At 37.5% G+C, this 131,739-nt stretch overlaps 4 protein-coding genes and 1 pseudogene across 10 annotated transcripts; 4 read left to right on the top strand and 1 right to left on the bottom strand.

Annotated features, from left to right (window-relative positions):
- The first annotated feature begins 7,167 nt into the window (after positions 1-7,167).
- On the top strand, positions 7,168-13,451 carry LOC121267680 (BTB/POZ domain-containing protein At1g30440-like). 4 transcript variants are annotated; one of them, XM_041171668.1, is made up of 5 exons: positions 7,168-7,496; positions 7,765-7,998; positions 9,976-10,045; positions 10,855-12,054; positions 12,705-13,451. In XM_041171668.1, the coding sequence occupies exons 2-5, from the start codon at positions 7,940-7,942 to the stop codon at positions 13,251-13,253; spliced, it is 1,878 nt and encodes a 625-aa protein (XP_041027602.1). In that variant the 5' UTR covers positions 7,168-7,496; positions 7,765-7,939; the 3' UTR covers positions 13,254-13,451. The 4 variants fall into 4 exon arrangements, with proteins under 4 accessions (XP_041027602.1, XP_041027603.1, XP_041027604.1 ...); XM_041171669.1 differs by having other exon boundaries at positions 7,168-7,650; XM_041171670.1 differs by having other exon boundaries at positions 7,168-7,998.
- A 1,976-nt stretch (positions 13,452-15,427) lies between these two features.
- LOC121268093 (cation-chloride cotransporter 1-like) lies at positions 15,428-28,211 on the top strand. Its single transcript, XM_041172221.1, has 13 exons — positions 15,428-15,921; positions 16,918-17,067; positions 17,154-17,232; positions 17,721-17,812; positions 19,053-19,167; positions 20,034-20,134; positions 20,314-20,375; positions 21,180-21,404; positions 22,867-22,981; positions 23,526-23,720; positions 25,574-25,974; positions 26,517-26,678; positions 26,920-28,211. Exons 1-13 carry the CDS (start codon positions 15,749-15,751, stop codon positions 28,008-28,010), a joined length of 2,961 nt encoding a protein of 986 aa, XP_041028155.1. The 5' UTR covers positions 15,428-15,748; the 3' UTR covers positions 28,011-28,211.
- Positions 28,212-32,696: 4,485 nt separating this feature from the next.
- Positions 32,697-34,607, top strand: LOC121267065 (cationic amino acid transporter 1-like). The gene is made up of 2 exons (XM_041170943.1): positions 32,697-33,116; positions 33,202-34,607. The coding sequence occupies exons 1-2, from the start codon at positions 32,732-32,734 to the stop codon at positions 34,605-34,607; spliced, it is 1,791 nt and encodes a 596-aa protein (XP_041026877.1). The 5' UTR covers positions 32,697-32,731.
- Positions 34,608-46,939: 12,332 nt separating this feature from the next.
- On the top strand, positions 46,940-50,008 carry LOC121268094 (annotated as a pseudogene).
- Positions 50,009-50,206: 198 nt separating this feature from the next.
- On the bottom strand, positions 50,207-109,132 carry LOC121268091 (187-kDa microtubule-associated protein AIR9-like). Of its 4 annotated transcripts, none has more exons than XM_041172218.1 (39): positions 108,946-109,122; positions 108,705-108,835; positions 107,567-108,429; positions 107,192-107,263; positions 93,737-93,802; positions 93,495-93,566; positions 93,324-93,389; positions 93,102-93,164; positions 92,958-93,023; positions 92,123-92,222; positions 91,822-91,923; positions 88,186-88,418; positions 87,944-88,058; positions 87,278-87,398; positions 86,960-87,135; positions 85,456-85,591; positions 84,989-85,089; positions 84,839-84,886; positions 74,246-74,430; positions 74,039-74,156; positions 73,781-73,908; positions 71,155-71,323; positions 70,239-70,357; positions 69,825-69,993; positions 69,621-69,705; positions 69,145-69,218; positions 68,937-69,056; positions 68,559-68,754; positions 68,341-68,462; positions 67,797-68,004; positions 66,879-66,952; positions 66,015-66,153; positions 65,509-65,690; positions 63,648-63,803; positions 62,644-62,775; positions 60,785-60,843; positions 51,227-51,259; positions 51,003-51,134; positions 50,207-50,621 (listed from the first exon to the last, which is right to left on the bottom strand). In XM_041172218.1, the coding sequence occupies exons 3-39, from the start codon at positions 108,392-108,394 to the stop codon at positions 50,445-50,447; spliced, it is 5,142 nt and encodes a 1,713-aa protein (XP_041028152.1). In that variant the 5' UTR covers positions 108,395-108,429; positions 108,705-108,835; positions 108,946-109,122; the 3' UTR covers positions 50,207-50,444. The 4 variants fall into 4 exon arrangements, with proteins under 4 accessions (XP_041028152.1, XP_041028153.1, XP_041028154.1 ...); XM_041172219.1 differs by having other exon boundaries at positions 108,778-108,835; XM_041172220.1 differs by lacking the exon at positions 108,705-108,835 and having other exon boundaries at positions 109,076-109,132.
- Between the last annotated feature and the right edge of the window lie 22,607 nt (positions 109,133-131,739).

Here is a 131,739-nt window from a genome sequence, read left to right as displayed (position 1 = left end):
GAATCAATTTTGGAATAGAGTCCATCTAGAAAAGAAAGAAATGGAATTAAATGAAAAGTTCAACCGAGACTTAGGTGGGGTTAAATAGCAAAGAAAGAAATGGAATTAAATGAGAAGTCAATTCTATTTCGCTTCCAGCCTAAATAAAACAGAATCAAATGAATGAAAGACACTCTCATCTTCTATTACCTTTGACAGAAAATACTAAAAATGTAAATTTAGAGCTTGACAATGGCATTTGAGATGATGTAGCCAAGCAAGTTGTTATGCAAATGTGTTAAATTGGCCAGCATGTGCAACAATCAAAATTTTTATCACCATGATGACAACATTTATTACATTTGCAGAACAACTTGCTTTCTTTTATCACACTATTAAAATTAGCAAAGATACTTATTTAAAAAAAATAGCAAAGATAAAATATTTCTTGCTTGGATAAAACTTCAAAACGACAACCTCCAAACCTAACTCCCACCCACAACCCCAGGCTTTCCAACTTCTAACAACAATATTATTTCAGGTTCAAGGAAACCTAAACCATAGACGTGAAGACTTCTAGAATTAATTTATAAATTAGTACTGCCACTTCTAACAACCACCATTGATGTAGAAATGGAGAGATGCAAAATCAATTCTAAAGACAAACTCTATCAATGCACAAATTTGATTGTGAAGCACTGGAGAACCTAAAGATCCAAAATGCCCAACAAATTCTAAAGACAAAGTCTATCAATGCACATATCTTAATTTTTTTCAGGGGTCAAGTTAATGTTGAGAGAGAGAGAGAGAGAGAGAGTACCATGCGCGTCGCGATGAAAGGGCTGCAGGCTTCAAATTTCAGGGGATGCAATGGGGGCACCGCTGCTGGAGAGGGGGGGGGGGCGACGACTGCTAGGGTTTTGAAAGGAAGAAGAAACGAAAATGTGGACCTGGGGGGGGGGGATCTGAAGGGAGTGTGTGCGATCCAAACGGCGCCATTTTATAGAGGTTAAGTGAAAACAAACTGGGTTGCATGAAACGACGCCGTTTCACGCAACTCAATTTTAGTATTCAACTAAGGGACTTAAACGGCGCTGTTTAGGTCCAATTTAGTACTAAACGGCGTTGTTTCCTCTTATTGGCATATATGTATTTTTTAAGTTGTGATTTTTTTAGACATAAATTTATTACAAAAATCATTAAAATTTGTAAAATTAAAATAAAGTAAACTATTTAATGTGGACTATTTAATTAATTCATTACATAATAATTAACGATAACTCTTATAATATATACTATACTATTATAGTGTTACTAACTTACTACTACATATAGTGTGTGTGTATATATATATTATAATGATATAGTGATACTAATACTAAATTATCACTATACTATACTAATATTGATATTACTTATTAATACTATATAATAATATATGGTCATAAACTCATAGTGATATAATCATTAGTCATAGTGATATTAATAATTTAATACTATATATAGTTATAGTCTTATAGACATATAGTGATTTCTTTATAATTATAGACTATAGTTATAGTGATTTAGTTTAGTTATCAATTTATAATTATATAATTATATTGATGATATTAATTGTTACTTTGTTACTAACTTAGAGTATGAATGTATTATAATTTATGATAGTTCTAAGTTAATGCTTAATGAGCTGTTTACAATTTTTTACATTTTGTATATGAAGCAATAAACATAAATAATTTAATTATCCATGATTCCATACATCCATGCATGTATTTACTTGCAAGTTGCAACTTAGGTCATAGTCTCATAGATGTCACACATTAGTTCATTATGAATCGATAGGTTAATTGATAATATACGATTAATATAGTATTAATTTGTAATTACATATTTAAAATTTTATATTGTAAATGAGGATAGGTTAGATGAAAATTACATAATTTATTATACAATTATTATATAAAATAATATATTTATAAAAAAAATTGAATTCAAGCAACCCTCACCCCAGGACCGAATCGAAGATCGAAATTTCCCTACATTCTGGACCAAAATTTGTATTTTTTTTTATCCGATCCAGACCGACCATTTTACACCCCTAAGCGTGTGCATGCTTGCCAGTAGCAAATGGCGTGTAAGGGTGTGTGTGTTTGTTGCCCTTTGTAGTCCCTCTTTGGCTCTTCCCTCACAAAGATTCTTCTAAAACCTTGATGGGTGTGTGCATGTGTTCCCCATGCGTCTTTTCCTTTTCTCCACACATTTCTTCCTCTTCCCCATGCGTCTCTTTCTCTTCCCCATCATGACATCCTTCTGGAAAAGCTTCAATCCTAGTGTATGCATGACACTTAGCTAAGTGTTGATTGGTCTCCCCTAGGTCGGCGTGAAGCCCCTTGGCCGAAACCCTAAAACCTCTTGGGAACTTGTGCATATGTCTTTTGATATCTCCCATGTGCCTCTCCCCTTCTCTCAGTTTTGAGTCTATATTCAATGCATCTAAGAGATGAGTTTGCATGTGTGCCAAGTGGCATGTAAGTGGGTGGTTGAGTGGGGCGTGTGCCCTAGGTGTGCTGACCCTTCCATGCTCCTCTCTTCCTTTGACTTCTTCTAGAAGCCCTTATGCATAGTTGCCACTTGGCAACTAGGTGCTTACCAAGTGGCAACTAGGTGCTTACCAGAAAGCCTCTTCCCTAGGTTTCAAATGATGGGGTTCCTAGTAAAAGAGCAAAACATCCCATTCCTCTTCCAAGTTGGCGCCACCATGCCCTAACCCTAATTAGGGTTTTGCCTATTCTCCAAATTGCCCTTCCCTGGGCCAATTAGCACCTAACCCTTATGGGTCTCTACTGGGCTTGGACGCCTAAGCTACTTGGCCTAAGTGATTTCTTCAAGATTCTAACTAGTCAAATATTAGGTAAAAAATTCTAACAAAATAAATTAAAAAATAAATTAATAAGTGAAGATTTTGGTGAAAAAATTCGGGTCATCACATCTAGCATTACTCATTTATTATTGAATTATGAAGTCAATTTGTCATAATTATTACAAGTTCTTTTTTATAATTATACTATTATTTTTAGGGTTGCCTAAAGAACTTATTTCAGTACCTCATTCACAAGTATACTATGGGTTTGAAGCATTTAAGTGAAATAATGGGTTGTTGGGGAATTAAGCCCCAGGCCCATGCTCATTAGGGATTAGGGGTCGTTGCGGCTTTCCCTTCGGTCGAAGCGACATGAGCATTTGAAAAAGGTGAAATTTATAAAAAGAGTTAATTATATGCTATGACTCCACACACATATCGTTTACGTGACATAATTAAGTCGTAAATTTTATTTTATTTTTTAATTTGAAAAATGCCGGAACTATTTGAAAAAGCAATTCCTATCCCATAAATGAGCCCTAAATCCCGACACCTGCCAAATTCTTTTAACCCAATCTCTCCCAAATTCCAAAAATAAATCCCAACATCCCTAAATTTCCAAACCCCAAACTCAACTCCATCTCAAAGTCCAACGTGCATCCTTTTGTCAAACTTGCTAAATCAACTTTGCTACTCAATTTGTATTGGCTATTCCAACTCATGGGTTGCTCCAACTAAATGGAAAAGTACCAATTTAGGTTAGAGAAATGAAATTCATAATTGTGGAGTGCGCAAGCGCAATACAATTTCTTTAAAAAAATTAAGTAAATATATAATTCACATGAAAAAAGATTGATTCATTTCTTTTTCAAAACAACTGCGCGGCGCTTACGTACTTTATAAATTTATGCAGCATTACGTTTTAAGTTATGACATTTTACAATGACAAGCCCAAAAGAGATTCAATGGGAGTATTTGGTTCAAACGCTCAAAATATTAAGGACCTAAAGTTCCTTCTTTCATTTGCCTAGTTGAACATGAGATTTGAATCCCAAAGCTTCAAATGAGAGAGTTTGAGTTGTCCGTGCATTTGGCTAATGAGATTACTTTAAGTACTTTTAAATACTCACACTACTATTCTTTAATTTACTATTATTTTTTACTTATTTTTACTACTATTTGTTATTTTTTACTACTATTTAACATTATCAAACACTTTTACTATCCAAAAAGAGAGAGGAAGCGTGTAGATTTTTTTTGTGGTACTACGTATTATGAATGTGTGGTGTATGTGATTACAAGAAGTCTTTTTCTCATAAAAATACAAATATTTCACAAATTTGATATATTAATTTAAAAAAATTATTTGTATAAATTCTAAGCATGCAAGTCCGAGACAAATTCTTTAAAGAAAATGACGCATTAGAAAAGTTCCACTTTTTTTTTTAAAAGGTAATAGACTCCAAAATTACAATTTTCTTTATTTTTGTTTACAATGTTTAGATATTGAGATTTGATGTGAAACTCTTGTTATCCAAACCAGGCCTATACGTTTGAAAATATCTTTACTTGAAGAAATCGGCATACTTTTCACGTCAAAAATATAAATATTTTAGCTATAAAGAGGTATTATAAAATTAAATCTACAATCTAACGTGATTTGATGTGGTAGATTAAATTATAAAATTAATTTTATTATAAAATATATCTAACGTGTCATATGAAATTACGTTAATTTATAAATTTATTTTTGTGAATTCTATTTGTGACTATAGCATTTCCTGACAAGAAAAAGAAAGAGTAATGATAGACTTACAACTCATTCACAATTTATATACAATTTTAAATATAATAATATTTTTTATTAAATTTAAACCCATCAAATCAAAATTATAAATAAAAATAAATATAAAGTATTATAATTTTATTACATAATTGTAAACAAGTTGTTATAGATTATTAATTCTATTATTTCTCGAAAAGAAAAGGAGAATAAACATTTTTTTTTTGAATTTTCTTATTACTTTTATTCAACTTAACACGTGTAAATATTATAATTGTAAAAGCAAATATTAATATTGTAAATATTACACGCGTAAAAGAAAATGATGGTGATCAATGCGAGTTTAACGCGAAATAAGATTTTAAAAACGAATTATCTTAAAAGAGATAAATTGCAATTTATATTGATACGCATTGCACAATCTTTTTAGAAGAGAATATAATTCACAATTAAAATTAAATTTTTTTTATTTGCCTTGTATTTATCAAATTTTTAAATAAATAAGTTAAATTTGCACATCTTATCGTTATATATATATATATATATATATATATATATATATATAATATTACTCTATATTTTAAACCGGGAGATTAAATAATAACTTTAGTAACGTAGAATTTACTTAAAAAGAAGATGATGCGAACGATAAAAAAGGTAACAAATCTTAGATTTGATTTACATTTAGCGAAAAAAATCCTAAACATTTCGTCTCATGAAAAAAGGAATAAAGAAATTTTGAAATGACAATACCCTTCAATTTAAATACCGAAAGGACGATGTGCGGTTTGGATAGTAAGTTGAGATGAGTTGAAAAGTTGAACAAAATATTATTTTTAAATATTTTATTGTTTTGAAATTTAAAAAAATTAAATTATTTATTATATTTTATGTGAAAATTTTAAAAAAATTGTAATAATAATATGAGATGAAATGAAATGAAACGAAAGAGCGCTTGAGCGCTAAGTCTCAAAAAGCTAGTAAACAAATCTTGATATTTGGATTTAGGTCCCGTTTAGATACATAAATACTTTCATTCCATCTCATCTTATAATTATAACTTTTCTAAATATTCATACAAAATATAATAAATAATTCAATATTTTCAAATCTCAAAACAATAATAATATTAAAAAATAATATTCTAACAATATTTTATTCAATTCATATAAAATTATCTCATATCATCTTATCTCACTATCTAAACGAGCCCTTAGACCTTTTACATCTTAGAACGAGCAAGATAAATATTTGTAATTGTTAAAATAAAATTAGATGCTCAATAAATATTGGAGAGTTCACCTGCACCATAATATATCTCTCTAATTTGATTTTAAATTGAGCAATGCAACTCTGTATCTCATCTTTAGCTACACATGATGATATGTTAGACATATTTCAAATGGTTTTTTCGATAAATTATTTAAACGACATTGACTTAAAATAGTCATATAATCAGATATTAATATATTATGAAAGATGACAAGTATTAGGATGAAGAAAACTATTATTCTATTAAAAGTAATATTAGGTACAGTCGTAAAATATGTAAACATCTTATAATTATTTAAAAAAAAATAGAATTTATTATTAAAAAATTAATTTTTTTCATATAAATTAATTTTTAAAATAATTATACGATACTTAAATACTCATATCTATAACTATCATTTCCCTTCTATTAAAGTTTTTAAGTAAAAACCTCAAGAAATCTAATCCAATATCCCTTTGTAATATGTATCTCCGTCCTGCCAAGAAGAAAACAAGAACGAGCGGTCCCCACTTTTGCATGGGACAATAAATTAATATGGTACACGCTTAAAATAAAAATCTCAAATTTTTAAGAAAAATTATAGTTATTATCTTTACAGATCACATATTATATTTTTTTAAATATATAATATATAAATATGAGTAGAAGAATTTAATTAATTTTAAAAAAATAAAATTAAATAAATTAAATAAATTAAAATAAATATAGTATATAATATGTGAAAATGATGAGTAACAAAGTTAAGGTCTCGTTTATTTTCACAACTCATCACATATTATATCTCATATTATATAATCATTATAATTTTTTTAAATTTTCATAGAAAATAAAATAAATAATTTAATTTTTTTTTAATTTTAAAATAAAAATAGTATTAAAAAAATATATTTTAATAATATTTTATTTAATTTTTAATTTTAATATAAACCAATCTCATTTTATTTAAAAAGAAAAAAATAGAGGCAAACTTTTAATAGCAGTAATGATTCTATAACTCTTTTATTATTATGCGCCTGCTGAGAATTTGTCCTGTACTTGAGTTTTTAATTGATCAATTATTTTCTAAGCAACCGAAGCAACGGACACTCAACGTTATCACATGGCCTGGCTGGACAGAGATCATTGATGTTTTTTCAACGCTTGTCATTAATCCTGATATTCTCCTTAATTAATACAAATCAAGTTTTTATTTTTTCGATGCTGGTCAAGTTTTGCAGGTTACTGTTCATGTTTTGTCTGTTTAAAGATGCTCTGAAGCTAACAGGCAATGAATGTGTTCCAAGGGCAAAGGACCCCCCACATGCGTGCGTGGGGGATTGGTTTCGGAGCGATTTGTAATAAAGACGCTTCTAGGGGTCTTGCATGAATGGTTGTTTTTGCGGAGTGGCTTGCTTCTACTTTTTGTTTAATGGGAAATGTGTGGTTTGGGTCCCCTGTATTCCGTGCGGGCTTGAACTTTGGAATCTTCTTGGTATTCTGTTTCTGAAGAGCTGGGTGTCTTAGGGAGGGAGAATATGGGAGGGGTTGGCCTAATTTGATGCTGGTTGAGTGACTTCCTTTGAAGGGCATGGGATTAGATTAAGGCCATTTTCAGGAAGTGGGTACGTACTAATAATGGAGTGAATTTATATTTTTTTATTTGTTTTGGACTGGATTTCTGAAAGGACTAGCTTCGTTCTATTAAATCTAGTGATTTGAGGCAATTTTGCTGGTAAATTTAGGGTGATTCTGCAATTTTTGTGCTGTTTTTGGCAGGTAAATCAGAGAAGAAACCACATTGTGGTTCTATTTTAAGGTTCTGATAGATTTGGCTTGAGAATTTTGAGTTTTGATGCTCATGTTTTTTTCTGGTTTGTTTTGGTTTCTTAGTGTTTCTCAAGGGAAGAGATCGGCCGGGTTTCAATTCTGCTCGTATGATTGCTCTGTTTGAAGCTAAGCGTTTATTGGGTCTGGTTTTCTGTGTGCTATAGTGGCCGAGGAGGGTTTGGTTTCACATTAGCTTGGCCCTTTTCTTGAAGTTTTGAAGTACTTTTCTTTTGTGAAAATGGCTTCCGTGAAACTTGGTACCAAAACTGATGCATTCCAACGGCATGGGCAGGCCTGGTATGTAATTTTGTCTCCCTGAAGACTGATATTATCCTATGCATGAATTCTGTTGACTGTTGGACAAGACTTATTTATGTTAAAACCTCTTACTTTTTCATTTCCTTTTCGGCGGAGTTTTGAGACAAAAACTCTATGCACAAGACTGTTTTTCTTGGTTGTTAGAGATGTTTCATGCTTTAAAAAATCTTCATGTGTTTGGTAGCAGAGATACAACTTTCCGATCTGAACCGACAATATTTTTTTTTTTTTCTTGACAAAGGATACTTACTCGTTGTTTTCAGCATACGACTCGAAATCTTTGTCCATTACTTTATTTCTAGCTCTCACTTCGTGGGGATCAAGTTTCTCTCAAGATCTAGTCCGAACTTGAGGTCCTCAAATGCAAAAGATAGACGCGTTAAATGGGCCTACACCATTAGTTGTGAATGGTTTTGATTTTGCCTCGGTCATTTGGGAATAGCATGAATCGAGGAATGGCTCAACTACTTGAGGTTGATGGTCCTTCTAACCGAGTAACAAACGATTTTTACTGCTTCCTAATGCTGATGGGCACTTCAAACTACTTCATCACAGTTTGTTTATCACAGAAATTATGGGATTTTTTATTTGACTCTTCAAACTAACCTTTTTTCATAAGATGGGTTGTTGCATTTTATTTTTACATCCGCTTCAGCCATGGAATCTCAGTCTGCACGATTTAGCCTGGGATTTGGCAGTTTTTGAATTTTAAATAAACTTAAGAGTACAGGTTGTACCCTACTTCTTATTTTTATTTTTATTTTTCAAAAGCACCATAAGGAGTGAAGTATGGCTATTTTAGATTCTTCAGTTTATGAACTGACAGAAGCAAACTTCTTGGTTGTTTTGAAAAGTTTATGTAACTCGACCATGGTCAATATCGTTATGGGAAGTGGGGAGTTCTTAAAGCATGGTAAGAATTGTTTGGCTTTGACCTTTTGACCTCAAAATGAAATGATTGAGCACATCTTCTAAACCTATTGCCCCTTCACTGACCAAATAATGTAATAAAAAAAGCAATAAAAAACTCCCATTAAGTATATGACATAGGAAATCTCATATGTAAGATCAACTGCTAGCAAGCATGAAGACATGTATGAGATATGTGTGACGATTGGACAAGAGGGATATTGATAACAAAAGGTTTGTAGACATGATTGCAGATGTACAAATTTATCTTCCGACTTTTGGTACATATTTCAGAGAAGTCTTAGAGAGGATGCAAGAAGGACTGGTATCTGATAAGTATATCATGTGGATATGGATTAGTTATAACAAAAAATAATGTGGATATGGATCTATTGCAGAAGTATCTATGGGCTTGCATCTGGTGTATTACATGGGTTCACTTATACGGCTTCTTGTAGTCTTGTGGTTAGAATAATCTGGGATAATTGCGTGAATGATTATAAACTAGTGTTTGCATGCACACAATGACACACTCACATTCCTCTTATATTTTGTCTTGTAGTTACGATAAGGACACAAGTTTAACATCTTTAGACACTCATGCATAGGTGTTGTTCTTGTGTACGTCCCGTGTACTTGCCTTTGCCTATTTTATGTAAAACTCTTATTTACTGATCCAAAAAAAAAAAAAAAAAGTTTAACATGTGTTCTTGGAAATAGAAAAGATGGCTTTCTATCCGTTTTGGTGGGTATTTTCTATTGATGTTGGAAATAATGAGAACATAAAAGCAAATGGTATTTCCTGCAAATGTTAACCTTATATGATACTTGAACTTGTGATTTTGTACTAAACAATGAATCTTTGCTTTATGAACATGGTTATTTTTTTTTATTTGCTAGTTTTGAATTGATGATATCACCCAAAGCTCACTATTTGACCACAAAAGTGCGGCTTCACTTACATGGTGTGTGCATGAGTGTGTATATAAATTCTTATTTTCCCGGAATTTTTTAGAGATGACCATTAACATAACTATAATATTATAGGTTCTGCACGACTGGGCTCCCAAGTGATATTGTTGTTGAAGTTGGGGAGATGTCGTTTCATCTTCACAAGGTACTCTGATTTGACTTATATTTTCTTTTGAGATGTAAGTTCTCACTGAAGTTTACTTGAATATATGCCTTTTTTTACTAATTTGCTTCCCCATTTTTGCGAAATGATTGTTTAGATTGCTTGTATATCCATATTCCACCATTAACCTTGAACAATTTTCAAGTACCGTTCCAATAGTCTCTTAGAGTGAAGCTAGTTTGTTTTTTAATGATTGGCACCAGGTGTCCAAGAACAAAATCCCGATTAATCCTAGGGTTCAGCAAGGAGTTTCCTGCAAGTGCACCTCGGATAATTCAAGGAAAAATTTCTCATCTGATGGCCCCTAGAAATTGTTTGCACCCAAGGATCCAAACCTTAGACCTGGAGATAGCACCAAGACCAAGGCCCTTACAACTTGAGCCAATCCATAGAGGTTGATGCTAGGTTTAATTGTTAGTAATTCCTCCTCCTCCATCTCCATCAGTTTGAAACCTCAAATCTTGGTTTCTCTGAGTCAGTTGCATGCTTTGCTACATAGTCATAAATTTTCTTCTCTTGATTTCAATCTCAAGCTGGCAAACAAACTTGAGATCAGCATATGAGCATAATACAAAGATTCTGTTGAGCTGCACTTCTTTTAAATTTTCCTTTATGTAAAGTTCAATGTCATTTTACTTTGTCCAGCAAATAATGTGTTATTTGATTGCTGAAAATTTTGTATTGCTTTCATATCAGCTGTAAGGTATATCCTTTCAAGTTTAGGTGGTGGAACAGAGTCACAGACAATGACATTTATAGATACTTACACTTGTTAATAATTAATAATGCAGTTCCCTTTGCTCTCTAGAAGCGGGTTTATGGAAAGATTAATTGCAGAAGCATCCGAAGAAGGAGAAGAAGGATGTGTCGTAAACCTTCCTGACATTCCTGGTGGGGCCAAAACGTTTGAACTTGTGGCCAAGTTCTGCTATGGGGTGAAACTTGAACTTACTTCCTCAAATGTTGTGTACCTCCGCTGTTCTGCGGAGCATCTTGAAATGAAAGAGGACTATGGTGAAGGAAATTTGATTGTTCAGACTGAGGCCTTCCTGAATCAAGTAGTTCTACAAAGTTGGAAAGACTCACTAAAGGCACTGCAAACCTGCAATGATGTTCTACGCCATGCTGAAGAACTTAACATTACAGAAAGGTGCTTTGAGTCACTGGCCACTAAGGCATGTACTGACCCAGCTCTATCTGGGTGGCTTGCCACTGGAGGGAGTGTGTTGTGGAATGGGATAAGTACAGGGGCTAGACCAAATAATTCAAGTTCAGATTGGTGGTATGATGATGTATGTACTTTAAGTTTGCCGCTCTTTAAGAGGTTGATTTCAGTCATGGAAACTCGTGGAATCAAACAGGAGATTATTGCTGGGTCCCTCACTTGCTATGCAAAAAAGTACCTGCCAGGACTGAATCGGCGTCAGGGAGCCATTGAGTCCAGTAATCGACTGGCACCTGTGGCTTTGGGGGCTCCACCATCAGAAGAAGACCAGAAGCTTTTCCTGGAAGAGATTGATAGGCTACTTCCAATGCAGAAGGGCCTAGTGCCAACTAAATTCCTATTTGGTCTACTTCGAACAGCCATGATTCTTCGAGTGAATCCCGCTTGCATATCAAGTTTGGAGAAAAGAATTGGGATGCAGCTTGATCAAGCTACACTGGAAGATCTGTTGATGCCCAATTTCTCTTATTCCATGGAGACATTATACAATGTTGACTGTGTGCAACGGATTCTTGACCACTTTCTTGCAATGGATCAGATTTCTGGCGGGACTTCCCCTGGTGCAATTGATGATAGTCAATTTATCGGGTCACCTTCGTTGACACCAGTCACGATGGTAGCCAAGCTAATTGATGGGTATCTTGCAGAGGTTGCCCCTGATGTTAATTTGAAGTTCCCCAAATTTCAGGCTCTTGCTGCCGCAGTTCCTGACTATGCTAGGCCCTTGGATGATGGACTTTATCGTGCAATAGACATTTATCTGAAGGTAGTAATTATTTAATAGTTGCATTGAAGCCTGAGACTGAATAGTTAATAATGCATTCTGGAGTCTAACATATTTGAACTTTCATGCATCTTGGCCCAACCTTGCCACTCTAATGCCCAGCCAATTTCAGTTGTTGCATCCAACCTGAATCGCCTGTCTTAATTCAAATTCGGTTGTGTCAGGTTACAATTTTGACAGGATTTGGCTTATTTGAAAATTTTCTGGAGATCATATTTTCTTTTCTTTTCGTCTATTAGAATGTTCCCTGCGTTCTATATAGTTGGTTTTTGATTCGTGGAAGTTTAGCTGATCCTCAGGACTTTACTTCTCTCTGTGAAACTGAAACAAACTAATGGGACCAAACCAGGGTCAGTTTCATTAGGACTTGGTTTCATCTGGAAATTTTAGTCAGATGGGGCTACATTCTGCCTAGTCCCCAGTTTTTCATCCATGTATTCTTTTTATCTATGGACAATATGAGCTTCAAGATTGTTGCTATTGCGCACTGGATTTACCAAAAGTTGAGAACATATTAATATATTACAGGCCCTTTGCAAAAAGAAAAAAGAAAAAGAAGACATAACAAACTAGGTTGGGAACATCATTAAGTTTGGGCTTATCTGGTTTCCCCGTGGTTGTCAAACATGCAGTCACACCCATGGTTGGTAGAGTCCGAAAGAGAACAACTCTGCAGGCTGATAGACTGCCAGAAGTTCTCCTTAGAAGCTTGCACCCATGCTGCACAGAATGAGAGGCTTCCTCTTAGAATAGTAGTTCAAGTTCTCTTCTTTGAGCAGCTTCAGCTTAGGACCTCCATTGCGGGCTGCTTTCTGGTTTCAGATCATCTTGATGGATCAAGACAGTTAAGAAGTGGACTCGCTGGATCTAATGAGGGAGGCTTGGCCACAACTGTGAGGGAGAATCAGGTTTTGAAGGTGGGGATGGATAATATGAGAATGAGAGTATTTGAGCTTGAGAAGGAATGCTCAAACATGAAGCAGGAGATTGAGAAGTTGGGTCGCACAGAGGGTTCTAGCACGTGGGGAAGTGTTTCAAAGAAATTTGGGTTTAAGTTGAAGTCTCAGATGTGCAGTGCTCAAGCTGAATCTGTTAGCAACCAGAGTAATGGTAATGGGAAGGTTGCGAAGTTGAAGGACAGGCATGGAAAGCACAAGAACAATTCATCTCATAATGATTAAACCTTTTCTAAATTGTTATTATTTTGTAGTATTTCCTCCATAAGTTCTTATCATTTGTAGTTTCACTTTTTTGTTTTTAAGTTAGAAACTGAGATTCAACCAAGTATGAGGGAAAAGGATGGAAAGAAAGTGTAATTTGTAACTCCTCTCTCTATTTTTTTGGCTAAATATTTGAATTAGTTCATTGTTTGCAGAGTATTGCAGTTTTCCCTTTCTGGAAGGGCTTCTGCATAAAATTGCTGGCCTGTTGCGAAGCTACTGACATATATCTTTTGTGTCTTGAGTAAACAACCATGGGAAATAATTCCTTCCATGCAGTCAGTTATTTCAAGCAATATGTTTATGACTTCTGATTTTCTTCATTTTATAGCTACGCTGGTCTGTGTGGAAGAGAGTTCTGGCTGAGTATTACTGTTTTGTCAAGGGCTTATTTTAGCCAATCGAGTCAAGCATACAAGTTTGTTTCATTTAGTTGCGTTTGAGTAGTGAGCTGATCTCAGATATTTTGTGAAAAGTAATGATAGAATATTGAATAGTAGTGAATAGTAGTAAAAAATAAGTGAAAAGTAATAATAAAATAATGAATAATAGTTGAATATTCTTAGAATATTCTATTACCCAAATTGTCATTTTCATTTTCTATATGGCATTGAATGATTGGTAGATAACGGTACATCATCGTCAAGTTTTGTGACGACATTCTCCTCTTTATTTCTTGGTGGTGCATAATCAATAATCATGCATGAAGATTTAGTGCTTTCTTGTTTTTAAAGGCTTGAATTTGTTAAAATGAGTCATTTATGCAATTTTTAGGCTCTCATTTATAGTGAAAAGTGAATATGAAAAAAGAAAAAACCATCTCCATTCTCAACTCATTATTTTGAAGAGATGCAAGTAGGATAGCTTTATTAGCCTATCTGGGCTTGTGGATGCCATTTGCACATGCTCTGAGTCTGCTTCATTGACAGATAAGGACTGCATATCATGCCAAGGACTTGAAACCTTATTTTTATATTTTGAAAATTATAATATAGTTTAGCAGATTTTATCTAGTTGGCATAGAACAGAATAATTACCAAGCCCTATTGAATACAGAAAGGAAATAGGATATATTATTTTAGAGATTTATATAATTTTTTGGATGAATTTAGGTAATATTTTACCTAAAATAATAACATAAATAACAAAACATGCAAGGCTCACTTGACTTGATGCATCCAACAAATTATAATTAATGCTAAAGAAAAATATGTTAATTATTTTTTAGCACTATATTACTTATTCATTTGACTGAAACATAGAAACATAAACACGAAATACATATCCATTGTAGGAAAAAACAACAAATGTTAAATTGCATGACAAATTTTCCTAGACTCTATGCCTCGTTCGTTCTCACATATCAGATGAGATGAGTTGAGTTAAATTTAGATTAAAGTTAAGAGTTGAATAAAATATTGTTAGTATATATTTTTTTAATATTATTTTTGTTTTGAGATTTGAAAAAATTATTATTTTTTATTTTATATAAGAATTTTATAAAGTTATAATGATTAAATGAGATGGATTCTGAAAACAAAACATTAATATGTGTTCATGATGATTTCCTTTTTATTTTCCCTTTAGTTCATTTTGTTAGTAACCAAAACCTAGACAAACTTTTACAAACTTTAGTAGTCAATGATTCTAAAAATGGCGGTTGATAAAAATTAATAAGATGAAAAATAATAGAGAAATATTTTAGTCACAAAAAAATTTTATAAAATTAAATTTTTAACTAACGTGATTTGACATAGTACATCATATTATAAATTTTTTTATATTATAAAGTAGATATAATATTTCACATAAAGCCACTTCAATTTATGAATTTTTTTTTTTTTTTTGTGATCGTATACTGCTTAAAGTTAAAGTAATATTATTTTTATGAAAAAATCTATTCATCATTCTAACTTCTATCATCTATTCATCATCTTATGATGTGACATTAGGTGATTGTAAATTATTTATTACATTTTATTTGTAAACTTTACTCTTATTTTATTAAATAATATTAGATAAAGCTCCTTTTAAAAAAAAAATAGATTCACAGCTAAAAAAATAATTTTTTATATAAATTTTGATGATTTTCCTTTTTTTATTAAAAAATATCAAACTTGGACGCTTTTGAAAGTTGAATAGGCCGAACGTAGGAAAGAGCCCATCTTCTTCCTCCTCTCCCTCTCCTTCGTCATCGTACTTTCTCTTCAGTTAAAAAGCGGTACAAACTCGTATATGGGTTTTCCTTTTCAATTCCAATTAATCCAATACTTCTATCTCTATGTTGAATTCAACGAGATACTAATTAAATCAACTATAAATTTGATAATGGATTCCTGCTCATAGATCTCTGTCTGATTCATTTTTGGATCTGTTCGTGTTCGTATCCTATCGAATTGGGACTTAACTAGATCCGAAGAAGAAGTAGGTAGAAGTAGAAGCAGAAGCGGGGGGAAATGGACAATGGGGATATCGAGAGCGTGGATGAAGAATTCCCGGGTCGGATAGGCGGACGCAAGTACCGGCCCGTTGTGGCCAACGATCGCGTCGTGCTCGAGATGTCCTCCATGGATCCTGGATCTTCCTCCCCCGCCTCTGACACCTTCTCTGATCGCCAAGCTTCCCTCAAGTACCACCCCTCTCTCTCTCCCTCTCTCTCCATATGAGTATATTTGTTAGATATGTTTTTGAATTCTGAGTGAAAAGAATTACAATGCAAGTTGTCTCCATAATGTGTAATGAAGCTTATGCAACTGTCACTGACCGTTTGTGATGGGACTGGTGATTCTAATTTTATTTCTTCATGTGTAGAATCTGTTTTATTGCTTAAACTTGGTTCTTTATACAAGTTTTCCTTTAACTGCACACCTGAAGTGAGTTTCGGTTCCGCTTGGTATAAACATATTATTTCGCAGGGCCATATTCGGTATATATGAAGTTTATGAAATAAACCACTTGTATGAGTTCTACCTTTGGACCTGAACTCACTATTTAACAGTAATGTTCTGATTAGTTTTTGGCTTTTCATAGAATCTATCAAATTTTGTTTACTGCATGCATCGGAGCAACCATTTCAGATTCACCTATCCATTATTTGGTTTTGGAAGATCTTCTTAATCCCTCCTACATATTCCCCCCAGAAGTGACCTGAAATGCTTCATTCCCTTTTATTATAGGATGTGAAACTCCATTTTTATTCCTCTTTATTAAAACACGGAAACAAATTATTATTTTCAAGTCACAAGTTTCTTTTCTTTCCATTCATCCATCTGTAATTTTTAACTCCCAAACATACAAGGAGAATACCCATTACATATTTAGAAAAATTATATTTGGTAAGCCAGTGTGTAAAGCACACTTTCCATGCTGTTGACATGGCAAAACTCTATTTGGAAGAGAAATTTAAAATTCAAATCTCTTAGAAATTAAATCCTGCCATGTCAATAAAAATTGTATTCTCCACACCTGCTTATAAAGTAGAAGTCCTCTTTATTATATGACCTAGATCTATTAAGTAATAAAGTCTGATTTTTTATCTACATTTTGACAAAAGAGAACTCAAAGAACTTAAGAGTGCCAAATTTTACCTAAGAATTGCCCAATCTCTTTTATCTGTTTGTGGCAGAAAAATCAAAGCAGGGACTGAGGCAACCATGAATACAGATTTGAAAGAAGGGTCTTTGCCGACACATGGGCAAGCCAATGGACCCCAGGGAGAGTCAAAACTAGAATTGTTTGGTTTTGATTCTCTTGTCAATATCCTCGGTCTTCGGAGGTCTATCACTGTGCTTTTCCCTATTGTTTCTGAATTTACTCGATCACTTTGTTCAATAATGTTAAGATTAAGTTTATATATTCCAGTATGACAGGGGAGCCAATTCCAGCACCCTCAAGTCCTAGAGATGGTGAGGATGTCGCTATTACCAATGGGCAGCCAAAGGTATATGTTGTTTTGTTGAGCAGTTTACTGTTTGCTTGCACAAGTTATTCTTCTGTTTGTTGGGGTGTGCTTTGTTTTGACAGAAATGGTTTGTTCATTTGATGGTTTCAAATAGCAGCTTAATAATTTACAAATTAAAAAAAACACGTTTTATTCTTCTAACCAATAGAAGTTGAGAACATCCTTGAGGTTCTTCTTGTGGTGTTAAACTAAGAAAGTATGATATAGGTAAATGATTGGTCTTTCTTGATTTAATTTAGTAGAGCCTTGTTTGGTGAGTGAAACTCAATGCAAATTGTTTCTAAAGATTGAATTTATGTGTGAACTGAATGGATATTTGTTTTGCCATATGTTGCAATTGTTTTGCTTGAAAATTGAATTTAGTTGTGAATATTGTATCACATTGATCTTGGGTTCCTTGACTTTTGGTACTGCACTGTACTATTGTTCTGATGCTTTTTTGTCTTTTGATTTGCATCTGTATGCAGCGTGCTGATCTCAAACTGGGTACCCTGATGGGTGTATTTGTCCCCTGCTTGCAGAACATACTGGGAATTATCTACTACATCCGATTTTCATGGTGACTCTCGTATTACCTGATGTTTCTTATGCCCTAATTGCATTGTAATTTAGGTTGTGTAAAGGGAATTATAAGTTGAGAGTATAATCATTCTCAATTGCCAATGCTATTTCTAATTTAAGATAAGCAATGTTGCCGGAATTTCTGTAAGAACAGTTTCTTCACAAATTATATGTACGTATATATTGAGCTAAACCTAATTTAGTGCATTTTCATTTCTATTTCCCAGCAAGTGTGGGTGAAACTAATTGAAAATGCAACTCCTTGGAAAGGAAATGATGGGTCACTTTTTTTTTTTAATGCACAACTTATGACTGTTCACAATATCAATGTACTGAATATGAAAATTCATTAGAACATTACTTAACAAAAAAAATCGTAAGAACATAGAAGGGGATAGGGGGCATTTTCTCGACACGTTAGATGTTTGAGGGGATGACTTCTGAATTAGATGCTGGCATGGTATTTGGTGTGGAGATAGGACCCTTCAAGTGCATTTCCTGCTATATATAGGATTGCGTGTGACTAGGAGGCCTCGGTGGCTGAGTTATTGGATATTTTGGGTGGTTTTCTTCAGTGGAGCATTAATTTCAGGGCTGACTGCGATTGGGAAGTTGGCATCTTTTTAGAATTCTTCAGCTTATTTTACTCCATGGGATTAAGAAATCAAGAGGTAGATAAGATGTGGTGGATTCCCTATGAAGTTCCTGTTCTTTGTTTAGAAAGTATAGATACCCTTTTTGTTCAAGTTAAGAGTTATTCTATTCTCAAGCTGGTGTGTAAAGCATACCATCCACATCACTTAAATGGTAAGATTTGATTTGTAAGATTCAATTTTTAAATCTATCTTCTAAATCAAATTATGCCATGTAAGGACTTTACTAGGTGTGCTCTACATACTGGCTTGAGAACAGAGTTTTTTGGTTCGTAAATAGGTAGAGGGCAACCTACCTGATTGTTTTCAGCCTTTTGTTTGACAAGAAAGGAAAAAAGAAGAGAAAAAGATGTTAGAGATGATATATTACGATGTCCTTACATCTCTCTCTCTCTCTCTCTCTCTCTCTCTCCCCCTCTCCTTAGATACATAATATGTAACTTGGAATGCTCTATATGACTTATCTTTTCCTGGATATGGATTCAGCTGTATATCTTTACTGTATCGTTTGTAAACATCTGAATTTAATTTGTTGCCTTTTCTCGTTAGGCCAACTACACGTAGTGATTTCTTTTATAATTGCAGGATCGTTGGTATGGCTGGCATAGGCGAGTCACTGTTGCTGGTATCTTTCTGTGGTTTGTGCACTTTTCTGACTGGAATATCACTGAGTGCTATTGCCACTAATGGGGCAATGAAGGTAGAAATTGTTTGCAAGCAACCTATTAGCTTTGCTTGTGTCTTATTGCAGTTGGATTGATGACTATAAATCATGAAAGAAGAAAAAATGGCTAGCTCTTCCAATTATATTTATTAATCATGCTATAGAAAGCTCTTTATTATCTTTTGGATGCCAGTGTTGGAGAATAATTGTCCACAAGGGCTTCTCCATGACTAACTTATTGGCTGTTAACATGTTATTATGTGTGAGTGAGGAATAAATTGGGATAGTTCGTTATTTCTTAAGTTATGAGGGAATTTGGAATTTTTTCTATTTACTACCATTAGATACAACTCATGCTCATGTGGGAGTAAACTCGTAACTTGACCTTCCAACTCTCATATATGGGAGAGGAGATGTCATTTTGTTCAAAGATCATTACGACGTTTGTGAGAAAGGAAAAATCGCATTTATTGAATAGTTTATAGTGGGATTCTTCAATTCATATTGGTACTGCGTATTGCAGATAAAACCTGGCTTAGATAAGCTAAGCGCAGACTAATACAATGGATGTGCTAAAGCGCAACGGCTTTCTAAAGCTCAGTTCCTTGCTTGTTGGGATGAGTATCCTATTTTGAGGAAGCCGGCTGAGCTCGATTAACATTTTCTAGATGTGTTTCCGGGTATATTGCACAGGCTTTTGGCTTATAATTCCTAGCTTATAGTTCAGGTGTATTACTTATTATATTGTTTATTGCATGGTTCATAAGATAATATATCTCGGGAATGAGAACTCACTTGCTTCACATTTTTAACTGTGTTTTATAGGTTATTTTTCACTTTCACCAGATAGGTCACGTTCAAATTAATGCCAAGTGATCTTAGTTTTTTTACTTTGCTTTTAGGGTGGGGGACCTTACTATCTCATTGGTCGTGCCCTTGGTCCAGAAGTTGGAGTTAGCATTGGACTATGTTTTTTCCTTGGCAATGCAGTTGCTGGAGCTCTGTGAGTGTATTCTATGAACTTAGATCTGATAACACCATGATATATATGGTTGACAGTTGATATCCTTGAGAAGAATGGAGTTTGGGCATGCAATAATTGTTCTACTTTTGATCGCTGTGCCTATTTTATTAATACAGTTTAGTCGTTGACTTTGTGCTTTCATTTGCTTGTGGTTCTAGGTATGTGTTGGGAGCTGTTGAAACCTTTCTGAAAGCTGTGCCTGCTGCTGGGATTTTTAGAGGTTACCACTGAGATTTTGCTGCAAATTTTCAGTATCTTTTTGTAGATAATATTCGTGAGCTTCCTAGTATCCATCTCTAGCTCCTAACTGTAACTAGGTGTTCTGAGTTGTATACTTCCTGTGTACTTGGGCTATGACTAGTTCTTGATTAAATAAAACTCTATTTTTAATTGAAAAAAAAGATAGTATTCTTGAGCCTTTGACTTCAAACCAATTGTTGATCAATGATACTTTTGAGTGCTTTGGTCTATATACATTTTTAGCAACTACAGCTGTGTGGTAATAGTACTGTCATTGCAAACTCTGACGTTGTGGCATGATGCCAACGTTGCTGTATATCGGCATGCATAGGTCCAGCTTGGTATGGGATAATTATGAGTCCACTGTTTGTTCTCCTTGACAGATGGAAAGATTGTTTACCATGTAAACGGTTGTGCCTTTCAGGTCGTTCCAGAACTTTGACCTTGTTGAATTATGATACCAAAGATCTTTCACTTTTAATACTTCCTTCCATTCTCCGCATGTTTAATAATAATAATAATAATAAATAAACAAAGGGGGGGGGGGGCAAGAACACATCCACCACATTTTTTAGCCCCTTATGCACAAATACCTTTGTGGAGCTTATTCTATATATGCATTTGTTTGCTTTTTATGACATTAACACTCGTTATAGTGGAATTGTTAACAGTTGTTTTTGGTAGTTGATACTTGATACTGATAAGCCAAGCATGCCATGCAGTGATATTAAAAAGTGCATCTTGTATTAATTTGTTTATATATTTTTTCATGTTGTCCATGCAGAAACCATCACAAACGTTAATGTCACAGCAATTGAGCGAGTAGAAAGTCCAAGTTCACACGATCTGCAAATTTATGGGATTGTTGTGACTATCATCCTATGCTTTATTGTATTTGGTGGTGTGAAAATCATCAATCGGGTTGCACCTGCTTTCCTTATACCTGTTCTGTTCTCGCTGTTCTGCATATTCATTGGGATCTTTTTGGCAAGGAAGGATAAACCTGCGAGTAAGTGTATTTTTAAATTTTCATGATTTGCGGATGACCTCTCTCTCTCTCTCTCTCCCTTCCTATGTGAACTTATTTAGCATTACACTATGCGGCTTATTGCAAAATAAGACTTGCAAACATGATGGTAATGCTATCAGTTCTTACGTTGAAATCATCAATAGGCATGCCAAAGAACCTTTTGGTCGAATTTTATCAAGTGTCTTGATCTTGTTGGTCCTTTTTGGACCCGCAGTAGATACAAATTTGGGGGAGAATCCTTTGTCATGCCTCCTCCTTGGTGTGTCAGTTTGAAGACATCACCTATTCAAATCTGAGAGATTAGATGTCATTGTGGAAAAAAAAAAAAGATATCATTGTGGAGTTCTTACACTGATACTCTTCTCTATTTTGGAGACTTGAGACACCTGATATCTCAGAGTTATTAGCATTAACATTGTCCCCACTCTTGCTTTTGAGGTGCCTTCTGGCTTAGTTGCCTTTTGGGTCAAGATTGTCTGACTACTTTTCCTGATTTCTCTTTTCAGCAGTCTCTTTCTATTGAAAAAGAAACCATGGGCTATTTCTTTGTACCCTAATGATCATATCATAAGTTGCATGTTTATTCTTGGTTATTTTTCACAATATTAACTATGCTGTGGAAGTTTTTATCGGATTTGATTGTCCACTTGGCGCACTTTGGACCCTTGGGGAGGTATGGTGTAGGTAGGGGTGTTCACTGACCCTATTGGCTCAGAAAACATCACCTATTTCTGCCTTCTGGCTGACAGGGTTTGGAAGTGAGTGCCCTTCTGAGCTGAACCGAATCTTCTGGTGGTCATCGAGCTGAGCTGGAGTTTGAAGCCAACTTGCAGATTGGTTTGGGCTGTCTAATTTCTTTTCCTTTCCTCATTTATTGGCTTTGGATCCCACACACATCTGAAATGAAAAGAGTTCTGACTATCAAGCCCGAGGTGTACTTGCCGGAAACTCCTTGCCAAGGGCCTGTGCACCCCCGAGATTAGTTGTGACTTTGTTCTCGGACACCCGGTGACAATAAAAAAAAAGGTCTTCTAACTATCAAGCCATTGTGTATTGGAAGCTGACATGTTGAGTCAGATTGGGTTGAGTTGGGTGGAGCAGATTTGCAAGCACTAACTCACCCAACCAGCCAGTGATATATTATTTGTTCTATCTCTTCACATTGGTGGTTATCCATTGCATCTCGATGATGCAAAAACCAGTTACTTTATAGGCAGATGTTCTTGCTGATCAGATTAGGTGAACTTGGTTGTGGGTTGTATAAGTTACAAGTATGTGTCTATGTTTTAAGTATTATGATACCTTTTGACATTTGTAGCCTTCACTTTTGCTGTTTATTATATATTTGCCTGCTTGTGCTTGTATCATCCTTTTACCTTTTCTTGAATTTATTCAGTAGCGGGATCAGATAAATGATATTCTCTGGCAATATTTGGTACAGTTGGAGTCACGGGCTTGAGTTTGGAAACTTTCAAAGAAAATTGGAGTCCAGGTTATCAGAATACTAATGATGCTGGTGTTCCTGATCCTGAAGGAAGTGTATACTGGAATTTCCAGTAAGCCATAAAACTACTTTTTTGTGGTTTTATAATTGAATCTTGAGTCAATGTTATGAGACATATGTCTGGTGTGTGGATTATATTGTTTAGGAATCTGATGCTATTTCAACAAGATCAATTTAGTATTTTCTTAGCTCTAGGGTTTGGTTGATTGTGGGGCCTCCCGATTATGTATCTCTAATCATGACTGAATGATTCAATGGCTCATCTCTGTTTGCAATTACCTACATGTCACTTAATATGCCTGGGCAAGGTCGCACGTCATCATTTGAATTTATTCTCTCAAAATTATTACTTTGTTGAGGTATTTATCAAAAATAAAAATAATGGCTGTGTTGAGGTGGGATATTTTCATAGATCTTAAGAACTGTAGTAGTAATGCAAATAATCTGATGTATTTGACTCCTTTCCACCAAAAGCTGCCCTTAATGCTAAGTGACCAAATATGTTGTGCAGCCCCATTTTTATCTTTCATTGTTAATTGAATAGCTCCAATAGTTGTTGGTTTTTCTAACAATATTTATTTTCTTACTTTTTTCAGTGGATTGGTCGGTCTTTTCTTCCCTGCTGTAACGGGAATTATGGCAGGTTCAAATCGATCAGCTTCACTGAAAGATACGCAGCGTTCAATTCCCATTGGGACATTGGCTGCAACTTTAACAACTACTGCAATGTATCTAGTTTCTGTGTTGTTATTTGGAGCCCTTGCAACCAGAAAGAAGCTATTGGCGGACAGGTATTATGTTCCTTTTAAGTTGTTTTCATTACTTACACGTTTCTTTTGTACCCTCTGATTCTAGATTTTCACTCATCTCATACCAATAGTTACATATTTTGCATATTTTCTTCTTATTTTCAACGCTAGTGTTTGATTTGTAATAAAACTTCATTTAATTTCAGCACTAGTTTGTATTCAGTTATGGGCAATTTATAAGGCCCATACCATCCGAGGCCATCCGTCTTTATATTTCATGTATTAACTGGTTAAGAACTTAAAAGTGAACAGAAATGAAGCCAGTTGGCATCTTGTTCCAATATGCACCAAGTGAATAGGTCATGGGTACAATTCTGTAGGTGTTTCTAAGGGAAAGAAGAAACTGCAATGAAAGATGAGGAGTATTTTTAAGGATGAGCTAGAGAATTTTGAAGTTCTAAATTTCTGAATTAGTAGCTTTTTAAAATCTTGGCCAGCAGTATCATCCTTTTTACCCATAATTTGGCCTCAGCTTGAGACCCTTTTACTTCATAATTGGATGGGAAATATGTAAACAAACTGCTGCTGAGAACTTTTAATGAGAATTCTATAACCAAAGGGCAAATACTCGTCCATTACATCACCCAACCATACTGATTTTTACAGTGCTCTTGCATGTGTTGGTGGGCGGGGGGGTTTGTACGAAGAATTGAACATTCTTGAATGCACCTGAGTGCAGTGGACAACCATATTGGTTGTTGTGGAAAGAGATGGTCACTCTATTTTGTGCAAATTTTAATTGATGAAAAGCACATTAAAGGAACTAGGAAAATAAAAGGAGGGTAAAAAAAGAGCAGTTTCAAGGGGGTGACTTGCTTTAATGCCATGCCAGAGTTTGACATCCATGAGAAGAAGTGAAGTCTTGGGATCAAGTTGGATGAAAATGATAAGGTGGGAAGGCTTACTACTTGGAGCCCGTCGTTTTTTTTTTTTTTTTATTTTTTTGTAAAAGGAGAAAAGCTTATTAGCATGTCACTTCTTCTCTTTAGAACCCTTTTGTTTTTAATTCATTATTTATTATTTTCTATTGGTTTCTTTAAGGTTTTGACCCTTTCTTATCTTTGGAATTTTTGGCAAGGAGGTTTTGGAAAAGTTCTTCTACATATCTTCTGCGGTATGTTTTCTTTGAAAAAAACTTCAGGGATTCTAAGAAAAACTCTTCACTTCCAATCCAATTATCTTTTAAATGCCAAAACAATTTTTCATCTTTCAAAAAAAATATTTAATCTAATCATTCACAAAAATCCGAAAAAATGCATCTCGCAACATTTTTTTGAGCTTTTCAATTTTACCTTTCAACTTTTGCAAACCCAATATAAAATACAAAAAAAAAAAAAAAAAAAAAAAAAAAAAAACTCCATAAAAGTTTTGTGTATAAAACTTTTCATTCTACCTACTCACTTTCACAACTCCATTCAGTACACATCTCGAAGTTTTTCAAGAATCCTAAAAGGTTACAGAATTTTTTTGCTTACCAAGCATTTCAGCTTTTCTCCGTCATTGCTCTCAACATTTTTTGAGTTGATAGAAACTGTCAGGTTTAAAATTTTTAAATTGACATAGTTTATGAAGAATACAAGAACTAACTGGAAGATAGTTTGTCGAAGATTAGATAGTCATCTTTGAAGAATAATCTTTGCAACATTGTAGAATAATCTGTCTTCAGGAATGTGATGCCACAAAGAATGTCATTGAGTTTATACACTAGCAGTATTTATTCAGGTTATGGTACCAATTTGTCAATGTGTACGCTTAAAAGAAAATATTCTGATGAATATTAGTCAGGTAATAAACTACTTTGAGTGCCTGAAAGCTGAAATGGAATTATTCTGCAGGCTACTTACAGCAACAGTTGCTTGGCCTTTTCCGGCCATCATTTACATTGGAATCATTCTTTCAACATTAGGAGCTGCTCTTCAGAGCCTGACAGGTGCCCCGCGCCTTCTTGCAGCAATAGCCAATGATGAAATCCTTCCTATTCTTAATTACTTCAAGGTTGCAGATGGCAGTGAGCCTCACATTGCTACCCTCTTTACTGCGTTCATCTGTATTGGGTGTGTCGTAATTGGGAACCTGGATCTTATCACACCAACTGTCACTATGTTTTTTCTTCTGTGTTATGCGGGTGTGAACTTATCTTGCTTCCTTCTGGATCTTCTAGATGCTCCCAGCTGGCGTCCTCGGTGGAAATTTCACCACTGGAGCCTCTCTCTTCTTGGAGCATCACTTTGTATAGGTGTGTTTCCTTGTCACATATATTATTCTTATTTTTTTTTTTCCAATTATCACTGCATTGTTTATAAATGAGGTTTTGGCAAGCCAAAAAAGTCCAGTGAAAGCATTGGCAAGAGAGCTCCTTGGTGCTAGCTGTTGAGCCTTCGACATTCTCATTGTAAATTATGTTGTTGAGGTTGGGGTGGGATCTCCTTCACTTTAATATTCCTATTTGCCAAATATGTTCCGTTATTTGCAGCAGATGCTTTCAGAAACATTATCTCATGTCTATTTATTGAAGGGATCGGATGAAGTGTAGAATTTCTTGGGGAATTGTGGGCTTAAAAATGTTAGATAAATTTGCATGTTTGAGGAATACAATGCTTAAAAATGCCATAGGAAGTTCAAACCTATTTTGTCATATTTTTAACTTAGGTGCATTTAAGAGAATAGCTTCTCCAGGGAAAATTTTGCATTGCGTGTGTTTCTGTGCATGTGTGTAGCCAGTGCATGTATGATACCCACTGATCATATTTATGTGCTGTTTTTTTGTTTTTCATGCAGTGATAATGTTCTTAATCTCATGGTCATTTACCATAGTGGCTCTAGCCCTTGCAAGCCTAATATATTATTATGTGAGCATTAAAGGAAAGGCTGGGGACTGGGGTGATGGTTTCAAGAGTGCATATTTCCAGCTAGCTCTTCGCAGTCTTCGATCACTAGGAGGTGCGTATGCTTCTGAAAAGATTATACCAAGTCTTATTACTCTTGATTAATGTTCTCCATATCTGACTGCATGATGGAGATACTGTGTGCTGTTTGCTATAAAATTGGATGGGGCTTGCACTCCTTGGTCTGTATATGTATCATGCATTCACATATGTTTGTTCTGCATGAGTGTGCTTCTCGGTCCTTGTATGTATCATGCATTTTCATTTGTTGTTGAACTCTTACAATATATTTGCAGCGAGCCAAGTGCACCCAAAGAATTGGTATCCTATCCCCCTGGTGTTCTGCAGGCCTTGGGGGAAACTGCCAGAAAATGTACCTTGCCATCCAAAACTTGCTGACTTTGCAAACTGCATGAAGAAAAAGGGACGGGGAATGTCTATCTTTTTCTCCATTCTAGATGGAGACTATCATGAACTTGCCGAAGATGCCAAGGCTGCCTGCAAGCAGCTAGGTACCTACATCGACTACAAGCGTTGTGAAGGTGTAGCTGAGATAGTTGTAGCACCTAGTATGTCTGAGGGCTTCCGTGGTATTGTCCAAACCATGGGCCTCGGCAATCTCAAACCAAACATTGTGGTGATGCGGTACCCTGAAATATGGCGTCGTGAAAACTTAACTGAAATACCTGCTACCTTTGTTGGAATAATAAATGACTGCATTGTTGCAAACAAGGCAGTTGTTATTGTTAAAGGTCTTGATGAATGGCCCAATGAATATCAGAGACAATATGGTACAATAGATTTGTATTGGATTGTTAGAGACGGTGGTCTCATGCTTCTCCTCTCTCAGCTCCTTCTTACCAAGGAGAGCTTTGAGAGTTGTAAGATTCAAGTCTTTTGCATAGCAGAGGAGGATTCTGATGCAGAGGGGCTCAAGACTGATGTGAAGAAGTTTCTGTATGATCTTCGGATGCAAGCTGAAGTGATTGTTATAACAATGAAATCATGGGATCGACAAGTAGAGGGTGGCTCTCAGCAAGATGAATCATTGGAGGCATTTACAGGTGCACAGCACCGGATTGCTAGATACTTAACAGAGATGAAGGCAGCAGCTGAGAGAGAAAGAACGCCACTGATGGCTGATGGAAAGCCGGTTGTTGTGAATGAGCAGCAGGTGGAAAAGTTTCTTTACACGACTCTGAAGCTGAATTCAACAATACTGAGATACTCGAGAATGGCTGCAGTTGTGCTTGTGAGCTTACCACCACCTCCAGTGAACCACCCAGCATATTTCTACATGGAGTACATGGATTTGTTGGTGGAGAATGTCCCCAGGCTTTTGATGGTAAGAGGATACCGTAGAGATGTTGTAACTCTATTCACGTAAGTGGAATGCATTTCTATTTCTTTTGCCCGTCTTTCTTGCTAAAAGCGGCATTTGTTCTTTCATTGACTAATCTAGAAATTTTGGAATCAGTCCTTTTGGGGGGAGTTTATAAATACATAGTTTAGACTCCTAACATCAAATTTGTACTTTTTTGGGTTAATGAGGTGAGATTGAGACTTTCTTTCTTGAAACTTTAAGATATATCGATGATTTTATGCAAGATACATGGACACCATGCATTTTTGTTTTTTTTAATAAGTAATGGATACCATGCATTTTAATGGAGCATGGATGATTCTCTCTCTCTCACTCTCTCTCATATGCCAAGTTTGATATGGAGAAGAACTAGGCAATTAAGGAGTACCCGGCAGGGGGAAGGAGGGGCTTCTACCTGATCCTCCCCTCTCCAGATCAACAGCAATGAGAAGAGCTAGCAGGGTTAAGTTTGAAGAGAGGTTTCAAACGCGAGAGATGAAGACGGTGTATGAACAACGATTATTATTATTATGAAACGGGCCGTAACCAATAGTATATTATTATTATTATTAACTGGCACGCCTACATCTCGTATTTTTTGAATACCATATATATATATATATATATATATATATATATATATAATACACGTAAAACTTTGCTTTCAGCTGTCATTACTCATCGATCCCTGTCATCAAAGATTCAAATGTATGATTGTTTCGGGCTTTGAGCTTTCATTTGCTTGCAGGCGGCCGGCAGAAAATTAAAGATCATAATAAACCTCCATCTGATATCTTTCTCGCTGATCAATTGAATATTTAAGAGTAATTATAAATGTATTTACCTCGCTCATACGTGAAAAGTTGATCGCTCGACCGGGGGTAACTGATCTCTCACCTCAGTCAATGTCCTCTGATTGATTGTGCATGCAGTACTCTTGTGACTTTAGTTTCACAAGGGGTCATTATTCCAGCTCCTGATCAATTGGTTTTATGTATCGATCCCCGGGTTCACACTCTCCTTAATTTAATTCTAATTATTTCTCTTGAAAATTCTTGATTTCTTTTTCATTGCTTTTTTTCCTTTGCAAGTCATGTGTACATGACACTATTTTAGAATGATTAATTATAAATCTCTTAAGAATAGTAATCATGGAGGTTAAAATCACAGCTTCGCGCGATCATATTATATCCCTTCTATGGGATTGTTTATATTGATTGGACTTGTGTTTATTTCTCTCTCTCTCTCTCTCTCTCTCTCTGTGATAACCGGGCTTTAGGCCCAGCCCCTTTGCAGCCAAGATGAAGCCCGGCCCACGAGCAGCTTGAGAGGGACGGACGGCGTCGTTTTGGGGGAGGGATTAATTCCCTTTCTGCCGTGTACTGTTTTCTTCCTCATTCCGCAATCAGCATTTCGGTTAGCCAGTCCGTGAATCTCTCCCTTCCCGTGCAACTGATTCCGACGCCCACGATTTCTCTTGCCGTTTCCGCGCATGAAGAGCTTTCCTCACCACTTTTGCAAACCACTCAGACTCTCTCTCGCGTGGACTGGTGTTTCATCCTTGGCAGGCACATCTGGCTCCGTGGGTTTCGATTTTCTGGTTCTTCGAAGGTGAGCCATCGTCCTCTCTCTCGTCCTCTGTTTTCTTCTTCCTGTCTTCACAGCAATTTGTGAGTTAGTCTCTTCCCTTCCGTTACTTCTTTGTGCTTAGATGACTTTATAAATTTTCTTCTTTTGGGTTTCGGTTTGTGCAATTTTTTTTCGTGGGTCTTGATAACCTTGGAGCCTTGTTTGAATTCTTCCTCTGGGTCGTCACTTTCGTTCAGTAACTTCCGCCCCTTTCATTGATTTTTGTCTCTCTTAATTCTTACTTTCTGTTACGCAGACCATAAATTGTTTTATCTCCTTCCTCGGTTGGTCTATCGCGCACACACACACGTTGCTTTGTATGGCCGTGCATTACACTTAGTCAATTTTCCCCTTTGCACAGACCATTAGTTTCTTTCAGTAGAAGATTTTGCGACTTTTATTTTGGGTTGATGTATTTTAATTGTTGGAACAGTGGAGTGTGTTGGAATTATGGATGTTGAGGAGTATAATTTTGGGTGTTTTGTGAGTCGGTTTTTGAAGTATTATTTGAGACTTTTTGGTGTAAAATGATGGATGTTTTGGAACTAGTTGTATTGAACTTTTGTGCAAGTTTTGAATTGTTGAATGATTAGAATATTGATATTTACGCTGAAACTACTTTATTCGGAGGTTGGAAGTGGAGTTTGGTTTGGGTTATGTTTTAATTATTGGAGTTGCGGTTGTTGGTTTTTGGAAATAATTATGATTGGTTTGGTGTTATAGAAAGTGGTGGCTGTTTTGGGTTTAAATGCAAATGGTTTGAAGAGAGAGTTGTTCAGGTTTAAATTGTGGGATGGTTATGGAGCTGTGAAGAGACTGTTTTGATTTATTACCCAATATATAGCAGCCTACTAGATGGGTTATTAACTGATAGATATATGTTTCTTTTGTTTAGGTGGTGTTACTATTAGAGTTCCGGCTCAAGGTGTTGATATTACAAAGAAGTCAGGTAAGCGGGGTTCATATACTAGTTTTTGCATAAAATAAATAAAATGAGGTTGACTTTGAGAATAAATGTGGTTATTTTCTTTGAAAGAGATGATCTGAAAACAACCTCAGATGTTTATTCTGCATATGCATAAATTCTATATAAGAGAAAGTGTTTTTCTGTCATGACTAGTGTAGACATGAGCTAGTTTTGTGTACTGTACTTCTGAACTATGTAAAAGAGCGAATAAGGAATTTTAAAAGTTTTGTTATGAACAAATGAGAATACTTTGTTTATATTTATCTCGAACTTGTGAAATGATCTGAAGCTCTTAGTGATTTGTTTTGATGTGATGTGTCATCTGAAAACATTGGCATGAAGTTCTGTTTCTGTATATGATTGTAGTCGGATTTTCGATGAAATCCTTTCTGTTTCTGTTAAGGCCCAGCCACGGGTATAATGGTGGTTTATAACCCTACCACGGGGGTGAAACATGGTATACGGCTCAGCCACGGGTATAATGGTGGTTTATAACCCTACCACGGGGTGAAACATAGAAAATGGCCCAGCCACGGGTATAATGGTGGTTTATAACCCTACCACGGGGGTTAAACATGGTATTGTCCCGATGTGTTATTGATCGATGATAAGATTATAATATTTCAGTTTGGAAATGCCGACGGATGTTTTTTTTCTAGAATACGTATATATTTTTTTAAAAGTTCGCTCTAATGTTTTTGTACAAGTTTTGTTTCTACATTCTGAAAGTAAATGTTTTGTTCGGCTTATTAAATGTTATAAATGCTCATGTTTACATGCTAGTATATGCTCTCTGCTTGCTGAGTTGTTGATAACTCACCCCCCTTATCTCCATAATATTTCAGATGACATTGAAGGTTCAGCTGAAGATCAGTATTAGAGTCTATGGAGAAGATTAACATTGATTTGTTGTTGGGTATCTCATGATATTAGTGTTGGTGTCGGAGATTAATTATCTTTCTTAAGTTTACTTCAATGGAGTTAGACGATTTATGGAGACTATGTTAATGTTTTATTATTTCTAATTGTTATTTGAGACATGAAGAAGAGTTGATTTTATTAGGATTGTTGGACTGAATATTGGATAAATGAGTTTATTTGATTTATTTAATTGAAGTATTTACGTTCGACTTGAGGTTTGAAAGATGGATATATACTTGAATTTGGAAGTACCCTAGCCTTGTTAGAGTTGATTATCAGGTTTTATAAGTTAACTCTCCGGACCCTCTGGGTCGGGGTGTTACACTCTCTCTCTCCACATATTGATATATAACTATAGATAGTTCTTGTTATCAACGACAAATTAATCTTCCAGCCGTTCGGTATCCTAGCTGCCATAGCTGCACAAATACAATCGACCGAGGTTCTTGTCGTTTTTATATATTAAAAAAAGAAAAGAAAAAGAGTTTCATGGTGTGTGTTTTCAAGTGGGAATCAACGTCATATTTTATGCTTTAATTATCTCCACTCTCAAGTTCCAGAGGAAGCTGTTTGAAGCATCTAATCATAAACAGCCTGCTGCAAAAATCTTTGGGAATAGATCGTTGTAGAGGTTGTGATCATCAAGTGATTGATTCGTATGTGTGTCTGTTATGTAATTTGTTTGGCTCTTCGAGAAAATTTAGAAGATTAATTAAAAGAGAGTCCAAATACCATAGCTAGCCCTTTTTTCCTACTTATTCTTAGAAAGCAAAAGTACTGCATGCAATCATCAACGGAACCTTCGGCAGTACTCCCTTCATCAGTCACTTGAGGCTTATCTTTCGTATGTTTTCTGAAAACGGAAAACATCATCAAGAAAGTATCAGTTAATTATAAGCTAGCTTAATTCATTTCCTCACTTTTCTTAGCAACCAAACACATATAGAAAGTATTATCTAGATTTACATTCTCATTTACTTTATTAATTCAAAGAAACTATTGCACTGAGATAAGCGCACACAAATACAGGATCACTTTTTCTTCATTTCCTAGTTCCCATTCTGAAAAACAAGGAAATAAATTAAAATTAATGCATTATTGGGCCATCGATCGACGGTTTTGTACCTAAATTTATCCATAATATAGAAATTTATAGTCGTCGTTTCAGTTTCAGTTTGTGCATGTTAGAATGGAGGGGAGCAGCGAGACGGGCTCTCAGAGTCAAGTGATGGGAATAAGGTCCCTCATAAACTCGGAAAATGGTTCTCATATTCCCAAGAACTCATTCCAGAGTTGGGAAAACTATTCCCAAGCACTGTTGGAGATTCCATGGCGGTTGGCAGACAGGGTCACGAGCAAGTCCCATGACCAAACGGAGATGGTGGAGGTGAAGGCTCGGAGCGGGCATGAGATGAAGAAGACACTCAATTGGTGGGATCTTATTTGGTTCGGGATGGGTGCGGTTATCGGTTCGGGTATTTTCGTGCTAACGGGTCTTGAGACCAGGGAACATGCTGGACCTGCTGTGGTGTTGTCTTACGTTGTTTCTGGCGTCTCCGCCTTGCTTTCTGTTTTCTGTTACACCGAGTTTGCCGTGGAAATCCCTGTAGCAGGTAAGAGACTTTCAATCGATCTTACATCTCTCATCTTTTGTGTTTTTTGGACTAAGTGATCATGTGTAAAGTTGCAATGTTTCAGGGGGTTCGTTTGCCTACCTAAGGGTAGAGCTCGGCGATTTTGTGGCCTTCATTGCCGCCGGCAACATCCTCCTCGAGTATGTGATCGGTGGAGCTGCTGTAGCACGTTCTTGGACCTCATATTTTGCCACTCTTTGCAACTACAAAGCCAATGATTTTCGTATCCTAGTCCATTTTCTCCCAGAGGACTACAGAAAGCTCGACCCCGTTGCCGTTGTTGTCATTGTCGCCATCTGTGTCCTCGCGGTCCTCAGCACCAAGGGCTCTTCCCGTCTCAATTACATCGCTTCAATTGTGCATATCATCGTCATCATCTTCATCATCATTGCTGGCCTTACAAAAGCCGATGTCAAGAATTACACCCCATTTGTCCCTTTCGATGTTCGAGGCATCTTTCAGGCTTCGGCCGTGCTATTCTTCGCCTATGTTGGATTTGATGCCGTTTCAACCATGGCCGAGGAAACCAAGAACCCAGCTCGAGACATCCCCATAGGTCTTCTCGGCTCGATGGTGGTTACCACCTTGGTGTACTGTTTGCTAGCCGTGACACTCTGCCTCATGCAGCCGTACGCTGATGTTGATGCAGATGCTCCATATTCTGTTGCATTCCAAGCCGTGGGGCTGGGATGGGCCAAGTACATAGTTGCTGCCGGAGCACTGAAAGGCATGACAAGCGTTTTGCTAGTCGGAGCTGTCGGCCAGGCTCGGTATCTTACGCACATTGCGCGCAGCCACATGCTTCCCCAGTTTTTAGCCAAAGTCGATCCAAGGACAGGCACACCCATTAATGCCACGGCTGTCATGCTCGTCCCCACTGCTGTCATTGCCTTCTTCACAGATCTTCGCGTTCTCGCCAACCTCCTCTCAGTCTCCACGCTGTTCATCTTCATGCTCGTGGCTGTTGCACTTCTTGTCCGCCGCTATTATGTCAGTGGAGTGACAAAACAACTGAATTGTGTCGTGCTCGTTGTCTGTCTGGGGCTAATACTTGGGTCCTCGATCGGGACTGCTACTTATTGGGGCAAAAGTACTGATAATCGCTGGCATGGATACGCAATAACTGGGCCAGTTTGGCTTATCGGGACAGTGGGGCTTTGGCTTTTAGTTCCACAGGCAAGAAAACCAAAGCTTTGGGGTGTACCATTAGTTCCATGGCTGCCATCAGCATCGATTGCCATCAATGTTTTTCTTCTTGGATCGATAGATAAAGCATCGTTCATAAGGTTTGGCATTTGGACTGCAATTATCTTGGTTTACTATTTGTTTTTCGGATTACATTTTTCATACGACAAGGCGAAGGCATCTGGGGATCAGAAGATCAGGATGGAGGATGGTGCAGAGTTGAAGGTGGTAGAAGAGGGCGCTGACTCTTCTGCTACAGGTTCTGCATCAGTTGGTGGCAGTTAATAAATGACATATATGCAGTGTGTGTGTATGTATGTATGTATGTATATATGCATGCATGCATGTGTGAAATATGCGTTTAATTCTAAGGATAATGCATGGCTGTTCATATATATTACGAAGGGGAGCCAAGATCGTTCCGCTTCCTCCTCATATATAGCTAGCGAATTTGTTCATATGGCTGTACCTTCATATTAATCATGTACTAATTCTAAGTACGTGCGCAATATGATTCCCACAAGTTAGAGGCTTCTCTAACTTTAAATCATGTTCTCTTATGATGAGTGATGATCGAGTTTTACGTACGTACATGCATGCATGGATGCTGTAAAATTAAAGATAATTTCCTCTAGCTTAAAGAAGAAATGGTAGATTCCCTTTCATGGATTTGTCATTTGTGGAAAGCTAGCTTTGCTAATCCCATTCCTAGTTATCATTCAAGTAGTCCACGAATCGAAATTCCAAAATTCTACTACTGCATTATATATTTATATATGTATTATATCTCGGAACGAATCGTCATGTCCAACTTATACATAGAATGAAGAGGAAAACAAGAGTTTAACCTAAATCAACATTTGATGTAAAACAAGTCCGATCCTTTATATAAACCGCTCATCAATTAAAAAGTTCATTGATCAATATTATTAGATTCTTTACACGTGTATGATTATTTTATTCTTTAGTTAAAGTCGGTGACTATCAAATGTATAAATAAGACTTTTCAGTCTTGTACAGTGACAATATTTCAATATACAATGAATCTCTTACATTGTAAATCAGAAAGCTTGATATGGCATCAGAGACTTTATTCTTCCGCAATTACCCTTGCTTTCCAGAGTCTTCCATTTCGTGATCTCATCTCCTTTGCGATCTCATCATCCTCTGTTTCTCACATCTAATTTCGAGTTCGCAGATTTCATTTTTCGATTTCGTTGTTTTGCCTAAATCGCAAATCCTAGAATCATGTCTGAGAACGTTTCATCCTCTTCTTCCTCTTCCGTTGTTCATGTCGAAGCCGATCTTCGCAGTCCATATTATCTAACGACTGCAGATCATCCTAGTGTGCTCCTCGTCAGTGAGAAGCTCCACACAAGCAATTATCATTCTTGGAGCCGATCTACATTTCTTTCTTTGAAGGCGAGAAACAAGTTAGGTTTTATTGATGGATCTCTTGATCCTCCTGCTAAAATTGACTCTCAGTTTTCTCCGAGGAGCAAATGCGACACTATGTCCTCTCCTGGCTTCTCAATTCCTTGTCCCCTAAAATCGCTCAAAGTGTCATTTATGTTGACTTTTCTCGTGTGATGTGGCTTGAATTGAAGGAGAGATTTTCTCAAGGGAACGGACCTCGTGTTTTTGAGTTGCAGACTGCTATCTTTGCCCTACGATAGGATCAAAGCGATGTAAGTACTTACTTCACTGAATTGAAGGTACTTTGGGATGAATTGTTAAATTACCAACCATTACCAGTATGCATCTATCGAGGATGTACATGTAATTCATCCAAGACCCTTGCTGCATATCATTTCCAGAGTTATGTGATGACATTTCTCATGGGGCTTACTGATGCATTTGATGCCGTGAGAGGCCAGATCTTAATGATGGAACCTCTGCCATCTATTAACAAAGCTTTTAGTCTTGTTATACTAGAAGAACGCCAAAGGCTAGTTAGTTAGAGGCATACTCCTTCTGTATCTGTTGAGTCTGTTGCTTTAGCTGCCAAGCCAGACATTGTAGTTAGGAATTTCAAATCTTGTAGCCGTAGCAAGGTCATCTGTAGTCACTGTGGCATTTCTAGCCATACAGTTGATAAGTGCTACAAAATCCATGGACATCCTCCTAACTATAAATTTCGAGATAAACCTAAAGGTGTCAATACCACTGCCAATGCTGTTCAGAACACTGATTCATCTTTCTTGCCACTTACTGCGGATTAGTGTCAACAATTACTAGCCTTACTCAAACCAGCTGCTTCCTCTCTACCTCCTTCGGTGAACATGGCTTTAATTCCTAATTTTTCAGGTAAATCTAACTCTGTTTGTGCCTCTGTTAATTCATTTCACTCGGATTTTTGGATAATTGACAGTGGTGCATCATAACATATGGTTTATTCTACATGTTTCTATACCAGCAAGCCTGCTATTGTCTCTCATTCAGTCAAATTACCTAATGGTACATTTGCTCAGGTTACACATATTGGTGATGTTGTTTTAAGTTCCTCTCTTATTCTCACTAATGTTTTATGTGTACCTAGTTTTACTTTCAATCTCCTGTAAGTCAGCAAAATTACTCAAACATCACAATATTGTTTGATCCTTAAACCTCACCATTGTTTCTTGTAGGACCTAGTAACCTCGAAGATGATTGGGATGGGTGAAATGCAAGATGGCCTCTACAGGTTGACTTTTCCTCAGCCATCTACTATTTCCAGGAAATCTTCCACTCCTACATCCTGTTTTTCAATTCAATCTAATGTAGCCTTGTGGCACTTTAGATTAGGTCATCATCTTCTTCTAGACTGCATTCTTTACAACACTTTATTCCTGTTTTGCATTCCAAATTTGATAATTGTACCACTTGTCCAATTGCAAAACAGAAGCGATTATCTTTTCCTATTGGTAATCATAAATGTAATGTATCATTTGATTTGATACATTGTGATATTTGGGGACCAATGACAACTTCTACTTATGATGGTTTTAGATATTTTCTTACCATAATCGATGATTATTCTCGGGCTACATGGATATATCTAATGAAATCTAAGTCTGAAGTTGCATCTTTGCTACAAATTTCTTTCTTCATGTTGAAACACAATTCAATCTCAAAATCAAAGCACTTAGGTATGATAATGGTCCTGAATTTGCTTTAAAATCTTTTTTTGCTTCCAAGGGAGTCTTCCACCAACTGAGTTGTGTTGCAACTCCACAACAAAATTCTGTTGTGGAGCGTAAACACCAGCATATCCTTAATGTAGCAAGATCCATTCTTTTTCATGCTAAACTTCCTCTTTGTTATTGGGGAGATAGCATCCTTACTTCTGTTTATTTGATTAACAGAATTCCAAGTCCTATTCTTTTAAATAAGACTCCTTATGAGCTTTTCTATCACAAAATACCATCTTATACTCATCTTAGGGTGTTTGGATGTTTATGTTTTGGTTCAACACTCTCTCATGCTCGTTCTAAATTCTCTCCTAGAGCTGTAAAGTCTGTTTTTCTAGGTTATCCTTTTGGTGTTAAAGGTTACAAACTGTTAAACTTAGAAACTCAGACTTGCTATATCTCTAGAGATGTAGCATTCCATGAAGAAGTATTTCCTTTTGAATCTTCTTCTTCAACACCACCCTGTGCTACAGATTTGCCATTTTCACATAATACTCAAAATCCTTCTCTTGGTCCTCTACCCAATCCTGCTCCTAATTCTGATTTTAATATTACTACTCCTCAACAAATTGAGATCAGTAATATTAATTCCAATCCTATATTAGCTCCCTCAGCTCATTCTCTTAGAAGGTCATCTAGGACTCGAAATCCTCCTTCATACCTTCATTCCTATCACTGTCAACGGGTTGCTGCTTTGCATTCCCCTTCTCCCACTGATCAATAGGTTGCTGGTCTTACTTCCTCACATATTTCTCACCCAATCAGCAGGTATTTGACATATGATAAACTGTCTCCATCTCATAAATATTTTGTTCTCACTACCTCTACTGTTGTTGAGCCTAAATCATATTCTCAAGCTGTCAAGTATCCTGAATGGAGAGAAGCTATGCAAGCTGAAATCTCAGCTTTAGAACAGAATGGCACTTGGGATTTAGTCCCTTTACCTCTTGGTAAACGTCCAGTTGGATGTAAATGGGTGTACAAATTAAAGCTGAAATCTGATGGGAGTGTGGAAAGATGTAAGGCTAGGTTAGTAGCCAAGGGATACACCCAATTAGAAGGACATGACTACTATGAGACTTTAGTCCAGTAGCCAAACTCACTACTGTGAGAATTTTCCTATCAATCACTGCTGCCAAACAGTGGCCAATTTTTCAGCTAGATGTAAACAATGCCTTCTTGAATGGTGAGCTTTAAGAAGAGGTTTACATGTCATTGCCCTCTGGTTTTGGCAACAAGGGGGAGTTAAAACTTGTATGCAAACTTAAGAAATCCTTGTATGGCTTGAAACAAGCATCAAGGCAATGATTTACGAAATTCTCCTCGACTTTGTTGCTCAATGGGTTTACTCAATCAAGATCAGACTATTCATTTTTCAGCAAGCAAGAGGGTACTTCAGTTATCTTTCTTCTTGTGTATGTAGATGATATTTTAGTCTCGAGTAATGATTCTACTGCTGTAGAAGCCTTGAAGTCATATCTGAATAGCCATTTTAAGATGAAAGACCTAGGTCCTTTGAAGTACTTCTTAGGCCTTGAAGCAGCCAGGTCTGCTAAGGGAATTCACCTCTGTCAGAGAAAGTATTCTCTGGAAATTATTGAAGATTGTGGCTTGACTGGTTGTAAACCAGCACCTTCACCCATGGAACAAAATTTGATTTTGAATGCTGAAAGTGGGGATGAGTTAGAAGATCCTTCTCAATTTAGGAGATTAATTGGTAGACTGATTTACCTAACCATTACAAGGCCAGATATTGGCTTCTCAGTGCAAAGATTAAGCCAATTCATGCATAGGCCTCGGGTACCACACATGGCAGCTGCAAATAGGGTGGTTCAATATGTCAAAGCCACAATTGGCTTGGGATTATTTTTCTCATTTGCTTCCACTGATTTCCAGCTCAAAGTATACACAGATTCAGATTGGGCAGCATGCCCAGATACTAGGAAATCTGTCACTGGTTACACAGTGTTTTTGGGAGATAATTTGGTCAGTTGGAAGTCAAAGAAGCAACAAACAATTTCTAGGTCTTCGGCTGAGTCAGTATATAGGGCAATGGCAGCTGGGGTTTGTGAAATACTTTGGCTGAAAAACTTGTTAGCAGATTTTGGAATTTCACACTCACAGCCAGCTTTAATGTACTGTGATTCACAAGCTGCTATCCACATAGCTTCCAATCCGGTATACCATGAGAGAACAAAACATTTTGAGATAGATTGTCATTTTGTTAGGGAGAAGATGCAAGCTGGTGTTATCAAGCTATTTCATGTCAAGACAGGTTGTCAAATTGCTGATATCTTGACAAAGTCTCTCGGGTTGTACCAGTTTAACTATCTCATTGGCAAGATGGGACTATTAAATATATATAGTCCATCTTGAGGGGGAGTATTAGATTCTTTACAAGTGTATGATTATTTTATTCTTTAGTTAAAGTCGGTGACTATCATCAAATGTATAAATAAGACTTTTCAGTCTTGTACAGTGACATAATATTTCAATATACAATGAATCTCTTACATTGTAAATCAGAAAGCTTGATAAATATCATAGTACTATGTTATATTCATGAGAAATGCTAACTAATTAGCACAAAAAACTTACATATTCGATCTGATCATTCACATGACTTTTTACTGTTTCTTTCTTTTTTTTATATTTTATTTTTTTAAAATAAAACTAGTATACACCTCGATCGTGAATATGCAAATTTTTTTTGTACATACTTAGTATATATTGGCATTGTTCTATATATATTAATCGAGTCCAATTCAAACATTCTCACTATATATGTAGGCTCAACTCCTACATTTTTTTTTTTAGGAAAATTGTCATCGTTCATTTATCAAATAAACTTACATCCATGACCGGATACATTATGAGATATCTCCATATCAAACATGACACCATAAACTAAAATAATGCATTTTGAACTCCACTAGTACATTATTTTCTTTTGTGACTAGTATGGTCTTCACTATTATTGCTGATACTCTTTATAGACAAACGTCTAAGAGACAACACTCTGTGTCTAAACAGAGACTCAATCTCACCCTTCATAGAAAAAGAGGACTCAACCTTTACAGACAAATGTCCATTTTAATTAACAAAGAGGAAACAAAAAATGAAAACAGTAAGATAGATGTAAAAAATGACGAATTACAGTTTGGACTAACTCCGATAGAGTTCGGAATCTATGATAGCCCATGAAGGCAACACACTTGTTTCTTTTCAGCCACAAAGGTTAGATTTGAAATTTCTGGTGGTGGCAAGTTCAGTAATCTGGTGCGTGTGACGAGAAGAATTGCTGGAAGGGATGGTGTGTGAGGACTATGAGCAGATGTGGGCGGTGTGTGAGAACCATGTGCGGTGATTTTTGCAAAACTACCACTTTTCTCTGAACTATTTTCGACATGTGGATCTACTTGTGCTGCCCGTATCTCTCGGGAGATACAGAAAAGTTATAGATCTGTCTTTTTCAGTCTTAAAGAAAGTAAAATAAAACTAAGTAAAATAAATCTTGAAAGACAAGATGAGTGAATGGAAGAATAAGGGAAGGAAATGGAGGAGGAGGAAATGGAGGAGGAGGAAGCTGACCTCTCCAATGAAAATTAGATCTAGAACCCTTGATTCTTCACGAGAGAGAGGGAAGGAGACGCTAGGGTTTTTCGATTTGAGATTAACAACAGTTGGAACTTGATCAGCTTCACTTTTTGGACATGAGTTCGGCTCAACTCCTATCTAATGTCATTAGTTAGTATTTTGGACTTTTTCTGACAACGTATGTATGTATATGCATGTATTTTCCCATATTAAACCTTGATTGAATTGAACCTAAAATGGAGGAAAATCAGTTCCAGATTCATCAAGAGTTTAAGAATAGAGTCTCAGCTGTCAAACCGAAATTTTCGTATCAGAGAATTTGAAAGATTCTGTTGAAATATAAATATAGGAATCTAATTAATTAACTAACTAATTAATAATTATTTGTACGAAATTCCTAACTTAAATTGCTGCATGGGCTGTCACTCCAGCTCCTCTGACCCAATTGTACTCGACACGTGTCACTCTAACTTCTATAACCCACGGTATTTATTTCCGAATTCTTGCATTGTTTCCCCACTTCGACAATATTTCTGACCCCTCTCTCTCTAGTCTCTCTGCCTCCAACGCTCTCCTCCTGAGAACTCACCGATCGCCGGAGAAGCTCTCGTACCTACAAGCTCTTCTCTCTCTCTCTCTCTCTCTCTCTCTCTTATCCTTCAGACTTTCTCATAGTAAGTATCAACCAGAGATTTCGTATCAGGGAGTTCATCGAATTCTTCATACAACCAGTACTCGCTTTCCTCCATTACGATTACTTGGATTAATAATCGAATTTTGAAATGGTCTTTTGGCTTGATTTTTATTTTCTGTTTGAATCTCATGCATTTTTACAAAATTCTCTTGTTTTTCCAAAACGCTCTTGTTTTATGTTATCGATCTGTAATCGGAGATCAATTTGTGTAATTTAAAAGGTCATCTGATCAGCATGCAGCATGCATGGGAAAGCTTTGTTTCCTCTCATTTCTCTGACTGTTTCCCAGGAAACTGTACCATAGAGCGTATAGAGTTAAAAAATTATTTGCTTTGTTTTCTATTGTACATGTTGGGTCTCATGTTCTTTCTCTGTTTTTGGTGGGGAAAGACAGAATGGGAGTAGGGGACGGCGGCAATGAAGGAATTAGGAAGAGGGGGTGTTCCTGCTCAAAAGACGATTTTCTCCCCGAGGACTCATTTCGGATCTGGGGAAATTACGGGAGGGCGCTCATGGAGACTCCGCTGAGGCTAAAGGATGGAATCCTGTGAATGTTTGAGCAAAGTCACCACAATAATCGTGGTGAGTATTTCTTCTATATATATATATTATCAATTGGAGAAATTACAAATCAAGGTATAAAGACGTATTACAATAGAAATGGAAAGAATTGATCTGTACAATTAAATTTCCTATGATTAAGGACAATTGATCAAGTCGAGGATTACGTTGGTAACGTATCCTTGACACCCCACCGCAAGCTGAGCGTCGGATTTGAACTGACATGAATCTTGGTACGAAAGAATTCGAAGAGAGGGCAATAAACACTTTTGGTGAAGAGGTCGGCAACCTGTAGATGAGAGGGCACATATTGAGTGCGAAGTTTGCCAGCAACAACAAGTTCCCGAAGAAAATGATAATCTAATTCAACATGTTTGGCCCGTTTATGGGAAATGGGATTGGAGCTTAAGAAGATCGCACTTTTGTTGTCACATAAGAGAATAGGCATCGGTGAAATAGGAACCTTGAGATCATGAAGTAGATGGGTGAGCCAAAGAAGTTCAGCGACAGTGGTTGCAAGAGCGCGATACTCAGATTCACAGCTGGAACGGGAAACAGTGGGTTGCTTCTTAGCACTCCAAGAAACCAGATTATCACCAAGATAAATAGAGTAGCCAGAGGTGGAACGGCGAGTGTCGGGACAGCCAGCCCAGTCAGCATCAGAGTAAGCAACGAGGGCACCAGCTGCAGTAGAAGGGCGAAAAGTAAGACCAAAGTGAAGTGTGCCCTTGACATAACGTAAGATGCGCTTGACAGCAAGAAAGTGATCTGTAGTAGGGGCATGCAGAAACTGACTGACAGAGTTAACAACATGAGCAATGTTAGGGCGAGTGATGGTTAAGTACTGAAGGGCACAGACTAGAGACTTGTAGAGAGTAGGGTCCGAGAAAGCAGGACCATCGCCAGTTAGATGCTGAGAGACGACCATAGGAGTGGGAACAGGCTTGCTGTCAAGTAACTGTGCTCGAGTCAGAATATCCCGGGCATATTTCAGCTGACTGATGAAGAGACCATCAGTAGTGTAAGTAGCTTTCAGACCAAGAAAGTAGCTGAGAGACCCCAAATCCTTCGTGGCAAACTCAGAATTAAGCTTGCGAGCGAAACTGTCAAGAAGAGAAGAGTTGTTGCCAGTAATGATAATATCATCAACATACAGGAGCAGATAGATAGTGTCAGACCGCTGATGAAAAATAAAGAGAGAAGTATCTGCACGGCTGCAAGAAAACCCAAGAGTGAGAAGAAAGGAACTGAAACGCTGAAACCAGGCACGAGGTGCTTGTTTGAGGCCATATAGAGCTTTCTTCAACTGACAGACATGATTCGGGTATCGAGGATCAATGTACCCAGGGGCTGTTCCATATAGACATGTTCAGTGAGAGTGCCATTGAGAAATGTATTTTTCACATCAAGTTGGCGGAGGGGCCACCTGTTGGTGACAGCAAGAGAGAGCATAACACGAACAGTAGTAGCCTTAATAACAGGACTGAAAGTGTCAGTGTAATCAAGACCAGGTACCTGAGTATAGCCTTTGGCCACAAGACGAGCCTTGAGGCACTCAATGGATCCGTCAGGCAGGTATTTGGTCCGAAACACCCATTTGGAACCGACAATATTGGTGTTGGCAGGTCAAGGAACCAGGACCCAGGTGCGATTGTGTTGTAAAGCTTGAACTTCTTCATCCATGGCCGCAAGCCATGCAGGATTCTTAGCAGCAGACTTGAATCCTTTAGGCTCAGTAGAGGCAAGAAGAGCAGAGAGAAGTCCAGAGGATCCCAAAACACTGAGGTTCGCCGGATGATGAGTCTTGAAAATGCCAGCTTTAGCTCGTGTGAGCATAGGATGGGAACCCAACGGAGGAGCCGGAGTAGGAGTACCATCAGAATCAATATGAGATGGGCGAGGGTCTTGAGGCGGTGAAGAGGGGCCTGCAAGAGAGTCAGTAACCTGCAAGGACTCGTCCACTGGGTCAGCACAAATAACACACGGGTTAGATCTGGATGGAGTAATATGCGGAGAATGGTGCAAAGGAGATAGTGGAGGTGGGTCGGTATTTGGCATGCTTGGTTCAAGGAAATTCAAAAAATGAAGAGAGGAAGGGGGCTGAGCCTGAGAGCTATCTCTGGAGGGAAAGTGGTTTTCATCAAATTGGGCATGGCGGGTGATATAAAGCTTAGAGGTAGTGGGATCAAGGCAGCGAAATCCTTTATGGGAAGGGCTGTATCCTAGAAAAATGCAAGGGATGCTGTGAGGAGAAAATTTGTGAGACATATAATCATGCAAACAAGGATAAACACGACAACCAAAATGATGAAAATTCTCATAATTTGGTGAGGAACCATAGAGAAGAAGCTCAAAGGGAGACATACCTCCAAGAAGCGGTGTGGGCAAACGATTGATGATGTAAGCTGCAGTGCTAAAGGCGTCAACCCAAAAACGAGGAGAAAGATGGGAATGGAAAAGGAGTGCCAGTCCTGTTTCGGTCACATGTCGGTATTTTTGTTCAGCGCGGCCATTTTGGGCGGGTGTATATGGGCAAGAGAGTTGATGGTGAATACCCGAGGTGCTAAGGTGTGCTTTGAAGCGATTGCTTGTAAACTCAGCACCACCATCACTTTGAAAATTTTTGATGCGGGTGGAATATTGATTTTCCACAAATTGTTGAAAATGAATAAAAACGTCATAAAATTCAGATTTTAATTTCAAAGGATAAAACCAAGTGAAACGGGAATAATCATCAATGAATAATACATAATAAATAAATCCAAAATTTGACTTAACTAGGGAAGGACCTCAAATATCGCAATGAATAAGATCCAACACATGAGACGAACGACGTTCATTACGAGAGTAAGGCAAGCGATAATTTTTTGCAATTTGACATGTGTCACATAATGATGGAGAAGGCAATAATGAGGTAAGATAGAGATGACCATTTTTATTTAAAAAAGAAATAACTGAATGGCTCACATGTCCAAGACGAGCATGCCATAAGTCATATGAGGCATGAAGAGCCTTATTTTTAACAACAGAAATAAAAGCGGAATTTCCGCGCTCCAGCACATATAAACCACCATCTCTTTTACCTGTTGCCACCACCCTTCTCGTTTGAAGATTCTGGATAGAGAAAAGGTTATTAGTAAATGTAACAGAGAGAGGAAAATCATATGTTAATTTACTAATTGACATGAGATTTTTGGTTAGATGAGGAACAACTAGGACATCCAATAAATTAAGTGTTGGGGTAGGAGAGAGTGTACCAGTATGGATAATGGGTAGGGAAGCACCATTTCCAACAATTACATGATCCTTACCTGTATAATTACTTGTGTGATCCAAGTGGGAGAGGTCCGGTGTCATATGGGCCGAAGCCCCTGTGTCCAGGTACCAATCACTGGGCTCCTGCCCATGAAGAGAACAAGAGGCGTTAAAGGCCTCAGCGAGAAGGGCTGTGTTGCCAACAACATCTCCTCCCCGTCCATACCTCTGGTTGCACTTGTCGGCATAGTGCCCTTCCTGCGGACAAATTTGGCAGCGCGGTGGACAACGTCCCGGCCCATGGTGGGAAGTGCCATTGCCATAGTTTGAAGAGGATCCCGTCCCTGTTGATGGCGAGCAGGATGTCTAGAATTGGAGCGATGGTGACCGCGATTTGTGGCGGTGAAAGCAGCGGGTGAAGAACCAAAAGATTCAAGGGACTTCTGGAAAAGGTCGAAACTTTCAGCCTTGGAGACTAGATCAGTGAAGGAAGGTAGGGGAGTTTGAGCCATTTGGGGGGTGGAAAAGCTGGTGAACTCCGAATCCAGTCCTCGGAGGAACCAGTGAACTTTATCAGTGCCGTCGACAGGTCTTTCGATGGCATGGAGTTGATCACAAAGGGCCTTGAATGCCCGAGCGTATTCGGTTACCGAACGCATCCCTCGTTTCATCAACTGTAATCGTCCTTGAGACGAATTTCTCGAGCTTTCGATCTGTGACTGAAGGTATCTTCAAGGGCTAGCCAGACTTCCCGTGAGGTGGAGAGACCCACAACCTTGGCCATGGCTTCCTCCATGAGGGAGGAGAGCAAGAGGCTCAAAAGTCGTTGGTCAGTATTCTTCCACGCCAAGTGTTTGATATTTGGCGTTTGAGAGCCAACAGGGTCAAACCGTGGAGGAGGTGCAAGAGTTCCATCCACATGTCCAAGTAGTTCTTGGCTTTCAAGGAGAGGAAGGAGCTGACTTTTCCATAGGAGATAATTGGAAGAGGATAGTTTGATGGTTACCATGTGAATCATGGTGTTGAAAGGGAGAAGGGTGGGTGAGATGTTTTCGGCAGCCATGGAAGCAAGAGGGATCGATGGAAGTTAATCCGTGCGGGCTGCTGATACCATGTGAATGTTTGAGCAAAGTCACCACAATAATCGTGGTGAGTATTTCTTCTATATATATTATCAATTGGAGTAATTACAAATCAAGGTATAAAGACGTATTACAATAGAAATGGAAGAATTGATCTGTACAATTAAATCTCCTAAGATTAAGGATAATTGATCAAGCCGAGGATTACGTAGGTAACCCGGTCCATGGACCACAAGGAGCTGGTGGAGGTGAAGGCTCAGAGCCAGAACGAGATGTAGAAGACGCTCAATTGGTGGGATCTCATGTGGTTCGGCATAGGCGCCGTCATCGGTGCTGGCATCTTCGTCCTCACGAGCCTCGAGGCTAAGGAACACGCTGGCCCGACTGTCGTCTTGTCGTACGTCGTCTCCGGCATCTCGACCATGCTCTCCGTTTTTTACTACACCGAGTTCGCCGTGGAGATCCCCGTCGCTGGTACGTACCGTACGCTTAACACTATTTGTAGAAGAGAGCTTCTAAATGTAGGAGTCCATGCATGCACCCGTGTTTTTTTTTTTTTTTTTTTTTTTTTTTTTTTTTTTTTTAATTTATATTCGAAAATCATTACACCACGCACGTCTATATGAATTAATTTAATTTAAAAAAATAAATTTTAAAATTTATGGATGCAGCATCTTTATGGAATTAATGGATCACGTGAATAATCTTACCCTTTAAATAACGCTAGTCTAATGTATCCTTTTTTATATAGGAATTAAATAGGATGCATCTTTAGTACGTGATCTTCTAAATATTATTTGTTGGGGGTACCCCATGTGTCTGGGATCACGTACGTGCAGTCATGGGTTCCATTTCTCGTATTTTAGTGGGTATTTTACTCATTCATCTATAGATAGAGCCATAAATGAACCAGTCTATTCAATAGCTCGCTCGTTACTCGTTCGATTAAACTCGAATCGAACTTGATTTGTAAAAAAAAAAAAATTCATTCGTAAAAATAGATATCCGCTCAAATTAATCAACATTTAAAACAATTCTTACAAATGTGATTTAATATAGTAAGGCTATATTTACCATACAATAGAAGAAATTTTATAATATGAGACAGTTGCTTTTACAAAATAACCTCTTATGATTATTTTTGTGGACCAAATTATGTGCATTTCTCTATCTACTAGATCAATACCTAACCCAAGACCTACATGTTAAAGAGAAGTAGCACTACTCCATTTGTCCGCTAGGCCAAATTGGTCATCTTTGTTTTCATATTTTTTTCTTATTTTAAAACACTTTTAAAAAAATATAAAATAAAATCAATATACTAATAGTCATTTTTCTTAACTATTAAGTAAAAAAATTAAAAAAAACTTAAAATACATGAAGTATCAAAATGAGGGAGCAAATAGAGTGGACAAAATAACATTTTTTTAAAGAGAAATAATGTTTTGTATCGGTCTATCCTCAACTTGGTCATCATCGTTTACACTAGCTAGTTACTATATCATATTTTAAATAGTTTCTCATTTAAATATTAATAAATCTATGAAACTGTTTAAAATATATCATATTAATTAATTAATTAATAAAATATATCATATTGATTAATTAATTAATATATTAAAGAGGATAACATTAATATTAAAGATAAAAGAGTTGCATTCCCGCCTTTGGTACTCCTAATAATATTGATCTCAAACTGGAAATTAAAATGTGATTTTACATTTGTTCAGGTGGATCATTTGCGTACCTGAGGGTAGAGCTGGGCGACTTCATGGCCTTCATTGCCGCTGGCAATATCCTACTCGAGTACATGATCGGCGGAGCAGCCGTCGCCCTTTCCTGGACATCCTACTTCGCAACTCTCTGCAACCACCAGCCTAACGATTTCCGCATAGTCGCCCATGGTCTCTCTACTGACTACAGATATCTCGATCCCATAGCCGTTGTCATCATTGCCATCATCTGCATCCTTGCAGTCCTCAGCACCAAGGGCTCCTAGCGTTTCAATTACGTAGCCTCCATCTTCCACATTGCCGTCATTCTCTTCATCATCGTTGCGGGCCTAATGAAAGCTGATACCAAGAATTACTCCTCATTTTCTCCTTATGGTGCCTGCAACATCTTTCAGGCCTTGGTTGTGCTTTTCTTTGCTTATGTTGGGTTTGATGCGGTCTCAACCATGGCAGAGGAGACAAAGAACCCTGGTCGGGACATCCCTATTGGTCTGGTTGGCTCAATGGCGATTACTACATTGGCGTATTGCTTGCTAGCCGTGACGCTGTGCCTCATGCAGTCGTATAAAGATATTAACGAAGATGCTCCATTTTCGGTCGCATTCGAAGCTGTGGGGATGGGATGGGCTAAGTACATAGTTGCAGCAGGTGCACTCAAGGGCATGACAACCGTTCTGTTGGTGGGGCAGTGGGTCAGGCTCAATATCTCACGCATATTGCACGCACCCACATGTTGCCGCCATGGCTCGCCCATGTCAATGAAAAGACCAGGACTCCCGTCAATGCCACAGTGGTGATGCTTGCAGCCACTGCCATCATTGCCTTCTTCACAAAGCTTGAGATTCTCTCCAACCTGCTCTCCATCTCCACACTGTTCATTTTCATGCTAGTGGCCTTTGCCCTCATTGTTCGCCGTTATTATGCTAGTGGGGTGACAACACCAGCTAATCATATCAAACTCTCCGTGTTTCTCCTGCTTATACTTGTATCCTCGTTTGCAACTACTGCATATTGGGCAACTACTCCTGATGGTTGGATCGGATACGCAATAACTGGGCCAATTTGGTTGGTCGGAATCATGAGGCTTTGGCTTTTCGTCCCACAAGCAAGGGAACCAAAGATTTGGGGGTGCCATTGGTGCCATGGCTACCGTCATTGTCGATCGCCATTAATATCTTCCTTCTTGGGTCAATAGATAAAGCACCGTTCACAAGGTTCGGCATATGGACATTGATCATCTTGGTCTACTATTTCCTTCTTGGATTGCATGCTTCCTATGACACATCCAAGGAAGCTAGCAATAACGGCTCGCAGTGGAAGAATGTTGAAGATGGGGCGATGCCTTCCGGGACTGCTTCAGGGTTATCAAGATAGATCCAATGCGTTTTAGAGAAGTTCCTATTAAATAGGTGTCATGTTAGTGTGTAATTGTGTTCATATTATGGTCATTCTGGGTGTTTCATACATAGTTTTGGTTTAAGACCGTGTGTTTAATTTGTTGTTCATGAAGGAAATGTGGTCTCTTTCCACAGGTTTCTTTGTAAAGAAAATATTTTAAGAGTTAGATTCATACTCTACTTCACAATAGAGAAAAGATTGGTCTCCCAGTCCGTCCTCCATCAGTCACAATATTCCATGTTGCCTCTTAAGTCCTTGCTCCCTCGTTTGAGGGGCCCGTCTTATTTTAGCTGCAATGCCAACCTACTAAATGGTCTGAGACTACATTCACCATATATAAATGTGTACAAGTGTCGGAACCCAAAAAAAAAAAAAAAAAAAAAAAAAAAACATCTAGGGCAAGTAGCTTAACAATAATATAATTGATACAGTAATACACAATGATTGTGAGAACAACTATCCATTGACCACAGCACAACACTTCTTATACGAAAAAGTAACAATGTTGGAAGGAAAACAAGCATTGATGATGCTAAAATGGAAGAGAGAAAAAGGAGGACGATGACATGCACGTCTCAAAACCTATAGATTTATATATTTTCAATGATTCACTTTACACTTCTTAACCATAATTATGTTTCTATTTTGAGGAGAGAATTGAGAGATGTACTATTGAATCTCTGAGCAAAGCCTCGGATCACAAGCACTATAACATCGCGGAGGTGCCGGGACTGCACCATCAAATCTACTTCATTATTACCGTCCACTACAATTCTAAGCCGATGTTGGTCACTTCGGAAAAGCTCCACCTGATACATCACTAAACCTTAGATTGCCAGAGTATTTAGGTTAATTATCCAAAAAAAAAAAAAAATGCAGATGTAAACATGTCAGTTAAACATTAATTATCAAACCTATACAACAAAACTAAGTCTTGAAATTTGGGTCAACAATGGATCATCTTGGCAACTTGCCAATTAGCCCCACGTGCCATTTTCTGCCTCTCTACCTTATCTAAATTCCCAAGAAAGATAATCTTCTATATATATGAAATCTTGATTTAATGCTTAAAATTATTGTTAGTAAACAAGCAAGTAGAATAATAGAATTATAAAAAAAAAGGTCTATGCCAATTGACAAAATACACTGCATGAGAATTTGAAGTATCTAGAGATTAGATACAAACTTACATGGAAAGGAGGTGCATAACTTCCGCGAATTTCAGTTGTTGGAAAAGAAGTTTTAGACCCTGGCTTTACAACCTTGACTCTTTTTCTATTAACTTCTAGGACTCTCCTCTCGAGACTCCCCACTGAAGGTACCTGCAACATTACAACAGAAATAGTTTATGTTAATCTTCTCAGCATATCATATAAATAGAGAAGAAATGTACAAAGAGAACATCGAAAGAAACCTTTTTAGAAGATCGATCCTTGTCACACAATGCCTGTTTCCGAAGAGGCCAACAGTGAGATATGAAAAACAAAAAACTAATAAAGCCAGAGTTGGCAATAAAGGAAAAATGAAAATTGCAATCGATCCAACAAAATTTGATACTTGCGCTTTATTGTTCTCATCTGAGGACAGTGAAACCTTTTTTATTTATTTATTTATTTTTATTTTTTTTAAAAAAAGGTCGAAGGTCACCTGTCTATGAGTGACCCCCTCCTAAATATTATAAAAGAACCCTCACTTGTGGCGGAGGAATACCGTGGTAACAAAAAACCCATAAACAACCCAACCACTAGTATCTAACATAAGGTATACCCATCATGTCTGTACGTATAAGCCCCTTTAGTCTACCCAAAACAAAGTCCTCCCCAAAAAAATCCCAATTTCCGCCACTGGCCCCATATTTAGCTATGAAATCTGCTACCATGTTAGCTTCTCTAAACACGAGCTTACACTGGACATCCATAGAAGACAAAAGAGAAATCGCTTCATCCCAAAAATCCCACAAATACCAATATTTACAAGTCCCCGAGATAAACCATCCCATCACCATACTCGAGTCCGATTCCACTAAAACAGTTCGTAGACCCAGCTGTTGACACAAATAAAGTCTATCAAGCACTGCTCTACACTCAATAATATTATTTGTAGCGAGACTAGAGAAGCCCGACACCAACATTTGTTCATACTTGAGTCTGAGGTAATCAGATGCCAAAAACAGCAGCAAAAAAATCCCGAACCTTCCTCGGTCCCTTCCCATCACAAAGCACATGATCTAGATCTACTGTCTCAATCTTATTATCCGTACAACAATGGCATTTAGAAACAACCGGAATCCCAAGCTGTTGAATAATGGTATCAACGGGAATAGCATTTTGGCGTGCCCGCCAACATAAAAAAGACATTTTCTTTGGGACATAATCTTGCCAGAGCCACTTCTTCTAAGGACAAATACTATCGCGAGCACGAATAATTCGCCAAGCCGACTTCATGGTAAAGGCCCCCCCATCCACCGTGTGCTTCCAAACCAGCATATCCTTACCCTCCCGAACACGGACATCAGATAGAGTAATTTTCTGGAACATATACTCGTCAACCAATGGCCGCACTTCATCATATTTCTAGCCCACCCCATCCCATAGATCCTGGACCAACAATTTATGATTCCCCACAACCAGGAGAAAATCTACAATAGGTCCATCACCAAGCCAATTGTCATACCAAAAATTTAAGACACCCTCTCGAACCATCCATTGTGAATTTTGTAAGACCAAAGGTAGCACCTGTAAAATATCTTTCTAAAAACAAGATCCCCTTGGCCTTGCTCCTATTAAGGCAAGCGGCTCCTCGCCCACATATTTTAGCTGGAAGAAGTCGGATCAAAGAGAGCCACCCATAATTAGCTTCCAAGCAAACTTCATAAACAAAGATTTCCGAACTTCCAAGAGGTCACGAATTCCCAAACCACCTTCCTCAACTGGCAAACAAATACGTCGCCAAGACACCCACTTCCTTTTATTGACATCCCCGCTCGAGCCCCAAAGGAAGTTAGAAAAAAATTTCTTCAGCTTGGCCTCAATTCCTTTCGGCAAGGACAACACATAAAGCAAGTGGATGGGCATGCTATTAAGGACATGCTTAATAAGGATGAGTTTACCGCCAAAAGAGAGTAACTTGCACTTCCATCTTGCCAATTTTTTTTGCACTTTCTGTAATAAAGGCTCAAACATATGCAGCCTTTTTCTTCCTACATGAACCGGCATCCCCAAATACACACAAGGCCATGTGCCTTCAGTAAACCCCGAAATATGCTTTAGTTGTATTCTCCGGTCATATAGAATATTTGAGGAGAAAAAGATGGAGGACTTACTTGGGTTGACCAGCTGTCCCGATAAACTTCCATACTTGTAGATCACCCCCATCAAATTCCAAATAGAGTCATTTCCACCATTTGCAAAAATTAGCAAATCGTCCGCAGATAACAAATGCGACACCCTTGTACCACCATTTGAGTTAAGGAATTTAACTCGCCCCGACTGAAAAGCATGGTTAAGCAGGCCTGAAAGCAACTCTTCTGACAATATGAACAAATACGGAGAGAGTGGGTCACCTTGGCGAAATCCACGCGAAGGCTTAAAAATACCTTTGCAATGCCCATTTAGCATGACTGAAAAACTCAGAGAGGAAATAGAGTTAAAAATTAAGACCCTCCATTTTTCCGAGAAGCCCAACCGATGTAACCCTTCCAACAAAAAACTCCAGTTCATTCTGTCATATGCTTTAGCCATATCAATTTTCAGCGTGACATTTCCCCCTTCTAGTCTTCCGATTCATGCCATTCACAAGTTCTTGAGCAATAGACATATTGTCAAAGATACTTCGATCCCGAACAAACACAGATTGCTTTGCAGATACAATCTTCCCAATAATTGGTGCCAATCTAAACACCATAATTTTGGCTATAACTTTATAAGCCACCGAACACAAACTGATAAGACGAAAGTGGCCAAAATCCTCCGGTTCATCTACCTTTGGAATCAGCAAAATATTAGTATCCCCGAAAAAAGTAGTGAGAGGAAAACCTTCAAAAAATTCATTGGTCATATCAAGCAGATCTTGCTTCACAATTTCCCAAGCAAAGACAAAGAAACTTGCCGAGAACCCATCCGGCAGGACTGCTATCCTGGGGTATCGACCACAAGGCATCTTTAACTTCTTCTATGGATAGGACCGCGCACAGCAAATAATTTTCATTCTCAGTAACCATTGGAGACAACAATTGAAAACTTCTCTCATGAGTTTCAACTGGTGCCGCCGAGAGCAAGTCTTGAAAGAAAACCACTGCTGCATCATGAACTTCTTCCGCCGAACATAACAATGATCCATCCCGAAGCTTTATACAATCAATGACTTTACTCTTTTTTTAATACGTAGGGAAGCATGGAAGAAATGAATTCTAATCACCTTCAGTTAGCTATTTAATACGTGATTTTTGACATCCCAAAATCTCCTCCCGATGAAGCCATTGGAGGTGTCACTGCTTACACAGTAGAAGTTCATTCTCTCAATCCTGGGAAAATTCAACACTAAGAATTTCTTCAAGCTCCATGATACGAGATTCAAGGCCTTTAATTTCCAACTCCACTCTCCCGAACGTCTCTATATTCCACTTTCTCAGCATCTTCTTGAGACATTTTAATTTATAACTCACCCTCACCATAGCGCAATCTTCAACCTCTTGATTCCAACACTCCTGGATCAAAGGTAGGAACCCTTCATGAGTCCCCCACATATGTTAGAACCGAAAATACTGGATCTCACCCCTTCTTTCCCTATCCAAGAAAATCAACATAGGGCAATGGTCCGAAGAAGTTTTCGGAAGGTACTTCATACGTGCATCCTGAAAAACATTAAGAAACAGAGAATTGACCAAAATCCTATCCAGTCTAGCCCAAATCCTTCTCCCCCCCGAGCCTGCCATTGCACCAAGAAAGTTTTTGTCCCCTAGAAGGCAATTCTAAAAGCCCAAAATCATGAATACAAATGTTGAATTCCTCTTTTGCCCGAGCCGCACTCAACAGACTTCCCACTTTTTCTTCATCATAGCGGACAATATTAAAATCGCCCCCAACAAAACACGGCCAACCACCTGCATCGAGAGCACACAAGTGCTCCCACAACTCCCTGCTCTTCCTCTTAAAACAACTAGCATAAACTATAGACACCAAGACTTGCACACTACCTCTAGCGAACGAGCCAGACAAAACTTGGTCAAGCATGGAAATGAAATTGAAGTTCAGACTAGCATCCCAAAACAGCCACACTTTGCCCCCTACTACAACATTATCCATAAAATTTGGCATGTTTAACCACCTAGCCCATTGCCGACATTTATTGGAAGAAAGAAAAGGCTCTAATAAAGCCACCACCAGTGGCCTACTCTTACTCATGAGTCGCCGAAGTCTACTTTTCGACGGTCGAATACCTCGAATATTCCATATAAGTATCTGCATAGATAAACTAAAGAAATTTTTTGGATAGAGTCCTCCACTCCAAGACTTAACTTCCTCGTCTTATTCATGCCCCGTAATTTTTTCAAAGGAATATTCAATTCCGAATCCGAGTCAAAACACTTGCTTGCAAAATCCGTGTCTGCCCCTTCTTTGGGTTCGCCCTCATACAAGGAACACCACTTGTTAGTGCCCCCCTCAACTCCCATCATTGCCAACTCAAATTCCAACACCTCATCCACCAATTTCAGTGAACTACGGGGTGTATCTTTCACGACCTCCACTTCTAGTGATTTCTCAGTATCCGAGATCTCTGCAGTCAATTCGAACCAATTGTCCAAGACTTTCTGAGTTAAAAGCCCACTGCCCTCCGCCGTAACATGCCCCCCAGGCAAGGTGATATCAGCACCTACCAATCCACCACCATCAAGTTTCTCCTCAAATTGTCTGCTGGTAAGAGCCTCGCCCTTTAAGTCTAGATAAAAAGTCTCTAATGTTGCCATTTCCATTGAACGCCGACGACGATTAATTCCGTTCAAAATATCTGCTCGACGATTGACTGAAAAAAAACTCCTTTACATTCATCACCTCTGGTGCCGAGACTTCCGCATTTTTATTCCCAACCACCTTTCACTGGCCCATAGTCTTCTCACGTCCCCCCACCTTCAATCACGAAATCACGCCAACCCCTACTACATTTGTATCCAACTGATTACGCCTACTACACCCTCCTCATGCTCCTGCTTTCGACATAATCCACAAAATAGAGGAGGAGATTCAAAGATTACCTCCTGATGAAGGCTACTTGCATGTCCTGGAACCCCAGTCAGAAGGCCCGTTTCACAGGTTTGGAAATATCCACCTCAACGCAGATGTGTGCCGCCTCAGGCCGTGTTACACACGCCGTCCCGTTGTCCCATTTCAAGAAAAGACCAAATCCTCCACCAATCAATCTCAACATAGACTCGTGAAAGTAGTTCGGGGGCAACCCCGGAAGAGATAACCACTTCTACGAACTCTGGTGTCCAATGGAACACCCGATAGGATACCCTTGCAATCTCAGCATTTTCCCGAGCCATGGCTGCAATGAAATCATCTTCATTCAACAGTCAGACGAGCACATTTCGAGGGTTCCGCAGCTGCCCAACAACAGGCACAACACGTAGCCCCCAACTGGATTTGATGAAGCCCCGAACTATATCGAGCGAAGGTCTCCTTCGCAAGAACTTCAGCACGACGGAGAATCGAAATGGTTCTGCCGATTACTTTACTTCTGCCCTGGAGAAGGTGAAAAACATCTCCCCATCCGAAAATTTTGATTCTCTAAAGGGGTTCTCCACCTCGGGTGGAACCTGAGGCCGATCCATCACAACATCTGCAAAAATCCTACCAAAGCCATTTTGCGGTGCTCCTCCCACTCGATGTTCTGGATTCGCCGTAGTCTGCTGTCTCGTACCCTGCAAAGGGCCCCTCTTCCCACTCCCTGAAGCCCCGAGGGCGGAGGCAGAGTCCATCGCTGCTTGGAACTTATTTTCATGTGTTTGAGAGAATCCAACCAAATAAGAGCAAAAACAATCGGAACCAAATAAATACCAAGAATCTGGCCGCACGTCTCAAAAAATTGAATCCATGAAAAGAGATTAATGGGTCCTGAAAAGTACGCGTAGAACAATAGTCTGAAAGGGGTTTCGAAGGAATAACAACCTGGAAATAAGTAAACAACGAAAGGGAATCAATCGAATCGTAGCACAGGGACTGACTGAGAGCCACAAGAGAGAGAGAGAGAGAGAGAGAGGTTGGGTACGACAAAAAGGAGGCCACTTCTGGTCTCAAACCCGTGCGGGTGTCTCTATCTATGTGCGACCATCCAATGGGAAATGTACCTATTTTTAGTGTCCGTATGTTGTAGGGAAGAAGAGACGGTGTTTGCATGCGCGTGTCTGGGGTTGGTGAGATGAAGCGATTGTACACCCACTATCATCTGGATCTAGCCCCATGAAGTTTTGGGACAGTGAAACCTTTAGTATCAAATATGGGCAGATGGTTTTCATTATGAACTGATGTAGTTTCATTAGATATGCAAAAAACCCTATATTCTTTTTTTATCAGATTAACATTAAGAGTATTCAAATGATATAAGAGATGAACATTCTCCTATATAAAGGGGTTAAAAACTTGATTGATTAAGTGGTGCCATGTGCGTCAATATAAAGGGGTCTAACTGAGCCATGGGTATTTATGACTTTATCTCCCTATTAGAGACGGATGGTCTAAACCCCTATACATGTGGTTATCTACTCTCATAATTACATTTAGCTTCATCTCTTCTGGGCAAATGGTGCTAAGAGCACATAATGCTGGCACTCTTTCTCTATTGGAACTACTGCTTCCAAAACGTTGAGTTTCCCCAAGCAGTAGACATCAAAGCTTGGTAATGTTGATCTGAACTACATACAAATTAAAAAAAGCCCGAGAAACTGATTTGAGAGTTTCCATTATCTATTGTTAAATTCTTCACAGAAGTAGCTTTTTGCGAACATCAAAACCATGTTCTCTTTTCCATTATAAAGAAAAAAAATACTGGAAAAGACATACTAAGAAAGGGGAACAACAATTTAAATTAATATCCTTCTGTTTTCACTTCCAGAAAATCATCAATTACTTTGATCACTTTTATCAACCTCCATTGTTGGAAACGAGAAAAATAACGAAAACAGATCCATAAAAGCTAAAAGCTAAAAAAAAAAAAAAAAAAAAAAAAACCCTGCTGACCTTTAAACCTAGCCTTAAGTTCTTTAAAAAAAGGAAACAGATCGAAGAAAAGAATCCTTTCGAGGATGTGGGTTTAAGAAAAGAATCTTAATTCCACTTTCATTGCTCTCGTCCCCAAGAAACCTTGGGCTTCATAGTTAAAGGACTTTCGATCTATTAATCTTGTGAGCAGGGTTTACAAGATAATATCGAAGGTTCTTGCTAATTGTAAGAGCAAGGTGATTGAGCAAATCATCTCTAAGCCCCTAAATGCATTTGTTCGTGTTAGAAATACTAGATCAAAGTATACAGCGGAAGCGATATTACCTCGTTGGCAAATCATAAATCTAGTGCAGTTAATTTGAAATTCTCCATCGTAGTTGTTGTTAATCCGAAATTCTCTCGTATCAATAGTGGAGTGTGCTACATGGTAATACCAGAGCAACACTCACAAATTCCACAGCCTAGGTGTCGGGACTAGAGAGAATTCTTTTGAGAGAGAGATCATTTTCTATTTTCTTCCACACACAACCACTTCTCATCCAAAGTGGGGAGGGACTATGTAAATAACCCCTTTAAGTCTAACCCCCGGCTGGCCATTAAGCACCACCCATCAAGGCTCATGAAGTGGCTTATAACCCCAAAGAGAAGGGGAAGGGGTGCCCACTATGGGTGCCCCTTTCTTACATCTCTCACTCGCACATACTGGGCAAGACCCCAGGTCTCCATCTCTCAATATGTTCTCAATCTTGTTTATACTAGCAAATAGGTTATGTGACCATCAATCATAGCTGTAAAAGAAAAATGAGAACACTATCAAATCTCTCTAAGAGAAGACCAGCATAGCAACATCCCTAAAAGTATCTTGTTATGCCCCAACTCATTTGGTCGCATCAGACTGAGAATCCCTAATCCCTCTTGAGTCCAAATGACTCAAAACAATGTTCAATCTCCATAAACATAATGTACTCACAAATATGTCGCAATTTCCAAGAACATAACTTGCCGGTAGTGAATACACACCAATATCGATGTGTTACCAAATAGTCTTCCCTTCGCCTCATGTCATTTAGTTTCAGTCCAATCACTTTCCCAGCAATGCTTCTTAAGACCACATCACTCATGGTCATAGATAATATGCCAAAGTAGTAGACACTAAAACATCAACCTTGTAACATAGTCAAAAGTCTCCTAAGGGTATAAATAAATTAAGGTAATCAATTATGACCTATAGGACTCATACGTTGAGAAAGCAAGGATCCATTCACTCACCTCTATTGTTGGTAGCAAAAGCACATGTAGTATCAAAATACATGTTATGGTGAAGTTCTCTTTCCAAAAAGAAAGAGCATATATCTAATCTCATTAGATCATGTTCGTCATGCTGCTGGTGATGGATCTAGGATTCATTTCTGGTTTGACATTTGGTGTGGTGATCAGGCCCTCAATAGTGTGTTTTCGGCTTTCTTTTGATTGGCTTCAGATCGGTTTGCTACTGTTTCTGACTTGCTTTGTCGTTCTAATGGCTCGATTCAGTGGGATATTTGTTTAACTAGAGCTGTACATGATTGGGAGATTGATGAAGTTTCAGTTTTCTTTAGCTTTTTACTCTGAGGCTTGGTGGTAATGATAAGGATAGGATGTTGTGGACGTCTAAGGGGTGTAAAAATTTCACTGTTCATTCATACTATAAGCTGTTGGCTTTTCAAGATAGTACTCCATGGCCTTGGAAGTGTATTTGAAGGTCTCCTGTGCCTTTCAAAGTGGCTTTTTTCATTTGGACTGCCTCTCTTGGGAACATTTTGACGCTGGATAATTTAAGGAAGTAGGGTATTATGGTTATAGATTGGTGTTTCATATGTAAAAAGAATGGGGAAACTGTGGATCATCTACTCTTGCATTGTGAGGTGGCAAGGGCTTTGTGGGACGGCACCTTTTGTAGAATCGACTTGGCTTGGGTGATGCCTTTGAGAGTGGTTGACCTTCTTGCGTGTTGGAACGGGTTCATGGTTGTTCTTAAGTTGGTGCTGGTTGAAAGAAGGTTCCTTTGTGTCTTACGTGGTGCATTTGGATGGAAATGAATGAGTGGTGTTTTAATGACAATGAGCATTCTTTGGAGCAAATCTGTAATTCTTTTGTGCACTCTTTGTTGTTTTGGTTTTCTGCTTTATGTGCGGTTTGGATAATGAGATGGTTTTAGATGAAAGTTGAAAGTTGAATAAAATATTGTTAGAATATTATTTTCTAATCTTATTATTATTTTGGGATTTGAAAAAATTGAATTATTTATTATATTTTGTGAGAGAATTTGAGAAAGTTGTAATGATGAGATGAGATGAAACACTTTCACTATCCAAACGGGGCGTTAGTGTTTAACGGATCTTCCATTCATGACTTTCTGTTGTCGCTTTCTGTTTCCTAGAATGTATTTAGGTGTTTTTTTTTGTATACTTCCTGTGTGGGGGCTTTGCCTATACATTCGTTTCTAATAAAATTTCTTCTTACTTTTAAAAAGAAAATGTGCATCTGCATGATTACATATATAACAGAAAAAAATGAAAAAAACATCAGTTAATGCAATTATTCATACATCCGTAACTGCAACAAACACTTCAGTATATACAACAAACTTTACAGGAAATCCAAACAGCATAAGATTTGAAATTCCAGAGTTCTTTAACTGCAACAAGCAGTTCCGGTTCAGTATGTATGACTAAGCTGAATGGAAAAACCAACATAAGACTAAAAAAGAATCTTACCTCAAACTTCACAGACCCAACATCAATCTTCTGCTTCACTTCTTTAAGAACATCAGGCTCTACAAGCAAATCAAAGTAATACAAAATAAAAACATTGGCAGGAGGATAGGATCTGCTGAACCTAAAGAACTCTTTCAGGCAACATCCATAGATCAGACTCACTAGAGGTATCCACCTCCCCAAAAGGAAGACGGGAATAAAAAATAAAAATAAAAAGGAGAGAGAAATATCATTCAAGCAAAAGAGCAGACATTTTAGGCCTAACGGGAACCCAAAAGCAGAACCTAGCCATGATAGATGTTTGATTCATGAGAAAATGATTTCAAACTTTAGTGAATTACACTATTCCTTAACATTGGACAACTTTTTATTTTTTGATAAGTGACATTGGACACAACTATTGTGACAAATATGCATGTTGCCAATATGAACTTAAATTCTTAATGTTGGTGATTGTTGTTGCCACAAATTAATTGTTCATTGAGACATAGAGACAAAGAGCGAAATTCTCAACCTCTAAACACTTCATGTTGTACTAAAAAATTTAAAAGAACAATCCTGGTATTAAGGAAGTATGTGGGACAGAGCCCCAAATAGAAATGACCTTTTTATGTATATAACAACACGTCTTTCAGGTTCTCTGAACAGGACAAGAACATATCTATATTTCCAATCCCAGGGACTAGGGGTGTAACCGGTCCAGTTCGGTCCGGTTTTGTATATTTTTTAGAACCAAACCAGTATACACCAGTTTCGAAAATTTAAGAACCGATACCGGACTGATTCACTACCAAAACCAAAACTTCCTGGTTTCGGTCCGGTCTGGTCTGATTTTTCCAGTTTTACAGATCATTTATGTTAGTAATAATATGATGTTTACATATACAAAACTATTATTCTATTTATATTATAGTATAAATACATTATTTTATAATAATTAACATACTAGTATAGTATTGAATTTGACTATAGTATATATAAGTTCTAGAGTTTTTATATGGATATATATATAATCAAATGTGTAAAAATGTATTTACAAAAAGAAAATATATATTATAATTTATTACGCCAAAAATGTATTTATCTTTGATACATATATATATCAAAAGTTTATATTAATAACTTGATATTAATCTGTTTAAGATTAAAATGTTATGTTATATTAATTTTATGTTATAAGATTAATAGACTTGAATAATAAGATAAGAATTCCATGTTATATTAATTAATAATTTAGCATATAATATATAATATAATATAAAAAATTATAAATATATATACTGGTCCTGTTCAATTTAAACCGGTTTTCAAATTATGAAAACCAGAAATGTACCGGACTGCTTACAAACCAAACTCAACCCGATCCGGTCCGGTATGGTCCAACCGATTTTCCCTTGACAGCCATGTCATCACCAAAGTTAAAAATATTTTCCTTTCACCTGGTAAAGATAATAAGTGAGAGGACAAAATGGAACATTACAAGTCAAGACATGAAGACTTTTAACAAATAGTAAACATGTTACGCATCGAGCTTGTTAAGCAACCATTAGTAGAAAAATGCTCAGGTCCAGAAACGCTTCCTATTCCAAATAAAGTTCAACCTATTACCAGTAATCAACACTTGACAAGTTAGAATATCGATTTCATACTGCATTTACACAACTCATAGACTTGGTGAACATCAAACATCGAGAAAATAAATATAGAGCGAACATCATGCATGCACTACAAGAATTGATGCCAAACAAATAACAATAATAAATCATGAGTAGCATAGAACATAAAAAGCTAAAAGAAGAAAAAGTTATTTGCAAAGCAATTGAGCTTTTTAGAAAAAAAACATGAGGATTCCAAATTACCAACTGCAATTGGCTCTGTTGATGCAGAAACAGGTTCCCCCTCAATGCCATCCTCTCTTACAGGAGTATAAATGGCCACCAACCTGTATCCCACGTCATCAACATTAGCTTCATACATCCTTCCTATTTCTCCTGCAATGAATCTTTTACAATCAGAGATTGGACAATGGAAAATTAGGATTCTTTAATACTTATTTGGCAAATCAGAAACAAAGGAGGATCCAACACAAGAAACTATTTCGATCACAGCAGCAGAAGAAAAAGAAAAAACTATGGTGGTTGTAAAGATCAATTAAAATCTAGGAGAGATGTGCACAAGGATATAAGTCTTGATAGTTGATATCAAAATTCTATGAGAAAAAATTAATTTCCAAAATTTTTAAGAAGCCTCAAACTCTCACGTTAGGACAGATTACCTTTGCTCAGTCATTCTCGTCGGATAAAGTAATTTTATAGATGCCATCAAATAATAAACACAATTACAAAAAATAAAATAAAAATGAAGTTATTCCTCAAATTTGGAAGCCGTTTGGTATTTTATGAATTCATGTGAAATGATTAGTGATTACTGTCTAGCCAGTATAACACAAAAACCAAACCAAATATCTTACCAGCTGGGTGAAATTATATATGCTATATAATTTTCAAAGCATAAGCTATCAAAAAAAAAAAAAAAAAAAAATTGATAGGTAAAATAAAATTGATAGAAGTATATTGACATAGCCCATACACAGAAAGTACACGAAGAGAACACCTAGTTACAAGTTAGGAACTAGAAATGGACACTACATTATTATTAAATAATAATTAGTGCTATAAAGCAACATCATTACTTTTCATTTATGGTATTATTATATAACATATATCATTGAATTAAATTTACCATTATCAACTTTTCTTTTCATAAATTGACTGGGCAATTCATAAATGATAAATAAAAATGTTACTGCCTCCAAAGACGCACAATGTGAACTCCTAGGTGGTAACATAAAGATTTAGCCCACCTTGTATAGAGATCAGATCAGGACTTCCAACCATTGATCTAAGCCACTGAATTTTACTTTTGCCTTCTTTTCCTCCAGTATAAATTCCACGAACAGCATATAAGTTGGTGTGGAAGCCCCTCCCCTCAATCTCCAACTTATCTATTCTAGGAGTCCCTACAAATAATCAAATAATCTTAAACTGAAAGAAACAAGAAATAGAGATGACAAGAGGATTGATGCTTCTAAAACAAAAGGCAACAATATAACTATCATGATTAAAACAACATATCAGGAATCAGTTAAATTGAAGTTAACTATTAAAAAAAAATCAGTTAAATTGAACTTAACATAAAAAATAAAAAACTTCCACGCCATTAAATGATTTTAGTCCACCAAAACATCACTTCGTTTGCCTTCCAATATAATCTCCAATTTAAGTGTTTTATGTGTATCCAGACACCACGAAGACATCAATACTTTTGTGAAGAAACTAAAAACGGTTGATTTTTCCCAAGGAGAACAATATTCTTAAATCTTAAACATTCAGACATCTTTAAATAGAAACATAATGCAAGAGAAAATTATAACCATGACATTGACCATGTCAACATTTTAAATTACATCATTTCTAAATTAATTCTTGAAACCAATCGAAATAGGCTCCATATCAATACTATAACACTAATTATAATAATAAGAGAGAAAAAATGTAGTTAAAATAGTTTTTTATCAGTTAATAAGAATTTTATTGATGAGAATAGGCATAGCCCAAGTACATAGGACATATACAAAAGCAACACCTAGGCATGATTGACTAGAGATACAAGGAATTCATGAACTAGTTCAAATATTACTAATATGCAAGAAGAGATGTGCCAACGCAACAAAGAAGGTTTAAGATATAATATGTTCCAAAGTTGTCCCAAAATGAGAATATCAGAAGCAACTAGGCTGGTAACAAGTCTAATCTGCAAATGGTTTAAGTTTTTTAGAAAACAATGTACCCAATCTCAGTACTATTGGTTTAAATTATTTATTTTAATTAGTGCAATTTTATTAAAAGGTACAGGGGCACAACCCAAGTTCACAGAAAGTATACAAAAGGAAACACCCATCTAGATAGAAGAAAAAAGAGCAAAAGTCTATGAAATTTGAAAAACTAGAAGCTTGGGAGCTGTTATGACCAAACATCCAACAGAAGAGAATCTTTGTCCCCATCCTCTCTTGACCTTCAAAAATCCGGGCATTGCATTCTAAGTAAATAAACCACATTAAATATAGGGAAACCACCATCCGAACTTCTAAGTTTTTATGACTTCCAAAAGGATTCTGCCAACAACTCCACTCACTGAGGCATAACCCATCCAATTCCAAATGTGGAGAGTACATCCGGCCATAAGTCACTAAACTCAGAATGTAACAAAAAGGTGGTCAATGCTTTCCCCATTGGGCTTGCACATAGAATGCCAATCCACAAGTATTTCTCAAATTATCTGTTGGTAAGATCTTATCTAAACCGGCCTTCTAGACAAAAGAAAAGCTACTTTTGAAGGTCTCTTGTTTCTCCAAATGCACTTCCAAAGAGACCTAATGACTCCATATTTTGGGAATGATTAAGTTTGTGAACCAATGAGCTTGTATCTCCTTCACCAGAAAGATTGATCATGTATACTACAACATCTTTCTGCTGTATCAACACATAAATACTACTACACCTTTTCTGTAATTTTAATAAGTAATACTACAATACCTTTGTAACAGTAAAAATTTATCACCTTACAATATTTTGCTAAAACAGGTGAAAGAAAGTTTATGTGCCATTAATTATGCAAGAAAACAGTTCACGAGTCCATTCACAGCAATATGTTAAGAAAAATACCTGGCAATACAGGTGCAGTCTCAGCATATACTGGCTCAGTTGACCTTCCAAACACATCAGTCACGATGCATTCACATCTCAGGCTTCGGCCAATGTCCTCAAGTCTCACCTTGTAAGAGCAGGAACACTGTGTAGGTAATGGTTCATAGGATTTTCTATCTCCCACTTCTGATGAAATGAACCTGCAGTATCCCTCGTGTCATACATAGGCAATGCAGTGTTATTACAAGAGCTAAATAAACTAGTCACAAAGATTGATAAATTTATAAGAGACTGGATCAAAATCAGGATCTGATGCAAACAGCAAAATGACAGTCTGGGAATCTTACATGATAGACAGAAAATTATTTAGATAGCTTCATTTTGTTCAACAACTATTTTCCTTCAATACATTGTAATTTCTAAAATATTATTGTAACTGAATTGAGAGCAGTTAAGAGAATGCCATAAATTGAGTATGCAAAGACATTTCATATGTTGCTGGATACTCAAAAGTAGCACCATACCATTGGTATCTGACATCTTTCTTGTACTTGCCCCAAATGCATTTCTGAGTCTCACTCTTTGGAATTACTTCAACAGCAGTGAGTATATCACCTTCAACTGCCTTTCCAGTGAGAGCAAGCAACTCCACTTTCAGAAGCTCTGGAAGCCAATGCAATATACAAATTCAAATTAAAAGTCTTCTCCAAGTTCGCTGTGTATGACATGTCGGACTATATAGTCCCTGGAAATATTTTTTTCCTTTTTGTTTTATAAGTAATAGCTTTTCAATTGAAAAGCACAAAGGGGTGCAAATCCTGAAGAGAACCCTGATTCGGGAGATTGTGCCAGAATTTGATCCTGGATCCATATCCCACCACAAATCTGAGGTTGATAGAAAACTTCACCCAATCTTCTACTTATATTCTTCCCTAATCCCACCCCATGGGAATCCATGAACCTCATTTGAACACTACCCAACCCGCATGCTTCTGTACTTGGAATCTACTACTACTGCTCTCCACAATGGGTCTCTCATTCCGGAACACCAAAGCCACTTCCCCGATAACACAATTAAACCTAAGCATATTCCGAAATCTCAATCCACCCTTAGACATTGGAGAACATATCTTGTACAAACTCATGATACGTTGCCTCTTCCCTTAGACCCCACCAAAGGAAGTCCCATTGTATCTTCTCGATACAATTAGCCACACTAACAGGGAGTGGAAAGAGAGACATGAAATACAGCCAAATTTGACAGAGTGATTTTAGACAATGTAATATGCAAGCCCAACACCAAAAACAACAAATGCGCATGCTATTCCTGAAATAGTTGTGTTTCAAAGGGGTCGGGCTTTTGTATAGCCACACGGAAAAGTTTTTACCTGGGAGAACAATATCAGTTGGCTCAGATAATCTGAGTTCTCCAACAACTGAATCTGAACGGACAGGAGTGTATCTGCAAAATGAATATCAAAATTTTCAGAATGCCAAAATCTTTTATACGCTATAAGATACATACTAAATCCCCATTAGATCATCAAGACTCATACAGAATACAATTCGGATGAGAAAATCCAGGACGAGGTAAATAAATATAGCCACCATATCTAGGTAACAAGAATATGTAGCAGACAAACCCATCGCCTAGGTATATATGATAGGCCTTTCTTTGATCCTTAAAAACTCCAGATCCAAAGAGGCTGACAAGCTTTTGTGAACACTACATGCATTGGAATGCAGCAAATCATGCAAAAAAGGTTAATTTTGATATTAACAAGTATCAGCCAAGTGAGAATTTTATGTTGTCTTCATTAGAAAGTTATCTGCTCCCACTACTAATGATGAACAACATCAAGTTTTATTTTTTTAGGAATTGATATAAACGTGAGAAATAAGCTACTTCATTTATGATGTCCATTTGATTGGAAAAGATGATCCATCTAGGGGCATCATTGTTGCAGATAGAGTGAACAACACCTTAAAAGCAACAATATATCAACCTCACCACATTGTTGCAGATGTGCAAACTAATTGACTATTCTATAACAATCTGTCCGCCTTAATAAATAGAACGTTTTTCTAACATGTATAATATTTAATTTCAAAACATTTCCTCCTAGAAACAAGCAAAACCAAAATCACAGCTGCTTTGAACAAATAGAGAGAGGATATCGATTATGTTTCCTACTTTGAAAATCTTGGATGGAAAGTGAGCATGTTATAAATTATCTGTAGTTCTGAATAATCTTTCTTCCAGCCAACAGATGGCAGAAAAAAAAAAGTGAGGCAGAATATCTAACCCAAACAACAGCCGGCAATTGTAATCTGAATCAGTAACTTCATAGGTACTCAAGTTGGCTCCATTGATAAGAATAATAGTGCCCTCATTAGTTTCTCTATACCAGCTGAAGAGGCTTGATCCCTCATGCCCACCGAAATATTCACCATCTCCAGAATAAGTACCCGAAGACAACTCCTTGACATGAACATTAGAAACTACTGGAAGAGCTGCCACATTATTTATTAAATGTATCAAATAACAAGACAATATAAATGCCTCGGTTTGACTAGGGTCAAAAGCTAACTGTTTAATAGATCAAGAAAAGGAGGAATTGCTTGGGAAAAAAATCAGCAATAATGAATGAACCACTTGAGCTTATCACTTGCTTAGAGATAAACCAAAATCTCTGCACACTACTGACAAAATCTACCGAAGAGTCTTCCAATCACCCAATTAAAATTAAATCATATTACAACCAGTAAGACATATAAATGGTAGGTCCTCAAGTTAGCTAATAAAATAAGAAACAATTTCTGATCCCATGCAAAGAACTAGAGTTGTACCTGGGGCAACTGGAGAATTAGATATTGCAACCAATGGCTTCCCGCATTTGCCATCAGCACGAGTAGGCAGCCAATATAAGGCCAAGTAGGCCCCAACATCTTCAAGTGATGTTATATAAGTTCTGCCACCATTGTATATCATTCACCATAACATTCATTTTGAAGATGCAAATATGAATTTCTAAAATCTTAGAATAATAACTCTATTCAGAACTTACAATGTTTTACCACATATCACAGCATCTTCACGAGCACTAGATACATCTATTAGTGCAGATACATGCAGCTTATTCTTTGTTCTATACCAAATATATTGTCCAACACCTTCTTGTCCACCAAAATATGATTTTTGTGGGATAACCTCCTTGCCCTCAATGCAATCAGGAATTTCCAGGTCCACTCCGATAGGATCAGCTGTTGAAAGCAAAGAAATAAAAAACAAAACCTTAGATGGAATAGGCCACTCGCATGGGCAAAAACTTGTTTAATTTTGCCCCAACACCCTTAACTAAAAGATTATAAGTTGTCAAACTAAAACGACCACCTCAACCTCTTGGAAGATTATGTTGAATTTAAATAACAAATGTTCAACTAACCTGGAGCAATTATGTCAGATAATATGCTCCTAGGGCTCCCTTTCATTCCATCTTGGCGCACAGCAGTATAAACAAGCTCAATGGATCTTCCCACATCCTCAAGAGTCAAATCCACAAAATCTGCAAGAGGAAAGTTCTAAGCCAGTAATATTGTAATTCCAAATGGATATTTGAAAAGATCCCATCTCATAAATTCCATAAAACTAACCAAAAGTACTGATTTTCTCCCGTACGCCATAACTTTCCACTCTAAACCATTCATGGAAGCAATCTCCCCTCTCCCTGAATCACAAACAATGAATTCCACTTCAGGACTAACAGTTACAACAGTAAGGCTAGGAGTTGAAGCCTTAGGCCCTGTTTGGATTGCAAGATGCTCTTATCTCATCTCATCTCAACATCCAAACACCACAAATATAAACACTCTTCAATTTTTTCATCCAATCATTACCTAATCATTACAATTTCCCAAACTTCCAAACAAAAATTATATTAAAAAATTATATTTTAACAATATTTTAACTTTATAATATTTTTATTCAACTTTTTCTCTCTCTTTTCCCAAAACCCCATAAAACATCTTAACTCAAACCATTTCACTACTAGTTACAGATCATCTCATATCATCTGACTATCCAAACGAGGCCTTCTCAAATATATAAGGTGATGAATCAAATGTCTCACCCTCCACTATAAGAGGCAATAAAGCTCACACGTTGCCCTTCTATCATTGACCCGAGAAATTCTAGAGACTGACAAGTAGGGGGGCCTGCATCGCATAACAGAATTCAAATAATTCTTCTATAAGTTAAGTTTCATGCAGAATAACCATTAGGCAGACAACGTGACAATAAAAATAACTAAAACCAGAAGATATTAACATGGTACCTGGTATTATAGGTCCCATTTGTTCAGAAAGAACAATGGGACCACGAGCCCAGTCACTTCTTACAGGTTCACAAGAAACTGAAATAAAGAAGCCAATGTCATCAACTGAGAGCTTGTATGATGCAGTAGTTGCACCCTTAATTTCACTCTGTATGCCATCAGAACTAGTCTGCAAATATATAAAATTGTTAATTAAACATAGAAGCAGTTAAATAACAGCAAAAAGGGAGAGGAAAAATGAAATTCAATTGATAACGGTTTTTTAAGGAACTGTGACTTTCTGGTGCTTGAATGCCAATTATAAGTACAATTCCTGTATGAGACAATGTTGCATCCAGGTGTTCTATCCAGTAATGGATTTGCAAGGTAGGATATGGGAATATTAACTACTGCTAAAATGTTAACCGAAAATACCCGGAACCAGCGGAACACTGAATCTCCCTCTTCACCACCCCAATATTTCTTTTCAACGCTTAGTGGGGTTCCTTCAATAGCATTTCCAACTATTTGTAAAGAAAGCAACCTTGGGCTTCCTAATCATCAAGTAGCACTCAGAATAAGAAGCAAATTTTAAGCAACAAATATAAACAACCATCACAACTTTATACATGATGACTAGTTCATATATGTCCATCATGAATACACACGGAACTTGTACAAATATTCATTTTCAAACCACAACATGACAAATAAAATACATAATGGCGACTGGAGATCATGCAAAAACAATTTCCCAAGATCAAAATCACCACCGTGACAACGAATCACAAATGCTGGATGTATCTAGCACAGTTCACGGCCAACCTTCACATACAATCTATAGATGTTGACTCTAAAATGATAGTCCTGTGTAAGATACAATATTGCATGGGTATTAGATATGCAATTATGCATTGCTCTCGAGTGCATGTCACTCAGGAGAGTCCAGTTAGAGCAAGTGCAATACATTTTCAAAAAATACAAGTACAGAGAGTGATATAAAAAAAAATATTTCTGGTCAATTGAACAGTTAGTCCAAACTAACCTTGATATTTCTATATCGATAGCACACCAATGTTTTGGCAAGATGTACTTGACTGAAAGCCAAGAAATAAGTACTATTCTCACATTCTGCTTATTAAAAAAGCTTTCTCCACTCACAAATTTCTGAACACTGGAAACCACTTTTACCTCTACTTTTCCCCAGGCATTATGAAGTTTAAAACACTGACATTCTACATCTTTCAAAAATTTAAAACCTTTTCTAGCATCACTTTTTTGTAAGAACATAATTATAAAGGCTATATGATTTTACCAATATAATTTTCAGAACCAAAGATGATAATATTACCTGGGCGAACACGTTCCTGCCCCATGCAAGTTCTTGGCTCCCCAACAAACCCATCATCACGTATTGGAGTGCAATGGAAGGAAACATATTTATTAATCGCATCCTTGGTAATACGATACTGAAGCAGACCTGAAACCTCAGGTATAAGAGAACCTGAGTCAGTTTCAACCTGCAGACACCAAAAGAAAGTATACTTCATATTAGTATGATGATCTGAATGTAAGGACAATCTACTTGGAACCTGTAAAAATAAGGTCTGAACAGAAATGGGGAGGAAGAAGGTTATTCTTCCTTCCTGTCAACATTATAGCATATAGAAATCAAAGTTGACCTAATATTTATAACAAAATATCCCCCATACAATTTCTTTACTAGAAGTATATGCACTGTAACACCAATTTCCATAACACACCCCCTCAAGCTGGAGCATATATAACATTTTTTATAAGTTTTATTAATATGTTTTTTTATAAGTAAGAAAGATTTTTTAATATGAAAACAAGCATAGGCCAAGTACACAGGTAGTATACAAGAGAATGCACCTAATTAGGAACACAAGATAGGTACAAGAAATTCATGAGAACTAAGACCATTGAAATATATAACAATAGCCCACATAAATAAAGTCTTATAGAAAAAGTTTTTTTTAATCTTCCATAGAGCGCTTCCGATCCTTTAAGTTCTAGTCATTCCTCTCCCTCCAAATACACCATCCCAGTATGTCAAACATGGCTTGAGCCAATATGTCAAATCCAGCTTGGCCCAGCCCAAATCTAATGATGAGTATGGGCAGGGCTTATGAGTCCAACCCAAATCTGTGGGCTGAACTGAGTGAACCGAATCAAAATTAAAATGATCCTGAGCTTGGATCGACTAAACCCAGAGAAGAACTCTTGCATCCAAATAGCCCTTGTCTCCCTCAATTCTAAGACAAACACAGAAGTGAGAATCACAAACAGCCACTAAGAACCTTGCAACCACCACACGAATTGCACTTCGAGAAACACAAAGACAATCGGCACTAACAACGATATTGACACGGGCATTATCACAATACCTGAGTACTCCACACAGTAACACCAAGAGAGATGGTGTACAACATCGAAGCACAGTCACCACCACAAATGCACGAAGGCAAAAGATGACCACAAACTGCCCAAAAAACCACCACACACTCTACCGAACATTATAGGAACCATTAGAAATAACCTCTATATTCACTGGAGACCACGAGAACCACCATAAAGCAGCATACAGTCATCAAAGACAGCAGGAAACACCGATAATACCACAAAATGAATTGGAAAACTCGTAAAAAGGCCAATCTACAGCCACAGTGACCCCTGACAACCCAACCAAAAAACCACAAACAGCCAAAAGCCACCACCGAGATCATTGGGCCATTGAAAACGTTAAACCATCACCACATACACTACAATTTTTTTTTCTATACCATAATTTTTATAATTACCAAGAGAAGCTCGTTTAGAGCTTTATCATGGCACAGCCTCTGTGAGTTTTTACAATGCTTCCTATCAAAGTAGACCAACCAAAAACTATCAAATAAAAGCACAATAAAGGGGTATAAAAACAAAGACCTAAAAATATAAGCCAAGGAGGCTAAACAAGGATTTAAAACCCTAGAATCCTTCTCTGATACTTGTAAAAAGATAGGGTTTGAACAAAAAATGAGAGGAAAAATGTTATTATTCCTTCCTGTCAACATATATTACACAAAGATCAATGTTGACCTAATAATTATTACAAAATATCCCCCCATATACTTTGGTTACAAGAAATTTTATCCATAACAAAATTTTCCCTGATAGAACCAAACTATTGCATGAAACAAGCCTCAAAACATAATTGGTAGATCTTTTGAATTCTTTTTTTACCTTCAAGCAAAGAAAAGAACAAACAACTTGAATCATATTACATTCATAGAATAAGGGGAAGGTGAGATTTGCAATGGCATTTCATTATAGAACCAAACAATATGATGATAGTAGACAGAAGTATTCACAGAATATACTCAGAGAAAAAAGAACTTTTTTATAGGTAAAAAGAAATTTATTCAACCAAGTAAGTAGGTATAGCCCAAGTACACAAGGAGTATACAAGAGAGAACACCTAATTACAAGCTAGGAACTAAAAAAAGCAACAATGAAATCATGAAAACATGCCCCATCAAGTGAAATAGCAAATTCCCAAAGTAATAACGTATGGAAGAAAAAATCTCTAATCTCTCACAGAGAGCATTCTCCATCTTCAAAACTATGGCTGTTCCTCTCAAGCCAAATACACCACATAAGGCATAGGGGAAAAAGAACTTATAAAAAAGATAATAGCTATATCTGAAAATTATTTGGCCTTAGAACAGAATATTTTTGCAATTATAAACAAATCCTGCAAATGGAAGATTGATAAGATGGAATTCTTATGATTTGCAAAGAGAATGCAATAGCCATCAAAGTGTACCAAACGGTTTCTGAATACGTTTCTACCAAGAAGCTATTTCTCCTTTTATAGTACATAAAACAGCTTAGAACAATTGAAGTTTCCATATAATGGAAAAAAGGCACCTAAACTGTACATAAACCATTACTTATCAGAAAAATGTGTGTACCTCATGAAGATACCAATTGTATTTACTTTTCCCCTCATGACCCCCTATGTAACCATATGATGCAGTCAACATTCCATCTTCAGTGTAATCACCAGTAATAGATAAGAAATTCAAACTTGGGGGAAGAGCTGCAAGAATATAAAATATAAATATGAGCGAAATATTTTTAAAAGTGTGGTTTTGGGCATGATGATGCTACAGAGCAAGAGAATTTTCTATTCAACAAGTGTTAACTGAAAAAGAAAGAGGTTTACTCACTTTCAACTGCTCTATCTGATATCGCATATGCTGGTTCACCAGGTTCACCATCTGGAGTCATAGGAGTATATTTGGCAACAATGTGATAGCCAACAGCACCTAATGGTATGCGGAATGCCTAAACAAAGTGCAAAGCTCATCAACCCTATCAAATATTAAAGCAAAAAGAGCAGATGCACATGCTTACAGAAAATTATCATCACATACCTTGGCAATCTTGGATGCGCTCAACGCTTCAAGATCTCTCTCACCATCCAATATGGATGATCTTTTCTTAAACCACTGCACTCTGCTAGAACCCTCAATTCCTCCCGTAACAATACCAGTTACAGTTATCTTGTTGTTCTCCCTCAATTCACCAATTATCTTTACATTTGTTACCTTGGGTGGTGCTGGAATTTCGACAAAGATCGCAACACCACAAGAGGAAGTTAAGAATATGCACCATGATAAAAGCAATATGGCTGTGATTTTAAGTTAAAAAATGATGTCTATGCAAAAACATAAAACCAAAGAGAACTAAAAACATTGCCATTGATACTCAGAAACAAGAATACCGAAAGATATGGACAAAAATTGAAAATGTAGGTACTGATCAATACAGCAGCTTCAACAGCATCAAGCACCAACTCAAAAGAGTATCAAGTAAAACAACATCTAGACCTCCTAATGTAATTCTCGATAAATGAGACAAGTCTAAGATACTGTGTAAGAAAAATGTGCAACAATTAACAATTTCACCTCACAAAAAGTAGTTCAAACAAAAAGCAGGGAGATAGGATCACCACCCCCATTGAACCCCCACCCACCTTTTTCCCCTCCAGAAAGGAAAAAGCAGCCTCTATACAAACCCAACCATAAATTTTAATCCTTTTCCCATTCGATTGGGTTAACACATGACAAATTACCAATTTTTCTAATCTGAGAATCTTTAATAAGGCACTTCTTGGGAAGTGGTTATGGAGGTACCATCAAGAAGAGGAGTCTTTATGGAAGACTATTATTGATTGAAGTAAGGGAGTTTGCCAGGGGGTTGGTGTTCAAATCAAGTGAGAAGTGTGCATGGTGTTGGCTTGTGGAAGAAGATTAGAAATGGATAGGAGGATTTTACTCGGTTTATTAAATTCAAGGTTGGTGATGGTGCAAGGATCACCTTTTCATGACTTATGGTGTGTTGATTCAGCCCTTAAGACCACGTTTCCTTCTCTTTTTAGGTTGGCTCTAAATGAGGAGGCTTCGGTGTCTGAGTTGCTGGATCATTCTAGTGGGTTCCCTTTGTGGAATGTTTATTTCAGTAGAGCTGTTCATAATTGGGAAATTGGTACTATTTCTGATGTTTAAAGATTATTGTCTACCTTGCAATTTGGTAATTATGAGGTGGACAGGATGCTGTGTATGAAGACTGGGAATCAGAAAGTTTCTGTACAGTCATTGTATAAAGCGTAGTCAAACCAAAATCATATTTCGTTCCCTTGGAAGCCTGTTTGGAAAAGTAAGGTGCCACCTAAGATTGCCTTCTTTGGGTGGACAGCATCTCTTGGGAAAGTTTTGACGTTGGATTATTTGAGAAAGAGGGGTCGTGTCGTAATGGAATATTGTTATATGTGTAAGAAGAGTGGAGAATCGGTGGATCGTCTTTTACTTCACTGTGAGGTGGCAAGAATGTTGTGGGCAGAAATCTTTTATAGAACAGGCATTGCTTGGGTAAAGCCCAAGAGGGTGCTTGATTTAGTTGCATGTTGGCAAAGATGCAAGGCCAATCCACATATTGAGGATGTATGGAGGATGATTCCTCTATGTATCATGTGGTGCTTATGGATTGAAAGGAATGGTCGAAGTTGTGTAAACATGGAGCGTTCTCCAAATGAGCTAAGAAGTTTCTTCCTCCATACTTTATTTCTTTGGGCATTCTCGTGTACTTAATGGAGCTTGCTTCAATGACTTTCTTGTATCCCTTTCTAACTCCTTTTTATGTAACTAGGTGTATGTTGTTTGTATACCTCTTGTGTACTTGGGCTATGCCTATTTACTTCTATTAATAAATTGTTCTCTTACTTATAAAAAAAATTCTAAAAAATATTATGCTAGTAGCAAATAATTTTTTCAACTGATACTCCTGAAACCCTTTTTCTCCATAAAAAAGATGTGTTAAGTTATGCCCATGACAGCACTCACCAAGTATGAAACTAGTATAAATAAGATATTTCCAACAAAATTTATTTCATGCCCAAAAACAAAAAAAAAAAGTCCAATTAACCTTCAAATAGGGTAGTAAAGTAGAAACAAAATCTAATTTTAGAAGGAAAAAGCAGGTACCGACAAATTTTAGGCGGAAGCAATGACGCAAGAAATCAGCCCCTAAGGTGAAGAGCCGATGCATAATCATGGCTTAGAGTGAAGCTAGTGGTGAATTGGATTTCAATAGAATATTTACTCATCTTTTAATATGATTTTTCCCGTAAGGATCTCGTGTTCAATTGTCAATACGATCCATCCTAGGAAACAAGTCTTTTAAATACCAAAACCACCTAGTAGACAACCACCTATACGAGTCATTTAAAAAATACCAGAAGTAGATATCCAAAGTGCCAATGTAGTAGTGCGGTAGAGAATACAAAACCACCTAGTATTTTGATCATTGTGGTGCATGTAATGCATGCAAATTAATATGCAACTTACCTCAGAACATGGAACAATGAGAGCAGGGTCATAAATAACTTCAATATATAAAGCGTAGAAAATCACGCAAGATCTCCTCATGCTTGTATTCTGTAATGACATCCTTGACTTAAACCCCATAAAACTGAAGTTTCTACTCGATGTTGAAGTTATAGAATTGCAGAGCAATGTAAAAAGGCGTTGTTTTTATGCACCTGGCTCAATTAGATTAATTTCTATTCCAAAGAGGCTAATCTACCCCGTCCACAAACAAATTTGGTCACTGGACTGAGACTACTGTTAACTGACCACACCATGTAGTCAACAAATGCAAAAGAGCAAATAAGATTTGCAAACCAAAGGCGAAACTGGTTCTCATAAACTAGAAATTATATTCTAGTTTTATCACTTTTGAATGTGTATATCACATAGAAACGGAGGGAAACATAAAAGAGGAATGGTTGAATAGCTCCAGGGATGTACATCTACAAAATACATAGAAACGAAGGGAAGCATAAAAGAGGAATGGTTGAATGACTGCGGGGATGGACATCAACAAAATACTCCACCTTAATAACAATTCCGAGAGATACTTTTGGAAACAAGACTAAACTGTCTTTATCTTGTTTGAAATACCTAACCTCTATGGGAGTAATTTGTTCCAATCCTAGTCTAGACGGTTTCTCTATGGGATTCTTCCAATCCTGTTAGGAGGTGGTGAACGAAGACTCGATGAAGGTTTTCCAAGAATTTTTCTCATTTGGTAAGTTCAAGAAAAGTCTGAATATCACTTTTATTGCGCTTACTCCAAAGAAGGTTGGGGCTGTGAATGCTAAAGATTTTCAGCCTATTAGTCTTGTGAATGGAGTGTATAAGATTATCTCCAAGGTTTTAGCAAACCGCTTGGGGGAGGTCTTGGGGAGGATTATTTTTTTTTTATAAGTAAAAATGAATATATTACTCAAGACCAAAAAACGCCTTTCTAAAAGGAAGACAAATATTGGATCCAGTAGTAATTGCCAATGAATGTCTAAATAGCATATTAAAATCAGGAGAACTGGGCATTCTATGCAAGCTGGATATGGAGAATGTGTATGACCATGTTAACTAGAACTTCCTATTATACTTGCTTAGGAGGTGTGGATTTGGGGAGAGGTGGTGCTCATGTATTAGATACTGCATCTCGACTACGAGTTTCTTAGTTTTGGCGAATGGTAGTCCAGTTGGTTTCTTTAACAGTTCACACGGCCTAAGACAAGGTGATCCGTTGTCCCCGCTTCTTTTTGTCATTGTTATAGAGGCACTTAGTAGGATGAAATCGGCGATGGTGGACAATGGCTTTATGGCTGGATTTTCGATTGGTGACACCAATCAGGGCACCCATAACATTTCTCATTTCTTGTCTGCAGATGACACATTGGTATTTTGTAAGGCAGACCAAAATCAGATTTATTATCTAAGGGCTCTCCTAATTAGCTTCAAAGCAGTGTCAGGACTAAAGGTGAATCTATCTAAATCGGAGTTGGTCCCAATTGGAAACTTTCGTAACCACCGACAGTTGGCCAACATTCTTGGATGCAAGGTCTCCTTACTTCCAATGAAATACCTTGGCCTTCCTTTGGGAGCCTCTTTTAGGGCTAAATCTATATGGGATGAAGTAATAGAAAAGATTGAACAAAGATTGGCATGCTGGAAGCGACTGTATTTGTCAAGAGGTGGTAGGACCATCCTAATCAAGAGCACGCCGCCCAATTTACCATCCCGACTAGTGTGGCGATCCGAATAGAGAAACTCCAACGTGATTTCCTTTGGAGTGGGTTGGGTGATGAGTTTAAGTTCCACCTAGTCAAACAGGATCACGTTTGTTCTTCAATTTCTACTGGTGGGTTGGGGATTAGAAACTTGAGACTCTTCTTGGGAAATGGTTGTGGCAATATAACATGGAGAGGTAAGCTTTATGGAAGTTGGTGATTGATCTTAAGTATGGGTGCGTGTGTGTGTCTGTGTAAGCCCGTCGGGGAGGGGCGTTACAAGGGGTGTATGGAGTGGGAGTTTGGAAGCACATACGAAGAGGTTGGAGGGTATTTGCTCGACACACTAGAGTTGTGATGGGTGACAGATCTAGAATAAAATTTTGGGTTGATTTATGATGCGGAGATCGAGCTCTTAAGGACACATTTCCTTCAATATTCTGGATTGTGTGTGAACAGGAAGCATCAATTGCAGATCTCGTAGAGATGTCCGGTGACTCAATCTAGTGAAATGTGAACTTTATAAGGGCAGTTCATGATTGGGAAGTTGATAGTTTCATTGATTCTTTCAGAACCTTGTATGCCATGAGACTGAGCAATCAGGGCACAGATAAGCTGTGTTGGACACTTGCTAGAAAAGGTGCTTTTTCTTTCCGCTCATTTTATAAGACCCTCATCAATCCGCAGCAAAATAGCTTTCCATGGAGAAGTATTCGGAGAAACAAGGCGCTTCTTAAGGCTAACTTTTTTGCTTGGACAACTTCACTGGGCAAGATCTTGATAAAGAATAATCTACAAAAATGTTGGGTGATTGTTGTGTATTAGTGTTGTATGTGCAAAAAGAATGGTGAGACTGTAGATCATCTTCTACTACATTGTGAGGCAGCTAGATCACTATGGGATGATGTCTTTAGAAGATTGGAATTAGCATGGGTTCCTTCTACAGTGGTTGAGCTCCTAGCCAATTAGAAGAATTTGGACGGGATTCCATAAACCTTAGCCATGTGGAAGATTATTCCTATATGCATTCTTTGGTGCCTATGGAAGGAACAAAATGATTGAACTTTTGAAAATAAGGCACGAACATTGGAGGAGATTAGAGTGTTCTTTGTTAAAACTTTGTTCCTTTGGCGAGTGTTGTAAATTGTAATGGCCTAAATTTTCATGATTTTCTTGTTTGTATCTGTCCCTCTTAGATAGGTGTAGACTCTTGTATACCACCTGTGTACTTGGGCTATGTGTATTTGCGTATTAATACAAATATCTTTTACTTCTCAAAAAAATACCTAACTTCTTTTGGGGAACAAATTATCATGGAATTGTACGAAGGAACAAGAAAAGGCAGTGGTCTACCAAAGTGCAGTTGGCTCCTCCATATTCTATTACCAAATGATAAAAACACATTACCCTTATAGAAACATAAGTATCTCGACACTATAGCAAATATAAGACTCAAAATTAAGGCTGTGCAAAATTCTGAAATTTTCGACTCCGCTCGACATGCTCTCCGATTCCGACTCCGACGAAGTCGAAGTGGACGGAATTCGGAGTCGGAGTTCAGAGTAGCTCCAAATAGGGTGTCAGAGTCGGAGTTCAGAGCTTATTAGAGCTCCAAACTCTGACTCCAAATTTTTTTAAAAAAACCCAGATGTAAAACGACATCTAGGTTTTTTTTAAAAAAATTAAACGACACCGTTCCACAGTTTCATCACACGTGGGGTCCGAAACCCAAGACCCCGCTTCCCTTCTTCCTTCTTCCTTCTCTCTCACATCTCACGTCTGAAACAGTGAAGCGTCTCACGTCTCTCTCGCGTCTCTGTTGTTGCCGTTCCTCTTTGCTCCTCCGTAGTGCGCGACTTCAATCCGTGCTTCAGCCTCCATTCAGCTTCAACCTACGGTGAGAGTGAGGGGTTTCGAGCCCTAAAATTAAATCAAGCAATTTAATTTTATGTACACGTCTCTTCCATTACTCATAGCATGCACGTCTGAGTATTTTGTTGTATTTTTGTGAATTGGTTTTGTAAATTTGTAGTAAGGAAATGTGTTTGATGAAATGTATGATGTGCTTGTAAGTTGTGTTGGCATGCAATGTGTTTGATAAAATGTGTAAGAGATGTTACTCCTTCAAAAATCAATGTGTAAATTTGTAAATGGGCTTATTTGAATCAAGAAATGAGCTCTCTGCATTTAAGGATCACACAAGAGACTTCCTTGTACAATCAAAAGAATTTTGTTTTTTTTCTTTTCACTGTGTTATATATTTTTGCTTTTTTTTTGTGTTTTATATTGTTTCTTTTTTCTCTACATTTTTGCTTATTTCCTTCTTTTCAAAAGCAGAAGGAAATGAGACTTTGACACAACACAACCCATGTCAACACTAGTAAATAAGCTACAATCGCCATCTACATCAGTCCCTTATTTAACTATATGAGACTCAGTTTAACTTGGTCAGTTAACTACCTGAAGTTGACCCCTGAAACCAAACATTTTGGCAAAATAATTTACTTGATTTGTGTCCCTTTTACAGAACTAGCTTTGAAGTTTCTTTCTAGGCCTTCACAACTACTAGTTTTCTTTTTCCTCTTTCGTGTGTATTTCGTCGCTTAAGACAATATATAACACGAAGTAAATTCTGGAATTTGATTTTGTTATCCTTTTATTCATGAATTGGCTCGAGTTTTAAACCTTCCTGCATGAAGCCAGTCCCCCTCTTACTGCTCTAAAATAATGATGTCTTGATGATTTAAAACATTAGAATGTAAGTTCTGAGTGTCTGCAGATTCTAAAGAGAACCTCAATCAAACCAGTTACAAGGAATGGCCATGTTTCCATGTAAGGTGTGTTCTAGGGACTGCATTTCATTGCCTCTTACCTAAATATAGAAAAATAAAAAACTAAAAACTAAAACGGGTACTGTTGAATATAAAAATAAAAAGTTGTCCTTTAAAAAAAAAAAAAAAGGTTATGACTTTTGAGAGCATGCAACACATTCTTTTTATTGCACTAGGGCTATGCAGTACTCTTTTATAAATTTTCCAGTGGAGTCTATATTGGAAGACCACATATTTTTGCGTTAATTTAAATGTTTAATATAGCCTAGTTATTTTTTAAACTAATTTTTTGCTTCTAATTTATTTTTTCAGCTTCTTTGGTTGTGATATGGATCCTAGACCTAGTCGAGATGATCGTCCACAAGGGGATGTGGCGGATGCCAATGCAACAACTCCTACACCGGTGGGTACTTCCACCCCTAAAGCCACATCTAGGGCAGCTACATCTAAAACAGCTACATCTTGTGCGAGTAGTCGACTCCCACTCCCAGTAGATATAGAGGATGAGGATATGTTCAACGAAAAGGAGGAGATGCCCATTGAGCAAGATCAACCACCACAGCCTTCTATAAAGAGGTCGTGGACATGTGAGCATTTCACCAAAATTCCTGTTGATATTGCGAATCCGTTAGCAAGATGCCATTACTGTGGGCAACTTTGTGGATGCCATTCGAAAAAAACAAGGCACTAGTGTGTTAATAACACATCTAAATGGTTGCCAATGATATAAGATCGCGAAGGGATTGGCGGCCACTGATCAGACCAACCTCAGTTACCAAACTTCTACAGCCACTGATGGTACATAGACTAAGAAATTGGTCATCCCTCAATACAGTGAAAAGATGTTGACGAACATGTTTGCAGAGATGATAATTACTGATGAGATGCCCTTTACCACAGTCGAGAAAAAAGGCTTTCAAAAGTTTCTAAACTTTGTTGAGCCACAATTTCCCATTCCATCACGGTATACGGTGATGCGAGATTGTATGATGAGGAAGATGTTTATTACCACTGGCCAAAGAGTGTCGTTTACAACTGACACATGGACGTTCATACAGAACGTCTGCTACATGTGTATCACAGCACACTACATTGACAGTGAGTGGATTTTGAATAAAAAAATTATTGGCTTTAAAGAAATTGTGGATCATAAAGGTGCATCCATTGGGGCGAAGATGAATGATTGTTTAAAGGACTGAGGAATTTGAAAAGTACTGTGTATTACAGCTGACAATGCCAGTGCCAATGAAACAACAATTGATTGGTTTAAGCGGAACACAACGGTAAGAGATGATGACATTCAGGCCCACGAGTTTATTCACGTTCGATGTTATGCTCATATCATCAACCTCATAGTTGTTGAGGGGTTAAAAGAGGTTGATGATTCCATTACCCGAGTCCGTAGCATTGTACGATATGTGAGGGGTTCCTCTCAAAGGCTTGCCAATTTTAAGGCAATAGCAGAAGATCTTAAGATTGAATATTCTAATATATTGTGTTTGGACATTCCGACTCAATGGAATTCTACATACATGATGTTGAATGTGGCACAGAAGTACCAAAAAGCATTCGAGCAGATGGAGGTCAAGGATGGAGGCCTGAGATATGCTTTGTTGGAGCCAACAGGACAAGGGCTCAGTGCGCCAAACGCACATGATTGGACCAGTGTAAGGTACTTTGTTGAATTTCTAAGAATTTTTTATAACATAACCATACGGCTATCTAGATCCAAATATACAATTGCGAACTCATTCTTCAGTAAGCTCTCGGAGCTTCACTTTCACTTGAAAAATAGTTGTATTGATTCTGGTGGATTGTTATCTAATATGGCTACAAGGGTGAAGACCAAATATGATAAATATTGAGAGAATATTGAGAAGATAAATAGATTACTATTTGTGACTGTGATCTTTGACCCCCGATATAAGTTGGCCGTTCTAAAATTTTGGGTAAATTCTGTCCTCAGGCAGTGAAGGCTGCAAAGTTCATTAGAGTGCTAAAAAGTGATATTGATGACCTATATAATCACTACAACAATAGTTGCCAGCCTTGATCCGCAGCTGGTAGCTCCTCACATTCTAGGCCGACGGGGTCGACAGCTTCCTCAGGTGATACTGACCCATTTGTAGGGGTTAAAGGACATTGTATTATGCAACAGTATCATCAATTCATGTCAACAAAGAATATTATGCAGTGTACATCTGAGGTTGAACGATATTTTATGGAAACTGTCGAGGCACCTAGTGATGTATTTTAGTTATTAACTTGGTGGAAGGTTAATTCCACCAAGTATCCAGTCCTTTCCCGTGTAGCCCAAGATGTGCTAATCATTCATGTCACTACGGTTGCCTCAAAGCCAGTATTTAGCACTGTAGGTCACGTGTTGGATACTTATCGGAATTAATTGTCACCGTCAACCGTGGAGGCTCTCGTTTGCACACAGAATTGGATAAGTGAAACGCTCATTGGACTAGACACCGTTGGCGTTGATGCCGAGAGCTATAGGCTTAAATCGGGTAAGTTTATATGTTTTTAAATCATTATTTAATTATTTTTAATGTTTCTAACTTCCTACTTTTTATGATTTTATAGACCTAATTGTGAACCCTAACATAATTGCCAATGACTGAAAGTCTGAGACGGACGCCCCTTGAGAGTTGAGATGGAGTTGAGAGAAACCCCTTTCTTGGTAAGAATCAAATTCTACTTTTACCGTGTTCAATTTTTTATTATCAATTTTTTTCATTTATTAATTGCAACTTTCTATCTTCATTTCAGGCATGACCAATGGACCATTGAGATTTGAGTGAAATTCATGTTTAATATTTATGTAGTTATATTTCAAGACTAAGTCAATGTTGTTATTACATTATAAATGGGACTGTTATGACTTATGGCTATATCATACATGTTATTTAATTTTTAAACTATTATATTTAAGATTTTTTTTTTCTTTTCAGTATTTTTTTTTTTTTTGTATAGGTTTGGACTTAGGCTTTGGTGATCATATTTATGTAGTTATATTTATGTAGTTACATTACATGGTGCTCGATCCGAGCAAAGACTGAAACAAGGACCCACCTCATGATACTCTTATTTAGGCTGCATTGATTTTTGTCTTTTTCTTTTTCATATTCTCCAATATTAATTATCTTCTTTACAATTAGGATTTTGGCCAATCGAGTCATGTTGCTTAAAACTTTTATTAGTATCAAATTCTTCATTCTTTTGCCACATGTAAAGTTTTAAATCTTTTGATATATATGGTAGTACTGGTGTCCCAAATGCATTTTAATTTGTTTCCACAACGTCCTATATACACAAAACAAACATCCTAAGCCGATGTACAACTCGATCTGTAAGAAACGTAGAGAAACAAATGGTCAGACTCCGATTGGAGTTCGGAGTTTGGAGTTTCGACCTCCGATCGGAGTCGGGCTCTAACTCCGTTCGGAGTCGGAGGAAAAATTCCGCCCCGAATCCGTTCAAAAACAACAACTCCGACTTCATCGAAGTCAGAGCCCAACCCTACTCAAAATGTTGCTCGCACTGAGAGGTACCTTGCTTCACAACATGAGACACTACTGATACGCATTCTCCTTCCTGCCCTGAAAGATATACCAATTATGATGTTACATAATGATCTATGAGAAATCGATATTGTTAGCATACCTAGAACATTCTACAATATAGAAGGGCAATGGACAAACCTTCGAAATTGGTTGGTATATATACAAAAGCCAAGATTCGCCCAACATCTTCTTTTGTCAAGGTATAATCAGGTGTACCAGATGACACACGTACAAAGTCTCTGCAAGAGAAGCCAAAAAAATGGGGGTGGAGATCTGAATCGTAAAATGAAAAAACCTAATTGAACATCGGTAATTTTCATGGGATAAAAGGTCCATATCAGTGTTAAGATGAAGAAAATTTAAAAAAAATTAACTTTAAAACACAATTAGATAGGATAATATTTTAAATGCAACAAAAGACCAAACAAGAACATATCTGAAAGAGGAAAGTAAGAAACAAAAAACTTCAAATTATAAATGATCTAGGCCCATAATAAACATGATCTATCAAACAAAATCATGGGAAACTTAATTCCTTGAGCATGCAAGCAGCGAAACCTCAGGAGAAGGTGAGATTTTCCAAGAGAAAATACGTTTGTACTAACCCTGTATCCTTAGTCTCGCGTAACCATTCAAACTTGCTGGGACCCTCTCTTCCTCCCAGATAATCACCAACTCCTTTGACAGTATTTCCTTCAACAGCATCTCCAATGATTCGGACATTACTCACTGATGGAGGAGCTGCCATCATGACACAAGATCAATAACATCCAAAAGAATGCATTTTGGGTTTTAACACGAAAGGCAAAAATAAGAAATTCAATAAAAAAGAAACAGAATAAGGTTAAATAGCACACATTATGAAATCCAATTGAAATTGATGACTGCTATGCTACATTTGATGGCAAGCATTAACTAGATCAAAAATCACAGCCACATACAATGAGCTCTAGCTCACATGAAACCTCATCCCCTATAAGAACATATGGAGGGTGTTGCAGCAGGTTAAAAACACACCAGGTTCATGTCTCTTATCAAACAAAAAAAGAAAAACATGCAACCACAGAAAATCAACACCATCGCTATTTCCAAATAAAGCACAGATAAGATGACCCATAATTCAATTCCAGGGCAATTTGTATCAGTATTGGATGGGACCATTCACTTCTCCTTCCAGCCAAGCAGGACAAGGGGTAATTATGGTTACATAAGGAAAATTCGATAGCAAGCTCTCGAGTTCTCATAGTTACAGTGACCATCAAGTACAAGTTCAAGCCTAAGCACCTCTTCCATATATTTACAACAAGCTTTAAGAATCTTTCAAGGATGAGAATAGATAAGATAAAGAATGGGATGGTGTAGGGAGGTAGCAGTAAAATGGTTCCTCAGTCAGCTCCTCTTTTTCAGATCATAACACTCTATGTTAGGCCTCCAATTGATCAACACACCCTACATTCTGTAACTATTTCTAACCTAGCATCTCTTTTGCATGGACAGACCTCAAACTAAAATGTTAATAGATCATGTAATTTAGTTGGCAGATTTTGTTTCCTCCATAGTGCAGTATCAAAAGACCTACTACGAGGAATTATGTTCCCCTTTTAAAATCCTCCACAAAACAGAGTTTTTTATTGGACTTCAGATAAGAAAACCAGTAGCAAAAGTAAACATAAGATCATCACTTTCAGGGTCTCTGCCCCAGCTCATTGTGCTGTTTTATTCCTTTGTTTAGGTGCTGTAAACTGCCTTTCTTTGTGCCATCTTTTCTGGGCTTCTTACAAATTTACTGAAAAAACACAAACACGTCCCCAAGCAAATCCTGGAATTTGCATTGGTCCATGAAGAGGCAGCAATTGAGCAACTTTAGAACACCAATCCAAGAGTATATCTGGTTAGCAAGAGCACTCTGCAATCTCCAACCCCAACATGCATATAAACAATGTAAAACAAGCTAATCGGAAGACTAAGTTGCAGTTTCAAAGCCATTCAAATATATTCACAAAGGAAAGTCAAAAGATCTATTAAAAGGAAGACAAATTGATCAAGGTAAATTTTAAAAAGTAGATTATGAAAAAAAAAAATGAAAGAAGATTTACTCCCCCCACATACCTGCTTTTACAGAATCTGTGTATTTATATTGAGGTTCTCCTTTGGCACCTTCTTCTGTTACAGGTGTATACATAAAAACCAATCTTGAATCAATGTCATCTATAGACAAGCGATACTCATCATCCTCTGCTCCAGTAATTACCACGGGGCTGCTGTTCCATTTTTTCCTTAACCAACTGAAAAATGTGTATTATTTTGTCACAATAATTTATATATACATGCATCATGCAATCATGCAATCATACATGAAATCAGTAAATTTATATGAATAGTTGTGTGGAATTAAATGTGTGTAATGATTTTAATAATGCAACTCACCTAGCAACACCTTTCCCTGGAGTCCCACCACACCATGCAACCTCAGCATAACCCCTAATGGTATTTCCCTCCACCAATTCCCCAAGTACTTCAAGGTTCACAACCTTTGGAATTCCAGTTCCTTTGCAAGATAAGAAAAGTGAAAGGAAAAATTAAACAGGGAAAAAAAATGCACTAAAAGCATGATACAAGTTGCACATAGGGAAACTATAGCAATAACGGTAGGATGAATCTAGATAACATATTTGGACTGAGAGTTTAACCCATAAAAGAGATATATACAAAAAAGCAAATTAACATAACCATGAGGGAAAAAGGCAAAGCATTTACTTTTTACTTTTATCACACCACACTCTTCTACTTATTGAGACATAAAATTAGTCATGCAGATAGAAGCCCAAAGCAAGCTGGCACTGTTTGACTGAAATACTAAAATTTCAACAAATAAGAAAACCTTGAAGAGGAAGTCGGGGAAATATCAGAAAGAACAGATGAATAACTAGACCTTTTGTTTATAAGTGAGAATAAAATTTTATTAATAGAAACTATAGGCATATGCATAGCCCAACCACTAGGCACTAGAGATGGATACAAGCAAATTATGATTGACTAAAATGAACCTCTAAAATCAAATTAAATCTCAGAAAAGACAAAGAAAGAGTATACCTGGTGAAACTGGTGAGGATAGGGCAAAAATACAAGGATACTTTGTTTCTCCGAGTAGGGGTGTACATTCCACTTTCAACATTTTACCAATGTCTTCTTGCTTTGGCCAGTAAACCTGGCATCGCATCATGCAGCACGACATAAACAAAGAGACATTAACAGCAATTCGAAGTTAAAGTGTGTGGCCGCGTGTGTGTTATAAGTAAAAGTTCAAATACAATAATAGTACCAAAATTCATTACCTCTCCAGTAGCATCAGGAATTGCAGAAAAACCTGAAAGCATTCTCTCTCCCACAAACCATTGATAGCTTAAGACTAAGTGTGGGTCAGTGCTCAATGTGCTATCTTGGACAAAAGTAAAGTGACAGCGGCAAGCATCTTCTTCGAAAGGCTGATCAACAGAAGCTTCCTTGAGCACGTACCCTGAAGGCAAATGATCCTTCCATTGCTCAACAAGAAAGTGAAGAGTTGACTCTGCCCATGAATCACAAATGCAAAATTACAACTTCCATGTTCATTAATATTATTTATAAACAAATATACAACTCAATTATTTTGCACAGTTATCCTCACACACAGAATATCTAGTTACATCGAGCATTGCCAAACTCATACCACATGCTAGAACCTTTATGTAAAATTCATTTTAAATTTGAAAAAGTATTCCTGACTGAAAACACAATCACAGGTGTAGAATTACTGATACATCTTTTCATCAGTATCAAGTTATCAACTATTCTCACCAGATAGTTGTTGTTGGAACTCCCAGTAAATGTCACCAGAATATACGGGAAACTATGAAATGTTGCAAATGTCTATTTTCAAACATTATGAAGTTCATTGTAAAAAGTCCTGCGTACTTGGGCTATGCCTATTATTGTTCACCAACAAAATTCTTCATTACTTGTCAAAAAAATGAAGTTCACTGGAAAATAGCAAGATAAATTCTGTTTGGATTCTTACCACATTAAATATTCAATAAAGTATTGCAGCTAATATGAAGAAGCAAAGCTAAATTTTCCAACTTAAATCAATAAATTATGGTGTATACCAATGACAGAAAAATCACTTGGTTTACTGAATTTCAAAATATTTGTACATCAATTTTTAGCGGCATCAGTGGCAAAGATAATGCACTAGGAACCATGAATATTCCAAAACCCTAGAGTGAGAAGGCAGGGATGCTGTCACAATTGGGTCATCTTGAAGATGACTTCTATTTTCCCCTAGTTTTTGCATCACGATGTTGATTGTACTTTACTCGTGTTGCACCCCTCGTTTTAAGTATCTGGAAACGCCGCGTTTAGAGAAAACCTAGGAGAGAGAAAAACATAGAGCACCTAAATAACGCTGCCACCCTCACCCACCCTAGACCAGCGAGTGACACCTCACCGCCAGCACAAACAAGGTCAATGGGCCCCAACAACTTCATCGAGGGCCGTCTGGCGTAGGTCCTCTCTCTGGCAACCTGGTTTTTTTTGCAAAATTTGTTCCGTCATTTTTACAGAGGCAATATCGACTGTCTATTCTGTGCTCCCGCCATCTCCACCGCCACAGACAAGTCCGACGGGCTCCAGCGAACCCATTAATCTCCGACATCGGTCCCTCTCCAATGACCGTATTTTTTGGCTACTTCAGTTTCGCCGGTGCAAATCTAGTATCACCCACTCACCGTCGGCTCCTTTGGTCGTGCCGTTGACACAAAAAGAGTCATTGCTGGGAGTACTCCAACGCCAAGATCTGTTGTTCCCATATTTCTTCAGCTCTGTTCTTCGGTGCACCAAATTTGTCTTGCATTGTGCTTGTATCTCTACATGAACATTCGTCGGGAATGAAGCTAGGAAAGCCCCTGCATTTGATACCGAAGCTTTGAAATAATATGGGTCAGGTGGTGCATTTTTGGGTGGAATCAAAGGCTTTTGAGTTTTTACCAAAAGCATCGAGGTCCTCATTGAAAATTGAGAGAAGCAGAAGGGTTTGGAGGTCTCTAGCTATGTAGCGTAGTGGTATAGGATGGTTGGTGGCCACGGTGGAAGCAGTATTACAGGCGGGGAGAAATTTGGAATTCTCAAAACATTTGCACGAAGGGAACAGAGCGTTCGTGGTTCAACGATGCTCCAATGTTCATGATAGGTATCGAACTGTCATCAAATATGGGGGAGGCAAACGAAGTGTTGTAATCATTCCTGAAGGGTGTGAAGGTCAGGGCTGGGAGAAGTTTGCTGTTGAATTACGCAGAGTTGCAGATATGTTTTTTTTCCTTTTATGCTGATGGGTCAAGGAAGGAAAGCCAAAAGAGGACATCCGATCATGAGAACATCAACTTGGCGAGGCAATCATATGCGGCAGCTGTGAAGACGAGTCAAGCATCGGTGACTCCGAGTGAAGGGAATTGTTTAAGTGGTTTGCAGATCACGCAAGCCCAAAACTAGCTTGTTGAGATGCACAAAACCTTAAAGGAAATGGAAACCCAGCTTGTCGAGTTGAAGGCAGCAATCGCTTTCTTGTGTTCAAAAATAGACTTGCCTTCAGTTGGAGGCAACATGGTCGTAAGAAACAAGCCTAAGATAGGCCCGAATCCTTTAAGCTCAAATAAAGGAAAACGAAAAATTGGATTCGGCTCTGTCCCTATAACCAGATCCAAGAGAGTGTGGCAGGTCAAAAGGAAAGCTGGGTTATTTGAAGTGGGTTTTACGTCGGGTATCGGGGTTGAGACATCCTTAATGAAATGCCCTTCGCCACAGGTGATACAGGAAAGACCGATAGTCTGTGTTACACCCTTGCTCAGCCTCGAAGACACTCCCACATCGGAGTTGAAAGATAATGGTGTAACGCTGAGGTTTGAAGGAGATGTCCGTCAAAGTTGCACATATAGGGTCGCCAGAGGTGAAGGGACTTGCTGCCTACCCAGAATCTCCAATGGAGAGTACCAATGGAGTTATCGAGGAGGCACAGGATTTGTATACGGGTTTGTCGTTGGTGCTTTGGGAGGGTGAATGTTTAGGACCTGGTGTTCTGTTGGGAACCATGTCAGGGGAAGATGTTGTCCCATTGGTATCTCTTCCTCCATTAAACAATATAGTTGGATCATCATCGAATTGGATTTTGCATAAGGTTAATGAGATCTAGCATATCGTGGGACTCTCACACGAAAGATGTGAAGACCAATTTAAAACACTACTCACTGCAATTGAGGTGAGCCACTCGCGTGATACCAAATCAAGCTTTAAGAAAAGCAGGGAGTTGAAGCATCTTTCTTGGGGAATCAACTACGACGCCAAGGGCAATAGCTCAAGTCAAGGGAAGACTAAAGGGAGGGCATTATGAAGTCGTTCTCATAGAGGGTGTTTTGGGTGGAGTATTAGTCTACGAGAATCAATGGGTTGGGGTTGGGGTTGGGGAGGTGTGTTTTATTCCAACTCAGGCTTGATGTATTTTTGGTAATTTTTCACGAGCTTTTTGGGTCATTAGTAGCTTTCTATTATGGATTAGGTGTTTTCTTGTATACATCTAGTGTACTTGGCTACTCCTATTGATATATATAATATTTTTACGTATAAAAAAAAACAAATATCATCTGTGGACTATGAATGTGCTTCTTCGCTATCTAGTATTGCTTTTAAATTGCTTTTAGATAGGCTTTTAAATGCTTTGAGCCCTTTTATTTAGTTTTACTGTCGAGAGGAAGTTTCGAATGTTCATATCATCCATCATGCATTTCATTAAATTTCAAATACAAAACATTATAATCGAAAATGTGATGGAGCTATTTATATTCCCCAATGTACACATTGCTTTATATTCCCCAATGCTATAAATGATTGATAAAAGCTCACAAAGCAGCTATTGGAAAACATTGGATTTCCTGATTATGCACCTGCTGCATGCTCTGGACGGCAAAACTCCCAACCATCTCTAATGCACAAAGCTGTATGCGCAGGATAACGCTTTGCTAAAGCTAGCTCATCCCGGGATAGATCTGAGGTTTTATATCAACACAAAATGAAAATTGTATAGAAATTAAACTACAAGAGAAATATTAAATTGTAAAGATATTTCTAAAATAAGAAGCATACTAGAGTGAGTGACTGTGATTAGAAAAAAAAAATAGAATAAAATAAGAAAGGAGACAACACAGTTAACGAGTCAAAACCAAAACATAAATATATTACAAATACCTCTATCATTGAACTTTTTCAAGGTAGGACCAGCAAGCAAAATGGAAGCTGCTTCTAAGTGAGGCATTTTAAGAATAGGATTCTCCTCCACTCTTAAATGCTGCAGCATGACATGACACTCACAAGTATAAGCATAAATTATATGCTTGTATAGACAGTAATTAAGTAAGATATTGCCACATAATGAATCCCTCGCATTGTATCCTTGACTCTTGTACCACTTATGGTACATATAAATCAAATATTTTAAAATCTGAAAATAAATATATACATATCTATGAATTTAAATCGAAAAAACAGTAAACTGAGACTGATAGTCAATGGCTTTGCTTTAGTTGCAAGTCAAGACATTGAATGCATCAAATTTAGAAACAGCATATCCAGAACAAAGTTTCTACAGCTCCTCTTTGAACATGGTAATTGCCAAAACACCGGATCCAATTTCAAAATGATGGAAGCCAAGATTTCCCAAGGTGAAAAGTTGGACAATCGAGATACTTTAAATTGTCTTTCATCCACAAGCCCTACAAATCCTTATCTAAACTCTTGATTAGTCATTCAAATCCCTTTTCTCTATTTCTGTAAATTGCAATGTTATGCAACTAAAACTTCTTGAATCTACCATTCTCAATGTTTTGTAGATAAGTGAAAATAATGACGGTGATTTTAACCTATGCTCACTACAGTAAGTCCATATCGCATTGAATATCCTATGTGATAAACAAGAGTGCTAATGACCCCCATAAGGCTACTTGAGTTAAAACAAGAGCATGCAATACTACTTGAGAAACTAATTATGATGCAGCAGGTCTAACAAGCAAAATTCAATACTAACCTCAAGAACTGGTAAATGTGGGAAACCCTTGAGAGTTGAAATTTTGTTTTTGCTGGCAGCTAATACCTACATGACAATTGTAAAAGTATGAATCCATACATTGATACGGAGGAAGAAATAAGCTGCATAAAAACAAGAAAGAACCTGTAGTCGAGGTTGGCTTGCCATTGCAAGAGACTTCAACTTATTTTGAGCAACAGAAAGAAACTGCAAAAGAAGAGGAGGGGAGGAGGAAAAAATACACAGTTATTTTAAGCTTTCAACCACCTGAAACGTTAGCATTATTGACGAGTAATAAGGAATTTTATTGATGAGGATGATAGACAGAGCATACAGAAGAGAGACACCTACTTATGAAAGGCATACCTCTAAATTTGGAAGCTGTGGGAGGCTTGCGAGTGATGTGATTTGATTTCCAGCAAGATAGAGTTGCTGCACCAGTAATAACGTGATAAACATGCAGAACCTGTTGCATTGATAACTCCAACGAGTGCTGACTCATTGTAATTCAGAGATGAATACACATGAGACACATACCTGTAGAGATTTGCAATCCTCAAGAGGTTCAAATCCAGGCCCTTTAAAGTCATTGAAGCTCAAATCAAGAACCTGTGAAGAAACAGTACTACCAATAATCGCAAGCTATTTATTTGCAATTGTACATACAAAATTAGATAACTACTATTTTACCTTCTGGAAAAAAATGTTCACTGAATAGAATGAAGAATGAAATTGGCGTGTGTGGGTGCATGTGTCTATATGTATCTTGAATAACAAACCTTCACCCGCTTCAGTATCTCAACTCCTTCCAATGTAGACAAGAGATTGTCTCTGAGATACACAAACTGCAAAAGAGGATTATCACTACCCTTTTGTTCAATCATGCTACAAAACCGTGATCAGACACAACAGAAAAATAGTTTAGTTTGAGAAAGTTTTGAGTTTTGAAGTAGTTCTGGTTATTTTGTTTGAGACAGTTCTGAGTTTTGAAGTAGTTCTGGTTATTTAGTTTTGAGACAGTTCCAAGTTGGGTAGTAGTTCGGGTTTTACATATACAACACAGAAAAGAAAATAAGAAATCTCAAAGTAACTAAAGCAAGGGCTCCAGGAAACAACCACAGTATCCCTCTATTTCTTTTTTTTTTTTTTTTGTATAAGTAAGAAACTTTATCGATTGAATGAAACTAGGCACAACCCATGTTCACAAGAAGTATACAAAAAAGACACCTAATTACATTCTAGAAAGCTGAAAAGAAAGCAATAACTCATGAACATTCCCTCCCTTTAATACAATAGCAGCAAACCATTGAACTACAGAAAATACAAAAAAGTTTCATAATTCCCCCACAGTTCCCTCCTTGTTGTTGAAGCACCTCTCATTACGTTCCATCCATATACACCACAATAGGCACAAAGGAACTGGTAGGAACCCATGTCTTGTGACCCATGGTCAAGCCACTAGCCAAGTCAAGACAAGGTTGGACAGCCCCAAAACAGGCCCACAGGCATGCTATGGGGCCTGCCTTGACATGCCCAGGATGTCCAAGGAGGTTGGTGACCAAACCAGCCCATTCAGCATGGCCAGCACGCGCAGCCCAGCGCGCGCACGCCTCGCCCACGCCCAACGCGCGCTCAACGCGCACGCCCCGGGCCCTGTCAGCCAGCCTGGGCCATGCCAGCCATGCCAGCGCCCATACCAGCCCAGGGCCCTGTCAGCCAGCCTAGCCCACCCATGGGCTCATGCATGCCATGGGTCAACTTGGCCCATGCCAACTATGTTATTTTTTATTATTAATTTTTATTTAATTATTTATTTTCCAAGGGACCTATTGGGGGTTTTCAACTTGTAATCCTTATAAATAGGACCCTTAGTCTTTGCATTCACATCTTTTGGCAAATTCCCTAGTGGGTAGACTATTTTGTTCTTGAGATCATCTTTCGGTGCTAGAGCACTTGGGCTTTTTGGGTGCAATTCGTGAATCCCAAAGAGAGAATCACACCTTGCAATTCGTGAATAGGTGTGGTTCAATCCATCTATCTTGTTCTAGCAACTTGGTGCAATTCGTAAATCCAAGTTGTGTTTATCAATATATGAGGTTTATTCAATTCTTGTGCAATTCGTGAATCAAGTCTTGAATTATCTTGTTTGTTCTTTGGTTCATTCAAGTAATCAAGTATTATTGCTTTTGCTCTTGAGTGTTCTTCAAAGTGTTCTTCATTTTGTTCTTTGTGTTCTTCATAATTTTTGCTCTTCCAATCCATCCAAGCCACAATACTCGATCACCATAGTGTTTGTCACTTTCCATATTTGATTTGCCTCTTCAAACCCTAGCCTAGCCGAAACACACTTCCCCCCTTGGTGCAAAGTCCAATTCGGCTACTACTTGCCTTATTTGGACTTGACCTAGCCTCCACTCCCACTTACCATATTCGGCCATCTTAAGTCATTCACCATAAACCCTAGCCGACCACATCCTTACCCTAAGTCCAAAACCCTAAACACAAACCCTAGCCAACTCCATCATCTTAACCCTTGACCTAGCCATCCATCAAAAGTCCTCTTTCGCAACTTCCTTAATTTAAGAAAAGTTGACTCAATCCAATCCAATTCCATAATTCTAAGAACTCTCCTAGAATCACTCCATCCCTCCAATCACTCATCCAATTCTTAAAATCTCTCAAGGCTCCCTAAGGTGATTCTTTCCTTTTAGGAGTCTTGACTTCTTCCAATTCAATTTCAAATTCAAATCCCAAATCCAATCCCTTAATTTAAGGAATTGCAAATCCTCTTCAATTCCTTAAATCACTCTTCCTACAATCACTCCAAGTCAACTATTGACTTGTCATCTTAATTTAAATTTAAATTTCCCTCTTCACTCAAAGATTCCCTCCATCTTTCAAACTTACCATATCCATTCCTAAGCCAACCAAACCCTAGCCTCACTCTTCCAACTCATTCCCAAACCCTAGCATCATCCTAAGCTCAAACCCTAAGCCATCTCTTGCTAATCTCGAAATCCATCTTAGCCACCCCACAAAACTCTAGCTACACTACACCATACCTACCCAAATCACCATCCAAGTGGCCCAAACATCAAGGGTAACCCTTAGGCCATTTCCATTGCATCACACACCCATAATCTTAAGCCAATCTTCCAAGACCACGCCTACCCTACTTCCACCATAGTCCACGGCAACCCTAGTTGCTTCCAACCCGAACCATAACCTCGTTTCACCCATTCAACCCTAGCCTCCATCATCTTAGCACTTCACTCAAGAACAAGTCTAGCCACCCACTTTGATTTGTCTTAGCCTAAACACTTAGCCTACCCAAATACATCATCATTCCATCACTCAAACACCATCATTTTATGGAAGGCCAAGCAAGTTGGCAAGGTCACTCGGTCGTCACCTTCACTAAGGCAAGCTAGTAGACCTTAGTGTTAGGGACAAGACCGGGGTCCCTAACAGGAACCTCCTCCACGTCGCTGCCAATTGAGAGCAATGATGATGCCTATTTGAATATGCTAGAAGTTCCACCACACTCTTAGGCATGACCCAAGACAACCCAGCTCTACTGAAAATACCCGCCCATAACTCCCTTGCCACCTCACAATGCAAAAAAAAGGTGCTCTATCAATTCACCGTTGTTTTACACATGTAACACCACTCCATCACAATCATCCCACGTTTCCTTAGATTGTCAGCCATCAAAATCTTTCCTTCCTAAAGCTGCAGTCCAACTAAAAAATGCAACTTTAGGGGGTACGGGGACTCTCCAAATACCCTTCCAAGGAAACCAGATGGGCAGATGAGCTGCCAGCACTTCGTAGAAAGATTTAACAGAGAAATTTTTGCTCCCCAAATCTTTCCATAGCATTCCATCTCTCCCATTTCCTCATATCTTCTTGGAATAAAGAAAGCTGTAAAAACCTGCTATTTCATCAACTTCCTAGTCCTGCGCATTTCCGGATAAGATCATATTTCAATCTACATTACTGTAGAATTATAGAGAGATTTATGTTTAAGGATCTGTTAGCAATATTAGGGGCTAATATCTAGGAGATCTACAGCTAACAGATCAGTTTTTCTTATCCCATGATTTTAGGAGATTTGGTAGTCTGTTACCAAATCTGTAGATATAAGTTTCCTGTTTTATAGCTTTCAGTTTTAGGTAGTTCTGATTTCCTTTCTAGATTAGCTGTAAATATCCCTAAAATAGATGAGCATTATCATCTATATAAAGAGGAGCCTGTAACCTTATTTTCGATATAGTGGAATCTTACTCTTTCCTTCCACAAACAAGATGGTATCAGAGCAATCTCTGAACCCTAATTCCCTCATATGACCAAATACGGGAAACGTGATTCAAGAGCTACTGTTTCCCAAATCACCTCCAATCAGGAAGCCATGGCTTCCAACAATGATAGTAACCTCATGCCCATTACAGGACACAAACTGAATGGGAACAACTATCTCCAATGGTCCCATTCCGTAATGATGTTCATATGCGGAAACGGCAAAGATGATTATCTCACTGGAGATGCTGCCAAACCAAACAAGACGGATGAAAAGTTCAAAGTCTGGAATGCCGAGAATAATATGGTCATGTCATGGCTCATTAATTCCATGACAAATGACATTGGAGAAAACTTTCTTCTCTATGGAACAGCAAAGGAGATTTGGGATGCTGCCAAGGAAATATATTCTAACAATGAGAATACATCGGAATTATTTGAGGTGGAAAGTGTTCTTCATGACTTCCGCCAAGGAGAATTAACAGTGACTCAATACTTCAACACTCTCAATCGGTATTGGCAGCAGCTAGACTTATTCGAGGAGCATAATTGGAGTCCGAATGATGGAATCAGGTATAGACAAATAATTGAACGGAAAAGAATATACAAATTTTTGATTGGATTAAATAAGAACCTTGATGAAGTACGAGGAAGAATTTTAGGATCCAAACCACTACCAAATATCCGAGAAGCTTTTTCAGAAGTTCAGAGAGAGGAAAGTCAAAAGAAGATCATGATGGGATCTCAAGATTCTGTGACAAATCCTGAGAGTTCAGCACTTGTGGTGAGAGGGAATCCATCCAACAACAACAACGATCATAGACCAAAGAAAGGGCGACCATGGTGTGATCATTGTCGACGTCCTAGTCACACCAAGGACAACTGCTGGAAGATTCATGGCAAACCAGCAGATTGGAGGCCTTCCCGGTTTGCCAATGACAAAGAAGGACAAGGCAACCTTGCTTCCATGGATGAACAACCTCCACCCGAACCAACTCCCTTCAGCAAGGAACAGATAGAGATCTTGCAGAAAATGTTCAGCCAATCCTTGCCTGCACCAGCTCCCACTGTAGTTGGTACCGGATCCCTGGCACAAAAAGGTAATTTTTTAAGTGCTCTAAATGCTAACAAGGAGAGACTCAGTCCATGGATTATAGACTCAGGAGCTCCTGATCATATGACTGGAGATGAGAAGCTGTTTTCAACTTACACCCTATGCTATAAAAATTTAACTGTGCGAATAGCTGATGGTTCACTCTCAAAGGTGGCTGGTACAGGCTCGGTTCAAATTTCAGAGAACATCACTCTTGATTCCGTTCTACTTGTACCAAAATTAAATTGCAGTTCACTATCCGTTAGTAAACTCACTCGGGATCTCAACTGTGTTACTAAATTTGGCTCAAATCTGTGTGTATTTCAGGTCTTGGACTCGGGGAAGACGATTGGCAGTGCTAAGATGTGTTCGGGGCTCTATCTTCTAGAGGTTAATGATCCTCCTCAAGGAGCAATTCATCAATCAGATTGTTCAGTGTCCAGTAGTCCTGTTTCTTTGTCTGTGAGTCAGTCTAATAATGATAGTGCAATTATGTTATGGCACTATAGGTTAGGTCATCCAAATTTCTTGTATCTTAAGAAGTTGTTTCCTTCATTATTCCATGGTAAAAATCCAAATGAATTTCAATGTGAGATCTGTCAATTCTCTAAACATATTCGCAATTCTTATCCTAACAGATCCTACAAAGCATCTCAACCTTTATCCATGGTTCATAGTGATATATGGGGCCCTTCTAGGATAAAAAATGTTACTGGTTCTCACTGGTTCATTTCATTTATTGATGATCACACTAGACTCACATGGGTTTTCCTCATGAAAGAAAAATCTGAGGCAAACCAGATCTTCAAAACCTTCAATACCATGATCCAAACACAATTCCAAGCAAAAATTCAAATTCTGAAAACTGACAATGCCAAAGAGTATTTCAATTCCAGCCTTAATGATTATCTCATGAGTCATGGTATTGTTCACCAAAGTTCCTGTGTTAACACTCCTCAGCAAAATGGTATTGCCGAAAGAAAAAACCGGCATCTTCTTGATGTGGCTCGGTCTCTTATGTTCTCTACCCATGTACCAAAATATTTCTGGGGTGAAGCCATCCTTACTGCTGCATACCTCATAAATAGGATGCCATCTCGGATTCTTAACTTCCAGACTCCCTGTCAAATTCTCCTTCAATCCTTTCCCACTACTCGTCTCATCTCCACCATCCCATTCAAAGTTTTCGGGTGTTCAGCTTTTGTCCATGTCCATCAACAACACCGGGACAAACTTGATCCTAGAGATCATAAATGTATTTTCCTTGGGTACTCTCCAACTCAAAAAGGATATAAATGCTACTCACCGGTCACTAAACAATTCTATCACTCCATGGATGTCACCTTCTTTGAGCAACAACCTTATTTCCCCAAATCTGATATTCAGGGGGAGACTAATTTTATCCTAGAATATCAGCTTTGGGATATTGAAGAATCACCTCATGTCTCTCATAATTATGACCAAACTTGCCCATCACTAAATCATGAATCACTTTCTCCTCAAAATCTCTCCCTTGAGTCTTCTTACTTCCTAGAACCTCCTACTCAAGATCAAGCCAACAATCCACCTCAAAATCTGGACACTATTCAATCAACAAAGAGTGATGAATTGATTACCTACTCAAGGAGGAGAAAGAACCAAAATGAGATGGAACAACAAGCATCTCTTGAGCAAACCCAAGAGTCTGACTCAAGTCCTAGACCAAGTGAAGATCCACCAGGTAACACTAATCCTGAAACTAATGATGACAGTGGCCTTCCTATTGCTGTGAGAAAAGGGGTAAGATCATGCACAAAACATCCGATATACACATTTGTGTCATATGAAGGATTGTCACCGAAGTTCAAAGCTTTTGTTGCCAACCTCGACAACATCCAAGTTCCAAATAATATACAAGAAGCTCTCGGCTCACCAGAATGGAAATCAGCAGTGTATGAAGAAATTCATGCACTAGAGAAAAATGGAACTTTGGAAATCTCTGACTTACCAACCGGGAAACGCCCAGTAGGCTGCAAATGGATCTTCACAGTAAAATATAATGAAGATGGGAGTGTTAATCGGTTCAAGGCACGGCTGGTTGCAAAGGGATTCACCCAATCATATGGAATCGATTATGAGGAGACATTTGCTCCTGTAGCCAAGTTAAACACAGTTCGGGTTTTATTATCCTTGGCTACAAACCTTGACTGGCCTCTCCACCAACTAGATGTCAAGAATGCCTTTCTAAATGGAGACCTAATTGAAGAAGTGTACATGGAAATTCCCCCCGGATTTGAGACACAGACTACATGCAACAAGGTTTGTAAACTTAGGAGATCTCTATATGGGCTCAAGCAATCTCCAAGAGCTTGGTTTGAAAGATTCACAAAGGTAGTGAAGTAGCATGGCTACTCTCAATGTCAGACGGACCATACACTATTTGTTAAACACTCTTCTGCAGGAAAACTTGCTGTCCTCATAGTGTATGTGGATGACATAATCCTAACAGGAGACTATGAAGAGGAAATCTGCACCATCAAAAGTTTACTAGCTGCAGAATTTGAAATCAAGGACCTTGGGAATCTTAAATATTTCCTAGGTATGGAGATTGCAAGGTCAAGAAAGGGAATCTCTGTCTCACAGAGAAAATATGTCCTAGATCTCTTAAAAGAGACTGGAATGCTCGGGTGTAAGCCGGTAGATACTCCAATGGATCCAACTATCAAACTAGGAGCTAAGGAAAATTGTGCACCCGTGGACAAAGGAAGATACCAAAGATTAGTAGGTAAACTAATACACCTATCTCACACACGACCAGACATTGGATTTGCTGTTAGCATGGTAAGTCAGTTCATGAACAATCCAAATGAAGAACACATGGAAGCTGTGTATAGAATCCTGAGATACCTGAAACTAACACCAGATAGAGGATTATTTTTTGAGAAGAACCAAAGAAGAGATATTGAAGTGTTCAGCGATGCAGATTGGGCAGGATCAGTACAAGACCGAAGATCAACTTCAGGATATTGCACTTTTGTGTGGGGAAATTTGGTCACTTGGAGAAGTAAGAAGCAGTCAGTGGTGTCAAGAAGCAGTGCAGAAGCTGAATTCCGGGCAATGACACACGGTATTTGTGAGGGAATTTGGTTAAAAAGGGTGCTAAAGGAATTAAAAATTTCAGATAAAGAACCTATGAAAATGTTCTGTGATAATCAATCAACAATCAGCATTGCCAAAAATCCAGTTCATCATGATAGAACAAAACATGTGGAAATTGATCGATATTTTATAAAGGAGAAGATAGAGGAAGGAATAATCAAGATGTTGTACGTGCCTACATGTCTTCAGACAGCAGACATCCTTACCAAGGCTCTATCGAGAAAGGTGTTTGATGATCTGAGTTCCAAGCTGAGGTTAATTAATATTTACCGCCCAGCTTGAGGGGGAGTGTAGAATTATAGAGAGATTTATGTTTAAGGATCTGTTAGCAATATTAGGGGCTAAAATCTAGGAGATCTACAGCTAACAGATCAGTTTTTCTTATCCCATGATTTTAGGAGATTTGGTAGTCTGTTACCAAATCTGTAGATATAAGTTTCCTGTTTTATAGCTTTCAGTTTTAGGTAGTTCTGATTTCCTTTCTAGATTAGCTGTAAATATCCCTAAAATAGATGAGCATTATCATCTATATAAAGAGGGGCCTGTAACCTTATTTTCGATATAGTGGAATCTTACTCTTTCCTTCCACAAACAAGATGGTTACCATTGACTCAGCACATTACATCTGAAACAGCGGCCTGCTGATTTTCTGCCATTCTGAAAACAACTGGAAAAATAGAAAATAAAGTTCTCTCACCACACCATACATCAAACCAAAAGCTGATTCTTGAACCCTCTCCCACCTCAAAATTAGTGTGTTTTACAAACACCTTCCACCCCTTTCAAATACATTTCCAGAGGCTCATACCATAAGTACCCCTACCCTCCTTGGAACACCAACCCCCCCCCCCCAATTACAGCCATACTTCCGATCAATAACCAATCTCCACAGCGAGTCCCCTTCCAATTGGAATCTCCACAGCCACTTCCCTAAGAGAGCTTTATTAAAAAAGAACAAATTACGCACCCCCAAGCCTCCCAACTCCTTCGGACAGCACACTTTTTGCCAACTCACTAGGTGAAATTTATGTTCTTCACCTATGCCACCCCACAAGAAGGCCCTAAGCAGTTTTTCAATCCGATTGGCCACTCCCACCGATAAAGGGAATAAGGAGAGAAACTAAGTAGGAAGATTGGAAAGAGTACTTTTGATAAGAGTTCATCTCCCCCCTTTTGATATATAGAGCCGCTTCCAACCCGCCAATCTTTTTTCTACCTTCTCTACAACACCATCCCAAATATTGTTTACTTTGAAAGAAGCTCCCAAAGGAAGTCTGAGGTATTTCATAGGAAGAGAGGCCACTTTGCACCCCAACAACTCTGCTAGATGGTTGATATTTTCCACCTCTCCTACCGGAACCAATTCCAACTTTCCCAAGTTCACCTTGAGTCCAAAAACAGTTCTAAACCACAAAAGGACAGCCCTTAAAGCTTGAAGTTGTCCTCTGTCAGCATCACAAAAAATTAAAGTGTCATCCGCATACAATAAGTGGGAAATGGAAAACGCACCAGTGTTAGTGTTACCCACTGAAAAACCAGCAATAAAACCTCCCCTTACCGCTGCCTCCACCATGCGACTCAGAGCCTCCATTACTAAAACAAAGAGAAAAGGAGATAACGGATCCTCTTGTCTCAATCCCCTCGAACTCTGAAAAAATCCACAAGGTTGACCATTAACTAAAATAGAAAACCGAGCGGATGATACACAATGTTTCACCCAACCACACCACCTATCTCCGAAGCCACACCTCCTCAGCATATATATCAGAAAATCCCAGCACACATGATCATAAGCCTTTTTCATATCCAACTTGCAAAGAACTCCCGGAATACCATCCCTCAATCGGCTGTCCAAGCACTCATTCGCTACCAAAACTGAATTCAAAATTTGCCGGCCAAGTACGAAGGCATTTTGAGGCTTGGAAATGATTTTGTCCATCACCAAACTCATTCGATTAGCTAATACCTTCGATATGATTTTATAAATCCCACCTACCAAACTAATAGGATGGAAATTTTTCAACTCAATGGCACCCACTATCTTCGGAATGAGTGCAATAAAAGTAGCATTAAGGGACTTCTCAAACTTGTGACAAAAATGAAACTCATGGAAGACCTGTATCACATCATCCTTCACCATGTCCCAACACTCTTGAAAAAAAGCTATAGAATAACAATCCAGACTCGGGACTTTATCTTTACACATACCTCTCACCATCTGCTGCACTTCGAACTCCTCAAATGGTCTCTCCAACAAACTCGTTGCACTACCATCCAGCTGTTCAAAAAGTAACCCATCCAATTTAAGGCGTCACACCACAGTCTCTTTGAGAAGATCTAAATAATAATCCTTTATATGGTCTTGAATATCCGTTGGGGATTGATGCACCGTATTTCCAGATTGTATAACCTCAATCACATTATTACGTTTGTGGGAGTTTGCCATTTTGTGGAAGAACTTAGTACATTTGTCACCCTCCTTCAACCACATCAACCTAGATTTCTAACGCCAAAAGATTTCTTCCATCAACAAAACCCTTTCTATTTCAGACACCACCTCAATCTTTCTCAACAAAGACTCCTCATTGACCTCCCCTACTTCTAGAGAATTCAACTCATTCCACATAAGACTCTTTTGCTCATCGGTATGTCTAAAAGTCTCAATATTCCATTTCTTTAAATCCAACTTGAGGGCTTTAAGTTTACCTGCCACAATAAAACTAGAGGTGCCATAACAAGAGTGGGAGGCCCACCAATTCCTCATCTTCTCCTCAAGACCAACCGTTTGGAGCCACATATTTTCAAATTTGAAATATCGCCTTCCCCCATGAATGCCACCACAATCTAGCAAAATGGGAAACTGATCAGAGCATACCTGTGGCAAACGCTTCTGGCTTAGGTTCGGATAATGTGTCTCCCAAGAAGAAAAGACTAGAAATATGTCCAATCTTGACCCCCATTTACTGTTAGACCAAGTGTAAAACCCCCCAACCAGAGGAAGATCAATCAAATTGAGATAAAAAAATCAGCTCCGAGAAGTCTTCCATGGCCCGTGATAAAGTAGTCCCCGCCCTCTCACAAGGAAAGCGTACTACATTAAAGTCCCCACACAACCCAAGGTAATTTCCAAATATAATACACTCATGTCAGCTCCTCCCACAACAATCGTCTATCTCTATCCACATTAGACCCATACGCTCCCGCAAGAGCCCACCTCCACCCATCCATAATATTCTTGAAGGAGACAACCATTGAATAATTCTCAATGCAATCCTCTACTAATTCCACCACTCTCATATCTCACATCAACAATACCCCTCAGGAAGCACCCAATGAGGCTAAGAAACTCCATCCCACAAAAGAACAACCCCATAAACTCCGGATCTGTCAACGTGACTCAACTTAGTCTCATGGAGGCATACAATATCAACTTTCCAACTACGAAGAAGAGATCAAATCCGAAGTCGCTTATTAGCATCGTTAATCCCCCCAACATTCCACGATAAGATTTTAAGCTTCGTAAGAAAAAATGCTCCCCCGCCCCTTCAGTCTTTCCCTCCCCACACTACCCTCCTTATTATCATAATTAATAGAGCACAACAATCTTTTCAACTCTCTATCTTTTTTAGCTGCAGACTTTACTGCCGTTGATCGACTAGTTTTAATGGCAACTAAAAGAGCTTTGAATTGCTCTTCGAAGCCTACACAAGAAATCCCCACACACTACTGAAACTCCGCCGCCTTTTTCAACACCCAATCCGCAGAGTTAGGAGCTAAATAAGATGGAATAACACATAGCAGGGTAGGACTACCCAACTCATTTAGATCACAGCCTTCCTCACAAACCACCATCTGTAAGCCCCCTATATAGCCATCAGGCACCACTTTCCCTATAGCTCCACCGTCTTTTTCAGTACCCAGCAGTGAGCCCACTGACACCAGATGCCCAAAAGAGCAACCCAACTGCAACTCACCCAGCAGTTCCTCAAAACTGCTTCTCACCCCGCTACCACCATCCTTGGGTTGTTTCCCCGACAAGGACTATTCCCCCATCCTTGGGACAAGATCCCCCGACAAGGACTTTGCTAGAGGCCTACTAATCTCCCCATCATAAACATCCCCCCCATCGTAAACTGCTATAAACTCCCATTCCTCGAGTTTCTCGGCTTCCTCTAGACGATGTGGCATTACCGGCCCACCAAGATGGTCGACGGGGACCCCCGACACTTTCTGTCCTGGGACTAGGTCCGGAGGATCACATGTCGACGGTGTGGGGAAGGGACGAAACCCCTGAGCCGATATTTCGGGCAAGGCCCGATACTTCTCCCCCCAAACCGGTTTTTGGCCTAAACCTTGGCCCAACCCATCTATGCCAGATTGCCCAGCCTAAAGAGGCTCTAATAGACTGGCCCCAAGCCCAAGCCCGTACGCACAGCTTCCTTCCCCTTGACGCATCATTTCAACCTACGGATATTATTAGCCAACAGCCCCACTTGCTTTTCCATTTTAGCCAATGCATGACGAAGGCTTTCCTCATTCAGACCCACAGAAGCCTTGCCACACTCCTCGCAGCTCTGTGCAGTCACCGAAATGGAAGAGCCTCCTGTTCTTGGCAAGCCTGCCCTCTCTGCTTGTTTTGCTGCTCGAGGCATCTCAAGGACCTCTCTGTACGACCGTGAGAAAGGCTTAAGCACCGTCATCGAAGGTGGAGACAACCATGGAGCAACCATTCCACCTTTGCCTCTACTTTTCTCAACCGAAACAGAGGAGGGGGCTAAGAGCTCCTTCAAGGTCTCTCCGAAGTTCCTCCGTCCTTCCCCCTGCCACCCTGCCGGTACCACGATCAAACCACGCATCTTCTTGTGGCCAAACTCCGATAAGGAGAAGAACCTGCCGTGATAGTTGTCTGCACCACAAGCACCTGATTCCCCCTTCTGTGAGTTCTAAGAAACTCAAAGGATCCCTTAGAGGCTATACATTCCTTCACCTTTGCAGCCAACCACGCCAAAGCTTCTTGATCAATGGAAATGTACTTCACAACCCGACGGCTACTCTCCGTGATTCTCCATCACCTTTCATTTTCCCTCTTAAACTCGAACATCTTGTAATCAATAATAACGTTTCTACACGAGCCCATCACAACCAACCAACACGTCAAACAAAAGAGAACAAAGCACTAAACACCATGGTACTCAAACTCCATTAACGTGACTCTAGTAACGACGTAGCACCATCGTTGTAGTTTTTCGCATGTGTACAGAGAGAGTTTGGCATTGAAATAATATCCCTCTATTTCTGAAAGTAATAAAAGTTTCCATCATCAAATGCACTTTATTGAGTAGTCAAATAATCAAGAGAGAATTTCTCTTATCAAAAAAGATCTTAGAAGACTCTTATTTTTATGGTAGAAGCTCCAATTCTACAAGAAGAACACTGCTAAACTAGATTACAGTCGATTGAAAGCAAAACATACAACTCATATGGTAACCCTATAAAAGTAAACCTCCACATTACGCAGGAGATAAGTTTAGCACCAATTGCGAAGCTATTTCAAGGGTCAAGACTTTGAGGCATAGAAGTTAATCCACAAGTCATTAACACAGAATTCAAAAACAATATTAACAAGGCATTTAATTATCAAATGGAGGAATCTTCTTTCATTAAAGGATGTACGTAATAATACATCAGATAAAAGATCAATTTACCTCTAAATTTGCTGACAAGTTCAAGCCACTAGCATTGAGACTGCGAACTCTATGACCTCGAAGATCCAACCTCTGATATAAACAAATCACCAATAAACAATGAATGAAAAGCTTTTATCTCCGATATGTAATATTTGATGAACGTTCATTTCAAAAACCATGAGAATGAACCATATGAAGTGGGAGAAGCATTGTGTTAATAAAATACTGCAAACTAATGTTTTTTCTTTTTTTTTTTTTTTGGAAAGGACTGCAAACTAATGTTATGCAGCTTTACCCTTCAAAGTAAACCGAGTTTCTCTATTTAAATAGATCCCTATTTAAGCTACGGTTGTAGCACCGAGCACAAATTAAAGTTTTGCAGATGGTGCGTACCACATCATCACCAGCTTTAATCTCCACGTGTGGAAGGACAATGAACCTAGAATCTCGGCTTTGAGGAGTTGCCGCTTTCCTCCGTCCAGATAAACTCGAGCTCCTATCTAGAGATGACGACAAAGACCCAGCTCTCAATCCACTGGAAACTGAGGGTGACCGAGCTGATGGTGAAGAAATCATTGAAACCGTCTTCCTAATCCCACTGCTGCCACTACTGCCCAACGTAGTAGAAGTAACCCTTCTAGAAGAAGAAGAAGAAGAAGTGGCTGATGATGCTGGCTTAACTGAAGGCTTCCTCACAATTTCCCGCTTACCAACATCGGACCCAGTTGATGTGTTCAGACTGCGACCAACTGGTGACACAGGAACGGACTTTCTAGTCTCCGAAACACCTGCTCTCGTTGAAGTTTTGGTAACAGGCGAAGGCATTGAACTCCTTCTAGCTTCCGGGAGAGACCGCCTAACCGTTTCCGAACCAGAAGTAGTAGTGTTTTTCCCCGCAACCGAACCAGCATTGCTTTGCCGCCTCTCGGGCAAGCCTCCCGTACTGTTTCGCCTTGCCGCCGGAACCCCATTTGAACTTTTCAATGATGCACTTACAGTTGGTTTCATTACAGACGAGGTAGAGTCCAGACCCGCTTTGGACTCCATTCTCTTCCTAACAGGAACCGTTGCGGCCGAGACCTTTAAGGCAGATGCAACACTAGGTTTTACAGCTTTCGAAACCTTTTTTCCGCTTTCTGATGAACCAGCAGAGGCCTGATTCTCTGACATTTGGGGCTTTTCCACTGCATCCTCGCCCGAATGTACAAGGGGTTCCTCCATCTTAGCACCGGCTCAAGCAAATTGAAACTAACAACCTGATCCACCAACAGCCAAACAAAAGTGAAAATTTCACCAACGCGCTGTTTGGTTTGAATTTTAAGTCTTTTTCACATTGATTTCAAAATGCATAACAACTCGACTTCCTATGCAATTATTTAGTTAGCTGAGCGATCATTATCATTTTTTGGTACCAAACGTAAAATTCAAATTCATTTTCTCAAACTTTCTGAACTAGATGAAAGTTCAGTTCAAACTACATTTTCAGAAGAAGAAGAAGAAGAAAACTAAAGATATAGCTAGAGCCAATTACAAGTCAAAAACTTGTCCAGATATTGAAATTTTTCAGAACCGACACTTCTACTCTCGAAAGCAGAAAACCATACGTGGATCTGAGCAAAAATGCCGCTTCTTTAACCGAAAAATTAAAGCTTCCAGGTCGATCTAATTCAGAGAAACGCTTGTAAATAAAACAGAAAAGAGAGAGAAAAAAGCGACGCAAGAAGCACAATGTGAACACAAATTCAAATTTAGAGAGAAAGCAAAAATTACACAAGAATAATGCTTCAGATCTGGAGAGGCAAGAAACTGAAACCGAAACCGAGAAGCATCTCTAGGATTTTGATATCCAGAAGAGAAACATGAGGAATTTTCGAGGCGTGGAACCAAAAAGGGAAAGCGTACGAGAGAGAGTGCTGGAGCCACCAATGAGCAAAGAGAGTTTGGGAAAAGGAGAGTGTATGATTTGAAATATATTCCAAAAACTATTTTGCGTATAAAAGATAACGTTAAATTAATCTGACGACGACGGGAATTGGCGGAAACAGTGGCCCTTTTTTAAAACTACTGTTTTTTTTTTTATTATTATAAATCTCATTATATTTGTAGGGATGTAAATGGTCCGATTCTCCTGCGATGGACCGAACTCCATCATTGAATCAGATCAGATTGGACCAGATCAAATATCCATAAGGATTGGACCAGTAATTATCGGTCTGGTCCGGTCCAATCGGTCTAGCTTAATTATTTTTTTTTTCTTTTTTAAAATAAATTAATAAAAAAAATTTATTTCAAATACTAAAACTAATTAAGTGATTTATTAATGTGAATTATGTAACAAACTCAATAAAAAAATATTTTATATGGTCAATGATAATAAATTAGATGAAAATTATATTATTAATTTATATAATTACTATATAATTAACTAATTGATATTATATATTAGTTAATTAATAGAATATTAACAAGTGTTAATAACATATTTAAAATTTTATATTGTTTATAGTGATAGATTAGATGAAGATATATAAAAAAAATATTATTAATTTATAGAATATTAACAAATATAAATAATATATTTAAAATTTTATATTGTTAATTGTACAATTATTATAAAAATAATATATATAATTTTTTTTAATTTTTTATTCAGTCGGTCCGGTCCGAGAAATCTCCACCCCGGGACCGGGCCGAAGACTGAAATTCTCCTACTTATTAGACCAGATTGGACCATGTATTTTTTCAATCCCGAACCGGTCGGTCTGATCGATTTCTCCGATCCTGACCGACCGTTTTACACCCCTAGATACTTGTCTACCATGTTGAGAGTCATAGGCTGCGTTTGAATATTGAACTCAGTTGAATTGAGATGATAAAATATTGTTATAATATTATTTTTTAATATTATTATTATTTTAAAATTTGAAAAAATTAAATTTTTTATTATATTTTGTGTTGAGATTTAAAAAAATTATAATGATGAGGTTAAATGAATTGAGATGATTTTAGTTACCAAATGAAGCCTTACACTTCTTTTATTTTTATTATTTAATTATTTTTTTCTTTTTAGACTTCTAATATGAACTCATCTCAATTTATTTGAATTGAATTTAAATCTAAGTATAATCCAATATTTAAATACATAACTTTTAAATCTTTAAATATCAATCGATTCAATACTCCTTTGCACATGAAATTTATAATATTTTTCAACTTAACTCGTCTTTTATTCTCGGGTCCCTTTTAGTAGCATTCAAGTGTGATATATAAGGAATAAAAAAAAAAAATGTGATATATATATTGTAAATTATAAGAAGAATTTCAAACTTATAATTTTTTGATAATTTTATATTAAAATTGAAGATATTTTCATAAAATTTATTTTTAATTAAATTACATGATTGCATTGATTGATTAAATTTTTTTCTTTTTTAGATTATACAAAAGTATCACATTCTGAGATTTTTAATCCAAACTCAAGAGTAAAAAAAAGAAAAAAAAATGGACAGTAGAATAATAATAAAAAAAAAACTGTACCCATTATTTTATCCAACGTTGCTTACAGAAGAACTCATGCAATATTATGATTCATGTCGGAAACGTAATCGATCTTGATGTTATTATAAATCGAAAATTAATATTAAAAATAATTAAAAATCTTGTTTATCGTATTTGTGACATAAATCATATTTGAATATCTTTGAGATATTTTTTAACTCATTTTCTTTCCTTGTTTGAATGGTTTAATTAACTCTTTTTTTTTTCTATTCAAACTTTTAGAATACTGCTATTCTAGCAGCTTTATATCTTACTCATAATTTAATTTAAAATTTAAATCTTATTAATTAAATTTTACCGTTTAAGTAGTATGTAAAACACCGAAAAAATATAATAATTCACAATCAAAACTTATTTCACACAACCCAAATCTTGAGATTTGAAACAAGTCATTTTTATCCGGACCCGCAAACTCACAATGCAAAAATTAACAAATTGAAATTGAATGATTTAAAATCAAATAAAGTTAACTTATAGAGTAATATTAAATACAATTATAAATAGAGGTGTGCAATTGCCCGCCCAAATCAATCTTCGGCCCGTCCGGTCATGGCCCGCAATAATGGCCAGCTCATAATAACCCGACCCGGACCATTCGGGTCGAGTAAAAAATAATCGGTTTTTTTTTTTTTTTTTTAAATAGAAGCCTCATTCTCTTTTATTTGTTATTTGCCAAACACATCCAGATATAAGGTTATAATATTATAATATCATATAACATTTTTTTTTCTTTTTGTAGCATTTGTACAAATTATAATTTTTTTTTTATAAATATTTATACAAATTATAATATAATCCCTCAATATATATTATTGTAAACCCCATCATAATAGATTTTTTTTTTTCTTTTTGCTACATAAAGGAGTACAATAAACATCATAATTTAAAGGAATACAATCCAAAAAATTCCTCAAACATGAATCTTTAACAATAAATATAGTATGTGCAGACCATAAACCTTGATTCACTTCTCATCAACATAAATAAAGCTTGATTTGGGATCAAACTCTGAAAAAAAAAAATATATTAAATGATATAAAAATAAATATTATGAAAAAGTTCAATAAATATGTAAGTAAGAAATATGTTTATTACATGATTCTTCCTCAAAACTTTCAACATTGTCCAATGAGGCATGAAGATCAATATGTACCGGATCTTTTAACTAATTCTGAGTACAAACGAGTGTCTCAACTGTTCTTGGGGATAATGAACAACGAAATTGGTCAAGCACACGACCCCCTGCACTGCAGGCTGACTCAAAAGAAACAGTAGAAACAGGAATGACCATCACATCACATGCAACTCTTGCCAAAATAGGATACTTTATTTCATTGATCTTCCACCAATCCAAAATATCAAAATTTGAAACTCGTGCCTCACAACCATGTTCCAAGTATAGATCAATCTCTGATTTGTTCCTCAAATTACATTCAATAATTTATTGTTCATACTCAACCTAAAAATTTTGCTGAGAATCAGAATTAATCATAGTAGGATCAACTGAGGAAGGAGACTCAGAGTATGAAACTCCACTTGAACTCCCATATATAATACTATATTCTCCGTACATGTCAATCATCAATTGTTTTACTTTTACAATCATTTCTTCAACTAAATTACCACCATATATTTTTTTTGAACCAAAAATGTAAAAGATTAAATTTACATCTTGGATCAAGAACAACAGCAATGAATATCATCAAGTTAGTCTTTTCAATTGATCCCCAATATTTGTCATACTTTGTAACACCTCGTATTTTAGTGTATTTTTACTGAAGTATTATTTTTATTTTATTCAAAAATTATTCTCTTGTTTTAAAATTATTGGATTTTAATTGGATTATTTTTAGAATTTTTAATTGGTGAAAATTAATTTTTATGTGCTTTCTTAATATTTATTTATTGTTGTGCATTTAATTTTTTTTTCATATTTAATTAATTACTGTGGGATTTAATTATTTCAATTTGACTTTACCATTGCGTTTGAATTATTTTATTTAACTTATGGTTTTAAAATCATCTCCGTTGGATCATTTTTGTGACCCAAGTTATGAGAATTGGACTTCATTTCTTTTCCCTCCATTTTTCTTTCCTCTCATTTTCTTTTCTTTTTTCTTTTTTCCTCCTTATTTTCTCCTCCTCGCGCGTAGACTCAGCTCTCTCTCTCTCCCTCTCTCTCCCCGTGCGTCCGTCACCTTCACCCAGACTGCCGCCGTCACGCCGTCGTGCGCGACACCGCCCGGCCGACCAGCTCCCCCTCCCTCTGGCGACCTCACCCCCCAAATCCTAGCCCCTACCTCGCCGCCGGTAGCCCGCACGCACCCCACGAAGCCGCGGGCCACTTTCACGCCAGCGCCGCCGTGAGCCAGCGGTGGCCTTCACCGCCCACCCCATTGTGTTCCCCTGCCGCCGGCGACCTCACCCCACCAACCTCACCTCCATTCGCGCCGCCGTTAACCACCAGTAGCCCTTCAAGCCGCGGCGTCACTTTCATTCCAGCGCCGCCGTCGCGCCACCTCCGGCCACCATCTTCACACCACATCATCATCGACCTCTTGGCAACCCATTGGACCCAACCCCAGCTCCGATCTGCCACCGGTGAAGCTCCACCATCTACATTTTTGATTTGGGTATTTTGGTCTTCTACCGCCCATTCCGCCGCCACCCACGACAAACCACCACCACCATTGGCTTCACTGACCTCCCTAGGCCCTACCCTATCAATCTTGGGTTTTCGTTTGCCTCCGTTTGAAAGTTGGTATTTGTGACCCACGGTCACAGTGTATTTTACACTGTGGTGTTGCTCAAACGTCGCCTTTTTCAACTTCGTGATCCTTCGGAAATTGTTATATTGCAGTGTAAGTATTTTCCTTAAAGAACTTTCGTGATTTAAATATATTTTTGCACTAACACATATTATCTGTGAATTGGTTTGTTTTGCCAGACTGAGTACGAGGAGTTTCGGGGGTCGGATGGATTGTGGACGGAGTTGTTGTGTGTTTGTTTGCATTGTGAATTGTGGTTGTTGGTTATGGCTTGTTCATGTACATCGCATATTGCACGCATGATCATGTTTGTAAAGAAAACTGGGTTTTCGCATGATTGTATACATGTTCATGTGTTTATTGAAAATTAGATTCTCATGTGAGTAAAAGGAAAAGAGACTGTAGGGATGGTGGTAAGCAGGGACGGTGGTAGAGTCCCGCCTGCGATTCCCGCCTACGGTGCACGCGGTAGGGATGGTGGTAAGCAGGGATGGTGGTTGTGTCCCCCCTGCGATTCCCGCCTACAGTGCACACGGTAGGGATGGTGGTAAGCAGGGACGGTGGTAGAGTCCCGCCTGTGATTCCCGCCTACAGTGCTCTGTTAAGTATTCATTGTGTGTAAAGGAACTGTAGGGATGGTGGTAAGCAGGGATGGTGGTAGAGTCCCGCCTGCGATTCCCGCCTACGGTGCACGCGATAGGGATGGTGGTAAGCAGGTATGGTGGTTGTGTCCCGCCTGTGATTCCCGCCTATGGTGCACGCGGTAGGGATGGTGGTAAGCAGGGACGGTGGTAGAGTCCCGTCTGCGATTCCCGCCTACAGTGTCCGATAAATGGGTTGTTTGTGTGAATCATTTCCTGGGAAAATGACAAACTATATTTTTGGGTCAAAATGAGATTTTTGGTGTGTGTTGGAAATAATCATTTTTAGGGAAAAATGGTATTTTATGACTAAATGTATTTTGCCATATTGTTGGTAGCATTAATATATTTTTATCCCGAGAGTTGTTTGGTTTATACTTACCTGTGGTACCATTTTATGGTATCGCAGATTTTGATGCAGATGATGATGACAAGCCTTAGCTTGGCTCCGTTGGAGGAGTGATCTGGGATTGCTCCTGCTTAGTGAGTTATGTTTTTATCAATTTATGTATTTACCTTTGTATTATATTTGGGATGACTGTATAATTTTTTAAAGATAAATTGTGTTGAATATTTGTATTTAAATTTCTGGTACTTAGTTGACTTATTTATATTATCCGCTGCGACTTTTATTGTGCACATTTGCATGTTGCACACACACTTGAGCACATTTCGTTGGGATGTGTGACCGTGTTGTCAGCATCCTGACGTCACGATTCCCTTGTTTTTGTACGTGGGAGTCGGGGCGTCACCTACTTACTCTTCATACTCCTAGCCATACCTCTCAACACTGGATCATTACTTTGACTCATTTTTTATAAATACGATTGGATGCCACAAAGCTTTTGAAAATATGCATTAGATGTGATATACAAAGAGCCAGAAAGTCTCACGGTAGCGTCATAAAAAATCTTCAAAAATTTAACCATTATTTTAACCCTCACCCAATCACTAGAACTTAGGGGGCTCAAACTCACACTACGACAATAGCAAGAAAAATAATCATCATCATTCTCCAATCGCAAAAATGGCTTTTGAAATGTTTCTGCAACTTCTAGCATGAGATAAGTGGAGTTCCATCTAGTGGGAACATCGTGGGAACATCAAGACACACCAATTTTGAATAACTGATTTTCTCTTTCTCTATACACTTTTTGAATTTTTTCATTCTTGCAGGAGATGATCTAACATACTTAACCGCATTGCGCACCCTTGTAATTGAATCATCACAATCTTTTAGCCCATCATTCACAATAAGGTTCATAATATGGGCGCAACACCTTATGTGAATATACTTCCCCTCCAACAAATGACCTCCCACAAACCTTTTTAAATAATCGATGGCAACATCGTTTGAGGAAGCATTGTCAACTGTAACAATAAAAATCTTGTCAATTCCCCAATCTTGTAGACATGACTCTACATGCTTTCCAATATTATCCCATTTGTGATTAGGAATCAAACAAAAATTTATAATTTTTTTGTTTAATTTCCATTCACAGTCAATAAAGCGTGCAATAAGACACATATAATTGAAGTTTTGATTAGACGTCCAAGTGTCAGTAGTTAAACTAACTCGCCCAATTGCCTTAAATACTTTCCTCAACTTCTCTTTTTCTTTTTTAAATAGTTTAATACAATCTCTCGCTGCAATGGTTCGAGATGGCGCTTGGAATCTTGGTTCTAGTGATTTACATACCTTCCTAAATCCTTGTGCTTCCACCACCCTAAACAGAACCTCATCACAAACTATCATCTCTGCAATTGCCATTCGTACATCTTCTGGATCAAACTTATGTGTAGTTTGTTGATCCATGGGTCTAATTCTATTAGGATTTTTCCTACAAACACCAGCATGATGCAACATACTTGATGTACCATTTTTTTTGGAGTGACAAGCGTAAGTCTTGTGGCAGTAATTACACATCGCTTTTGGGTCACTTAATAAACATCCAACTATTTTTGTGAAGTGTTCCCATATCGCTAAGAGGTCCTTACTTGCCTTACTTTTGGGAGGGAGGATGATGTTATTACTACTAGACAAGTTAATATTTGAAGCTAAATGAGTAGTAATCCCATCGTCTCTCAAATTTGTAGAAATGTCACTTTTGAAGTAATCCATGATATGAACTGACATACAATAAAAGTATGAGAAAGTAAGAATACCATACTGCTTTGAACAATGAAAACTCAATTTTTTTCTAAATGCTAAAGAGAAATAGATTAAAAGACATAAAACAAACAATCTGTTTTCATAAAGTAAAAAGTGCAATTTTTTGAATGCTCAATGTTTTCTGCATCACAATAACCTAATTAAGCACTATAAGTAATTAACACAATCTCGATTTGGGCATACAGTTTAGCTCAAACAAAGCATGGCCATGGATCAACTCTACAATCAAATTATAAACAAAATTAAAAAAATAAAATAGAATTATATTGATCAATTTTTCCACATTCCCACAAGCAAAATTATAAACAAAATTAATTATTAAATATAATTAATTTAATTATATTTGTGGGTTTTATTCTCATGATGTTGCCAAAAAAAAATGAGAAGATAACTAGCTAATAGTATGTAAACTCATCCATCATGATAAGATAACTAGATAATAACAAAGTACAGAGTTCTACCGGCATAATGGGTTAACAAAGATGGATAACAGTAAGTAAATCCATGAGAAACGGGGGGAATATTGAGCAGCAGATAAGAAAAGTGAATTGGTGCAAATCAACATGCACAAGAATATCAAGCGTGCAGTAGGAGAATCTACTGTTTAGGCCTTGTTAAAGAAACCTCCAATAATGTTGTAAAATGGGTCATTTAACATGGAATCACTGTCATTCTCGCATTGAGTTACCCATGCCTATGGGTGAAGAGCATGATGCAAAAAAATAATAATTAAAAAAAGGGTAATTTCCAACAGCACCTCAAATACTAACAATGGAGCTTATATAAGCTATATGGAAATAACTACACTCAAAATTTCAATTCAAACTAGAAGTAGAAAAAAAATAACCAGCAAGAATAGATAATGGTTCATAGAAAAACCTGGTTCTCACAGGATACACACTTTGTGTAAAATTCCAATGTAATAACAAATGTAATAGATACAGCATTACTAGAAGCAATATGTACTCATCCGGAATGGTTACTGACTATGTGCAGCTTCGAAACAGTGAAATTAAAATTTTTTAATGAGTAAAGAACAGTGAAATTACTGCAAATAAATCGTAAAATCATTTCACTATTCAACTAGTCTATCCAGAAATAGCGATAAAAATTAAGTTATGCATGACACACAATAAAATTCCGTAGAACCTTACAAAATATCCCTTCAAACGATTACCAAAGGTTTCCCATGCCTCACTACTCAAAGCATTCATTATTTTTCTGTGATTTTCATTATACCCAAATCAAGATAATAAGCCAAAGCACAATTCTACAGTTCAATTTAACAGCCAAATCAAGTAAATCTGTTTCCCTTGCTTACCCATCAAACACACGCACGCACACACAGAGCACCAAATAAAGCTCGAAGTTAGAACAAGAGAGAGAGAGAGAGAGAGAGAGAGAGAGAACGCATCCGTCTACGATGACCTCTACGACCGGCGACAGCAATTGCGAACGGTGACTGAGAACGGCGATAGTGACTAGGGTTTCCGCAGTGGAGATTGAAGAGAAGAGAGTGTTTTCGTGAACTTCGGTTTCGACAGATTGACGGGTTGTGTTTACTAAAACCTGATCTCATACTAATGACCCGATGAACCCGTCTTTCACGGGTTGGGGATGTCAGTTCTTTCGGACGGGTCGGGCTTACAGCCCATTATGCATAGCCCTAGTTATAAGATGTATAAGTTTCGTGTATTTTCTTTAAAAAAATAGAGTCTACTATTAGAAAAAAAATATTAGATACAGTTATAGGATGTGCAAGTCCAACACACTACTTTTGAAAAAAAATCGCAGTCCAACATTAAAAAAATAATTTTTTATGCAAGTTTTGTATTTATCTAATTTTTCTAAAGAGAGTGCACAGAGCTTGCATACCCTGGAACTACAAATATTATTTTTCTTTAAAAAATCATTTTCTTTATATAGACCCCAAATTTACTTATTTTGATAATATAAAATATGTGAAACTTGCACATCTTAAATTACAAAGATCATTTCTCTAACTTACATGCCAAGTAATTTTAGTTTAATACTAATTAACTATCAAAATAAGACAGTATTGCTCTTAGAGAGAGAACGTCTACCTTCTCTCTAGAATAAACCATTTCCGTGAGAGCTTTTACCGAAGATGAGGGTGGAGTTGTGTCTCTCACCCTCCTTTCATTCTCCTTTCCATTTTCGCACTGTATATACACTTTCAAGGTAGTGTTTTTCTCTTCCTCCCTCCACCGGTTCGATTTTGGTTAGATTTGCTACTCATCGGCTGCCATCCGCCTACACGTGCCCCACCACCCCATCCTACAACCGGCAATCTATTGGGACGGCACAAAGTCGCGCCAAAAAGATTGACGCGTGGCCTTCACGCGCGACTTGTTTCCTCGCGTGTTCCCTACACGCCGCCGCACAACGACGCTTCTGACGGCTACACGCACTGTATCAGTAGCTTCGTCTCACCACGATCTTCCAGATTTGGGCTCCCCAATCTCCATCCCACCGATGCGTGACTGTCACGCACCATCACAGGAGAGCAAAAATGTAGATGATCAACAGATCAATCCACTTGATGCTGGATTTCCCACTATGTAATCGTTTTTCCTAAACCGTGATCTCGAATTAGGGTCTGAGGATCTCTCCAAAAATCATCTCAAGACAACAAACAACAGTGCACTTGTCACTCTCACCATTGGAAGCAGTGGATCACCGCTTTCAGCAAAGGGGAGGATCCATCGCTTCCAACAGTGGTTCTATTGTTTGCAATTTTTTGGGAACAACTTATTTCCGTCTTTTAAGATGATATCTTCTTTTTAGGACATGAGTGACGATTCAGAAATTGATCGCAAAAATCTATTTTTTTCTTTTTTTATCCATCTGTTTACACTGTTGTTATTGTTCTGGAATGTTTGTTGGGAAACTCTACCCCCTTCTCTTATATAATCTTTTCTAATGAAATATACTTGCTTGTTTAAAAAGATAAAAAAATAAAAAAATAAAAAAATAAAAAAAATAATATTGTTCAAATAACACAGCTGACCAACATTCTGTTCACATCTCCTTCACCGTCTTCTTTACTCTTTTATCCTCTATCATCTTCTAATCATTCTCTTCTTTTTGAATTTTTCACGCACTTTAATTCCACTCGAAGGAGGTTGTTTTAGGCAAAAGGCTACCAAAATCCATCTACACATGTCCCATCGTTATCATTACCTGAGTTACCAATTGCATTTGGTGTTTTTTGGTTTTCGGTTTTCAAAAAAGATCTCACTAACAAATATGCAAACTTACATGTGTAGCTATAGGGGTGTTCAATAGGATCTGGATTCAGATATCCGGCCATAATTGGATCTGGATACTAAAATCCGAGCGGTTATCCGCCCGGATTAATCCAGATTTAATCCAGACGGATAACCGGATTGTAACCGCATATCCGAATTTAATCCGGATCCGGGTAATAACCAGATAAATCCGGTTTTATTTATTTATTTAAAAAAAAAAGACTTTAAAACTTAAAATAGCACTTTTTTTAAAAAAAATTCTAATATGCTTAAATTGCTAGGATTTTTTTTTAAAAATAATTTAAACACTTTTTAAAAGGTTTTTATAAAAAAAAAAATTAAAGAAAAAAATAAACAAAAATGCAAAATAAATAATATTGTTTTTACATCACAATGTAAAACATAATTTACAAATAACAAAAGAAATAATAATACATCACAACTAATTAACTGAAATATAAATTTACAAAGAACAAAAGAAATAATAATACATCACAACTAATTAAACTAAAACATAAATTTACAAAGAACAAAAGAAATATTAATACATCACAACTAATTAAACTAAAACATAAATTTACAAAGAACAAAATGCATTAGTCTTCACATCTTGAATCTGGAATTGGGGAAAATTTTCTATTGGACTGTCTCTCCATAAGCTGCCAACAACATCAATTACAACAGAAAAATGAAAACTATAATAATTAGAAACAATAAGTCAAAAAGAATAAGAGAATAATTTGGTATGCATCTAAAAAGATTTCCCAGCCTTTCATTCTTACAGCAGCATACACCACATATTTAGAACAACAAATTACTAAACTTACCCCAACACAGAAGCACAAACACTGAAGCCAACTACAAAATCACTTGAAAAGGCCTTAAAGTTTGGCAGTAACATTCACTAAAAATAAGAAATGTAAGCAAGGTTCATACCGAAAAGAATCTAATGTCTTGTGGCTTTTTCTTCACAAATATCGTTATGTGCTAAGCGAGAGGGTAAAAGAGAATCCTTTGTTAGGCTGTTTTCATTTAAAAAACTACTTTCTACAGTGTTATCCCACCTAGTTTTATAGATGTGTCAACTGCTACATTGTCGCATATAATAACTTAAAAGATTATAAACAACTGCATGTTACATGGACTGTGATAGTAACATCGAACCATGTTAAAAGATGTAATATAACTTGAGAAGTCCCAAAATGCATAGGGTCATCTCTATTTCTCAATAGAACAAAAAATGCATGGGGAGGCATCTTCTTTAAGAACATAATATTCATGATCCTATAGCAGATAGGAGAAAATTACTTGGCTAATTGCAGACAAGCTAAATAAGAAACAACAATGACTTTCCCAAAACCAAACACAACACCTGAACAAATGATAAATGATGTTAAATATAAGTGCACATCAATTCTACTAAAAAACAAACTATATTACAGGTCATAGGGTAGAATTTACTCACTAGACTCTCAAACTCGCACTTGCCTAACCAACAAAAGCTAATGCATATTAATAGCTAATAAGTAGTAAATATCAAAAGGGAAAAATGGATTAAAACTAAAAGGTGTAGAATGTGGTTAATATTGACCCAATTAAATATTCAGATATAAAGGATCATATCCAACGATAATGGTTATGGTTATCCTTCACAAACTGCATACAAGAAACAGAGCAAAAGCACCACTGTACCATTTATGAAACTGTGTTAGTACAGTTAGCACTTTAGTTATGGGAATGAAAATTGAACAAAACTCACCGGATTATAAGTTTACAAAGCCTCTCACACATGCAAAGCAAAACTCTTAACGATTAGTTCTTCAAATTAAAGCCTTTTACACATGATTGTGTGCAGATGGTGGTTTAGGTGACATAAAAAATTAATTTCAAATCAAAATCATAATTAGCATTGTCTCCAGCATATGGTATCAATGTAATTAGACCTAATCCTTTAATCCATTACAATGAGAATGACTTCAACAATTAATAAAACAATGTATAAATTAATAAAACAACCAGCAGAGTATTCTATAGCAGAAATAGAGTTATACCCACTGAAAAATTCATTTTAATTGAAACAAGTCTACTGAAAGTCTAAAAATTGGAGAACTTGAAACAATGTCGTAAAACCTTGGTTAATTCCCCAAAACCAGAAACAAACCCACCTTGCCCCCCTAAAATAATATGCAAAAACCTTGGTTAATTCCTCCAAACCAGAAACAAACCCTCCCCATCTGAAACAACCACTCATATCGTACATAAGAAAAAAAAAACCCTCTTATTCTTTCTTTCAAAACTCGGTCCCATCGTTTACAACTAAATCCTAAAACACCCAAAAATACAATAAAACCCTAAAACACAAAAATCACAAAACACCCATCGTTTACAAAAAAACTCAACACTCATAATCAAAAATCCCTAAACCCATAATTTACAGAAACTAACAAAGTAGAGAAAGAGAGATGACCATACCGTACATAAACTGACAGAGTAGAGAAAAAGAGATGACAAAGTAGAGAAGAGCTTGAGAAATATACCTTACGAGCTTAGACTTCAGAAATGTTGGATGGTAGCCTCCGCGTCTCTCTCCCAGATGCGCAAACTGCAAAGGACTTCGAAAGACGAAGGGATTCAGCAGAAGAGACGCCTGCTACGAAGAGAGAAGGCATAATGGATTCGGAAAGGAGAAGAGAATGGATTCGGAAAAGAGAAGAGACGGTTGCGTCGAAGAGAGTAGACAGAAGGTATTCGGAAATGCAAAAGGGATTCGAAAGCTTAGGGATTTTGCGAGGGGCAGATTTTTTTTTTAAATGACCTGGTTACGAATAACGAGGTCACATAACCAAATCCGGATTATTCTCACCCGCCCGGGTGTAATCTGGGCAGATAACCGCTCGGATACACCCTGATTTCCAGGTTCCGGACCGGACCGAACCGGAAAAAAAAAGTCCGGATGCACACCCCTATGTAGCTAGATTACCTTAACGCCTAATCAAATAGAAGAAATAAAAATAAATAAAAATAAAAAACATTCCGAATTCGAAGAACAACTTGCATGAATCGAGATATTTACAGTTTTAGATATGTAAATTTTATGCATTTTATAAAAAAAAAATGGATAAACTTGAGTCCACATAAAAAGAAAACAAAATAATATATATCATTTTTTCAAAAAGAATGCACGGAACCTACACACTCTAGAACAGTATCTAACATTATTCATTTCAAAAATTGTGTGGCATTCAAATTATAAATAATAGGAAAATACTAGGGATCCTGATAATGAGTCCCGACAGTTTTATTTATTTATTTATTTAATGATTAAGAAAGTATTTTTAAATGATATTATAATTTTTTTTAATGTTTAAGAAGATTAAAAAAAATATATGAAATAAAAGGAGACTACAACTATTGGGAGGATTCCGATCTCTGTAGTGTCACCCTAAATAATAATTGAAGTGGTTGACAAAAAAAAAAAAAAAATGCTAGTAATTCAAAATGGTGAATCACTATTGGTTGAATTACACTAATTTGTAAATACTGAAGTTGTGAGTTCTAGGTTGTGTTTAGGTGTTGAGGTAATCTTAGATAATCTGAGTTGATTTGTGAATAGTAACATTTTGTGAGTCTCATTGAGATGTATTAGAATATATGAAATAGGTTAAGATATGTGTTTGAATGTATAAAATATGTTGAGATATGTTTAACTTTTTATGAGAATTTGAAAATGTAGTGATTCTTATTAATGATAGAGTTGAGATATGTTTAGATAAGTTTAGTACCCAAACATACCCAAATAATCAAAATAATAATCTTGATCCCACGTGTTGAATCTACTTATTGAATAAAATTCAATCAATTATAAAAATATTTTTAAAATATAATAAAATGATTGAGTGCACGTCTAGCCACCAAATTAAAACTTTAAACATTTTATTTTCTTAAAATTCCTCCACCCAACCCACCTCGTCTAAAAACTAAAACATTAAGCCCACGCCGGGGGATAGTTTAAAGACATTATTATCATTAGGTGGAACAACCTTTAATTGTTTTAATGTATAGACATTTGATGGTTGAAGTTGTAAGTTCCTAAGAATTGAGGCTTGAGTCGTTATTTTTATTACAATGGTGTTTTATTGTAAAATCCGACCCATAGTCAAGTTTTCTTCTCCTACCAAGAGCATTCCCAATTGTTTTCGTATATTGCTCTCTAAAATATATCAACAAAATTCACTTTTTCCTATTTTACCTAATAATTTTTATAATATACTATATATTAATTTATCTATTTTTTTTATATTATTTCAATAATATTTTTTTTGATATTTTTTATTCATTTCAAATCTTTATTTTAACTATTAATACATTTACAATATCTTTTTTTATCTTTTGATATTTGCAATATCGCTCCATATACAATGTCATTGAAAACTAATTACTAACCCTTAGAACTAAAAACTAAACCATGCTAATTCTTATTTGTATCATCTAAGATGAGTCAATATGATGTGGATTCAATATGTTAGGCAAGTGGTGTTGGATTCGTCATACTTCAGTAATAAATTTTTAGATAAATTTGTAGTTTTAAATATTATAAGTGGTGGCGGCGATTTTGAAACTATGTATATCATTTATTGTGATGGAGGAGTTGTATTTTTCCATTGAGTATTATTTGTGGTGTGGTGGCCCCATGGATCCATGGAGGTTAATTTTGTTGTTTTGAATATTGTTTATGGTTGTGTATTTTTTGGTGTTGGATTCGTCCATTTTTTCTATTTTTTGTATCATGTTTTGACGGGTATACATTGTTAAGTTAAGCAATCAGAAAATTTAACTAAAAAACTTGTGTAAGTTTGATACCAAGATTATAATATTATTAAAACATAATATAAATAAATCTATACCTCTATTGCACCAAAAGAAAGTCTTAAAAGTGGTTGTTCCACCCTTTTAGCAAATATACGCTTTTCTGCACAAGCTATAGTGCAATAATTATCTATCTACTAGTGAGAGCCATCATCAGAGCTTAGCGAGAAAAAGTCAATAATACAAAAACAACTGCATGATCTATATGAAACCAATATAAGAATGTAAAAAACTATCAAAGAATAATATTAAAAAATAGCATAATAAAGAATCATATCACCGAAAGATCTTCAATGAGACAATTTTAGACTTTTGGCAATCTGATGCAGGGTGATCTGAGTCTGAATCCGATGTCGATGAGGCTCAACTGACAGATGCGACATTAAAAGTACTAGACTACTTCAAGAAAATAAACCAACGCAAAACTGACGAGAAGAGATAAAGAATTGGGTGAGGAGTGGCAGATTTAGACGAGGAGACTTATCCCTCGGTTGGGTGAGGAAACTTATCTCTTGGTTGGTTGGGCGAGAAAAGTAGCGACATCCGTATTTTAACTATAACTTCGGCTATAGGTGTCAGAATTGCTCATATTACTCCAATCCGAAAAGCTCTCTTCAGTACGCATGTTATAGCCACCATGCTTTGCTTGGTGGGCCCCTTGTTGACCCAAAAAATCAGCCATCTTTACCTTTAAAACATCAACTTTAGTTAACTTTTTCATTTTTTTGTTAATTTTCTTTTTAGGGTAATGTGTATTCTTAGTAACGATTTTATTCCGAATTCTTAGGCTAGATCTTAGTGATAATGATCTTATTCCGTATTATATTGTTTGGCCCTAATTACTGATTTGCCATTTTTGTTAGCTATTTAAGCCCGACTTGTGAGCTTCAAAGAGGATGATTGATTTATTTTTATATTAAAACCTTAATCTTAGAGTTTCTCTCTTCTGCAATTTTTCTCAATCTCAATCTCTAGCTTCTGTTGTTTACCTAGCCATCAGAATAATCTTCTATTTTGATTCACCTTTAGGTGGCATCAAAGTTGTAGCGCTTTCCTAGGGTGAATTATCGTCAATTTGCATGGCTGGTGGTAGAGGTCGTGGTCGACATGAACAAGTTTAGAATGAGGAAGTCCCTCCCCATGATTGTAACGTACAAGACACTAAAATTGCATATTTGCAGAGGCAAATAGCAGACTTATCCCAACGTCTAGAAGCGCAAAACCTGGAGGGTCAGACTTATGATCAAGAGTCTGAACCCAATTTTGAAAACTCGTATCAGAACCGTGCTCTATTCTGGGAGCACCATGGTCGAGTGGAGCATTATGGGGACCTCAATTTTAGAATGGATCTGCCCTAGTTTTCTTGTGCGTTACTGGCTGAAGGGTTCATTGATTAGTTGAATGAAGTGGAGCGGATTTTTTTATTATAAGGAAATCCCAAATCGTGTCAAAATGAAACTGGTCTCCATCAAACTCAAGAGTAGAGCATCTGCGTGGTGGGAGCAATTGAGGCGATCACGAGACCGACAAGGCAAGACCAAGATTACTGATTGGGAGAAGATGAAGGGTCACTTCCTTCCTTTTGGCTACACTCAAACTCTGTTTCAGCGACTTCACTTGTTGAGGCAGGGCATGAGATCAGTTGATGATTACACGAAAGAGTTCTATCAATTAATAGCGTGGAATGATCTATGTGAGACAGAAGAGCATATGGTGGCGCAGTATGTGGGAGAATTACGACAATCCCTGCAAGATGTCATCAGCCTTCACGCTTTGTGGACAATTTCTGAAGCATATCAGAGTGCACTCGTCATGGAGAAGTAGTAGAACAGGAGGCCAATGATAAGAATCGATCAAAGCAGCCAAGCAATTCGCCCTCAAGAACCTCGTCCCGCCCAACAGCCACAAGGTTAGAGTTCTAACTCTAATATTAGATGTTTCAGATGTGGTAAAAAGGGACATAGAGCAACTGAGTGCATGAAGCCTACTGATCAGAAATACAACAATCTCCTGATTGAGGAAGACGTGGTGGAAGATATTTGGGAGATTAGAGAGCCTATTTATGATGATGATGATAAGGATGGAGACGTGTTGTTTGGTGATGGCCATGAGACCCTGGTCGTTTGCAAGAGTCAACTGACTCCCAAAGGTGATTTAGGGGACTGTTGGTTGAGAATCAATATTTTCCACATGATTTGCACAGTTGCCGATAAAGTCTGGAAGATGATCATTGATAGCGGCAGTTGTGAGAACGTGGTGTCTGAAGAAGCTGTCTAGAAATTAAAATTGAAGACAGATCGTCATCCCAAGCCGTACAAATTGTCGTGCTAAATAAAAGCAGTGAGATAACAGTAGATAGGCGATGCCTATTGACATTATGATCGCAGTGTTAGTCATGACGGGCTGAAAAATACGTATTCACTTAGTATCAAAGGGAAGAAGCTTGTGTTGGCACCTCGCCAGGAAGGAACCACTCCTACCCCAATAGCCATTAGTACTAACATGCTTTCCATATTCAGGTTTCTAGAGGAGATTGAGCATGAAGATGTGATTTACGCCTTGTTGCCTTGTGGGAATAGTGCAGTAGGCGTGAGTCAAAATTTACCAGTAGAGGTGCAACAACTGCTAGCAGAGTTTTCTGACCTGATGCGAGAAGATCTTCCTCCTAGACTATCGCCTATAAGGGATATTCAGCATCAAATCAACCTTGTTTTGGGGTCGATTTTGCCAAATCAACCTGCGTATCACCTTAGTCCTAAGAAATCTGAAGAGTTGCAACGTCAGGTGGTGGAGTTATTAGATAGGGGCTACATCCATGAGAGCATGAGCCCATGTGCAGTTCCTGCCTTGCTGGTAACGAAGAAAGATGGTTCCTAGCGTATGTGTGTTGACAACAGAGTAATCAACATAATCACATTGAGGTACATGTTTCCCATTCCACACCCGGATGATATGTTGGATCAATTGTCTGGTTCTAAGGTCTTTTTAAAAATTGGCCTTAAAAGCGGATACCACCAAATCAAGATAAGGACTGGAGATGAGTGGAAGACAACTTTTAAGACGCATCATGGGTTCTATGAATGGATGGTCATGCCTTTTGGGCTATCCAATGAGCCTAGTACATTCATGAGGTTTATGCATCAAGTTTTACGGCCCTTTATGCGAAAATTTATTGTAGTTTACTTCATCGATATCCTCATTTATAGTTCAACATGGGCGTCACAATTTGATCACCTCCGTATGTTCATCAATCAGAAGAAGTGTTCTTTCTTCACTACTTATGTAACTTTTCTTGGTTTTGTTGTGTCTACTAATGGTGTTCATGCAAATCAGTCAAAGACTGTGATCGTGGCCCAAACCTAAGACCTTTGCACGATGTCAGGACTTTCCCTGAATTGACATCCTTCTACCTCCAGCTCATTAGAAACTTTAGCACTTTGATTGCCCCTATCACAGAGTGCCTCAAGGGACGTGACTTTCAGTGGTCTGAGGAGGCAGAGGCTAGCTTTCAACTGGTAAAGCAGAAGATGACAGGGGCACCAGTCTTAGCACTTCCAGATTTTGATAAGGTGTTCGAAGTCAATTGTGATGCATCTGGGGTTGTCATTGGCGGTGTTTTGAGTCAGTCAGCAGGGGCTGCTGATAGCCTTTTTCAATGAGAAGCTATTAGGTTAAAAAAAAAGATTATTCCACTTGTGATTTAGAGTTCTATGCTATAGTTTAGTCCCTGAAGCATTAGCATCACTACCTAGTACAAAAGGAGTTCATCTTTATCAATGAACGGACAAACCGAAGTGGTGAATCAAGTTTGCTTACAATGGATCCAAGAACCGGATTATCCAATTGAGTTCAGTTGAAGTTGTATACGGTCAAAATCCATCGGGCGCCCTTGATTTGGTCCCTATCCCACAGATTGGTTGCCTGAACATCAAGGCTGAGAAGATGACAAAGCATTTTCAAAGAGTACACGACCAAGTCAAATAAGAAATTCAAGCGAGCAATGCAAAGTACAAGTTTCACACCGACAATTGTCTCCGCCAGATACTTTTTTAGGTTAGAGATCTTGTTTGGGCTGTACTAACCTGTTATCGTTTTCTGTTGGTGAGTACAACAAGTTGAAAGATAGGACAAATGGACCTTGTGAAGTTCTCTAGAAGATCAAAGACAATGCATATAGACTACGTCTTTCCAGTCATATTAGAACTTCAGATGTGTTCAATGTCAAACACCGCAGCCCCTGCTTTGTCGACAATGGCGTGAACTCGAGGCTGAGTTCTTTCTAACTCAGGGAGGCTGATGCAGGGGGATCTGAGTCTGAATCATAGGTCGATGAGGCTCAGTCGACAAATGCGACGTTAAAAGTACTAAACTACTTCAAGAAAATATACCAGCGCAAAACTAGCTGGAAAAGATAAAGAATTAGGCCAGGAGCAGCAGATTTGGTCAAGGAGACTTATCCCTTGGATGGCAAGAAGACTTATCCCTCAGATGGGCAATGAGACTTATCCCTCTGATGGGCGATGAGACTTATCCCTCGATTGGGCGAAGAGACTTATCTCTTGGTTGGTTGGGCGAGGAGAAGTGACAACATTCGTATTTTAACTATAACTTTGGCTATAGGTGTTAAAATCGCGCATATTACCCTGATCCAGAAAGCTTTCTTCGGTGCGCACGTTATGGTCACCATGCTTTGCTGGTAGGCCCCTTGTCGACCCCAAAGATCAGTTGTCTTTACCTCTAAAACGTCAACTTTAGTTAACTATTTCATTTTTTATTAATTTTCTTTTATGGTAGTGTGTATCCATAGTAGCGATTTTATTCCAGATTTTTAGGTTAGATTTTAGTCATAATTATCTTATTTCGTATTTTATTTTGGCCTTAATTTCTTATTTGTCATTTTTCATTAACTATTTAAGTCCGGCTTGTGGGCTTCAAAGAGGATGATTGATTTATTTTTATATTAAAACCTTAATCTTAGAGTTTATCTCTATTTGTAATTTTTCTCAATTCTAACTTCCGTTATTTACCTAGCTGTCAGAATAATCTTCGATTCTGATCTGGCGTCACAATCTCTACTCCAAGTATTCTTTTTTCGACGGTGAAGAAGCCATTAAAAAATGTAGCACAGTCTATATGACATCAAAATATAAAGAATATACTAAAACATAGCGTAATAAAGAATCTCATACCTTGATTGCACCAAAAGATCTTCACCACATTTGGCAATCTTCACTCTAAGTATCATTTCTTGACATTGGAGAGACCACTAAATCAATAGCCCACCCCATAAGTATTTTACATCACAACCTCTAATTCATTGTATGCTCATATTGTACAAGGACTAAAAAGTAGATCATGATAATTCTTTGTTGTTTCATCCAAGATGAGTCAACATTATTTGAATTTGATATGTTGGACAAGTGGTGTTGGATCCGTAATACTTCAGCAGTAGAGTTTTAAGTAAATTCATAGGTTTAAATATTATTAGAGGTGGTGGCGTTAATTTTGCAACTATGAATATTATTTGTTATGGCTGGGGAGTTGTGTTCTAATATTGAGTATTATTTATTGTGTGGTAATGCCATGGATCCATGACGGTGGACTTTGCTATTTTGAATATTGTTCATGGTTGTGGATCTTAGGTGTTGGTTTTGTCTTTTTTTTTTTCTATTATTTGTATAATGTTCTAACTGGTGTACATTGTTAATTTGAGCACTGAGAAAATTTGACTAGAAAATTAGAACATATTTGATCCCAAGATTAGAATATTATTTAAGTACAATCTAATAAATAAATATATACCTCTATTGCACCAAAAGAAGATATTAAAAGTGGTTGTTCCACCCTTTCAGCAAAAATAGGCTTTCTACATGAGTGATAATGCAATAATTACTAAGGTACCAGTGAGAGTCATCATAAGAGCTGAGTGAGAAAGTAAACATTTTGATAACAACTAGCATGATATATATGCCACCAATATATATATTATTAAAATATAGCATAATAAAGAATCATATACCTTGATTTCACTTAAAGATCTTCAATGAGGCAGTTTTAGATTTTTGACAATCTCCACTCCAAGTATTCTTTTTCGACGGTGAAGAAGCCACTAAAACAACTAGCATAGTCTATATAACATTAACATAACTTGATTGTCCTGAAAGATCTTCAATGTGAGAGTTTAACACTACATGTAGTGTTAGGTTCATTATACTTCAATACTAGAGGTTTAAGTAAATTCGAATAAATATTATTAGTGGTGGTAGCGTTGATTTTGAAACTATGAATAATTTATTATTGTGGTGGAGGAGTAGTGCATTTTGATATGAAGTCTTATTTGTGGTCTGGTGATTCCATGGATCCATGGTGGTTCACTTGGTTATTTTGAATATTGTTAATGACTGTGGATTTTTGGTGTTAGTTTTGTCTATTTTCTTTTTATCTTTTGTGTCATGTTTTGACTGGTGTACATTGGTAATTTGAGGAATGAGAATATTTGAATAAAAAAGTGGAACACATTTGACCCCAAGATTAGAATATTATTAAAGCATAATGAAAAAAAAATCTATATTCCTCTATTGCACCAAAAGAATATCTTAAAAGTGGTTGCTCCATCCTTTAAACAAAGATAAACTTTCTACAAGAGAGATAATGCAATATTTTCCACCACTGAGAGCCATCATAAGAGCTAAGTGAGAAAGTAAACTATAAGAAAACAACTAAAATGGTATATATGACACCAATAAAAGAATATAAAAAAATATCAATATAATATTATTAAAATATAGCGTAATAAAGAATCACATATCTTAATTACACTGAAAGATCTTCAATGAGATAGTTTTAGAATTTTGACAATCTCCACTCTAAGGATTCTTTTTCAACAATGAATAAGCCACTAAAAAAACTTGCATAGTCTATATATGACATCAAAGTAACAATATAATTAAAACATAGCATAATAAATAATTTCGCACCTTAATTGCACTGAAAGATCTTCAACAAGAACGTTTCACACATTTGAAAATCTCCACTTTAAGTATTCTTTCTTGACGTTAGAGAACCCATTAAATCCATAGCCCTCTCCATAAGTATTACATTACAATCTTTAATTTATTTTACACTCATATTGTATGAGGTACAAAACTAGATCATGCTAATTCTTTGTTGTGTCATCCAAGATGAGTCAACATCGTGTGAATTCAATATGTTGGGCATGTGGTGTTGGATTCATTATACTTCAGTAATAGGTTTAAGTAAATTCGTGACTTTAAATTTTATTAATGGT

Source organism: Juglans microcarpa x Juglans regia, chromosome 5S (genome assembly GCF_004785595.1).
Source record: "Juglans microcarpa x Juglans regia isolate MS1-56 chromosome 5S, Jm3101_v1.0, whole genome shotgun sequence".
Taxonomy (NCBI): domain Eukaryota; kingdom Viridiplantae; phylum Streptophyta; class Magnoliopsida; order Fagales; family Juglandaceae; genus Juglans; species Juglans microcarpa x Juglans regia.
Note: the sequence above shows the minus strand (reverse complement) of the source record. Positions and strands in the feature narration are given on the sequence as shown.

Bases quoted from the DNA above. Each gene is read 5' to 3' on its own strand.
- LOC121267065 (XM_041170943.1), top strand. From the start codon at position 32,732: ATGGGAATAAGGTCCCTCATAAACTCGGAAAATGGTTCTCATATTCCC. The intron at 33,117-33,201 runs GTAAGAGACTTT...GCAATGTTTCAG, and splicing joins CGTGGAAATCCCTGTAGCAG to GGGGTTCGTTTGCCTACCTA.
- LOC121268093 (XM_041172221.1), top strand. From the start codon at position 15,749: ATGGACAATGGGGATATCGAGAGCGTGGATGAAGAATTCCCGGGTCGG. The intron at 20,376-21,179 runs GTTACCACTGAG...TTGTCCATGCAG, and splicing joins TGCTGCTGGGATTTTTAGAG to AAACCATCACAAACGTTAAT. The intron at 26,679-26,919 runs GTGCGTATGCTT...ATATATTTGCAG, and splicing joins CAGTCTTCGATCACTAGGAG to CGAGCCAAGTGCACCCAAAG.
- LOC121267680 (XM_041171668.1), top strand. From the start codon at position 7,940: ATGGCTTCCGTGAAACTTGGTACCAAAACTGATGCATTCCAACGGCAT. The intron at 10,046-10,854 runs GTACTCTGATTT...TTAATAATGCAG, and splicing joins TGTCGTTTCATCTTCACAAG to TTCCCTTTGCTCTCTAGAAG. The intron at 12,055-12,704 runs GTAGTAATTATT...TCAAACATGCAG, and splicing joins CAATAGACATTTATCTGAAG to TCACACCCATGGTTGGTAGA.
- LOC121268091 (XM_041172220.1), bottom strand. From the start codon at position 108,394: ATGGAGGAACCCCTTGTACATTCGGGCGAGGATGCAGTGGAAAAGCCC. The intron at 73,909-74,038 runs GTGAGTAAACCT...ATATTCTTGCAG, and splicing joins ATCAGATAGAGCAGTTGAAA to CTCTTCCCCCAAGTTTGAAT. The intron at 63,804-65,508 runs GTATTTTTCTTA...GATTATTTGTAG, and splicing joins GACTGCACCTGTATTGCCAG to GGACTCCTAGAATAGATAAG.